Genomic DNA, 142375 nt, shown 5'->3' on the forward strand with positions numbered 1-142375 from the left:
TCTCTCTCTGTCCCCCCCGCTCCGTGTATGGTAAGGCCCCGTACACACGACCGAACATGTCTGCTGAAACTGGTCCACGGACCAGTTTCAGCAGACATGTTCGGTCGTGTGTAGGCCCGAGCGGACAGGATTTCAGCGTACATTTGCCCGCCGGGCCTTTTTCCAGCAGGCAAACATTTCCAAACTTGTTTAGAAACATACCCGCTGGAATCCTATCCGCTCGGAAATGTTCGGTCGTCTGTACAGACCTACCGTACATGTCCGAGCGCCCGCCATCCCTCGCATGCGTCGAATGACTTCGACGCTAAGGGGAAGCATTGAACTGGCAGAGCCGCCCACGTTGCCGCGTCATCGTCGCGGCGACGGCGCGGCCACGCCCCGCGTATTGTTTACGCGCGGATTTCTGTATGATGGTGAGTACAGCCATCATACAGAAAACCCCGGGCAGACATGTACGGTGAAAACGGTCCGGCGGACCGGTTTCATCGTACATGTTTGCTCGTCTGTACGCGGCCTTATACGTCACTTCCGTGACAAATTGTGATGGTTCACTGAAGGGTAGTGTCGTTAATACCCTGGAACGCATCACATTTGGCGTTGGAACGCATTGCGCATGCGCAGTTCGCTGCCACGTGACTTCCGGAGCATTCTGAGATAGGGAGCAGAATATGACACTGCACCGGCATCCAGCTTCTTTCAAAATGTAACATTCAAAACAGCATCACAGATGTCAATATACTATATTTATATACATCCGCTCAGTTTATTGCTAAAATGACTGTGAAAGTCAAGACGTAGCTGGGTGTAGTAACTTGTCCACCGCTGCCTTTATCTGACTGCAGGTGTTCTGTCACATTAGCAAACCTGCTACGCATGGGCAGTAGGTATTCAGCTGACGGAACGTCACTTCCGTTACCTAATCTGACGGGTTGCCTATTCTGATAGAACACTGGCCTCTTGCTCAAATCTTCTTTTTTGGGTTACAGAAAAGTTAGGATGCCAGTGGATTGGTAAGCATGATATTGACTCAATTGCCCTGAAGTTGTCTCTTTGGCATTTTTTGTGACTGTTTGCCTTTAACATTACAAACTTCTAATTAGCTTTCATTAATGGATTCTTTGCAAGTTTTGCTCTATACATGTTATATTGTGTCATTAGGCCATTGCCACCCTAACTTTACGGAGGATTATCTGTATACTGTATATTGATGCCTTTTGTCACAATTTCGACTATGTACTGCTTCTACTGCTACACTGGCAGAAAAAACATACAACTCTTCTAGACTTTGTACAAAAAATGCTTTAGGCCCCTTTCACACGTGCGGACCGTATGTCCGCTTTTTCATCCGTCCGTTTGCGGATGAAAAAGGGAAATACATTGGTCCCTATGAGATTGCGGGTGTCAGCGGATCAATGGAGCGATCCCCGCTGAGCATACAGAGGCGGATCATTACTGATCCGCCCCGTGTGAAAGGGGCCTTATATGAGCGTTTATTACTCCCGAGAGAACTTTTTTTTTTAACCACTTATATGTGCAGGACTGCCTCCTGCACATATACGTCGGCAGAATGGCACGGCTGGGCACAAGCACGTACCTGTACGTCCTCTTTAAGTGCCCAGCCATGGGTCGCGCCCGCGACCCGGTCCGAAGCTCCATGGCCGCGGGACCCGCGGACCCGGTCGCCGCTGGAGTCCCGCGATCGGTCCCCGGAGCTGAAGAATCAGGAAAGCTGTGTGTAAACACACCTTCCCCGTTCTTCACTGTGGCGCTGTCATTGATTGTATGTTCCCTGATATAGGGAAGCACGATCAATGACGTCACACGTCCAGCCCCGCCCCCCTACAGTTAGAAACACAGATGAGGTCACACTTAACCCATTCAGCGCCCCCTAGTGGTTAACTCCCAAACTGCAATTGTCATTTTCACAGTAAACAATTAATTTTTATAGCATTTTTTGCTGTGAAAATGACAATTGTCCCAAAAATTTGTCAAAATTGTCCGAAGTGTCCGCCATAATGTTTCGGTCACGAAAAAAAATCGCTGATCGCCATTAGTAGTAAAAAAAAAATTATTAATAAAAATGCAATAAAACTTCCCCCTATTTTGTAAACACTATGGGCCTGATCCACGAAGCAGTTACGCTGGCGTATCTATTGATACGCCGCGTAACTTCTAGTTTGCTCCGGCGTATCTTTGTTTTGTATCCACAAAACAAGATACGCCTGAAGCTGGGCTAGATCCGACTGGCATACGATCTAAGGTACTGGCGTACGATCTAAGGTGCATATTTATGCTGGCCGCTAGGTGGCGTTTCCGTTGATTTCCACGTCGAGTATGCAAATTAGCTAGATACACGAATCCATAAACGTATGTCCGGCGCATATTTTAACGTCGTTTCCGTAAGGCTTTTTTCGGCGTAACGTTACCCCTGCTATATGAGGCGTAGCCAATGTTAAGTATGTTAGTTGTTTGCGTAAAACGTTCGCGAATAGGGTTTTGTGTAGAATGACGTTCAACTCGAAAGCATTGGCTTGTTGCGGGTTAATTTGGAGCATGCGCACTGGGATACCCCTATGCACGGCGCATGCACCGTTCAGAAAAAAACGTCATTTACATCGGGTCAAGTAAAATTAAGATAAAACACGCCCACATCTTTATCATTTGAATTCCGCGACCTTACGCTGGCAGGTATTGAAAAGCAGGTATTGATCTGATTTTACATAAAAAAGACAATTAACTAAGTCCCAAATAATAAAGTGCATGTGCATCAAAAAGTCATGAGATGTGAAGATCACGTTCTCAAAAAACAGTTCTTGAAAGTTTATTCCCACCATCCAGGCATCCGCCAGGAGTGTGCCCTAGCAGCTCACCTTAAACAAAAACCGGTCTAGTGGCTCTTTGGTATTCAAACCCTTAAAGGGGTTGTAAAGGAATTTTTTTTTTTCATAATAAGCATCCTTTACCTGCAGACATCCCTCTTTTCACTTCCTCATTGTTCGTTTTTGCTCAGAAGTTGCTCTATTTCTTCTCTGTTCTGTTCACTTCCTGCTTGTCTGATTGTTACTGACCACCGTGAAGGGAGGCTTTACTGCGGTGGTCAGTGACGTGCTCACCCCCTCCTGGGAACTACATCTGTGCGGCAGGACGCTCTCTACGTGTTAGAGACTTCAAGTAGGTGTGAATTACTGGGCGTGCCGCAATTCATACTGGGAAATGTAGTTCTTACATGAACGAGCGCCACAAACCAGGAAGTGAATGAGAGAACAGAAATTAGAATGCCGGAGGTGATATAGATGAAGGAATTTAATAGGTATTTACTCGTTTTTTAACAGAATCATTACACTATTCGATCTGTCTACCTTGCAGACATTAATTTTAGGCAAAAATGTTTTTTCCTTTAGTGACCCTTTAAGCCCCGTACACACGCCCGGTTTATTCGGCAAGAACCAGCAAGAAAACTGCTGGCAGAGCTTTCTTGCCGAGTATACCGAGCGTGTGTATGAGGCTTTCAGGTTTCTCGGCAAGAAAACTCCCCAGAATCTAGAGGAGAAAAATAGAGAACATGTTCTCTATTTTTCTTGTCGTGAGATTCTCGGCAGTTTTCCTGCCATGAAACCCGAGAGTTTGTATACTTACCTGTCGCCGTGGAAACCCGCGCATGCTCGAAATGACTTCCTAGGCATAGGCAGGGTGCAGCAAGATGGCGGCGACCGCATCGAATGTGACGAGCGCATGCTCTTCGTACGCGATGACGTCACCGCGTTCTTGCCTTTCAAGAGAACCGCGGTTCTTTTGAAAAGAGTGTCTGTACACTCGAGCGGCAAGAGATTCTTGCCAAGAATCTCGTCAGGGAAAACAGTGGCCCAGATTCAGGTAGGGGCGCGCACTGATACGTTTTTACGCTACGCCTCCGTAAATGACTGGAGCTACGCTGCATTCACGAAGCATTTGCTCCGTAATTTGCAGCGGCGTTTCGTAAAAGGGGTCGGCGTAAGCTTGCGTAATTTAAATGATCCCGTAGGGGGCGTGGATCATTTAAATTAGGCGCGTTTCCGCGCCGAACGTACTGCGCATGCTCTGTCGGGAAAATTTCCCGTTGTGCATTGCGGTAAATGACGTCGCAAGGACGTCATTGGCTTTGACGTGAACGTAAATGGCGTCCAGTGCCATTCACGAACGAGTTACGCAAACGACGCAAAATTTGAAAATCGCGACGGGGAAACGACGTCCATACTTACCATTGGCTGCGCCTCCTAATAGCAGGAGCAGCCTTACGGCGAAAACGACGTACGCAAACGACGTAAAAAAACAGTGCCGGCCGCGCGTACGTTTGTGAATCGGCGTGAGTATGCAATTTGCATACTCTACGCTGACAACTACGGGTGCGCCACCTAGCGGCCAGCGTCAGAATGCACCCTAAGATACAACGGCATAAGAGACTTATGCCAGTTGTATCTTAAGCTACAGTCGGCGTATCGAGCTTTCTGAATACAGAAAGTAGATACGCCGGCGCTACTTAGCAATTACGCTGCGTATCTATGGATACACAGGCGTAGTTGCTTTCTGAATCTACCCCAACGTTTTTTTCCTGACGAGATTCTGGCCCTGTGTGTACAGGGCTTTAATGGCAGTTCATGTTCCACTCTCCTCACCTTCATCGCTCGTGCATGCCCGCCGCATATCTCGCCATCCGCCGGGCACTTGCTATCATTCGCAGCAGAATGAGAATGGGGATGTGTGTGTAAACACACACATCCCGATTCTCTCAGGGGAGAGGAGACCGATCTGTGTTCCTACTGGTCTCCTCCCCCAGGCAGTCCCACCCCCCCTACAGTTAGAACACACACTATGGAACACATTTAGCACCTTGATCACCCCCTAGTGTTAACCTTCCCTGCCAGCGAGATTTGTAAAGTAATCAGTGGCTATTTTTAGCTCTGATCGCCGTATAGATGTCAATGGTCCCAAAATAGTGTCAAAAGTGTCCGATCTGTCTTGATTGTGCAAACCAATCAATATACGCTTATTACGATTATTTTTTTTTACCAAAAATATGTAGAAGAATACATATCGGCCTAAACTGATAAAGAATTTTTTTTATTATTCGTTTTTTTGATATTTATTATAGCAAAAAATACAAAATAGTGTTTTTTTAAATTGTCGCTTTTTTTTGCTTTGTTTATAGCGCATTAAAATAAAAACCGCAGAGGTGATCAAATACCACCAAAAGAAAGCTCTATTTGAGGGGGGGGGGGAATAAAAATATAATTTGGGTACAGTGTTGTATGACCGCGCAATTGTCATTCAAAATGCATCAGTGCTGAAAATTGGTCTGGGTGGGAAGGGGGTTTAAAGTGGAGGTTCACCCGAAAACTTAATTTTTAACCTTAGATTGAGGCTCATTTTGTGAAGGGGAATCGGGTGTTTTTTTTTAAAAATCGAAGCAGTACTTACCGTTTTAGAGAGCGATCTTCTCCGCCGCTTCCGGGTATGGGCTGTGGGACTGGGCGTTCCTATTTGATTGACAGGCTTCCGACGGTCGCATCTATCGCGTCACGATTTTCCGAAAGTAGCCGAACGTCGGTGCGCAGGCGCCGAATAGAGCCGCACCGACGTTCGGCTTCTTTCGGCTACTTGTGACGCGATGTATGCGACCGTCGGAAGGCTGTCAATCAAATAGGAACGCCCAGTCCCGAAGACCATACCTGGAAGCGGCGGAGAAGATCGCTCTCTAACACGGTAAGTACTGCTTCAATTTTTAAAAAAACTACCCGATTCCCCTTCACAAAATGAGCCTCAATCTAATGTTAAAAAAAAAATTCGGGTGAACTCCCGCTTTAAGTGCCCAGTAATGAAGTGGTTAAAAAACACACTATAATCAGCTTTTTATGAGGTCAATCACAATATTTCTGATTTATAAGGACAATTCTACTTCCTGTATTCTGTAGATCTGCACATTTTCCTGTCTGACGGCCATTCAGTGTGAATATTCTCATACATCCCTCATCACACCTTCCTCTATGGGGGGAGTCAGGTCGCCATTTCTCATTCCACGGCTACAATACAGCGTTCTGGTATTCAGAGCTTCTGGGGAAGGAAGCACTGACGCGCATGCGCAGCTCGCTGTCAAAGCCGTCACAGCTATCTAGTCTCTGATTGGTTGAACGTATATGGGCGGGAGATTTGATTTGCGCAAAGCGTAGCTTCCCTCACAGCTATCTAGTCTCTGATTGGTTGAACGTATATGGGCGGGAGATTTGATTTGCGCACATCGTAGCTTCCCTACTGCCCCTGTTCTTTTCCGCCATGATATCGGACAGATGGAGGTGTTCTGGGTCAGCCTCTTGCTGATCCCATGTGTAATGTCAGCCAGCAGTGAGTATCGTCCTGTGTATGAGGGAGGAAGTCCTGTCCGCATCGCATCCATGTGTGCGGTGTACAGGGAGGAGCGAGGGATGTCACCTCATCTATTACACGACTAATGGTGGATCCGACGCTCCCCCCCCCCCGCACTCTGCCTCGTATAAGCGGTGACCGCTGCTGTGAATGTACGGGACAGTGCACCTCTCTCTTCTCCCACCACCCCACTCCCCCACTCTTGGTACACTCCGGACCCCGCCCCTTCTAGTCTCTGAACCAGTGGGCGGGGCTATGGTTGGTTAAATTTAGCTACGCCTACTAGACATGGGGGGGGGGACAAGAGCCGGAGTGTACCAAGTAGTGGTGGGGGGAGAAGGACATAGGTGAGCAGTGCAGAGGAATAGGTTTGTACTGTGAGAGAAGAGGAACACCTACTACAGATCTCTGTATTCTGTGTCCCTTCTCAACTTTGGGGTCGGTAGTAAGTGAGGCGGAGGTCAGGGGTCGGTAGTATGTGAGGAGGGGGTCGGTAGTAAGTGAGGCGGAGGTCAGGGGTCGGTAGTAAGTGAGGCGGAGTTCAGGGGTAGTGAGTGAGGCGGAGGTCAGGGGTCGTAGTATGTGAGGAGGGGGTCGGTAGTAAGTGAGGCGGAGGTCAGGGGTCGGTAGTAAGTGAGGCAGAGTTCAGGGTAGTGAGTGAGGCGGAGGTCAAGGGGTCGGTAGTAAGTGAGGCGGAGTTCAGGGTAGTGAGTGAGGCGGAGGTCAGGGGTCGGTAGTAAGTGAGGCGGAGTTCAGGGGTAGTGAGTGAGGCGGAGGTCAGGGGTCGGTAGTAAGTGAGGCAGAGTTCAGGGGTAGTGAGTGAGGCGGAGGTCAGGGGTCGGTAGTAAGTGAGGCGGAGTTCAGGGGTAGTGAGTGAGGCGGAGGTCAGGGGTCGGTAGTAAGTGAGGCGGAGGTCAGGGTCAGTAGTAAGTGAGGCGGAGGTCAGGGGTCGGTAGTGAGTGAGGCGGAGGTCAGGGGTCAGTAGTAAGTGAGGCAGAGTTCAGGGGTTGGTAGTAAGTGAGGCGGAGGTCAGGGGTCAGTAGTAAGTGAGGCGGAGGTCAGGGGTCGGCAGTAAGTGAGGCGGAGGTCAGGGTCGGTAGTAAGTGAGGCGGAGGTCAGGGGTCGGTAGTAAGTGAGGCGGAGGTCAGGGGTCAGTAGTAGGTGAGGCGGAGGTCAGGGGTCGGTAGTAAGTGAGGCGGAGGTCGGTAGTAAGTGAGGCGGGGGTCAGTAGTAAGTGAGGTGGAGGTCAGGGGTCAGTAGTAAGTGAGGCGGGGGTCAGTAGTAAGTGAGGCCGAGGTCAGTAGTAAGTGAGGCGGAGGTCAGGGGTCGGTAGTAAGTGAGGCGGAGGTCAGGGGTCAGTAGTAAGTGAGGCCGAGGTCAGTAGTAAGTGAGGCGGAGGTCAGGGGTCAGTTGTAAGTGAGGCGGAGGTCAGGGGTCGGTAGTATGTAAGGTGGAGTTCAGAGGTCGGTGGTAAGTGACGCAGAGATCAGTAGTGACAGGTCAGGGTTCGTTAGTAAATGAGAAAACAAGGACAGAGGGCGCACCAGCCTTGCGCGTTACCTTTATAACACTGGCATTTATTTAAAGGTAAAATTGCATACTCACAAGCGAGTGGTAAAACCAAGATGGTGATAAAAAAGTCCATCATATGCATCATCCAGCAAGATTTGCTGGCCAGTAAACTTGGGTGGGATGAAAGTCCAAAGAAAGCTGACGCGTTTCGAGGGGTATCCCCTCTTCTTCAGAGATGAGTTTGGTATGCAGGTAGATGATTTTTAGAGGATGACTGGGATCAAGTGAATTGCATCATGTGCGCCAAGCCCCTCCCTTATGTGGAAGGGCCAATACAATGAATTAAACATAAAACAAATATTTAATTCCCCATTAGGGACATAAGTCACCAGACATCATATACACACACTTCATACATGTATACACCCCTACACACACTTCATACATGTATACACCCCTACACACACTTCATACACGTATACACCCTACACACACTTCATACATGTATACACCCTACACACACTTCATACATGTATACACCCCTACACACACTTCATACATGTATACACCCTACACACACTTCATACATGTATACACCCTACACACACTTCATACATGTATACACCCCTACACACACTTCATACACGTATACACCCCTACACACACTTCATACATGTATACACCCCTACACACACTTCATACATGTATACACCCCTACACACACTTCATACATGTATACTCCCCTACACACACTTCATACATGTATACACCCTACACACACTTCATACATGTATACACCCCTACACACTCTTCATACATGTATACACCCCTACACACACTTCATACATGTATACACCCCTACACACACTTCATACATGTATACACCCCTACACACACTTCATACATGTATACACCCCTACACACACTTCATACATGTATACACCCTACACACACTTCATACATGTATACACCCTACACACACTTCATACATGTATACACCCCTACACACACTTCATACATGTATACACCCCTACACACACTTCATACATGTATACACCCCTACACACACTTCATACATGTATACTCCCCTACACACACTTCATACATGTATACACCCCTACACACACTTCATACATGTATACACCCCTACACACACTTCATACATGTATACACCCCTACACACACTTCATACATGTATACACCCCTACACACACTTCATACATGTATACACCCCTACACACACTTCATACATGTATACACCCCTACACACACTTCATACATGTATACACCCCTCTATACAAGGAAGCGAGATCGCAATGTTAAATGCACAATAAGACATAAAATAGAAAGAAAACCGCAATATACATTACAATTCTTTGTTAACCACTTGGGATCCGCGCTATGGACAAAAGACGTCCACAGCGCGGCTCTCAAGTGACGGGTGGACGTCCTGTTGTCATTCCCTGTGTGCGCCGCTGGGGGGCACGCAGCGGGGAAACAACGTGCCCGGCGCATCGCTGGGAAGCCGAAGCGAGTGCCTGGCGGCCGCGATGTCCGCCAGGTACCCGCGATCGGCGGTGACAGCAGGGACGTGGAGCTCTGTGTGTAAACACAGAGCTCCACGTCCTGTCAGGGAGAGAGGAGACCGATCTGTGTCCCTTGTACATAGGGACACAGCATCGGTCACCCCCCTCCCCCCACACAGTTAGAACACACCCAGGATACACATTTAACCCCTTCCTCACCCCCTAGTGTTAACCCCTTCCCTGCCAGTCACATTTATACAGTAATTAGTGCATTTTTATAGCACTGATCGCTGTATAAATGGTGGATGGTCCCAAAATTGTGTCCGATACATCCGCCGCAATATCGCAGGCCTGACAAAACAAAATCGCAGATCGCCGCCATTACTAGTAAAAAAAAAATCATAAATCTATCCCCTATTTTGTAGGCACTATAACTTTTGCGCAAACCAATCAATAAGCGCTTATTGCGTTTTTCTTTTAACAAAAATATGTAGAAGAATACGTATCGGCCTAAACTGGGATATTATTGTAACAAAAAGTAAAAAATATATATATTTTTTTTTTTTCTAAATTTTCTGTCTTTTTATGTTTATAGCGCAAAAATTTTTAATCGCAGAGATGATCAAATACCACCAAAAGAAAGCTCTCTTTGTGGGGAAAAAATGATAAAAATATAATTTGGGTACAGCGCTGTATGACCGCGCAATTGTCATTCAAAATGCGTCAGCGCTGAAAGCTGAAAATCGGTATGGACACGAAGGGGGTTTAGGTGCCCAGTAATGAAGTGGTTAACCTAGATCTCTTTAAGCGCCATGCACTCTATATCTGTATATACATACTCGCTCCCACCTGATTACAACCAGTTGTATGTGGCTGAGGAGTGTACAAGGTGCCCCAAAAAGGCATTTACGATGTGAGCCCAGGAGCATAGAAGATGAAAACACTAGACGAGCTTCTGGAATGTGTGAATCATGCCACCACTAACTTCGGCCATAGGAAAGTACGCCAGCCGGCTTCCCGCACGTGTAGCTGCACTATGCGTGCCAGAAGCTGTGCCAGTGACCTGCAAACGTCACTTCCGGGCACGTGTGGCAGTGTAACATCCTGCAATTCCAGTGGGGGATCCTGAAAGCGTAATTTTCGGTGACGTGAGATGAGGTCATATACAGCGGTGTGTGTAGAAGACGACCAGACACGTGTGCACACAGATGCCACATCCGGGTGTACCCCAGCATGGGGACACCCAGAAAGAGCGCACCAGCCACCAGGATCCGCACGCGGACCACTGGAAATCATCTGGGCATAGAAAATCTAAACCAAGGAGGGGAGCAAGGGGTTGTAAAGGTACAATTTTTTTTCCCTAAATAGCTTCCTTTATGAGTGAAGGAGGACTGCACTAAGGTAAAGGAAGCTATTTAGGGAAAAAAATTGTACAACCCCTTTAAGGAGCATCATAGGGAGGACATGTAGTGCACAGCCCTCCTATGTTAACCACTTCAGCCCTGGAGGATTTGGCTGCACAATGACCGGCCCATTTTTTTTTTTAGCGATTCGCAACTGCGACGCTTTAACTGACAATTGCGTGGTCGTGCAACGTGGTTCCCAAACAAAATTAACGTTCTTTTCCCCCACAAATAGAGATTTCTTTTGGTGGTATTTGATCACCTCTGCAGGTTTTCTTTTTTGCGCTATGAACAAAAATAGAGCGACAATTTTGAAAAAAAAAAAGCAATATTTTTTACTTTTTGCTATAATAAATATTCCCAAAAATTATATATAATTTTTTTTTTTCATCAGTTTAGGCCGATACGTATTCTTCTACATATTTTTGGTTAAAAAAAACGCAACAAGCGTATATTGATTTGTTTACGCAAAAGTTATAGCGTCTACAAAATTGGCAATAGTTTTATGGCATTTTTATTGTTTTATTTTTTATTTTTTTACTAGTAATGGCGGCGATCATCAATTTTTATCGTGACTGCAACATTATGGTGGACCCCATCAGGGTTTACTTCCTCTTTAAGTCATGGATTATTATTATTATATAATAAGGATGTTGTTTTATGTCACTTTAACCCTAAGGCCCCTTTCACAAATGCAGTTAGTTTGTCCGTTCGTTTTTCATCCATTCGATGACGGATGAAAAACAGGTGTCAATGCATCTCTATGGAAAAACGATCATTTATTTACATCCGCATTTGTCAACAATGTATTTTTGACTGAAATTTTGAATTTCCTAGACCTTTGCTGTAATATCGCGCTAAATAACAAAATTAAACTACCACTATTTTATTCTCTAGGTGTGTCTGCTTTTAGAAAATATATGAAGTTTGGGGGTTTTTATGTAATCTTCAGGCCTAATATATTTTTTTTTGATGCGTGAAACAAATATAAAAAATAAATAAATGCAAAAACAGCTCTGGCAGCGAAAGGGTTAAAGGCCAAGTCCACCATGCTGGCCAAGTTTCACGGTACCACCTATATTTTGGGTAAAATAAATGTGGCATTCTGCAGCCCCCCCTGTACCTGGATTGTGGGGTTCTTCTACCATGAACATCATATTCCTATATTCAGTGTCTATACTGTAATATACACACATCTCAAATTATTATTAATATCATCAAAAAATTCATTTATTTCAGTACAGACACACAGAGTGATATATTTAAAGCAATTCTTTATTTTAATTGTGATCATTATGGCTTACAGCCAGTGAAAACCCCAAATTCTGTATCTCAGAAAATTAGAATATTGTGAAAGTTCAATATTGTAGACTCATGGGGCTAGATTCATAGAGGAGATACGCCGGCGTATCTCTGAGTCCGGCCGGTCGTATCTATGCGCTTGATTCAGAGAATCAGTTACGCATAGATCTCCCTAAGATCCGCCAGGTGTAAGTGACTTACACCGTCGGATCTTAGGCTGCAATTCCAGGCCGGCCGCTAGGTGGCGCTTCCGTATCTTTTACGCGACGAATATGCAAATGAGGAGTTACGCCGATTGAGAAACGAACGACCGCCCGGCGCTTTTTTTTTACGTCGTTTGCGTTCGGCTTTTTCCGGCGTATAGTTACCCCTGCTATGAGGCGTAGCTAATGTTAAGTATGGGCGTCGTTCCCGTGCCAAGTTTTGAATTTTTTACGTCGTTTGCGTAAGTCGTTCGCGAATACGGATGTATTTTACGTTCACGTCGAAAGCATGACAATTTGACATTTGGAGCATGCGCACTGGGATCAAGTCGCGGCCGGCGCATGCGCAGTTAGTTCGGTGCGGGCACGCGCCTGATTTAAATGTTTCACGCCCCCTACCCGCGGAATTTGAATTCCGCCGGGGGATTTACGTTACGCCGGCTCAACTTTACAGGCAAGTGCTTTGTGAAATATGAGGAAGACTGCAGACTAGACAATCGTCCAGAAGACCGTCATTGACACCCATAACAAGGAAAGCAAGTCACAAAAAGGTAATTGCTAGAGAAAGTTGGCTGTTCACAGAGTGCTGTTTCCAAGCATATTAATGGGAAGTTGAGTGGGAGGAAAAAGTGTGGTAAAAAAAGTGCACAAGCATCAGGGATGAGCGAAGCCTTGAGAGCATTGTATAGCAAAGGCCATTCAAGAATTTAGGGGAGATTCACAAGCAGAGGGCTACGACTGGTGTCAGTGCTTCAAGAGCCACCACACAGACGTATCCAGGACATGGGCTACAGTTGTCACATTGCTTGTATCAAGCTACTCCTGAACCAGAGACATAGGGCTAGATTCAGCATTGATTTACGCCGGCGTATCTATAGATACGCCGCGTGAATTTAATGCTGTGCCGGCGTATCTTCTTTCTGTATTCAGAAAGCAAGATACGCCGACATTAGCCTAAGATCCGACTGGCGTAAGTCTCTTACGCCGTCGTATCTTAGGGTGCATATTTACGCTGCCTGCTAGGTGGCACTTCCGTCGTTTTCGGAGTAAAATATGCAAATGACCTAGATACGCCGATTCACAAATTTACGTACGCCCGGCACTATTTTTTTACGTCGTTTACGTTAGGCTTTTTCGGCGTAAGGTTGCTCCTGCTATTATGAGGCGTACGCAATGTTAAGTATGGACGTCGTTCCCGCGTCGAATTTTGCATTTTTTACGTCGGTTGCGTAAGTCGTTCGCGAGTAGGGCTGGACGTAATTTACGTCCACGTGGAAACCAATGACGTCCTTGTGATGTACTTTAGAGCAATGCACACTGGGAAATTCCATGGACGGCGCATGCGCCGTTCGGGGAAAAACATCAATCACGTCGGGTCACCACTCATTTACATAAAACATGCCCCCCTCATACTCATTTGAATTGGGCGCGCTTACGCCGGCCCCGTTTACGCTACGCCACCACAACTTACGGAGCAAGTGCTTTGTGAATACTGCACTTGCCTGTGTAAATTGCGGCGGCGTAGCCTAAATAACATAAGCTACGCCCGCTCAAACTTAACGGCGGGCTACTTGAATCTAGCCCAAAGTCAGCAGCATCTTACCTGGGCAAAGGAGAAAAAGGACTGGATTGTTGCTCAGTGGTCCAAAGTCCTCTTTTCGGGTGAAATTTGGAAATTGAGGTCCCAGAGTCTGGAGGAAGAGTGGAGAGGCACAGGATCCAAGTTGCATGATGTCTAGTGTGAAGTTTCCACAGTCAGTGATGATTTGGGAAGCCGTGTCATCTGCTGGTGTTAGTCCACTGTGTTTTATCAAGTCCACAGTCAGCACGACCCTCTACTAGGCAATTCTAGAGCAATTCATGCCGATTTTATTTTCCAGCAGGACTTGGCACCTGCCCACACTGCCAAAAGTACCAATACCTGGTTTAATGATCATGGTATCACAGTGCTTGATTGACCAGCAAACTCGCCTGACCTAAACCCCATAGAGAATCTGTGAGGTATTGTCAAGAGGAAGTTGAGACACCAGACCCAACAATGCAGACAAACTGAAGGCCGCAATGAAAGCAACCTGGGCTTCCATAACACCTCAGCAGTGCCACAGGCTGATCGCCTCAATGCCACGTTGCAATGATGCCGTAATTCATGCAAAAGGAGACCCGACCAAGTATTGAGTGCATACTATACTGTACATGGACATACTTTTCTGTAAACCGACATTTCTGTATTAAAAATCCTTTTCTTTATTGGTAATATTCTATTCCATCTGAGATACAGAATTTGGGGTTTTCACTAGCTGTAAGCCATAATCATCAAAATTAAAAGAAAGAAATACCGTATTTATCGGCGTATACCGTGCACTTTTTTGCCCTGAAAATCAGGGCAAAATCGTGGGTGCGCGATATACGCCGATACCCGCTTTCCCGCGCCGAGTTTGAATACTGCGCCGGCATATACCGAGCGCAGTACACTCGTGTATAGTCGGGCAGTCTCGGCGCCTCTCGTGCTCACGTACAGGATGTGAGCGCGAGAGTAGCCGAGCCTGCCCGACTATACACGAGTGTACTGCACTCAGTATATGCTGGCGCAGTATTCAAACTCGGCGCGGGAAACGAGCGGGGAGGACGCCGCAGAAGGACTCCGGACCCGACGAAGAGGACACCCGAAGCCGCAGACGGACGCCAGACCCGACATGGACGCCGCGCAAGACACCAAAACTGTAAGTACAAAAATCTTTTTTCCACAGGAATGCGGGTCCACTTTAGGGGTGCGCGCTATATGCCGGAGCGCGCAATACCCCGATAAATACGTTACTTGAAATATCTCACTCTGTGTGCAATAAATCCTATATAATATACAAGTTTCACTTTTTGAAAGGAATTACTGAAATAAATTAACTTTTTGATGATATTCAGATTTTTCGAGAAGCGTGTGTTTGTGTTTTTGTTTTTTATTCTTGCTAATCCACCTTTTATAGATTGCTCCAAACTGCCCTGCACCCACTCTTAAAAGGATTGCAAGGTTCTTCTACCCAGCAGCTCCTGTCACTTTTTTTTTTAAATTTGGCATGGCTCTGCCCACACAGCTGCATCCTTCATTTTCAGAGATCTGTAAATGAATGAACTACAAGTCTCCTTTGCCACTCGTAGTCTGTTGAGTCATTGTTCCTCTAGTCCTGTAACTGAAGTACGGACATGTAGCCAAAAGGTGTGCCCGCAGGAGCCTTTGCATTGTCCCGCGATCCACTGATTGTGGTTGCCATGCTTTGTGGGTGCCAATGCAAAAAATATATTAAAAAAATACTCCTTTGCAGAGAGGCTACCCAAGGATTAAAGGGGTCCATGCAAAAACTAAAATCCCTGCATCTATACACACCACGGATCTAACACTGTAAAGAAAATAACGAGTATACATACCTTTTTGGAAGCCGATCTGACCCGCTCCAACCGGATCCCACGCTGAGCTGTCAGCCGTGGCTTCTCTGTGGCTCCCTTCTCTCAGCCAGTGAGAAGGGAGCAGGGGTCATGGCCGAGCCATGCACTGTGTGTCTTATTGACTCAGAGGCAGCCTGGGAGTGAGCACGCATGAGTGCCCCCACAGCAAGCAGCTTGCTTTGGGTGCACTCTGCAAGGGGGAAGGGCCAGGAGTGTCGGTGGAGAACAGGAGGTTCGGGGCTGCTCTGTGCAAAATTATTGCACAGAGCAGGCAAGAATAACATGTTGTTAAAGCGGAGTTCCACCCCAAAGTGGAACTTCCACTTAATCCACTCCTTTCCCCCTTACATGCCACATTTGGCATGTCATTTTTTTGGGGGGGGAGTGGGGGCTTCAGGAGGAGTGGGACTTCCTGTCCCACTTCCTCCTTCCGCCCAGGGACTGCCTAGGCGATACGTCATATCGCCTACAGCGGCCTCTCCCTGTAGGCGATCGCCTGGGACACGTGACAGGTCCCAGGCGATCGCCTGACCAATCACAGTGCACAGCGCCACTCGCACATGGGCAGTGAGTGTCCAGCCGTGAAGCCAAAAGCTGTCATGGCCGGGTACCCACACTAAGGATGCGAACGCCGGCCGGAGCAGAGCTCTGGCCGTAGCATCGCTGGACCGTAGAGCAGGTGAGTGTCTGTTTATTAAAAGCTTATTAAACTTTTAATAAACATTTAAAAATCCTGGAACTCCACTTTAAAGGCTGGGTTCACATTTGAGATCGCAGTGCCTCACAGCAGGTGTCGGGTGCGCCTCCATTTACCGTTTCAGACTGAATTTTGGGCTGAATTCGGATCTGAAACTGACCAAAAAGTCGCACTTCGGATCCGCTGCGTAGACTGGTAACTGGCTCCATAGAGAGAAAGTCCCAATCTCCTGCTATTCGAATTGGATGTGGAGAAACCGTTATCCAATGTGCATAGGTGTAAACCTAGCCTAAAAGAAAAAACCCTAAGGCTTTAATATCACTTTAAAGTGGAGTTCCACCCATAAATATAACATTACATCAGCAGTTTTAAAAAAATGTCATTAATCATTTAAGAACATTTTTTTTTTTTTTAGATGCCTTCAAAGTGTTGTTGCTAGGCAGAATAGTTAATCTTCCCTCTTCCTGCACCTAGGTGCTTAAGCTTCCTAACCTACACCGCACAGACTCCTGGGAATGTAGTGGGTGTAACTTTCCAGGAGTCTGTGCACTCCCCAGTCTCAAAGAATCATGTGACTTGGACAGTACAGGTGCTGAAACCTGATCTGAAACCTATTACACTGCTTGTGCAGCACTGAGCATGTGTGAGATCTGCAAGGCTGAAATCCAGGAAGTCATACAGTCTGGCTTCATGATGCCCACACTTAAGATGTCAATTTCTATTTAATAAAGTGTCTAAATGCTGTAACAACCTAACAAAACGAACCTTAGTTTACAGACTAACTTTACTAGAATACATTAAGCTTGTGTATTACAGGGGTATTTATATTTAAAAAGTGAAATTGTGGCCGGAACTCCGCTTTAACTCAGAGTGGGGGCAGCCCTACTGCAAGGGAAGATTTTTACTTTTCTTAGGTTCAGTGTGTGTGTATATATGTAATATATATATATATATACAGTACAGACCAAAAGTTTGGACACACCTTCTCATTCAAAGAGTTCTTTATTTTCATGACTATGAAAATTGTAGATTCACACTGAAGGCATCAAAACTATGAATGAACACATGTGGAATTATACATAACAAAAAAGTGTGAAACAACTGAAAATATATTTCATATTCTAGGTTCTTCCACCTTTTGCAGCAGACACATCTCTAGAACTGGTAAGAGGAGACTGTGTGAATCAGGCCTTCATGGTAGAATATCTGCTAGGAAACCACTGCTAAAGAAAGGCAACAAGCAGAAGAGACTTGTTTGGGTAAAGAACACAAGGAATGGACATTAGACCAGTGGAAATCTGTGCTTTGGTCTGATGAGTCCAAACTTGAGATCTTTGGTTCCAACCCCTGTGTCTTTGTGCGACGCAGAAAAGGTGAACGGATGGACTCTACATGCCTGGTTCCCACTGTGAAGCATGGAGGAGGAGGAGGTGTGATGGTGTGGGGATGCTTTGCTGGTGACACTGTTGGGGATTTATTCAAAATTGAAGGCATACTGAACCAGCATGGCTACCACAGCATCTTGCAGCGGCATGCTATTCCATCTGGTTTGCATTTAGTTGGACCATTATTTATTTTTCAACAGGACAATGACCCCAAACACACCTCCAGGCTGTGTAAGGGCTATTTGACCAAGAAGGAGAGTGATGGGGTGCTGCGCCAGGTGACTACCTCTTGAAGCTCATCAAGGGAATGCCAAGAGTGTGCCAAGCAGTAATCAAAGCAAAAGGTGGCTACTTTGAAGAACCTAGAATATGAAATATATTTTCAGTTGTTTCACACTTTTTTGTTATGTATAATTCCACATGTGTTATTCATAGTTTTGATGCCTTCAGTGTGAATCTACAATTTTCATAGTCATGAAAATAAAGAAAACTCTTTGAATGAGAAGGTGTGTCCAAACTTTTGGTCTGTACTGTATATATTATAGTGGAATATACCATTAAAGATACTCTGTTGCCAGATTATTGCCTGTGAACTTGTTAGTCATACAGTCAGGTACACTACTGACCTTTTATTTTATTTTTTTCTATTGACTTTTAGTCTGCGAATCATTTTTGCAACCACCATCAGATACTGATCCAGTAAGATGTATGAAGCCGGAGCCAGCCATACTTGGTGGAGACATTACTCTTACTTGTATCCTCTCACACCCCATGGAGGCCTTTCAAGTGACATGGTGTGAAATAAAAGGCAATAAATCTAAAGACTTGGCATCCTTTAGCAAAATATATGGGCCACGCGTAAAACAAGAGTTTTCAGCATTTATTTCTATCGTCCCGTTGGATCCAGACGAATATTTCGACAGATCAACCGTTGAAATTTCAAAGTGGAAGAAGGAGGATGAAGCTTGTTATGGATGTTACTTTAACGTAAATCATGCTGAAGGTGTTCCTGGTGACGTTTTTCTGGCAGATATTGGTAGGTTGGATCTGGAACTATTCATGTCTTTAGATCAGGGCTGGACATTGCCTGGTTTCCAAAAAACTCTCTTGGGTGACCGGATCATTGTGAGCCATTGTCATCTTTCTCCGATGTTTCCACTGCCTGCCTTTTCAACGCTTCATGCCTTGTTTCAACATTATTTCATTTTGATCACTACCATCAGCCTACTCCTCCCCTGCTCAGCCTTTCTCTTTCTAATGCCTGCTCTGTCAACGTGTTTCATTCGCTGTCACAACATTCCTCTCCCTCTCTACCCTTCTCTGCTGTCAGTTGGGTGCACCCCTTTTCTCCAATTCTGGTTTAAGCATCACTCACTGTGTAGTGCCTCCCTCCTGTCATTTCATGAATTACAGTACAATAAGTCTTCTCCCCCATCTCCCGGGGATCCGTTCCCTCCTCCCTCCCATCAGTCCACACAGTGGTGGGTTGGCATGGCTCTCCTGGCTGTCAGTGTAGTGTGTTCGTAAAGAGGGGAGTCTGACAGCTGGTGTCCTATAAAAGAGCGTGTGACAAAATCGAGTGTCATTTTGTCCTGCTGCTGTACTAAGCGTTTTGGCATGCCAAACCTCTGTGCCAAGAGTATTAAAGTGCGAGGTCAGGGGTGTCGGTGTCCCAAACTGCTTTACCAAAACTGTCAAAGCAGTTGGATCAGGATAGTTGCCAGCCAGCTAGCGTTTTTAGAAGGTGGAGGTATGCAATAGCAGTTTTCATATCAATTGTCCTCTTCTGGGGGCCCACGGCGGCTCCTCCCCGCAATAGATAACCCCCTCTGGGAAGCTTTCTCCCGAGGGGGTTACCTTGCAGGCGAGCTCCCATGTCATATACTCTGCGTACATAGCTGCCGATTGTATGACTCGGCCCCGGTGCCCGCGTCATTGGATTTGATTGACAGCAGCGGGAGCCAATGGTTGCGCTGCTATCAATCTATCCAATGAAGAGTTCTGGGGAGAACGACGTCGGATCACACCCACGGAGATTCGGGGCTCAGGTAAGTAAAACGGGGGGGGGGGGTTGGGCCCGACAGTGCAAGGTATTTTTTCACCTTAATGCATAGGATGCATTAAAGGGTCACTAAAGGAAAACAATTTTTTTGCTGAAATGACTGTTTACAGGGTATAGAGACATAAAAGTTAACTGATTCCTTTTAAAAATGATGATAACTAGATTAAATTCTATCATATAATCTGCCTCTAGTTTCACTTTCGGTTTTAAACTGGTTTCATGTTTATGTGAAGTAAAGAGACCCACAGAACAAAAACAAACAAATCCAGGGCAGTGTTTTGTTTTTAAAATTAATCTGATTGGTTCTGAGGAGTTTTAGACACACAGCTTAGACCACAGTGAGAAGCTGCCATCAGATTTTTCATAAGGAGCCAGACAAGCAGGAAGTGTGGAGATCACAGCAGAATTACAGCTACTTCAGAGCAAAAACGAACAATGAGGACATGAAACCAGTACTGCAGTAAGGTAAAGGAAGCTATTTAGCAAAAAAAAAAATTTCCTTTAGTGATCCTTTAAGGTGAAAAAACACGAGGCTTTACAACTCCTTTAATGCCACACCGCCATATTTTCCTGTGATGTCATTGATGGGCTGCTGGTTGTTTCGGGTTCAGCCAGCACGCCTACCGACGACACACCGATAGGCTTGCCCACTTCTCCTTTCCTCAATAAAAAAAGCCAATGCCTGGGCGAATTACATGCACTGTGCTCCCTTTGCCTCCTGGGGTATGCATGCCACATGTCAAAGGATGCAAAGGGAGATCAGTGCACCTCATTCACCCAGGCAAAGGGGGGGGGGGGGGGGGTGAGGTCTAACGTTTACTCAAAAAAAAGGTTGCTAATTGTGTAGAGAACCATAGGAGGGGTGGAGCGGAGGGATAAGGTTTTGGAGAATAAATATTCACTTTAAAGTGGTTCTAAAGGCAGAATTGTATTTCTGTGCAGCAGCCCCCCCCCCCAATACTCTTATGATTCCTATTGTGCAAGGGGACCCTCTGCTCTACGGGGTCACTCAGTCCTCATTGGCTGAGGCAGCAGCTGGAGCCATTAGCTCCTGCTGCTGTCAATCACAGCCAATGAGGAGAGAAAGAGTTGGTGACAGGAGGGAGGGGCCAGGAGCGCCGGCAGGGGACTCAAGTAGAGGAGGACCGGGCTGCTCTGGGCAAGCCCACTGCACAGAGCAGATTAATATGACATGTTTGTTATTTAAAGAACAAAACAGAAACACAAGCCTTTGAAATCACTTTAACAATGCTGTTTGGGGTTTTAGACTTTTCAAAAGCACATCGCACCTGCAGAATGAAGAATTCCACACAGTGGGGAAAATAATTATTTGATCCCCTGCAGATTTTGTAAGTTTTCCCACTAACAAAGAAATGAAGGGTCAATGGGCCAGATTCACAAAAGAGATACGACGGCGTATCTCCTGATACGCCGTCGTATCTCTGTTTCTATCTATGCGACTGATTCATAGAATCAGTTACGCATAGATATCCCTAAGATCCGACAGGTGTAATTGTTTTACACTGTCGTATCTTAGGATGCAGTACCGCGGCCGCCGCTGGGGGGAGTTTGCGTCGTAAACCAGCGTCAGGTATGCAAATTAGGAGTTACGGCGGATCCACGACGGATTTTCGCGTTCGCTACGTCGCCGCTAGTCTAGTTTCCCGTCGCAAAGTTTTTTTGGTGCCCTAACTTTAGTCAGCAAGTGTATTGCTGTATAAAGTATGGCCGTCGTTCCCGCGTCGAAATTCAAAATTTAACGTCGTTTGCGTAAGCCGTCCAGGAATACGGAAGTACGATACGCGCGTCGCCGTTCGAAAAAATGACGTCACCTTGCGCAAAGCACGGCGGGAGTTAGGAAACGGAGCATGCGCAGTAGGTCCGGCGCGGGCGCGTGCCTAATTTAAATGTTAGCCGCCCATTCAATTTGGCCCGCCTTGCGCCGGACGCATTTACGATACACCGCCGCAAGTTTCCAGGTAAGTGCTTTGTGGATCGAGCACTAAACCTGAAAACTTACGGCGGTGTAACTTAAATGGCTTAAGTTTCCAAAGGCGCAATTGTACGTGAATCTGGCCCTATAATTGTTATAGGTGTATTTTAAATGATAGAGACAAAATATCAACCAAAAATCCAGAAAAAACACATAATACAAATGTTATAAATTGAGTTGCCGTTCAGTGAGTGAAATAAGTATTTGATCCCCTACCAACCAACAATAATTCTGTCTCCCACAGACTAGCTAGTGGCTACAGTAAGTGCTCATGTGGTACACAGATTAGTCCTGTCAATTTAAGAAGGTGCTCCTAATGACACCTGTCCACAGAATCTCTTCCATTTATATCTTACCATCATGAGCAAGATCCAAGAGCTGTCAAAGGACAACCAGGGACAAGATTGTAGACCTGCACAAGGCTGGAATGAGCTACAAGACCATCAGCAAGAACCTTGGTGAGAAGGAGACAACTGTTATAGCGATTATTCAGAAATAGAAGAAATTCTAAATAACCATCAATCGCCCTCAGGCTGGAGCTTAATGCAAGATTTCCCCTCATGGGGTGAGGATGATCATAAGATAAGGGAGGGACCAGCCCAGAACTACACGGGAGGAGCTTGTGAATAAACTCAAAGCAGTTAGGTCCACAGTCACCAAACACACCATTGGTAACACAATACGCCATGGCTTGAATTCCTGCTGCGCCTGCAAGGTCCCACTCCTCAAGAAGGCACATGTACGGACCCATCTGAAGTTTGACAGTGAACATCTGAATGATTCAGAGAAGGAGTGGGAGAAAGTCCTGTTGTTAGATGAGACCAAAATATAGCTCTTTGGCCTCAACTCCCCACGTTTGGAGCAAGAAAAATGCTGACTTTGACCATAAGAACACCATCCCTACAGTCATACACGGAGGTGGAAACTAGGGTTGTCCCGATACCAGTATCGGGACCGATACCGAGTATTTGCGGGAGTACTTGTACTCCCGCAAATACCCCCGATACCTAAATAGAATACTTGATTAGCACACCCACCGACCCCCCCGCCGCCGCCGACCCGTTGCATACCGCAACAACGCCGCCGCCGCATGGGTTAAACAGCGTGCGGGGAATATCACAGCTTTCATTTGAATAGCAGTAGTATTTCCCGTCCCGTATAGACACTCCCCCTTGCTCGGGTTATGTCCAATCCCGAGCAAGGGGGAGTGTCTATACGCGGCGCAGCGGGAACACTACAGCTATTCAAATGAAAGCTGTGATGTTCCGCGCACGCTGTTTAACCCATGCGGCGGCGGCATCTAGGTATGGGGGGACATGGCTGCATATGTAGGGGGACATGGCTGCATTTGGGGACACATTTAAAAAAAAGTATCGGTATCGGCGAGTACTTGAAAAAAAGTATCGGTACTTGTACTCGGTCCTAAAAAAGTGGTATCGGGACAACCCTAGTGGAAACATTATGCTTTGGGGCTGTTTCTCTGCTAAAGGTACAGGATAGGGCTGTCCCGGTAATGATACTAGTATTGGTACCGAAGACGAGCATTTTCGCGAGTACTTGTACTCGAGAAAATGCCCAGATACTTCGGCAGTCAGGGATGATCGGTGGGGTTACAAGCACCGATCCCCCTGTATAGATTTCAATATAGCAGCTGACAGCCGCTTCTCCACACCAATCACCCCTTAATGTCCCTGTATCCTCCTCCAGTCCCCCTCTGTGTCCTCCTCTACTCCTTCCCCCATGCTCTGCTCCCCCTGTGCTCTGCTCCTCTGCTGCCTTTCAGGATGGAGAGTGGAGGAAGAAGCTGGTAAGCTGTCATTTACTGGCTTCTTCCTTTTCCAAATGAACAGTCAGTGATCACTGACTGTGCATTCATAACTGAGCATCGTAAACTGTGTTTATGATGCTTCCGTTTATGAATGGGGAGGAGCCTCTGTCTCCTCCATTCATCTCCAGTGCAGCTGAGGCTACAGAGAAAGGGACTGGGGAATCTGTGTCCTTAGTCCCTTTTCCTGTCCCAAAGGAGGAGATGTCCGGGGTCTGTTTAGGCCCCCCATATCTCAGCAAAGCCCCCCCCCCCCCCCAACAGGGCTGATTTAAAAAAAACATGATTGTAATAAATATTTAAAAGGTGAAATTGTAAAAAAAAATGTAATAAACATACTGACACCGTCCTCTACTCCCCCCCCCCCCCCCCCCAAAGAAAAAAGCATTGTAAAAAGAAAAAAAAACCTGCTGACAAAGTCCACGCATCATCAGTGATGCATATTCGTGGCACTGTCACATGACATTAAAACAAATCTATCGTAATCGGTATCAGCGAGGGGAAAAAAGTGTCGTAGTACAGAATGACTTTTCCACATTGAGGGGCCAATGGACAATGACCCAAATCATACCGCTAAGAAAACAAAGGAGTGGCTCAAGAAGAAGCACAATAAAATCGTGGAGTGGCCAGCCAGTCTCCAGATCTTAATCATATTAAAAAATGTATGGAGGGAGCTGAAACCTCGAGTTACCAAGCGACAGCCAAGAAACCTTAAGGATTTAGAGAAGATCTGTAAAGAAGAGTGGAGCAAAATCCCTCCTGAGATGTGTGAAAACCTGGGGCCAGATCCAGAGAGCAAGTACGCCAGCGTATCTACTGATACACCGGCGTACTTTCAAATTTCCTGCGTCGTATCTTTAGTTTGAATCCTCAAACCAGGATACAACGGCATTTGGGTAAGATCCGACAGGCGTGCGGCTTCGTACGCCTTTGGATCTTAGATGCAATACTTCAGCGCCCGCTGGGTGGAGTTCGCCTCGTTTTCCACGTCGGGTATGCAAATTAGCAATTTACAACGTTCCGCGGCCGTCGCATTTTCTAACGTCGTCTGTAGTCGGCTTTTTCCGGCGTATAGTTAAAGCTGGTATTTTGTGGCGTATAGATAGACTTGCCATGTTAAGTATGGCCGTCGTTCCCGCGTCGAAATTTGAATTTTTTTTTTTTTCGGAAGTCGTTCGTGAATAGGGATGGGCGTAACTCACGTCTAAGTAAAAATAATGACGTCCTAGCAACGTCATTTAGCGCAATGCACGGCGGGAAATTTCGGGACGACGCATGCGCAGTTCATTCGGCGCGGGGACGCGCTTCATTTTAATGAAACCCGCCCAATTTCAAATCCGCCACCAGAAATACACTACGCCGCCGTAACTTACGGCGCAAACTCGCTGAGGATTCGAATATACGCCAGGTAAGGTACGGCGGCGTAGTGTATCTCTGATACGCTGCGCCCATCTAAATGTATGTGGATCTGGCCCCAGGTAACCAACTACAAGAAACGTCTGACCTCTGCTCGCCAACAAGGGTTTCTCTACCAAGTACTAAGTCATGTTTTGCTTGGGGATCAAGGGCCAAATCCTCAGCCAGCGGGCGTAACGTAATTTTTCCTATTTAAGTTACACCGCCGCAAAATTTCTACCTAAGTGCCCGATCCACAAAGCACTTACCTAGAAATTTTGAGCGGTGTAACTTAAATCGGGCCGGCGCAAGGCGTTCCTCTTCTCCAGGGGGCGATTCCCATTTAAATGAGGCGCGCTCCCGCGCCGGCCGTACTGCGCATGCTCGTGACGTCATTTTCCCGACGTGCATAGCGCGAAATTACGTTACGTCGGGCTTTGTGGATTGCGACGGGACAATAAAGTTGCGTCGGGTAAAAAAAAGAAACGGCGGCAAAAAAAAAAATCGCGTCGCTAGCAAGAAAGGTCTGTTTTTACAAGGTGTAAACAGTTTACACCTTGTAAAAGCAGCCCTAATTTTGCGTTTGCAAAATAAAACTTACGGAGAAAAAGCGAAGCTGAAAAGCTTCGTGGATCTCCGTAAGTCCTAATTTGCATACCCGAGGCGGCATTTCGACGCGAAATGCCCCCATCGGCGGATGCGGTACTGCATCCTAAGATCCGACAGTGTAATTCAATTACACCTGTCGGATCTTCGTCCTAACTATGGGAAACTGATTCTGTGGATCAGTTCCATAGTTAGGACAAGGGATACGACGGAGTAACAGCAGTTACTCCGTCGTATCTCTTTTGAGGATTAGGCCCCAAATACTTATTTTACTCACTGAACTGCAACTCAATTTATAACATTTGTATCATGTAATTTTTTTTTTTCTGGATTTTTGGTTGATATACCGTTTCTGTCACTTAAAATACACCTATGATAAAAATTATAGACCCTTTTTTCTTTGTAAGTGGGCAAACTTACAAAATCTACTGGGGATTAAATAATCTCTTTCCCCACTGCAGCATTTGGGATGCATTTTTCTTCTGCTTTTTAAACCCCAAAAGAGCATCAAAAACTGATCAGTGTGAAAGGCCCCCTTTAGAAAAGAGTTTGCAGTACCAGATTTCATCAGCAGATGTCAGCATAGGAGGAACCTATTTTCTGTTCTGGCCCTTTGGTATATGATGTGCAATCTCCGGACCTCCACAACTTATTAGGGTAATATCATTGATCTCTATCAGCCTCTGGTAACATGTTCCCAGTTTTATAATGTCTTGTGCAGCATACAGGGCATCCGGAAAGTATTCACAGCCCTTCACTTTTTCCACATATTATTATGTTACAGCCTTATTCCAAAATGGATTAAATTCATTATTTTCCCCAAAATTCTACAAACAATACCCCATAATGACAACGTGAAAGAAGTTTGTTTGAAATCTTTGCAAATTTATTAAAAATGAAAAACATCCCACAGCTTTTTCCATGACACACGCAATTTAGTTCAGGTGCGTCCTGTTTCCACTAATCATCCTTGAGATGTTTCTACAACTTGATTGGAGTCCACCTGTGGTAAATTCAATTAATTGGACATGATTTGGAAAGGCACACCGGTCTATATAAGGTCCCACAGGTAACGGTGCATGTCGGAGCACAAACCAAGCCATGAAGTCCAAGGAATTGTCTGTAGACCTCCGAGACAGGATTGTATGGGCGCACAGATCTGGGGAAGGGAACAGAAACATTTCTGCAGCATTGAAAGACTCAATGAGCACAGTGGCCTCCATCATCCGTAAATGGAAGAAATTTGGAACCATCGGGGCTCCTCATAGAGGAGGCTGCCTGGCCAGTGGCCAATTTGAGTGATATGGGGGGAGGGCCTTAGTCAGGGAGGTGACCAAGAACCCGATGGCGACTCTGACAGAGCTCCAGCGTTTCTTTGTGGAGAGAGGAGAATCTTCCAGAAGAACAACCATCTCTGCAGCACTCCACCAATCAGGCCTGTATGGTAGAGTGGCCACTCATTAAAAAGCACATGACAGCCCGCCTGGAGTTTGCTAAAAGAAACCCGAACATAAATTCCTGATGCAACAAATATTGAACTCTTTGGCCTGAATGGCAAGCGTCATGTCTGGAGAAAACCAGGCAGCGCTCATCACCAAGGATGAGCTTTGTGTTCGAGTCAAACTCACGTTCCACTCAAACATCGTATTTTCGACCATTCGTGCCAAATTCCAGTAGAGTGTCACGGCCCATAATTCACTGCGGCATCGCAGTGCATTTCTGGCTGATGATTGGCCAAGCATGCACTATGACCCGCATGCTTGGCCAATCACAGCTTGCAAAAAACGGAGAGCCATAATTGGCCAAAGCCAGGGTGGCTTTGGCAAATTATGGCTCAGGGTGTTTAGTACACACCCCACACTATAAAAGGCCGCCTGCAGGTTGGCCTTGTGTAGTGTGTTGCGGAGAGAGAGTGTAATTTTTTGTAGGTAGATAGAGCAGGCAGGCTAGTCAGTTAAAGTTACAGTGTGTAGAGGATATATATGCATCCCAGGTGTTGTACATATATTTATACACTGTATAGTTTAGCTAGATCAGCTATTCCTAATTTACTGGCAGGCAGGTGATTGTGCTAGCTGCAGTATTCTCACGTGTTGTACTGCCTGTGTCCTCTGCAGTTTGCACCTAAAGCTACTTGGTGTGTACTGCCTGTGTCCTCTGCAGTGTGCACCTAAAGCTACTTGGTGTGTACTGCACGTGTCCTCTGCAGTTTGCTCCTAAAACTACTTGGTGTGTACTGCCTGTGTCCTCTGCAGTGTGCACCTAAAGCTACTTGGTGTGTACTGCCTGTGTCCTCTGCAGTTTGCACCTAAACCTACGTGGTGTGTGTACTGTCTGTGTCTGTGCTATTTTTGTCAATGATTTTCATCCATATTGCAGGGACCAGACATTACATTAAAGCCGCAAGCAGTTTTAAATGACTTTTTTCTTATAGTAATCTCATTTTGTGCAGGGACAGTTCTACTTCACAGGCATACTATAGACATCCAGCAGGTACGATATTTAAAGGAATTTTTCTTTTTCTTTTTTCACTTTAAGCATCATTAAAATCACTGGTCCAGAAAAAACGACTGTTTTTAAAACTTTGTTTTCCATTGATACATGTTCCCTGGGTCAAGACCCGGGTTCTCAAACCTGTTTTACGACAATAACTTGCATATTAGGCTTTAAAATTAGCACTTTTGAATTCGAACATTTGAGTCCCATAGACGTCAATGGGGTTCTAAATGTTCGCGCGAACGGTCGGTCCGTTCGAAGATTCTGGTGCCAACCGAACAGGGGGGTGTTCGGCATATCCATACTCATCACCTGGACAATACCATCCCTACCGTGAAGCATGGTGGTGGCAGCATCATGCTATGGAGATGTTTTTCAGTGGCAGGAACTGGGAGACTAGTCAGGATCGAGGGAAAGGTGAATGCAGTAATGTACAGAGACATCCTTGATGAAAACCTGCTCCAGAGCACTCTGGACCTTTATACTGGGGTGAAGGTTCATCCTCCAATATGACAACAACCCTAAGCACACAGCCAAGATAACAAAGGAGTGGCTACGGGACAACTCTGTGAATGTCCTTGAGTGGCCCAGCCAGAGCCCAGACTTGACCCCGATTAAACATCTCTGGAGAGATCTGAAAATGGCTGTGCACTGACGCTCCCCATCCAACCTGATGGAGCTTAAGAAGAAGAATGGGAGAAACTTCCAAAAATAGGTGTGCCAAGCTTGTAGCATCATACTCAGAAAGACTTGAGGCTGTAATTGGTGCCAAAGGTGCTTCAACAAAGTATTGAGCAAAGGTTGTGAATACTTAAAGCGGGGGTTCACCCAAAAATAAATTTTTAACATTACATTCAGCCAAGTTGTCCTAATGACAATCGGCTGTTTTTTTTTTTTCCCGTACATACCGTATTTCACCGCTGCTTCCCGGTATGTCTTCTGCGGGACTGGGCGTTCCTCTCTGATTGACAGGCTTCCGACCGTCGCATACAGCGCATCACGAGTTGCTGAATGTCGGTGCGGCTCTATACGGCGCCTGGGCACCGACGTTCGGCTTCTTTCGGCAACTCGTGACGCGTAGTATGCGACGGTCGGAAGCCTGTTAATCAGATAGGAACGCCCAGTCCCGCAGAAGACATACCCGGAAGCGGCGGTGAAAATACGGTATGTACGGGGAAAAAAAACAGCCGATTGTCATTAGGACAACTCGGCTCAATGTAATGTTAAAAATGTATTTTTTGGATGAACCTCCACTTTATGTACATGTTTGTTTGTTTTTTGTTTTTTTAATAAATTTTCAAAGATTTCAAACAAACTTCTTTCACGTTGTCTTTATGGGGTATGGTGTGTAGAATTTTCAGGAAAATAATTAATTTAATCCATTTTGGAATAAGGCTGTAACATAACAAAATGTTGAAAAAATGAAGTGCTGTGAATACTTTACGGATGCACTGTATCCCCAGCCAACAATGTATACTGTTCACACTCTTAAAGGGGTTGTAAAGGTACAATTTTTTTTCCCTAAATAGCTTCCTTTCCCTTAGTGCAGTCCTCCTTCACTTACCTCATCCTTCCATTTTGCTTTTAAATGTCCTTATTTCTTCTGAGAAATCCTCACTTCCTGTTCTTCTGTCTGTAACTACACACAGTAATGCGAGGCTTTCTCCCTGGTGTGGAGTGTCGTGCTCGCCCCCTCCCTTGGACTACAGGAAAGTCAGGACGCCCATTAACACACAGCTCCTTTCTCTATCTGCAACGTAGAGAGCATCCTGACTCTCCAGTAGTCCAAGGGAGGGGGCGAGCACGACACTGAGGATTTCTCAGAAGAAATAAGGACATTTAAAAGCAAAATGGAAGGATGAGGTAAGTGAAGGAAGACTGCACTAAGGTAAAGTAAGCTTTTTTTTTTTTAAAGTGTATTTTGCGCGTGTACTCGAGAGAAGAGTCGGACTGCAGGAGTTGGGAGTAGGCAGGCCTCCCCCAGAGGCAATCTGCCACCTTTCTCCATGCCCCCGGTGGCAATGGCGGGTGTGTGAGGGGGTCCTCCCACACAGCCCGCCCTACCTGCTCCGCTTTGAAGCACAACGGGGCAGAGGGACTCCCTATAAGGGAGTGAGAGGATCTAGCCCGCTCAATCAGCCCCGTTAGTCCTTCGCCTCTCTTTTTTAGAGACCGCGTGGTCAAAGTGCGTGCATGTTAACCCAATTTCGAGTGCGTGTAAGTGTGGTGGTTTTTGTGGGAGGGGGGTGGGTGTACTAAGCGCAGGCTTACCTCGCATAGCACACCCACCGGGAGCCGGGCTGAGACCACCAAACTCAATTCACATGTAGCCGAGACCGGGATCCGAACCCCTAGCTGCAGAGGTGAATGGCTTATCAGCGCAGTGCCAATCGCGTTGAGCCACCGCAGCTCCAAGTAAGCTATTTAAGGAAAAAAAATTGTACCTTTACAACCCCTTTAAGCATTACATTTATTGAACATTATGTCTGACCTTTTGGTGATGTCGGGGGCTGCATTTGAGGCCCCCTTTAGCTCATAAGTTGACAACCACTGAACTAATCCTATTTTTCGCTATAGGTCTATCGAATGAATTTACATGTTCAGCCCCCGGGACGGACATCATCATCACCATGACTCCACCAGAGATAAAAACACAAAAGTCTGAGCATGATGTTAATGGGAACTCTCTGCTTAAAGGAAGATATCGTGACCCAAGCGTCAACCCCTCCTGTATATTCAATTTTTCACAGGAAGCAGGGGGTAAGTAATGCTCTAAAGCTTAACTCTAGGAAAACCCCTAAAATACATGTACAAAGTATGGATAAGGATGATCAATTTTAACCACTTGAGACCCGCGCTATTGACAAAAGACGTCAACAGCGCGGCTCTCAGGTGCCAAGTGGACGTCTTTGGACGTCTTTTAAAGTGCATTACACGGGCGCGCCTCTGGGGGGCGCGCAGCGGGTAAACACTGTCCCGGCGCATCGCTGGGAAGCCGATGCGTGTGCCTGGCGGCCGCGATGTCCGCCGGGTACACGCGATCGTCGGTAAGACAGCAGGGACGTGGAGCTCTGTGTGTAAACACAGAGCTCCATGTGCTGTCAGAGGAGAGGAGACCAATCTGTGTCCCTTGTACATAGGGACACAGCATCGGTCACCTCCCCCAGTCACCCCCCTCCCCCCACACAGTTAGAACACACCCAGGATACACATTTAACCCCTTCCTCACCCCCTAGTGTTAACCCCTTCACTGCCAGTCACATTTATACAGTAATTAGTGCATTTTTATAGCACTGACCGCTGTATAAATGTGAATGGTCCCAAATTTGTGTCAAAAGTGTCCGATACGTCCGCCGCAATATCGCAGTCCCAATAAAAATCGCAGATCGCCGCCATTACTAGTAAAAAAAAAAATAATAAAAAAAAAATCATAATTCTGTTCCCCATTTTGTTGGCACTATAACTTTTGCGCAAACCAGTCGCTTATTGCGATTTTTTTTTTAAAAAAAAATACGTCGAAAAATACGTATCGGCCTTAACTGAGAAAAAAAATTGTTTTTAAAAAAAAAAATTGGGATATTTATTATAGCAACAAGTAAAAAATATATATATTTTTTTTAAATTGTCACTCTTTTTTTGTTAATAGCGCAAAAAATAAAAACCGCAGAGGTGATCAAATACCACCAAAATAAAGCTCTATTTGTGGGGAAAAAAAGGACGTCAATTTTGTTTGGGAGCCACGTCGCACGACCGCGCAAATGTCAGTTAAAGCAACGCAGTGCCGGAAGCTGAAATTTCGCCTGGGAACGAAGGGGGTTTATGTGCCCAGTAAGCAAGTGGTTAAGCACTGCCTCTTCTGCTACCTCTTTGTTAACACCGCTGAGCAACAGTTTGAATTTCCCACCACCACGGGAAATGGGTCAATCTTGGAAATGCGCTTTTTACCTACTTTCCATCCGGCCACTGTACATATACGGCTGAGTGGGTGCTTCCTCCTGAGTGGACATTCAGGAACGTCCCTCAGAAGGAGGGGGATCACGCGCGTGTCCGCGCATCGGCGCGATCCCGATGAGCTTGTGTCGGCGCATCTTCGATCGGCAGGAGGGCTCTGTGATTGGCCCTCCTGATCACATGACGGCTGTGTCCAATCACAGCCATCATGTGATGTAAATAGAGAGCTGGTTGCTAGGCGATTGGCTCTCCTCTCCTCACACGGAAGTTGTCAGTGAGGAGAGGAGAGCAGATCTCTGCAGCTGGCCGGTGATCAGTGTGTATGAGCTGTTTTTTTACACACTGATCATTACTCTAGTGTCCCCACACAGTGTAAACACACAAGTCCCCAAAATAGTGTCCCCAAAACACATGTCCCCACATATGTAACAGTAAAATCATATGTCACAATGATCATCTGCACAAATATGTCCGTGATCACCTGCGCACATCTGTACATGATCATCTGCATACATCTGTCCTTGATAACACAAACCAATTATTATACACTTACCGGGATTTTTTTTTACCAAACACATGTAGCAGAATACATTTTGGCTTAAATTTATGACAAAATTTGATTTTATTGGATTTCTTTTAAATAGAAAGAAGAAAAAATATATATATTTTTTTTCAAAATGTCCACAATTTTTTCGCTTATGTCGCAAAAAATAAAAAACCGAGTCATGAATATAAATACCACTAAAATAAAGCTCTATTTGTGGGAACAAAATGATAAAAATGTCATTTGGGTACAGTGTAGCACGACCGCGCAATTGTCCTTGAAAGTGCGAGAGCGCTGAAAGCTTAAAATTAGTCTGGGAAGGAAGGGGGTGGCGAAAGTGCCCAGTATTGAAGTGGTTAACCACTTGACCTCCAGATTATTTACTCCCTTTCATGGCCAGGACATTTTTTTGCGATACAGAACTGCGTTATTTTAACTGACAATTGCGTTGTTGTGCGACGCTGTACCCAAATAAAATTCATGCCATTTTTTTTCTGATACGTTTTTGGTAAAAAAAAAATCCCAATAAACATATATTGATTGGTTTGCGCAAAAGGGAGCTGGAATTATACTCTGCGGAGTGAGGAAACCTGAGAGCTAATCAAAGGAAAGGACAAACTTGTTTTGCACAGCACACATGAACAGAGCTGAGGCTGTCAATCACAGGCTGTGTCCTGGAGATGCCTCCCCTGTCACCTTTTTATCTTTTGGTGCCAGGAAAACTTGTCAGATGCGACTCATGCCGATAGCAGAGGAAGGAAGCAGCAGACAGAAATGACACTTAGTGCTCTGAATTCGAGACAAGTACACACTATAGAGGGATATGCTTTATTCATATTTCATGTCCCAGATTTCCAACCACTTTAACTTTACTGCTTAGTGGCAGGGTGGATTTGATTTATATCAAGTCGATATATAAATCATAATTTTTAAAGAGCAACTGTCATCTCTGTCCCGCAGCGGCTCCTCCTCTGACCTGCTATTGACTCCCCGACAGTCCCATTCACTTTAATGGGACGGCTGGTGATGCGGTAGTGACACAACAAGGTGAGGGACGTGGCGGCAGCAGGTGAGTGGATGCTCGCTATCAGGAGATCAATGTGGAGCCATTTGCTGATGAGAATCACTCCTGAACGTGAGCGTGTTTGACCCAATTAGGGTCTATGAAGGAGATAGGCTTCCATTGCACCTGGTGAAGGGAGCACTAGTCACGGATTGCCGTTTTGTTTGTGAAGCACGTTTTTCACAGTGAAATTTTGAAGTGCGCCATTTATAAGAAGACTCCTAAAGTGGTTGTAAACCCAACCACACATCTTACACCTACAGGTAAGCCTAGATTAAGGCTTACCTGTAGGTGCAAGAAATATCTCCTAAACCTGCATGGTTTAGAAGATATTTACACTAATTACAGGCGGCGATGTCTACGGCGCATGTGCGCTGTAGAGAATGGCGCAGGCGCACTAAAGGGGTAAATGCCGTATTTCCACGCATTTGTGGGGACCTGCCGTCCTGCACGCACGCTCCGGCCAATCACAGCCCCGGAGCAGCGAAAAGAGGAAGTATCTGCGAGGGGACATGGCGGCGGCGGTGAACGAGGAGGACTTCGGGGGCTTCGATATCAGGTAAGTGCCACATAATGATCTATGCATACTGGCTCATTATGCCTTTCTCTTGCAGGTTTTTTTTTTTCCCCGTTTTTCGGAGGGGGGTTACTTCCTCTTTAATTTTCATCTAATTATTTTCATGCACATGGACTTCTTTTTTTTTTATGATTATTCATCCTACATACTTGCCTTATTATTCATATGTGTATGCATTGACACTGACACCTTTTATTATCCTTATCATTTAACATTAGTTTTAGTTTTTTTGTTCTTTAGCCTATAGGAACGCGATTACATTTTCATCACTTTTAGCCATATTGTTGTTTTGTGAGAACGCCCAGGTGATAGCAGCAGCTAGATTTTTACATCACATATTTGACATTTTGTGTTAGTTAACATGTATTCACTTACCACTAGGTGGCAGCGCACAATTACCTTATTATAGTTATGCTCGCTAACAGGCGCTGCCATGATGGATCAGAAATGACAGGTGCTCTTTAAATGTAAGCACTCATTCTTGCTGGTAGTTAGAGTCTTTAATATTTGCAAAAAATAAATAAAAAATGAAGGTTTCCTATTTAGAATAATAAGCTGTCAGGTTAGTAAAGCGGCAATATCAGAACTGATTCAGTCATATAGTTTGTAGCAGTGGCGGCTGGTGCTCCATTTTTTTGGGGGGGCGCAAACAATACCACAACCAACCCCCCCCCCTGATCACTCGCCCGCAATAGGGCCTACAGACAGACAGGTAGATAGATAGATAGATAGACATGTAGATAAATAGATAGATAGATAGAGGAGACAGACATGTAGATAAATAGACAGACAGACAGATAGATAGATAGATAAACTAGAGAGACATACATGTAGATAGATAGATAGATAGATAGATAGATAGATAGATAGATAGATAGATAGATAGATAGATAGATAGATAGATAGATAGATAAACAGACATGTAGAAAGATATGAAGATCAATAGACATGTAGATATATAAATAGACAGACATGTAGATAGATAGATAGATAGATAGATAGATAGATAGATAGATAGATAGATAGATAGATAGATAGATAGATAGATAGATAAACAGACATGTAGAAAGATATGAAGATCAATAGACATGTAGATATATAAATAGACAGACATGTAGATAGATAGATAGATAGATAGATAGATAGATAGATAGATAGATAGATAGATAGATAGATAGATAGATAGATAGATAGATAGATAACTAGAGAGACATACATGTAGATAGATAGATAGATAGATAGATAGATAGATAGATAGATAGATAGATAGATAGATAGATAGATAGATAGATAGATAGATAGACATGTAGATAGATAGATAGATAGATAGATAGATAGATAGATAGATAGATAGATAGATAGATAGATAGATAGATAGATAGATAGATAGATAGATAGATAGATAGACATGTAGATAGATAGATAGATAGATAGATAGATAGATAGATAGATAGATAGATAGATAGAGAGAGAGAGAGAGAGATAGATAGATAGATAGATAGATAGATAGATAGATAGATAGATAGATAGATAGATAGATATGAAGAGAGATAGATAGATATATAGATAGATAGATAGAGAGATAGATAGATAGATAGATAGATAGATAGATAGATAGATATGAAGAGAGATAGATAGATATGAAGAGAGATAGATAGATAGATAGATAGATAGATAGATAGATAGATAGATATGAAGAGAGATAGATAGATAGATAGATAGATAGATAGATAGATAGATAGATAGATAGATAGAGAGAGGGAGATAGATAGAGAGAGGGAGGGAGATAGATAGATAGATAGATAGATAGATAGATAGATAGATAGATAGATAGATAGATAGATAGATAGATGAGAGAGAGGGAGATGTATCACTGTCCTTCACCAGGGATTTAGTAATGAATAAGAGAAGTATTAGATCAGTCCCCCATGGCCCCCCTTCTCTCCCCTCTCCTGCCTGACACATGTCTCTCTGACACAGCAGCACACTGTCGGGTGAATCTCTGATTTTAGGGCAGAGTTGATTCCCGGGACACAGAAGCAGATCTCCCTTCACCACCCCGCATACCAACCCCCACACTCCACTGCACGTGATATATAAAATATAATGATGGGGAAGGCTTCAGTTCCTCCTTCCTACCTCGTTGCAGCAGATCCTCTCAGGCGGAGCAGTATTGAGCTGCAGATCTGACTGAGGTGACGTCACTTCCCGACTGTCCTTTGACTGTGTGAAAGAAAGCACCGCCCACTGGGCGGTGACATAGTTCTATCACACTGTGTGCAGTCACTGCACCCGCCCGGCTATAATACAAGCCATCGCGCCGGGAACAGTGGCGCGTCGGTTTGCGCCACAAAGGCATATTTTAGCTGCCGTCTGCTACTGCAATCTTGTGATTGCACAGACGTAGCGCTACAAAATACCGCACTGTGCCCGGCGCCCATACACAGTGCAATAAGGACTTTTTTTTAAAAAAAAAATCGTTTCTTAAAGGGACATGTTTAAAAAAAAAAAAAAAAAAAAATTTCGATTTTTTTTTTTTTTTTTTTTTATATATTTTTTTTTTACTGCCTGGGGAGGGGGGGCGGCGCCCGGGCGCCCCCTATGGACGGGCCGCCACTGGTTTGTAGTGTACATAGATTTTCAAAACAATGGGATAAAGGAATATTCCTGAACTTTGGTTTATCTCATGGTTACAGTGAAATTGTGTGAATGCATCAATACAGTGCATGTTATCAGCTTGCAGAGCTTGGATTCATTGAATGAGTTTACCAAAAATTTAAATATTGCAGAATATACAGCCTCATGCTCCATAACTAAGCTCTATTTCATGCTGAATAAACTAAATTATTAATGTATCTTAAATAGAAAACAAATCTTTAGATAGATTTTTACTCCAAAAGCCTTTTATTAAAATAAATTTGATAAAAATAATTACAATTATGATTTAAATCAAAAAAATATGTTTTATTTGTATTTTTTTATTATTTTTTGATAAAAAAAAAATCATTGATTTTTATCCACCCTGCTTAGTGGATCAGCTACCTGGTTCCTGGACAGATGTCATGATGCTGATTCACTGCCCAAGAAGTTTTTGAAAATGCTGGATGCCTGACTTCAGAAATATTTTTTTGTCGCAGACGCAGGACAAGCATGCTCTTAAATGGGTGTCTGAAAAATGTCTTATCTCTATGCTTGTTTCAGGTCAGAGACTCAGGCCCCGTACAGACGACCGAGTTTCTCGGCAGAATTCAGCCAGAAACTCGGTTCAGAGCTGAATTCTGCCGAGAAACCCGGCCGTGTGTACACTTTCGGCCGAGGAAGCCGACGAGGAGCTCGGCAAGGAAATAGAGAACATGTTCTCTATTTCCTCATTGTTCTATGGGAGAACTCGGCGGCTCCAGGACTGAACACGCCGAGGAACTCGATGTGTTTGGCACGTCGAGTTCCTCGGCCGTGTGTACGGGGCTTCAGAACTAGCATTCTCAAAGTAGAGGATGAATGAATGAATGAATGAAAAATTTATATAGCGCGGCACATGCGAACTGAATCGCCTCTGGGCGCTGGTTGTTTGTGTCTCATGCCTTCAGAAAAGCAGGGTTTTGATCTGCTTTCTGAAAGACAGGTGGTTTTGCTCCAACCGAATGCTGGTTGGTAAAGCATTCCAAAGCCTGGGGCCCTGGAAAGCAAACCTTCTTTCTCCTTTGGACTTGTATTTGGTTTTAGGAACCTTGACCAGATTTTGGTCGGTGGATCGCAGAATGCGGTTGCAATTGTGCGTTTTAATCTTGTCGCATAGATATCTAGGAGCCTTCCCATGGATGCACTTATGTGTCAGGCAGAGTGCTTTGAATGCAATTCTGTCTTTCACTGGCAACCAGTGAAGGGATCTCAGCGAAGGTGAGATTGATTCCCAAGATTTTTTCCCAGTCACCAGTCTGGCGGCCGTATTCTGTACGACTTGAAGACGAGCGATTTGGTACTTGGGGAGCCCGAGGTAAAGGGCATTTGCATAGTCCAGTCTGGAATTCACGATTGTTCCCACCACGACTGCTACGTCTTCTTTGGGGATAAATGGAATAAGTCTGCGTAGTAGGCGCATCAAATGGTGCGCCCCGCTGACTACTGACCCTATTTGTGCGTCCATTGTCATGAAGGTGTCAAACGTGACTCCTAGACTTTTGACTTTGGAGCTAGGGGCGATGATTTGTCCCAGAATGGGCGATGGTGTCCAGTTTGTTGCCGGTTGTCTCTTCCGACTGGCATTGAACATAAAGAGTTCTGTTTTAGCGCTATTGAGTTTGAGATAACTCTTAGTCATCCAGTTTTCTATTGAAGAGAGACATTTCTCTAATCTGAGATGATGATCCTTTTTGTGGCAGATGCGAAAATACAACTGCGTGTCGTCTGCATAAGAGTGATAGAGTAGTTCTTGGCTACTGATAATATCAAAGAGAGGACGAAGATAGATATTAAACAGCACCGGTGATAGGGGGGATCCTTGGGGGACCCCACATGGCACCGTTCGTTTTTCTGACGTGAAAGATCCCAGTTTCACTGTTTGTGATCGGTTTCCGAGAAAAGAGGAGAACCATGGTAAGGCATCTTCTGTGACTCCGGCGACTTCTGTTAGTCGTCTCAGTAGCAATTTATGGTCTACTGTGTCGAAGGCTGCGCTTAGGTCCAGCAGAACCAGGAGACACGATTCTCCTTCGTCTGCGGCCTCGAGCGCATCGTCCCATATTTTCAGTAAGGCCGTTTCTGTCCCGTGTCCGGGACGAAACCCGGATTGAAATGGATCAAGTAGGTTGTGGGTATCCAGATGCTGTTGCAGCTGATTTACCACCACTTTCTCCATTATCTTGGACAGAGCATTTAGACCTGTTATGGGACGGCGGTGAGTTGGGTCCATAGGATCCAAATTAGGTTTTTTCAAGATCGGCAGGATTGTGCCCTCTTTCAGCAGGGAGGGCACTATGCCTTCCTTAAATGACTGATTTATAAGCTGTGTGATTGGAGGCGCCAGGATGTCGGCACATTCCTTCAGTAGCTTGGTGGGAATGATGTCATTGGGTGCTGTGCTGTTCCGCAACGCACCAATGAATTTTTTGGTGGTATCGATGGAGATGGGTTCCAGCGTGAACTTAGTTGATTGTAGAGGCTTTCTGTCGGTGTTTTGTAGTTGATTGAAGAGGGGGCTGAGTGGAGTATTGTTTTGCCGAATACTTACCCGAATTTTTTCAATTTTGTTGATGAAGAAATCCGATAGTTCATTGCAGAACTCTTGGGTGTCTGAAGTGGGGACTTCAAGACATCCCGGATTCATGGTCTGGGTGACCATCCTGAAGAGTTCGCGTGGGCGATTCATTGCGCTGTTAATCATCATGGAAAAGTGAAGTTTTTTGGCTTTGAAAATTTCCTTGTGATATCGTGTTGTTACTGCTTTGTAGAAGTTGAGGCGGTCTTCTGAAGGACTTCTTTTCCAGGCGGCTTCCGCCCTTCTGCGCTCTTGCTTCAATAGCGACAGCTGGTTATTGAACCAGCTGGACTTTTTTGCCCGGCTGCGGACTTTGCGCTTTGGTGCTGCTAAGTCGGCTGACTGTAGCAGAGCTGCATTTATGGCATCCAATGTATCTGAGGCTGCTAGCTGAGGAGGAATAACCCCAATTCGGTTTCCCAGGGTAGATCTGAAGAGTTCCGAGTGGAGCTTCTTCTGAGATCTAGCCCAGTGTATTGTGACCGGCTTGGGAACCTTCATGGCTAGTGGAATTCTGGGAATTATGAAGCTAATTGCATGGTGGTCAGTCCATGGCAAAGGTTCATTGCCCACAATGTTTATTTTCAGATTTTGTCTGAAAATTAGGTCGAGTGTGTGACCTGAAGCATGCGTGGGTCCGCATATAAGTTGCTGAAGTCCTAACCCTTCCAGGTGGTCGATGCAGGCCTCCGCGATGGGATCCTGTGAGGAGTTGGCCCACAGATTGAAATCCCCGAGCAGCAAAAGATGATTGCTGTTAAGGGAGTAAGTGGATATGAACTCCGTTAATGCTGGAAGCAACTGCGATTTGGGCCCAGGGGGCCTATAGCAGAGGAGAATGTGAACGGTCTCCTGGGAGTGAGCTTGAAGTTGAAGCGTAAGGGTTTCCATAAAAGGAAGAGGATTTTGAAGGACCGGTTTAGTGATTGCAATATGAGACTTATGAATCACCGCCAGGCCTCCTCCTCTTTGCCCTATTCTATTTTCCGTTAAGATGCGATAATTTGCTGGTACCAGTTCTCCGAGAATGGTGTTGCAGTCGTCTGACAGCCAACTTTCTGTAATAAAGAGGCAGTCTAGATCGTTTTGTAGTAAGAAATCATGGGTTTCTGATCGGTGTTTAACTGCCGATCTAGTGTTAAGCAACGCACATGATATGTGCTTGAGCTGTGTTGAATGGTTGAAATTTTTGATGATCGATCGACGATCGAATCTCAAAAGTTGATCTAATTTTAAGGCTTTTGTGGTGACGGCAGGTAATATTGTTGCGAATTGTCTCAGACCCCAAATGGTTTCTGCAGAGTATCGCAATTTAACCATTGTTGGTAGTCACCGTGGGCGGGGGTGCGGGTGTTGGGTGAGAGAGGATTCGCCGAATCCTTGCTCGAGGGAATTTTGGTCCAGAGGAAGGCAAAAAAACCCTGGGCAAGCTGGCCAATGTGCTGCGGCAGGGAAAAAAATTCCTTCCTGATCCCTGAAGGCGATCGGATCAAACCCTGGATCAAAGACTGAAGGCTATGGAGGGGAAAAGGGGGGGATGCTGGGTGTCACTGCTGCTGGGGTGTACCAAAAAGGCCGCCAGGCAAAGCACAGGACCCAGGCTGGGGGGGGCTGTCAGCTTGGTAAAAAACAGTAATTTTACCGATGAGGTTGCTGAACAGGGGGTGGAGGGGACCTCTAGGGGTGCGGGGGCGAAAATCCAGAGCGATCTGCACTATTGGAAGTAAATGCAGGGAGAACGGTCGGCGCGCCGGTAGGCCGCGGCTGAAGCCGCGGACTTTCCTAAGGTGCGGCGGCCGCGAAAAGGAGCAGGCTGGCGCGGGCGTGTAGAAACGCCGAAAAACGCCGAGAATACACCCAGGGGGGGTGACTTGGGACCACCACAAACGTGGGTGGCCGTGCGGGCGGCGATGCCGGGCGAAAGATGGGGCAGAGAGCCGCAGTGTGGGGTCTGTGTGACGGCTGCCCTGATAAGGACGGCCGTCAGTGGTTCCCCAGGATGTCAGGCCCTGAGAGGCAGGGTCTTACCTGCGGAGGAAAGAGGAGTCCACGAGGAGAGAAAGGAGCTGGTTCCTGGTTCCAAGGAGCTGTTTCTTGTGCAGCGCAGGTATGGAGAGTCTGCCTAGCTTCTGACTGCCAGGTCTGGGTGAGAGCAGGCTCGTAAGCGGAAGGTCCGAAGCACCCTACTCCACCGCTGACACTGACTGACTGACTGACTGACTGACTGACTGACTCCTACAGCTGATGGGCTGATGGGCAAAAGGTGATAAAGACAGGTGCCTTTTCTCATTTATTTATTACAACTGCTTATAATTACAGGCACTTATAATATATTGTGCCACCAACTTTACATATACAGGTGAAACTTGAAAAATTTGAATATTGTGCAAAAGTTCATTTATTTCACAAATGCAATTTAAAAGGTGAAACTAATATATGAGAGAGACTCATTACATGCAAAGCAAGATAGTTCAAGCCGTGATTTGTCATAATTGTGATGATTATGGCTTACAGCTCATGAAAACCCCAAATCCACAATCTCAGAAAATTAGAATATTGTGAAAAGGTGCGATATTCTAGGTTCAAAGGGCCAGATTCACAAAAGGGATACGACGGCGTATCTCCTGATACTCCGTCGTATCCCTGTTTCTATCTATGCGGCTGATTCATAGAATCAGTTACGCATAGATATCCCTAAGATCCGACAGGTGTAATTGTTTTACACTGTCGGATCTTAGGATGCAGTACCGCGGCCGCCGCTGGGGGGAGTTCGCGTCGTAAACCAGCGTCGGGTATGCAAATTAGCAGTTACGGCGATCCACTAAACTTTTTCCCGTCGTTACGTCGCCGCAAGTGTTAGTTTGCCGTTGCAAAGATAGAGCACCTTTTACAAAGTGTAAAATTACTACACCATGTAAAAGTATACCCGTCTTTCCCGCGTTGCTTTTGAATTTCTTTTAAATTTTTATTTTTTCCCAGCGCAAGTCTTTTTTTCACGTCGCGATTCACAAAATGTTGGCGCGTCGTAATTTCACGCAAAGCACGTCGGGAAATTTGCGTCGGGAGCATGCGCAGTACGTCCGGCGCGGGAGTGCTCCTAATTTAAATGGGACTCGCCCCATTTGAATTGGCCCGCCTTGCGCCGGCCGGATTTAGGATACACCGCCGCAAATTTCCAGGTAAGTGCTTTGTGGATCGGGCACTAACTTGGAAAAATTGCGGCGGTGTAACTTAAATCCGAAAAGTTAAGTTGCGCCCGGGCTTCGTGGATCTGGCCCAAAGTGTCCCACTCTAATCAGCTAATTAAGCCATAACTTTAAATGGTCTCTCAGTCTGGTTCAGTAGGAATCACAATCATGGGAAAGACTGCTGACCTGACAGTTGTGCAGAAAACCATCATTGACACCCTCTTTTGCTTTGCATGTAACGAGTCTATCTCATATATTGGGTTCACCTTTTAAGTTGCATTAGTGAAATAAATGAACTTTTTCACAATATTTTAATTTTTTGAGTTTCACCTGTATACTGTATTATAATTCACGTCAGTCACTGACCTCAAGGAGCTTACAATCTCTAAGGTCCCTAACTCACATTCATACATACAAGAGATAACGAGTACAGCCTACACTTTCAATCATAGGTGTGCGCAGCCTATTGCATTAGGGTGTGCACTCCAAAGCCCAAACACACACTACCAATCGCTCACGGTGTTCATTCAGAAAGGGAAGGGGGCCGGTAAATTACCTATTTACTGGCCCCTTCCCCACTCCTAAATCATCCCAGCAGCAACTGCCAATAGGAGAGGAGGGAAGCTGTCAGTGCTGCGGGGGGGAAGATGGGAGCCAGGGCAGTAGGAGAATCTGTGCTGCACAGGGTGATTAGGGTGTGCCTGGGCACACCTGGCACACCCTGTGCGCACGCCTATGCTTTCAATCCAGAGCAGTGGGCGAGTCTTGTGATTACCCCAGCCAGGGTATTTGGCCATATGCACATCCGACTTCTCTTTAGTTAGAGGGTCCACAGCTTTTGGTAAATTTTACATCCATATTAAGGTGGTGCAGTCACATATTGGAGATCTACTGGTGATTGGATGTTTGAGCATTTTTGGTTGAACACTTATGAAGAGGAGGTATTTAAAACTACCGTATATGAACTTTATGTGCCAGATTCACAAAGAGATACGACGGTGTATCTACAGATACACCATCGTATCTCTGACTTACACTGGTCCTATCTATGCGCCTGATTCATAGAATCAGATACGCATAGATAGGGCTAAGATCTGACAGTGTTACACTGTGTTACACTGTCGGATCTTTTTTTCCATTTAAAAATGGCGCCAGGGGCGTTCCCGCTGATTTACGATAAATAATATGTAAATCAGCGAGATACGCAAATTCACGAACGTACGCGGACCCGACGCAGTCTTCTTACGACGTTTCAGTAGCGGCGTACCCGTCGTATACTTACCCCTTCTTTTATCAGGCGCAGCCAATGTTAAGTATAGCCGGCGTTCCCGCGTCGAATTTGAATTTTTTAACGTCATTTGCGTAAGTCGTTCTCGAATACGGACGGACGTCGTTTACGTAAGCGTCGAAACCACTGACGTCCTAGCGACGTCAGTGGGAGCAATGCACGCCGGGAAATTTCGCGGACGGCGCATGCGCATTTAAATCGGCGCGGGAACGTGCCTGATTTAAATAGTACACTCCCCCTAGCCGCGGAATTTGAATTCCGCCGGGGGATTTAGGATCCGCCGCCGCAAGTTTGGAGGTAAGTGGTTTGTGAATTAGCCACTTGCCTCTCAAACTTGCGGGAGCGGATCTTAAATCACGTAGATCGAGCGGATCTATAGATCCGCTGATCTACGTGAATCTAGCCCTATGAATCTATACTTGAGAGCTTTGTCACTGTATCAGTGTGCTGGTTTGTCTGGTCTCAGATTTGCTACATGTGGGTGTTTTTATAATTGCATAGCACGTTGGCACTTTAATTCATATCACAACCGTTGATCTTTTGGATAAATGCAACTTTATTAATTGTTGAGTTCAATATTGTTTATACACCTGTACTCCATGGGCCAGATCCACAAAGATCTGCCTATCTTTAGGCAGGCGTAGCGTATCTCAGATACACTACGCCGCCGTAACTTAGAGCGTAGTTTCCGTATCCAGAAAGAATTTGCACCGTAAGTTACGGCGGCGTAGTGTAAATGTGTCAGCGTAAGGGCGCGCAATTCAAATGACTAAGATGTGGGCGTGTTTTATGTTAATACATCTTGACCCCATGTGAATTATGTTTTTTTTAACGGCGCATGCGCCGTCCGTGGGGGTATCCCAGTGCGCATGCTCGAAATCACGTCGCAAATAGTCAATGCTTTCGACGTGAACGTAATTTACGCAAAGCCCTATTCGCGAACGTTTTACGTAAACGACGGAAAATTCGACGCTGTACCGTCGTCCATACTTAATAGACCCAGGGGTAACGTTACGCCAAAAAAAAACTTACGTAAACGACGTAAAAAAAATGCGCCGAGCGGACATAAGTTTGAGGATCGGCGTATCTAGCTAATTTGCATACTCTACACGGAAATCAACGGAAGCGCCACCTAGCGGCCAGCGTAAATATGCACCTAAGATCCGACGGCGTACTAAGACGTATGTCAGTCGGATCAAGCCCACATTCAGTCGTATCTTGTTTCGTGGATACAAAACAAAGATACGATGGGGCATCGTAGAACTTACGCTGGCGTATCAATAGATACGCCGGCGTAAGTTCTTTGTGGATCTGGCCCTATAACTTGGAGGGGTGTCACACTTTACGCATATGGTCATGTGTCAGCTGAAATTTGGCCACATGGTGTATATTTAAATACTTTTTTATTGTTTTTGTTATTTATTTATTTTTTAAATTGGGTAAATGGAGAAAAAAATACCAAAGCCCTATCAATGATAAAAATATCACACCATTGTTGGTCTTGTTTTCAGGAGAAAAGGAGTTAAAGGAAGGATCAGATGAAATGGTAATTTTGCAATGTAACGCAACTGGAACAGAAATATCTCAAATTAACTGGAACAAACCAGGAAATGCTGTTGGAGAAAATAAAACTACAGATGGCAACGTTACTACCATCACAAGTTCTCTTCAGATCCCACTGTCCTCACTGTCTCCTCACCAAATTGTATCTTGCAACGTAAATCATGCCACAGAAGGTAGGTCTACTTTCCTAATATCACTGCACTGACTATTAAAGAGGGTGGGCACCATGTAACGGCCTTGAAGAAGACAACCTCTCCACAGCAGAGGGTCTGGTGCAGCCTGTCACCTGAAGTCAGCTCGGTATGAAGGCCCCCCGGGACATGGTCTTTCGCCTTTAGACCATAGCGGTGTACGGGTCTCACCAGGTCTCTGTGACGATGCTGTCCCCGGCCTACCTCTCCTCTCTCCTTCTCCTCCTTCCCCTCATCTCTGGCGGTTGGAGGGTGGCAGTGCAGGTTGTGCTGGCTCGCTCGCTTGCCACACATGACTCCCGGCAGGCCATGGACCGGCGCACAACTCGGGGGTTGGGGACCTTCTGAGTTAAAAAAGTACTAAGACCAAGAAAATAATTTAATATATTGCAGCTTACAGTCCTTTGATGTGGTGCTTTTTGTTGACTAGTTATGTGATTATGTGCATACACCTCAATCATTGTAGTAGTATAGACATATACATCTCTAGATCTGAGAGATCTTACACCAAGGGGTACTTCCATTCACAATACACATTTATTGATAGTGCGACTATGTGTCAAAAAAAAAAAAAACGGTTGAGTGGTGTGGGACTTTGTGTGTGCCTCAAAGGAGTGAATAAATATAGAAATACCACAATTATAAAAAATAAACAATTTTTATTTTCCTGCCATACTCGCGCATGCGCCGTAGGGAACCGGGCAGTGAAGCCGGAGCACTTCCTGGTTCCCTCACCGAGGATGGCGGGGGGGGGGGGTCAGCAGAGTGACGAGCGATCGCTCGTCCTCTGCTGAGGACAGCGCTGGACTCCAGGACAGGTAAGTGTCCTAATATTAAAAATCAGCAGCTGCAGTATTTGTAGCTGCTGGCTTTTAATTTTTTTTTTCAGCGGAGCTCCGCTTTAATAATTACAAGAAAGTTACAATTGGTGGTAACATGTCTCTAATTGGTAGCATAGGCAAAGCCATACAGCATTATTGAAGCATGCACAGGAAAATCTTTCCATAGCATTTCATCTAGGTGTGAATATTAATCCTTACAAAGGGGAAGAAAGCAAAAAATGGGACCAAGGAGGGGAGACAGGAGGAAGGTCGAGTGGGCATCCTAGGGTTGGTAGTAGGAACAAACTTCAGATATGTGGCTAGGGGGCAGTACAACCAAGGGGCTGAGTAACAGTTTTTCTTGCAGTTCATACATAACTAGACAATGTACAAGCAGCCAGAGAGATTGCAATGTAGCGAGCAGGTAGTCGGCCAACCCTGAAGTGTTAAGTCTCCAGTGGATTTAGAAACCAATGCCAAGTTGTCGTGACGGCACAAAAAAGGAAGACCAGATTCCTTCTTGTTTCTGAAAAATGGAAGTTGAAGATGCTCATGTACCAACAACAGAACAACCGTTTGCTTTACTGGTATTGCTTTCAGATCAGGATACCTTATTCATGTCTGCATGTTGGGGGTATGTCGGTAGTGAGCATTTGGGTCATATGATGTTTCTATACATTTGCCACAGATCCTTTTGATAATGCAGTTCTCTGACTACAGAACTGTAAGTAAACCCCTTGCTTTGCCCACACTGGGGAAAGCAACTGGCTCATCTAAAGTGGAATTGTGGGTAAGTATTGGTAAGTGAACCTCTTGGTTTGGCATGCATGGGTAAAGCAAAGATTTACTTAAAGGTTTTTGATAAGTGCAGGGGAGATAGAAGCCTGAAAAAAAATACTAAGCTACCTTTCTAGTGGCTGTTCTCATAGCCTGAGTTCTCATAGGCCCTCCAGCTGTTGCAGAACTACAATTCCCATCAGAAGCCAAGTTTTTCAGCACATTTTTTGTGTGCTAAAAATGCCCCCCTCGCCTTATACTCGAGTCACCTTTTTGTGCCTGATTTCCTGGACTTTGGGGACCCGGTACCGGCCGACCGTAGGTCCCCTGGACCCCAAACTTGGCACACATGTAGCCCCACTCTCTACTTCTGTACAAGTGTGCAAAGTTTGTTGTCCGGGGGACTTACAGCCGGGGAGCACCGATTTTTTTCAAAGCCGGGCACCCCTTCCATAGACTTCCATGTTAAACGTCAGTCTAGTCATGGACACAGTGAGGCATGGACACAGTGAGGCATGGATACAGTGAGGCATGGACACAGTGAGGCATGGATACAGTGAGGCATGCACATGGACACGGCGAGGCAAAGTGATGCACAGTGAGGCATGCAGATGGACACCCTAGGCTTATACTCGAGTCAATCCGTTTTCCCATTTTTTTGTGGTAAAATTAGGTGCCTCGGCTTATATTCAGGTCGGCTTATATTCGAGTATATACGGTAGATGTATTTTATTGGGATTTTATGTGATAGACCGACAAAAAGTGGCACATAATTGTGAAGTGGAAGGAAAATTATAAATGGTTTTCAAAATGTCTTACAAATAAATAACTGAAAAGTGTTGGGTACATTTGTATTCAGCCCCCTTTACTCCGATACCCCTAACTAAAATCTAGTGGAACCAATTGCATTCGGAAGTCACCTAATTAGTACATAAGAGTCCACCTGTGTGTAATATAATCTCAGTATAAATACAGCTGTTCTGTGAAGCCCTCAGAAGTTTGTTAAAGAGCCTTAGTGAACAAACAGCATCACGAACGCCAGGGCACACACCAGACAGGTCAGGAATAAAGTTGTGAAGAAGTTTAAAGCAGGGTTAAGTTGTAAAAAATATCCTATGCTTTGAACATCTCACAGAGTTCTGTTCAATCCATCATCCAAAAATGGAAAGATTATGGCACAACTGCAAACCTACCAAGACATTACCGTCCACATTAACTGACAGGCCAGGCAAGGAGAGCATTCATCAGAGAAGCAGCCAAGAGGCCCATGGTAACTCTGGAGGAGCTGCAGAGATCCACAGCTCAGGTGGGAGAATCTGTCCACAGGACAACTATTAGTCATGCTCTCCACAAATATGGCCTTTATGGAAGAGTGACAAGAAGAAAGTCATTGTTGAAAGAAAGTCATAAGAAGTCCTGCTTGCAGTTTGGAAAAGTCATGTGGAGGACACAGCAAACATGTGGAAGAAGGTGCTCTGGTCAGATGAGACCAAAATTTTACTTTTTGGCCTAAAAGCAAAAAGCTATGTGTGGCGGAAAACTAACACTGCACATCACCCTGAACACGCCATCCCCACCGTGAAACATGGTGGTGGCAGCATCATGTTGTGGGGATGCTTTTCTTCAGCAGGGACAGGGAAGCTGGTCAGAGTTGATGGGAAGATGGATGGAGCCAAATACAGGACAATCTTAGAAGAAAACCTGTTAGGCCTTGTACACACGATCAGTCCAAACTGATGAAAACGGACTGAAGGCTGAAGTCTGATGGTCTGATGTGCCTACACTCCATCAGTTCAAAATCCAATCGAGTCCAACGCGGTGACGTAAAACACAACGACGTGCTAAAAAAAACGAAGTTCAATGCTTCCAAGCATGCGTCGACTTGATTCTGATTCGGGTTTTGAACCGATGCTTTTGCGTACTAACCATCGGTTTTGACTGATCGGTCATCAGTCAATCAGTCCGATTTTAAAGCAAGATTTAAAACTTTGGTCTGAAGGACAAAAGTCTGATGGGCCATACACACGGTAGGTTTGGACTGATGAAACTGAACTTCAGTCCGTTTTCATCAGTTTGGACTGATCGTGTGTACAGGGCCTCAGAACTTGCTTTAAAATCAGACTGTTGGACGCCTGACCAAAACCGAATGTTAATTGAAAGAAAGGGGATGACAATATCCTCACATGTAGTGTGCATGTGGATATTATAAAGTAAAGAAAAAGTGCCACGTCCTAATATAAATGATAGAGGAGATAACTATGGTTGGTCAGAATATATTCACACAAGGAGAGATTTTCTCTAAAAAGTAGGTTTGTTTATTTAGATATAAAATATCGTAATGTATATAGAACAAAGAAAGAAGAAGAAATTAATTGCCGTTTCCAGCAAAAGACTATCTGAAAGGCTAACTAGGCAAGCCTATCCATAAACGTTGACAGGAATTATACATAAAATATAACAATGTATCCACAATGAGATTGAACACTTCCAAGAAAAATTGGAATAAGGTGCATAAACATAATTAGTAATCCTGTCAGGTTGTGGAAATGCAGGCAAAGATATGTCTGCGGTGGTTTGGCTTGCTGCGTTGGTAGACTGAGTCTATCTCCTCTATCTCCTCTATCAAAACCGAATGTTAGTACGCAAAAGCATTGGTTCAAAACCCACGCATGCTCAGAATCAAGTCGACGCATGCTTGGAAGCATTGAACTTCGTTTTTTTCAGCACGTCGTTGTGTTTTACGTCACCCGGGTTGGACTCGATCGGTTTTTGAACTGATGGTGTGTACGCACATCAGTCCATCAGACCATCAGTCCGTTTTCATCAGTTTGGATTGATCGTGTGTACAAGGCCTTAGAGTCTGAAAAAGACTTGAGACTGGGGAGGAGGTTCACCTTCCAGCAGGACAACGACCCGAAACATACAGCCAGAGCTACAATGGAATGGTTTAGATCAAAGCATATTCATGTGTTGGAATGGTCCAAAGTCCAGACCTAAATCCAACTGACACTGTAGACTTGAAAATTGCTGTTCACAGACGCTCTCCATCCAATCTGACAGAGCTTGAGATATTTTGAAAAGAAGAATGGGCAGAAATGTCCCTCTGTAGATGTGCAAAACTGGTAGAGACATCCCCCAAAAAGACTTGCAGCTGTAATTACAGGGAAAGGTGGTTCTACAAAGTATTGACTCTGGGGGGTGCTATTCAGATGTACCCCACACTGTTCACATTTATTTGTAAAAAAAATTGAAAATCATTTATCATTTTCCTTCCACTTCACTATTATGTGCCACTTTGTGTTGGTCCATTACATAAAATGCCAATACATTTACGTTTTTGATTGTAGCGTGACAAAATGTGGAAAATTTCAAGGGATTTGAATACTTTTTTAAAGCCTCGTACCTTTGGGACCTTTTAGGTCATGAAACCTCATTGCATTCCCCAACCTCCCACCATCGAGTCCCTACTGCTTCTGCCTAAAATGTACTGTCAATTTTTACGTTTACTATGTCTGTTCATCGCTCCACCCACACAGCCACATCATCCATTCACAGCGGTCTGTGAATGGAGAGACTACAAGTCCCATCTGCTGCCACAGCAAGGGTCCTCTCAATGGAGCACACATGTGGTGACGTAATAGCACTTGTAGTCCATTGATTACTTCTAACACCCCTATAACAAAAGCTCCTTACCTCTGTGCAGGCCAGGGGCTGGTATGTAAATAATGCAAGACTGACACACTAGTTGCTGTTGCAATGCTCTTCAGGCTTTAATGCAAAAATATAATAAATTCTTATGTTTTATTTTATTAATGTGGATGCATTTATAAAATTTTTGTAAAAGGTGTACTATCCTTTTAGCAAAAGGACAAGGATCTTTAGCTTAGCCACGAGACAGTAATTTTCAATTCTCAGTTTTAATATTTTATTGAATTTTATAATTCTCAACAAAATTCCATTAACAGAGCATATACAATAATATAATAGAAATAGATATTCCATTAACAGAACATGTACAATAGTATAATAGAAAAAGGCATAATCATTCAGGAAAGTAACTCTTATAAATGTAAATAAAAATAGATAACATATCGGATTGTAGGATAAGATTATGTAATCATAGCTTCATGGCAGCTATTTGATGACAAGTGAGAAATTAAGTTGATTGAAATATTATTATGTCATCTATGAATAGAATAGAATTGAATGAACCTATAAAGAAATGCAACGTTAATGTGTTGTAGAATAGCTGGGGGAATAAATTAGGCTAAACCAGGGCCAAGTTTCTTCTCTTGGCTTTATCTGGTGCGAAGGTCAAAAATCCCAACCATTCAAAGCATCTTCTATTAAAGTTGGTATATCAGAGAATTAACAAGCATAAACCTAGTAGAGGGGATAGGGCACAGAGGGGAGAGAGAAAAAATGTCCAGGGGGACCAATGATTAGAGAATCAGGTGAAGGATAATTTTAATTCTCATTAGAGCAGGTTCACTCATGGTGTGCTGCATTTTAGGCTCAGCGTAATTGTATGTGCGGTTTACTCGTGGTTATAGGTGTGCTCCCATTGGCTTTGATTAAACCGCGCATTTTCATGAAAGCGCATCAAAGTCCTGCATGCCGCATTTTTGGTGCGGTTTCAGAAAATACGTGGTCTAATAGACGCTAATGGGAGCGCACCTAAAACTGCAGGTAAACCTCACAACCAATCATGCTATGCCCAAAACCAGAGCTCACCGGGGTGAACCCGGCCTTAGACTGAAAATAACTGTCACTTTTTTTTAGGATACTGATTCTGGTGTGTTATCTTTGTGGTTTCGCTTATTTTTCCATTATTTGTTCTCTAGGCAATCCAGACAAAATGGCGATGAAGGCTGTTGGAAAATGGATCTGGCCACTGCTTGCTGCAGTAGTAGTAGTGGCGACAGCAGCATTTTTCATTTGTAAGAAGCATAAAAGGTAAGTAAAATAGGTACTAATAGCCATGGTCACAGTAAAAGGGCTGGAAGCCAAACACATAGACTCCTTACTCCCTAAGCGATTGCTGTCTGCCGACAGTGAATACCTTACATTAAAAACAAAGTGCATTCTTTTTTTTTTTTTTCAATCAAGTTTAATTTTATTATGAAAAGTAGATGGTACATCAGATGTTATACATTAGATAAATATCAATACATTGTGATATAGAAATTCATATATTAATAGTACATTACATTCTAACAATACTTAGGTTCCAATGAAGGGTTTACTCTATAGTCAGAGGTATAAAAAACAAAATTAAAGGAACAAACCCCTGTTTTTGTAAATCGATCCATTGGAGGTCTAATAATTATACTTATACTATATACTCCAAACTATCACCCAATATAATTCGAAGTCATGGCAGTCTATAGTATTTGTCAAATCATAAGTAATACCATTTGACCTCTTAATAATAATTAAATTCTATACCTCCCACCCCTAATCCTTCAAACACATTAGAGTCGAGTCGTTTCAATCAATGTATAGTTTCCCATTAATTCATTTCATCCCCCATTGCCAAAATATTTTCATATTGAGAATTGGAAGGGATAAAATGAAAAGATAAAGATTGAATAAACAACCATAAACTTTGTCAAACTGATATTTCCGGATTATTTAAAAAAATATTTTGACACCAGAAAATATCGTCAAACAACCATATCTAGAAATTGTCTGAGGAAATGAATCCACCTCCAATATACTCTCCACAGGATCCATGAGTCAAAAGATATTATCCAGAAATTCCAGTTTATCCAAATTGATCATAGAGTGCATCCAAATGGATAAAAAAAAATGTATATGATAAAGAAGAGTACCAAGTCATTAACAACATATTCACATATAGATAGTACCATATGTTATCTAAAAATTAGAAACAAAAGAAAATTTAAAGAAATCAAACCAAGAGGTGAACAGGAAGAAAGAAAAAGGAAGAATAGATGAGGACTAAAGATCAGAGAGGAAGAAGAGTAGATAGCCTACCTGCCAAGTGTATACAACAGAATACGGTGAATCACCATATTACATTTACGTTGAATTTAATATACCCAAGTACTTCATCCACGGTTCCCAAATCTCATGAAACTGGTTACCTGAATCTAACAACAAGCCCAACCGTTTTTCATTCTCCATTATACAAGTCACTTTCCTTTTCATATATGATATCGAAACCGTCGTTTTTTTCCAAGCAGCAGCTATCGAAATCCTTGCTCCCACTAGGATAAATAATATCAATCTTCTTGTAGACTTATGAGCATGCGGTACTAGTCCATTCAGCAAAGCAATAGCTGGAGATTGGTGTATATTACAACCAGTTATACGTCTTATAATATGAAATACCCTATTCCAGTATCTGCGTATTTTTGGGCATTTCCATCATATATGAATCATAGAACCAACTCCCTGACATCCTCTAAAACATAGAGGCGACAGAGAGGGGTAAATAGTGGCTAGCTTCAAGGGTACCAAGTACCATCTAGTAAAGATCTTCAGATTAGCTTCTATAAGTGAAACATTGGTAATCCCTTTCACGGATCTATCAAAATTAGAGTACCATTCTTTCAAATCCCATTCAACCTGAAGATCCCTTTCCCAAGCAATCATATGAGGTAATTTTTGTTCATTAGCAGCAAGCGATTTATATATTATAGAAATTCCTCCCCTCCTTCCCAAGGCTTGGTCACATTTAACCTCATAATCCGTCATATAGCCCGACACGGTCTTATCTAACCAAAGCTTCTTAGTAAAACTAAAGATTCGAGAAAATTTCGTTTTTTCAGAGGATGGGAGGTCCAGATTATCCGTAAAATATTTTTCGGAAAGAGGACCTGAATGTGAGAAGAAACGTCCAATGCGGTACACCCCCTTGTCGCGCCACCATTGAAAGGATTCCCCTTTTACTTCCGAGGCAAAAGTAGGGTCTCTGAATATATTAGCCAATGGGTGACCTTTGGAGACCAAAGAAGGATTTTTTCTAAGTGAATCCCACAGTACCATGGCTTGAGACAGAGTCGGTGACATAATAGGAGGTCTACTTTTGGGAGTAATCCATAATAAATCTTCCAACGAGTAAGGCCTAGTACACACGAGAGGATTTATCCGCGGATACGGTCCACCGGACCGTATCCGCGGATAAATCCTCTCGAGGATTTCCACGGATTTGGAAGTGTACTCACCATCGGATCGAAATCCGCGCCGAAATCCCCTCGCGATGACGTTTTCGCGCCGTCGCCGCGATGATGACGCGGCGACGTGCGCGACGATGTCATAAAAGGAATTCCACGCATGCGTCGAATCATTACGACGCATGCGGGGGATCCCTTCGGACGGATCGATCCGGTGAGTCTGTACAGACCACCGAATCGATCCGTGGGAGCCAATTCAAGCGGATAGATTTGTAGACATGTCTACAAATTTTTATCTGCTGGAATTGGGAAATTTCCGCGGATAAATATCCGCAGGAATGTACACATCATAGAATCTATCCGCTGAAACAGATCCGCTGAGATTTTTCAGCGGATGGATTCTATCGTGTGTACGGGGCCTTAAGAGGGAGTAGCCTGCTCTTCCAAACTTATCCAACCAGGACGATCACTTTGGATGTAAACGTCCGAAAGTTGAGCCAATCTAGCAGCCTTGAAATACCACAATAAATTCGGAAGACCAAAACCACCCTGTTCAGGTAGATTAAAAAGAGAGCGTGAAGAAATACGTGGGTGCTTCTTATTCCAAACAAATTTGGTAAGCTTACTCTGAAAGGTTTTCAAGTGGTTTGACTTTATTGGTATTGGGAGCGAACGGAATAGGTATAAAATCCTAGGTAAAAGAGTCATTTTAATGGAATTTATCCTTCCCATCCAGCCTATGTTATGTGAGCTCCACTCATTTAGATCAGATTCAAGTTTTTTATACATGGGAGGGTAATTGGCCTGATAAAGATCCTCGAATTTTGAGGTCAGGAAAAGACCTAAATATTTAATGGACGATGTATTCCAGCAAAAAGTATAATATTTTTGAATGAGGGAAACAATAGATTCAGGGAGTGACACATTAAGGGCCCTGGATTTAGTAATATTGACTCTAAGGCCCCGTACACACCATAGAATCCATCCGCAGATAAATGCCAGCAAATGGGTTTCAGCGGATAGATCCTATGGTGTGTACACGCCAGCGGATCTTTTTCCGCGGATAAATCTCCCCTGGGATGGATTCCAGCAGATCGGATATTTGCTGACATGCACAACATATCCATCTGCTGGAATCCATCCCAACAGATGGATCCGCTGGTCTGTACAGACTCACCGAATCCATCCGTCCGAAGGGATCCCCTGCATGCGTCATAATGATTTGACGCATGCGTGGAATTCCTTATATGACAGCGTCGCGCACGTCGCCGCGTCATAATCGCGGCGACGGCGCGACACGTCATCGCCAGATGATTTCGGCGCGGATTTCAATGCGATGGTGTGTACACACCATCGCATGAAAATCCGCCGAAATCCACGAGAGGATTTATCCGCGGAAACGGTCCGCTGGACCGTATTCGCGGATAAATTCTATCGTGTGTATGGGGCCTAAGGCCTGAGACTATAGAGAATTCATCCAACAGAGAATATATAGCAGGTAAAGAAGAAATTGGGGAGGTAATGAATAATAAAAGATCATCCGCAAATAATGCGCATTTGTGTTCCTTCCGGGTACATTCAACCCCCTTGGTTTTTGGGTCGTTCCTGATTACTATTGCTAAGGACTCTATAACGACAGCGAACAACAGGGGAGACAGAGGGCATCCCTGGCGAGTACCCCTTTTAATTTTAATAGTCTCTGAATATATTCCCTGTAGACGGATCTTGGCCTCAGGTGAAGAGTAAAGAGCAGTCAAAAGACCTAAAATTCTAGGACCAAATCCCCATCGACCTTAAGACTGTAAACATAAATGGCCAGGACACTGAATCAAAGGCCTTCTGGAGGTCTATTGATAATAGCATGCCTTCCTGTCTATTGTTTCCTATCCAACCAGATTGTAATATTGAAATTAAGTCCACTGCCCTCCTGATCTGGTCTGGAGCTTGTCTATTAGGAATAAAACCTACCTGATCATTATGTATATATTGGCCTATGAAGGACGAAAGTCTATTAGCCATTATTTTAGTCAAAAAATTTAGGTCATTGTTAATTAAAGATATCGGTCTATAATTTTCAACTAGGCTGGGATCTTTGTCAGGCTTAGGCCCCTTTCAGACTGGGGCGGGAGCTGCGGTGGCGGTATAACGCCGCTAAAAATAGCGGCGCTATACCGCCGGAATTGCCGCGGGTATCAGCCGCTAGCGGTGCGGTATTAACCCCCGCTAGCGGCCGATAAAGAGTTAATACCGCCCGCAATGCGCCTCTATAGAGGCGCATTGCGGGCGGTATTGCCGCGGTTCCCATTCTTTTCAATGGGAAGGAGCGGTGAAGGAGCGGTATACATGCCGCTCCTCTCACCGCTCCAAAGATGCTGCTGACAGGAGATTTTTTTGTCTCCCGCCAGCGCATCGCCTCAATGTGAAAGCCCTCGGGCTTTCACATTGAGTCTGCAGTGCAGGAGTTTTTCAGGCGGGATAGCAGCGCTATTTTTAGCGCTTTACCGCCTGAAAAACTCCTCAATGTGAAAGGGGCCTTAGGGATCACAGATATGTAGGCCATATTAAGTTCATTGCCTATTGAATTACCTCCCTACAAACCATTAAAAAACCTTGCGAGAAAGGGTGCCAAAAGGACCGAAAACTTCTTGTAGTATGGAGATGAAAAGCCGTCAGGGCCGGGGGCCTTATTAGTCTTCAATCCCTTAATAACCTCTATAATCTCCTCAACTAGAATGGGAGCCTCCATTTCTGTTTTATGTTAATCCGACAGTCTTGGTAGATCTAAGCTTTCAAGGAATTCTGACACTCTATTAGAACCACAGCTGTCATCATAATGATAAAGCTTTGAATAAAAATGTTGAAAAGCTTCCATTACCCGTTGGGGGTTTAGAGTAATAGAACCATCACCTAGTTTAATCTTGGGAATGATCCTTGATCTAAATCTGGGTGAAAGATTATTAGCTAGCATCGGACCAATTCTATCCCTCATTCGATAAAATTTCGTCCCTGACCATTTAATAGCTTCATCCGCTTTAACGGTCAGCGCTAGGTTCAGGGCAGTTCTAGCAGCGTCCAAATTGGATTTAGGAAACCCAATAGGGTCAGTTTTATGCTGCAAACTCAAATCAGTAAATTCCTTTTCAAGTCTTCCTATCTCCATTTTTTTTATTCTCTTTTGCCTGGCTGCTATCTATATTAGTTTACCTCTTATCGTTGCCTTATGAGCAGCCCATAAGGTTTCTGAAGAGATCCCGTCTGTATCATTATCAATAAAATAATCTTTAATGGCCTGTTCAACTTCCATAACTATATTGGGGTCATTTAAAAGTGATTGGTTAAGGGTCCAATGAGAAACCTTCTGAGAAGAGTTCAGTCTCTGTAATGCCAACATAACTATGGAATGATCCGACCATGGAACATCTACAATAGACGAGTTTAGAGCATTAGGGATATGATAAATAGATAGTAATATATGATCAATACACGAAAATGATTGATGAGGACTAGAGTAGTGTGTATAATCCTTTGCTGTCGGATTCAATTCCCTCCAGATATCCGACAATCCAGATTGGTGAATCAGACGTGCAACTTGTGTACTGGCCTTAGTTGGTCCGATCGATTTAGCCTTTAATGGTTTGGACTTATCCAGTCCAGAATCAAAGGCCAAATTGGTGTCACCACCCATAATTATGATCTCAATCATATGGTAAAAAAAGGACTTCTGTTAGGGGCATAATAGGAAATAAAAGTATATGTCATCCCATCCAAGGTGCCCTTGACCAAAACAAACCTGCCGTCAGGATCAACATACTCCTTAGACAGGTCAAAATTGCAGTGTTTGGAGAACAAAATAGCTACTCCCTTTGTTTTATTTTCAGCTTTGGATAAGTAAAACTTTGGAAAATGTTCATGTAAAAACGAGGGGGTGTACCGCTTTGGAAAATGAGTCTCCTGTAGTAACACTACATCTACACGAATGGACTTATAGTAATGAAATGCTTTTCTCCTTTTGATCGGAGAATTCAACCCCTGCGCGTTATGAGAAATAACACGAAGGGGAGAGGGAGAACTAGCTATTCCAGCCATGATTCATGAAATTAATGAATCTAAGCAATATGCCCTTCTTGAGACTGGAGGTTCTAGATTCAATGTTACAAGAAAAACTTACAGCGAATGGGTCGTATAACTGCAGTAGTGAACTCATCTCAATATATTCATATCTTGACAGGTAGGCTAAAAAGGTAAGAAAAGCAGATAAGATAGAGAAAATCATAGAAAAAGAAGAGAAATACAAACTCATCAGAAACAAATAAAATAAAAGAGAGCCAAAAAAAGGCTCTGAATGAGGGAAAGGTGAAGTCCTCCTTCCCTCATTCGAAAAAACAACTTTAGAATAGCCCATGGAGAGGGCTATGAACTCACATCCCAGGACGACCAAACGTCAATCTAAGGCAGTGTTTCTCAATTCCAGTCCTCAGGCCCCCCCAACAGGTCAGGTTTTCAGTATTTCCCTCAGATGAAAAGGCTGTGGTGATTACTAAGGCAGTGAAACTGATCAAATCACCTGTGCAAAATAATGGAAATCCTGAAAACATGACCTGTTGGGGGGGCCTGAGGACTGGAATTGAGAAACACTGATCTAAGGAGTGAGTTAAGGCCTATTGACCCACCACTGACCCACTATCATTGTCAAAAAATTAACATAAGGTAATACAATCAATTATATAAGGTTCAGCTCAGGAATACTTCAAACACCAAACGGAATGATAGTAAGTGCTCTTTTCGCAATATGTGTGAGAAGAGAAATAAAAAAAAAATATATATATAAGGGGGAAATTTTTTTAAAAAATTTTTGTTCCCCGTCCTCCAAAAATACATATGCATATATCACATATTCGGATGTATAGATATGGATATGTACAGAGACACCACTAAGTGTCAAAAAGAGGAGAGAAAAAAAAAGGGGGTATTCCATTCCTTATACCAATGGAAATACATTCGAGTATTGGTTTTGAAACAATTGAACTCTCCCCAGATAAGAGATAAAAAAAAAAATTTAAATTTTAAAAATTGCTTCTCATTCATAAAGAAATACAATATCCATTCAGGTAATATTATCTTTAACCTTCCTGTGTTTGACCCTGTTCCAAGCAGAAGAAGTCGGGCTTATAGGAGTTTGTCTTTTGGTAGAGCCCTGTTGGGCAGGAGTAGTGTCCATATCAGGTTCCATAGATATTATGTTCAGACTCGTCAGTAATCGTTCTCCTTCTTGAAAATTACGAACCGCGTAGTGGTTGCCTTTGTAAGAAAATTTAAGCGCAAAAGGAAATGCCCATTTATATCTTATATCTTTCCCCATGAGGGCCGACAATAAAGGCTTCATTGCTCTTCTCTAGGCATGTGCAATTTTTTAAGTTACGAATACGTTTTCCGTCATTTTTCGTTATTTTAGTTGATTCGTTAACATACGAATGAACGAATGGTTTAGCGCAATTAATAACGAATAACGATATTTTCAAAATAACGAATATGGAAAACAACGAAGATACGAAAGAAGAAAGAAACGAAAACATAGAAACAACGAAAATACCGAACCCAAAAAAAAAAAATAATTACGAAAAACAAAATGAACGAAAATGCAAACTTACTAATATTCGAAGACCGAAAAGAAAACGAAATGCCGAACAAAGACTAAAAAACGAAAATCAAAAACTAACGAAAAATAAATTACGGATCTTCGGAAAACTGAAATGAAAACAACGAAAATACAAAATAATGTAAATTAGCTTTCGTTAGTACTGAAATATTTCTGACCAATAGCCACTGAGCGCTGTCCCTTTCCTCTGAAGAGGTTTGTTCCTTCCCCCAATGAGCTTCTTTCTCATTACCTCCTGGCTCATTGTGTCTTTTTCTGTGTTAGACTGCAGTGCATCTACTTTCTAGATTTGTATTTGTAATATCTGACATATTTTAGTTTTCTTCTACGTCAGACTTCATTCTAGACAGGGTGTGTGTGCTAACTAAGACAGTCAAGTCAATCACAGTAAAATCCGAATTACAAAATTACGACGAGTAGTGTGTCGAATAAACGTAAAATGTATTCTAACAGAATTACGAATGCAATAAAATCTACAAAAGTACGTTTTTACAATCAAAGGAAATTAGACATGAAAATACGAATGATCATAAAGCAACGAAAATATATTTCTTTACGAAAATACGAATGCGGCATGATGGAAAATATAATATAAATACGAATAACAAAACAACGAAAATTAAACTAACGTAAAAACGAAGGAACGAATAAAATCATTTTAAAAATACGAACGCGGCAGAATACAAAATATAACGAAAATACGAATCTCGATTCAACGAAAAATAAACTAACAGAAAAAAACAGAAAACGGAAAAAAGAGTGTTACGAAAATACTAAAGAGTACGAATACGATAACTAACGTCTTACGAAATTACGACTCGTTACGAATCACGATAAACGAACAGAAACGAAACAGAAATAAACGAAAATTTTTGCTGTGCACATGTCTACTCTTCTCTTTTGTATTGTGTGAGGGGAAATGTCGGAAAAGATTTGAACAGTGATACCTTGATATTGTAGTTGTTCAAGTTGGCGAGAGCTTTTTATTATTTCCTCCTTTGTAGAGTAATAATGTGGTTTTACTATTACATCTCTTGGTAAGCCGTCTTTTCTTATCGGTCCTAGGGACCTATGTGCACGGTCCAATTCCAACTTATGTGCTGAGACAGATGGCAAAAGAATTTTGATAATGTCCTGCACGGCAGATTTTATATCAAGGATAGATTCTGGCAGACCTCTTATCCTGAAATTAGCCCTTCTAGATCTGTTCTCAAGGTCATGGATCCTATCCTGTGCTATGTCAAGCTGTTCCTGCATGTATTGTAAGTGATCAGCGTTTTGATCCGTTCTAGAAATATTAACATCCAAATTATGTTCAATAGTCTCAATCCTTTTACCCAGATTTTGAAAGTCAGCTCTAATTTCTCCAGTAATCCTTTCCGCATTTTGTGCCAAGCCTCTGTCCAGCATTTCAGATATTCTAGCAAAAAGTTCAGAAACATTAAATGTAACATCAAGAGCCTGTTCGCTATTTGGTGCTTTATGAAGTGCATCACATGAGGAAACCAGTACAGGTGACATATGGTTAATTTCCACAGGTTTTATCCTTTCCATCAGTGAGTGGGAAGAAGAAGCAGGGCAATCATTAGCTAGTGATTCCTGAGGTGAAGCCTGTTGCATGTCAGGGGATTTAGATTGTTTGTCTGACATAGGCGCTTCTGCTGCAACGTGTGCATACGATTGAGGGACTGCTGACATTTTAGAAAGTTTCTGTGTCACAACTGCAGGTTTATAATTTTGTTTTCCCTTTTTCTTACAATATTTACCAGACATGTGCCTTTATCACAATGGATCTTAAACAGAGCCACAACATTCAGAAGACAGTCACTTTTGTTTATCAGGTCAATCTCCCTTCATACTAGAGATGATAAAGTACAGTGGCCAGTGGTGAGGTGAGCCTTTCTCCTCTAAGCCTCCATCACAGAAGTGCTTTTGATTGTGCCTTCTAATCTCATATCAAAGCAATGAGAAAAAAAAAAAAACAGCTGCGTATGAGGAAAGTTATCATAGCTTTCAGAGGGCCCAGGGATTAATATAATGGACGTCTCTCACCTGTATATTCGGGGTGTATATATATATATATATTTTTTAATAGTCCCTCCACTGGCTAGCTAGCCACTTGTGTAACTCCCGAGCCTGTAGTTATAACCGCCGGCGGGACTCCGACAAAAGGAGTAAATACTGCATGTAATCCCCGAGCGGACGCCTGTACTGGACTCCGTGTAGTGGATACTATGATCCGTACTCGAGCTCGGTGGTGTCTTAGGCCTCGTAGGCCTCAAAAATGGCAATGACGCCACAGCATAGAGAGGAGGCCTCGGTTCACAGTGATGAACGAGCAACAATTTTAGCTTTCAATCCACATAACGATCGGAAGCTGTGTTCGTTTAGCCCGCTGTCACAGTACTTTAGATCGAGGGGTATAATGTTTACTGGGCCCCAAAATGGCGGCGGGTCTCCAGGTTAAAGATCTGCTCCTGGACCTAATAACCGCTTCAAATCGCCACTCAGGCTTATGTCTCTGGGTCACCACGTAGATCGCTACACATATGAGGAGGATGACAATATGATTGTGTCTATTTCTGCTGTTTTTACCTCACTCGAGCACGGCTGTGATCAAGGCTTCGTAGGCCCCAAGATGGCGGCAGGACGTCTGCAATTGAACTCCGTCACGGACTGATTTACACCGCCGGCAGACCATCAAAAGGCACAATAATGGTATGGGGCTGTGCAGGGAGATTCCCCGAGTCAGGATGGAGGGGTTAGAAGTTTAAATTCCCGATCCTCGGTACCGGATGGCTTCGGATTCAGTTCAGCTAGGACGGAGCTCCCTCAGAAAGCGTCCATTGCCATCAGCGTCCGGCCACGCCCCCTACAAAGTGCATTCTAAAATCTCCCTCTCTCTGTCTGTATCATATTTGGAGACATTTCTGGTGGGGAAATAAGGAGAAATCTCCTCCACCGGGACACAGATGGCAAAAAAACAAAACAATAGAGACTCTAAAGCCGTGTGCACACGATCGGTTTGTCCAATAAAAAAAGACAGATGGACTCTTTTCATCGGACAAACCGATCATATGTGGGCCCCATCTGTCTTTTTTCCATCGGTGTTAAAAAATAGAACATGTTTTAAATTTTTCCTATGGATTAAAAACCGATAGAAAAATCCGATCGTCTGTGTGGAACTCCATCGAAGAAAAATCCATGCATGCTCAGAATCAAGTCGACGCATGCTCGGAAGCATTGAACTTCATTTGTTCTCAGCACGTTGTTGTGTTTTACGTCACCGCGTTTTGGCACGGTCAGATTTTTGACTGATGGTGTGTAGGCAAGACTGATGAAAGTCAGCTTCATCGGATATCCGACGAAAAAAACAATCGGATTGGATTCCATCAGATATCCGATCGTGTGTACAGGGCTTTACTCTTTTCAGCTCTATCCAAAAATTAAAATAAAATGTTTTGCCTAAAGATATCCTGTCATGTTTTTTTTTTTTCAAATAACATTTTTTTATTTTTCAAAAAAATTTCAGTACAGAGTATAGCAGCAGTTCAAGTACAGAAGATGAGCGGAGATACAAAATTCCAGCTAGGTGGGCTTACACAGTGGCTCCATCTCTATGTCTGCTATCGGTGATATGTAACCCAATTGGAGATCTAAAAGAAAGAGTAAAGAAAAGAAGAAATAGGGAAAGAGAGGGGGTGGATGTAAGGAGGGAATGGGGTGAGGAGGGGGGGACAGGGCGGGGAGGGAAGCGAGAAGGAAAAAGGTAAAGAGGAGAAGGGACAGGAGAGACGGGGGGGGGGGGGGGGGAGGCAGGCAAGATTGTCAGGGTGAGCAGCGTACCTTGGCGGCCTATTGTCGACTCACGGCGGGTCCTCCACCACGTGCCACCTCTCCCAGACCAGATCATGGGCATCCAACCTATCCTGGATCCTAGCCGTCATTTTTTCCATGAGTTCTACATCTTTGACCCTAGCATAGAGGGCTTCTTGTGATGGGGGGGTTGGTTTCTTCCAATGAAGCGCTATCAAGCACCTCGCAGCTGTGGTTATGTGTCTCAGCAGTTTCTTGTAGGGTTTAGCTATGCGAGGGAGGGATAGGCCTAGTAAGAACAGCTTCGGGGAGAAGGGTATGGGCGCCTCCAGGAGGCGAGATAGGAGCTCTTGCGTTTGAGTCCAGAATGGGACAATCAGGGGACACGTCCAGTAGATATGGAACAGTGTGCCCTTAGCTTGGCCACAGCGCCAGCATCGGTCAGAGGTGGAGGGGTAGATCCTATGGAGGACGTCCGGGGTCAGGTACCAAAAGAACAGCACTTTATACATATTTTCCTTATAAAGGGTGCAGATTGAACTCTTGGCCGCCTGCCTCCAAACCGCCCCCCACTCGTCCTCCGAGAGTACCTCCCCCAGCTCCTTCTCCCATCGGAGCATATAAGTATGTTTACCTTTGGTTTGTATGGGGTATTCATTAAGGATTTGGTAAATGTCTGATATGAGGCCCCTTCGGGCAGTGCCCTCGAGGATGATTCGCTCAAATGGGGTCGGTTTTGAGAAGAGGAGCCGGGGAGCGATTGTTTGGGCGTAGTGCCTGATCTGTAGGTAGCTGAAAAAAGCTTGCCGTGGGATGTCATGCTTGGCTTGGAGATCAGTGAAGGAGTGTAAGGTGCGGGATCTGGGGTCTACTAAATGACCAAAGTGGAATAGGCCTCGTGAAGCCCAGGGCCAGGACATCTGGTGGGTGAGACTGGTCGGTACTTTAGGGTTGTAGAGGAAAGAGGTCAGCAGGGAGCTATCGGACCGAAGTCGACCGTCTCGGGCTAGCCTCCTCCATGTACTTTGAAGCTGCCGCATGGAGCCCAGTAAGCGTCCGGGCTCCACTGCCGCATCCGCGTTCCACAGGAGGTTGTTGGGGTGTATCGGCGCCAGCCAGATCTTTTCCACCTCCGTCCATCTATTGTAAGACTTCTGGGGGAACCATGATGCCACCGCCCGGAGCTGCGAGGCCTGGTAGTATTTGACCAGGTCTGGAAAGGCCAGACCTCCCTCGGCTCGTGATGCCGTCATAACCGAACGTGGGATCCTGTGGCGTTTGTAGTTCCACACATACCGGAGGAGGTCAGTTTGTAGGGTTCGCAGATGCGCGCAGGGGACCGGGACAGGGAGGGTCTGGAAGAGGTATAGTAGTTTTGGGAGGACAACCATCTTTATTGCCGCTATCCGGCCCAATAGGGATATCTGGTGGGACTTCCATTTGTGGATCAGTGCCCTTATTGAGCTGTATAGGGGGGGAAGTTGGCTTGGTACAGGGATGCAAAGCTTGGGGTCAATTGGACCCCCAGGTATTTCAGGGAGGTGCGCTCCCAGTGGTACGGGAAGACGGACTGCAGGTGTAGGGCCTCTGGTTCGGGCATATTGATCGGCATGGCCATAGACTTAGACGTATTAGTCTTATATCCCGAGAGGGCCCCGTAGCACTCTAATTCCCTGTGTAAGTTAGGCAGGGAGATGCGGGGGCGCGTTAGTGTCAGGATGATGTCATCGGCAAAGAGGGAGATCTTAAATTCCCTCCCCCTTACTGGGATTCCTCGGATGTCCGGGTTGCCTCGGATCGTCGCTGCTAAGGGCTCGACGCAGAGAGCAAAGAGGAGGGGGGAGAGGGGGCACCCCTGGCGTGTTCCATTAGTAACGGGGAAGGTGGATGAATTGGCAAAGGGCGTTTTCACCTGCGATATCGGGTTGGTATAGAGGTGCCGGACCGCCCGGAGGAAAGGTCCCCTAAATCCCATATGCCTTAACGTGGCGAGCATGAAGGGCCAGCCAAGGCGGTCAAACGCCTTTTCTGCGTCCAGACTCAGGAGCAAAGACTCCGGTCCCTCCCTGCTCGCCACGTCAATTAGGTCAATCACCTTCCTCGTGTTGTCCCCCGCTTGGCGGAGGGGGACAAAGCCCACCTGGTCTTTATGGACCAGAGAGGGTAAAACTACATTTAGGCGGAGGGAGAGGACCTTTGTGAAGATCTTGAGATCAGAGTTCAGCAGGGCTATCGGCCTGTAGCTAGCGCATAGTGAGGGGTCCTTGTCTGGTTTGGGGATGAGGGTGATGAATGAGCGCTGCATGTCTTGCGGGATGGGGGTCTGCTGTAGGAAGGCATTGAAGAGCTTCGTCATGTGAGGGAGGAGTGTGGGGAGGAAGGTCTTATAGTATTCGTATGGAAACCCGTCAGGGCCTGGGGATTTGTGGGCGGGTAGGGACTTAATGGCCGCGGTCAGTTCCTCTCCTGTAATGGGAGCGTTAAGGGAGGCTAGGTCGTCCGGTTGTAACCGGGAAATGCCCGCCCGAGATAGGTATTGTGTCATCCTGTCTAGCAGGTCGGGGGGGGGGTGGGTCATGCGGGATTTCTGGCTTGTTATACAGGTCGGCGTAAAATGCTGCGAAGGTATCCGCAATACTCTGTGGGTGTGATATAAAATTGCCCGAGCCGTCCTTGACCTGGTGCGGGGTTGACGCGAGCGAGCGGTCTGCTAGTTTCCTCGCCAGTAGCGCCTGTGCCTTGTTACCCTTGTCATAGTATACCTGGCGGAGGCGTACTAGAGCTTTCTCGACTCGACCCAACGCGAGGTCCCGGAGTGTTGAGCGTACCAGGGCGATACGTTTCAGTAGCGTCAGGGAGGGGGAAGACTGTAAGCGAATCTCTAGGGCCCGGAGCTGCGCTTCCGCCTGTTTTCTAGCCGACTCGGCATTCCTCTTAAGGGCCGAGGATATGGCCATGCACCGTCCCCTAATTACCGCCTTGTGGGCGGCCCACAGTGTGGTAGTGGAGACGTCCTGTGTGTCATTTTCGCTGAAGTAAAGTTGCAGGGTGGAGTCTATTTCCATTTTGGAGGGGGTGTGTTTCAGGAGAAAGTCATTCAGGCGCCAGTTATAGGGCCTGCGGGTGGGGGTGTTGAGGTCAATGGTCAAGGTTATGGGGGCATGGTCGGACCAGGAGATGGGCAGGATCTGTGCGGAGTCAGTAACACGTAATGTAGTATTGTTGACTAAGAAGTAATCTATACGTGAGTGCGTATGGTGGGGGGATGAATAGAATGTGAACTGGCGATCCCCTGGGTGAAGCGCCCTCCATGCATCGAATAGCGCATGTTTCCTCGTCAGCTGACGGAAGAGTTTAGAGTCCCGTAGGGCTTTTGTTTGAGAGGCTCGGGGGTTCACCACCAGGCGGTCCCAGGTCGCCGAATGGGGCAAGTTAAAGTCCCCCCCCACTACCAGTAGGTCGTGGGGGGATTTAGCCAGGCGGGTAAGAACCCGGCTTAGAAATCTGTGCTGATGTGCGTTGGGGGCATACAAGGTGCATAAAGTTATGTCCCGAGAGTGCCATGTCCCCCTCAGAATGATGAAGTGGCCCAGGGGGTCGATGTAGGAGTCTGTGCAAGTGAAGGGAGTTCCCCGTTTGATCAGGATTGCGACCCCTGCCCGTTTGCGTGGACTGAAGGCCTGGTATATTAAGGGGAAATACCTGGATGCAAAGGTAAAGGAATCGCCCTTGGAAAAGTGTGACTCCTGTACCATTATAATCTCTGCTCCTGTTTGCCTGAATTCCCTAAGTGCTAGGTGACGTTTTCTGTTAGAGTTAAGCCCGTGTACGTTTAGAGATAGCAACTTAGCCATATTGTGGGTGGAGAGAACGCGGTTTGTACTTAGCTGGAGTTGGTCGAGCTGCATCTGGTTCTGGGAGGGCGAGTGGGGAGACCGCCGGGGCGACGGCAACCAAGGCGTGCTGTCGGGTGCTGCCTGCACGGGAGAGGAGAGAGAGGTGTCTGAAAAGAGAGAAAAGAGTGAGAACAAAGACAAAACATAACACTTCAACAATCAACAATGGGGGCCCGAATGGCCCGAGGGCCCTCAGGTCCCAACAGTTCCTTAAGGACCTCCCGACCAAAAAGTCCGAAAGCATAGGTCGGGGGGGCGGCGTGGAGGAACTCCACTGTGGGGGTTAGGGGAATAGGAACTCTTAGGCTATCAGCCATGGGGGGGTCCATGATCAAAAGGACAGCCTCTTCGACTTCTCATCCGAGATAGGCCCGATGTGTGGCATAGGGGTAAGGCTAGGGCAACCGGGGGTGAATAGTGGGGTAAGAGCAAAGAAAAAAGCAAAAGTCCAAAATCAGCAATAGGACCGGAGAGTCTCCCGCAGTGTTCGAGGCGGATTTCGTGGCCGGGGCGACCAACTTAGGTGTGCTTGTGCCTGGGGGAGTTGCGGGCAGGGTCCCGGCCCCTGGGACGTTTAGGCGGCGGGACTCTCTGCCAGACTACTGGTGGAGGGGGCGGCGTGGCCACAAGGTCCCAATCCGGCAGCCGGGGGACGGGAATGTCCAGAGTTTTGCAGAAGTCATCCAAGTCTTCTGGGTAGCGTAGGGTGGCTGAGGTCCCCTGGTGGTTGGCGGACAGGCTAAAGGGGAAGCCCCATCGATACACAATGTCCTTGTCTTGCAAGGTGCGGAGCAGGGGTTGTAGTAGGCGTCGTTTCTGCAACGTGATCCAAGATAGATCCGGGTAGAGCTGTAGAGGGTTGTTGTCAAAGCGGAGGTTGCGCATGGGACGGGCTTTGCGCATTATGTTTTCCTTCAGCGGGTAGGAGTTTATGCGGCATATGACGTCCCGTGGTTTGGAGGCTGGGCCCTTTGGTTTAAGGGCTCGGTGGGCTCTGTCCATTTCAATGGTCTTGTCTGTTGGTTCCCCCAGTATTTCGTTAAATAAATTCTGAAGGGTGAGCTGCAGATCTTCTGCCCCGTCTGCCTCAGGGAGGCCGCGTATGCGGATGTTGTTGCGGCGCCCCCTGTTGTCCAGGTCTTCAACATGCCGCTGCATGTCCCTTAACATGAGACGGTGGTCTGATGCCTGGGTCTGGGTGCGATGCACCGCTAGTTTAGTCTCTTGAATCTCCTCCTCTGCCATTTCCATTCTGTCGTTTAAATGTTTGAGGCCCGTTTGGAGGACTTGAATTTCAGCGCGGCATGTCGCCTTAACGTCCTCCACAAGCTGTTTGAAATCATCTTTAGTGGGGATGGCTTGCAAGTAGGACTGCCATGGTGGGGGGGGGGGTGGTAGGGGGGTCCCCTGGCATCATAGGTGGACTGTAGTGGGTCAGTGGGGGATGGGTAGCGAGCGGAAGCTGGTTCCCTGTGCTGTCTAGCCTCTCGGGGGGGTTGCTGGGGTAGTTCCCATGGGTCGGACCAGGCCTCAGCCTGATCCCCAGGTGGGGTGTGGGCCCTCCCGTGCCATGGAGCGCTGGTGCTGGCCATGGAGGCATATGAGGGGGGAGAGATCCCCAGCTGAACCCCAGGCTCCAGGTGAGTGGGTGTTTGGGTCTGTCTCTGAGCTGCTGGGGAGGTGGATCCCGGCCTAGTAGTAGCAGAGGAGCTGCTGCGTTCTGGAAGGCCCATGGAGGCCTGGGAGCATGCGGAGGCCTGCAGGGCCGGAAAATCCTCCTCAAGCGTGAGGGAGGGGGAGAACTGTGAGCCGCCGTGCTGTTCAAGGTCCGGGGCCGTTCGTAGCAGGCGGGGGAAGGCCCCCGTGCATGGCGTGTCCCGCTCCAGAGAGGCAGTGAGGGCTGGGGCCTGTGACTCGTGGTCCGCTGCGGGGGGGTGGGGGTGCTTAGCTTCACTCACCCACGGCTGTGAGCCATCCTGGCTCAGGGATGGAGCGGTGGACTGCCCTCGCGTCGGGGATGGCTCCGGATGGTGAGGCAGGAGGGAGCGATGCGGAGAGACCTCCGTTCTGTTGATGGCCGCGTCCGGCGCCATCTTGTCTCCTCCGCCCGGCGGCATGTCGGGCGGTTTAAAGTAGTCTTTGAGGGTCGCAGCGGAGCCTGGGGGGGGTTGGGATGATCCCCTTGTCTTGCTGGATCTGGTGGTCCGCGATCCGCCCATGGATGGCGGCGATTACCCCCGGTTTTTTGCCTGTTAGCTGCGGGCTGGAGAGGAGCTCTCAGGGGATGCTTCCTTCCAGGCTGGCTTCCGGTCACGCCCCCATCCTGTCATGTTTAAGTGGTTGTAAAGGCTAAAGTTTTTTTTTTATCTGATTTTACTCTCTGCATTCAGGTTAAAAACCTTTTAGGTGCAGCGCTCACACCCCCCAGCCGCCCTTTATACTTACCAGATCTCAGTGTGGCGCTGCTCGCTGTCCTTTCTCACTGGACTCAGTGAGAGCAGCGGTAGCCATTGGCCCCTGCTGGTGTCAATCAAATGCAGTAATGGGTGGCCGGGGCAGTCACAGAGAGCCAGAACGGGGTCTGTGTATGTAAACAAACAGATCCCCGTTCTGACAGGGGAGTAGAGAGATCTGCTGTTCCTAGTGATCAGGAACAGTGATCTCTCTCCTCCTCTAATCAGTACACTCCCCCCCACAGTTAGAAACACCTCCCTAGGGAACACTCAAACCCTTGATCGCCCCCTAGTGTTAATCCCTTCCCTGCAAGAGACATTTATACAGTAATCAGTGGCTATTTTTAGCTCTGATCGCTGTATAAATGTTTCTGGTTCCAAAAAAGTGTCCAATCTGTCCGTCGCAATGTCGTATTCCCTCTAAAAATCGCAGAGTGCCGCCATTACTATTAAAAAATAATTAATAAAAATGCCATAAATCTTTCCCCTATATTGTAGATGCTATAACTGTTGCGCAAACCAAATGATATACACTTATTGCGATTTTTAACAAAAATATGTAGAATACATATTGGCCTAAACTGATAAAGACATTTAGCTGGATTCAGGTACACGTGCCTAACGTTAGGCAGGCGTAGCGTATCTCATATACGCTACGCCGCCGTAAGTTAGAGAGGCAAGTGCTGTATTCACAAAGCACTTGCGTCCTAAGTTACGACGGCGTAGCGTAAATGTGCCGGCGTAAGCGCGCCTAATTCAAATTGAAAAGAGGTGGGCGTGTTTTATGTAAATAAAGCATGACCCCATGTAAATGACGTTTTGAACGAACGGCGCATGCGCCGTCCGTGGACGTATCCCAGTGCGCATTCTCTAAATTACGCCGCAAAGACCTATTGGTTTCGACGTGAACGTAAATTACGCCCAGCCCCATTCACGGACGACTTGCGCAAACAACGTAAAAATTTAAAAATTTGACGCGGTTCCGACGTCCAAACTTAACATTGGCTGCGCCATCTTTTTGGTGGAATATCTTTAGGCCTGAAAACGCCTTACGTAAACGGCGTATCTTTACTGCGATGGGCAAGCGTACGCTCAGGAATAGGCGTACCTCGCTGATTTACGCATTCTAGGCGTAAATCAGCGTACACGCCCCTAGCGGCCGGGGTAAATAGACAGCTAAGATACGCCGGCGCCGGCGGTCGTATCTTAGCTAGATTTAAGTGTATCTCAATTTGAGAATACACTTAAATATACGACGGCGCAGATTCAGAGTTACGACGGCGTATCTACTGATACGCCGGCATAACTCTACTTGAATCTGGCTAATTTTTTTTTATAAAATCATTTGGGGATATTTATTTTAGCAAAAAGTAAAACATATTGTTTTTTTTTAATTGTTGCTGTTTTTCTTGTTTTATAGTGCAAAAAAATAAAATCCGCAGAGGTGATCAAATACCACCAAAAGAAAGCTCCATTTGTGAGAAAAAAAGGACATATATTTTTGCACGACTGCGCAATTGTCAGTTAAAACTATGCAGTGCCGAATCGCAAAAAATGGCCTTGTCATTAAGGGGGCAAATCCTTCCGGCCCTTAAATGGTTAAAGGATTTTTTATTTTATTTTTTAGTTAAACATGTTTTACTTGCCTGCTCTGTGTGATGGAATGGTTTTGTAGTAAAAAGGTAAATTAAAAAAAATCCTTTAATATCACTTTAAGGCCCCATACACACGACCGGATCGATGACTTTTAAAATATGGACACTTGCATGTCCAGGGTGCCCGCGATGTCGGCTCCCGATCAATCCCTCGGGTCTCGGATGCTGCTGCTGCTGCCATATTCGGTAAGGGAATCAGGAAGTGAAGCCTTGCGGCTTTACTTCCTGGTTCCTTACTGTGCATGCGCGACTCACGCTGCACAATCCCACTGGTCCCTGCCGTCTTCTGGGACCTGCGTTTCTCCCAGAAGACAATGGGGGGGGGGGGAAGGCGCCGGAAGTGGCATCCCGTATTTTCTATAGAGCTATGACTAAGCATCTATCCATGATGTGAAACATGTTAGCTTTTTTGTCCCCTATGTCCACTTTCTACCATTTGATTGCAGTGTTGCATAAGGACTATATTTATTATTTTACAATTATTTTATTATATTCATGGTTTTATCAGCCCAGCACTTTATTTTCATATGAATAGAACTGAATGCAGGTGGATGCAAGGAACCCTGGTGCATCCAGTGATGGCAAAACACAGACCTCACACGGGTGTATGCTTAAAGCGGAGGGCCACCCAAAAGAAGAAGCTCTGCTTTTTTGCCTCCCCCCCCCCCCTCTCCACTGCCACATTTGGCACCTTTCGGGGGGGTACCTGGTTTTGACAGGTACCCCCTCCCACTTCCTGCTGATTTCACCACGGTAAACTCATCTGGAAGTTCAGCCCCCCTCCTCCTTCACCCACCGCCGGGCCATTCACAAAGCGCAGCGCTCTTCGTGTATGCGCAGTAGGGAACCGGGCTTGAAGCCGGAAGGCTTCATTGCTGGTTTATCAAACAAAAGCCAAGGGACAATCCTTGCAAAAATTCCAAGCTTTACTTACCAACCAGATTAACCTGTCTAACAATATGCATTTAAAAACAGGGGTTTAGTTGGCTAAATTTGCAAATTCATGCGTAAGCTACAGGCCCCGGCAAGGCACCCTGTGATCTGTAGACCCTACCTCTAGCTTATAAGAGGCTCCACAGTGGAAGCACATGCATTCTGATGAGATAGATGAAGGCAGATGGACTGCTGGGAGTCCAGCCCTTCTTAAAGGTACAGGGGCACATTGAATACCCAGCATGTAGCACAATGGCTGCAATGGTGTCAATGCGTTACCTGACCGAAAATCTTTGCTGCAAAGGCCAGTTATAGGTGAGGGCATTGGCACATTTTTGTGTTTACTGCCGGTTTCCCTTAGGCCCCTTTCACACTGGGGTGGGAGGTGCGGTGGCGGTATAGCTAGGGTTACCAACTCATCCCTTTAAAACAGAACACATATTAATTACACAGGTTCTGTGGCTGATTAAGGAGGTAATTAAACCCACTTGGTGCCTTATTTGCATTAAATTAGCCTCAGAACCTGTGTAATTAATATGTGTTCTGTTTTAAAGGGATGAGTTGGCAACCCTAGGTATAGCACCGCTAAAAATAGCGGCGCTATACCGTCAGAATTGCCACAGGATTAACCCTCGCTAGCGGCCGAAAAAGGGTTAATACCGCCCGCAATGGGCCTCTGCAGAGGCCCATTGCGGGCAGTATTACCGCGGTTTCCCACTGTTTTAAATGGGAAGGAGCGGTTTAAACACCACTCCTCTCACCGCTCCAAAGATGCTGCTTGCAGGAGATTTTTTTCTCTCCCGCCAGCGCATCGCCTCAGTGTGAAAGCCCTCGGGCTTTCACATTGACAATGCCGGGCAGGAGTTTTTCAGGCAGTATTTGGGCGTTATTTTTAGCGCTGTACCGCCTGAAAAACTCCTCAGTGTGAAAGGAGCCATACTGCTGGATCCCTGGACAGGTAAGTGTATTTGTAGCTGCTGATTTTATTTCTGAAGGAGCCTGGAGCTCCACTTTAAGTACGCCGATGTGAACAAGGTCCAAAGCTTTCCAATCAGTAAGGTTCACAGTCCCGGCTGATTACACAGCTCCAAGTGTGACCCTGTGGGGTGGGGTATGACTCCTGCGGTCGCATCTTTTGGCAGCCTGCTGTCAGGATCTGAGCATTTTATACTACCACTGGCAACAATGTGTTTGTTCAATGAATTTTATATAAGGCTTAATTTGTCTTCAGTAAACCTACTTTTGTTACATTTGTGTTGAACATACGTAACTTGGTATTTATTTATTTTTTCTCCTTTTTTCAGATCCTCTGAAAACAGTGAAGACAAAACAAGTAAAGATGAAAGCCAGCTGAAAAATACAGAAGAAACTCCAATCCAAATTGTTAGCGAAAACAGAGATGTGAGTTAGTGGCCGTTTAACCAGAACATTTTTAGGGGGGGAATGTGGGACCATCACAATGTCGTATACATTTCATTTACTGGCTGTCATGCCGCGTACACACGAACATTTTTCCGGCATGAAAAAAACGTCATTTTAAAAAGATGGTGTGTGGGCTTCACATCATTTTTCAGGTTCTGAAAAACGACAAAAAAAAATTTGGAACATGCTGCATTTTTTAACGTCGTTTTAAACGTTGCCGTTTTTCGGGTTGTAAAAAATTGTGGTGTGTGGGCTAAAACGACGTAATGCTCAGAAGCAAGTTATGAGACGGGAGCGCTCATTCTGGTAAAACTACCGTTCGTAATGGAGTAAGCACATTCATCACGCTGTAACAGACAGAAAAGCGCAAATCGTCTTTTACTAACACGGAATCAGCTAAAGCAGCCCAAAGGCGAATGGAACTTCCCCTTTATAGTGCCGTCATACGTGTTGTACGTCACCGCACTTTGCTAGAGCATTTTTTAAAAACGATGGTGTGTGGGCAACATCGTTTTAATGATGAAGTTGGGAAATTGCTGTTTTTTTGACATGCTGAAAAACGAAGTTTTTTTTTCATGCTAAAAAATGAACGTGTGTATGCGGCATAATGCCGCGTAAACACGGTAATTTTTTGCCATAAAAAAAAATGATGTTTTTAAAAAACGTCATTTAAAATGATCGTGTGTGGGCTTCACATCGTTTTTCGGCTTCTGAAAAACGACAATTTTGCATTTTTTAACGTCGTTTTTTAAAATGTCGTTTTTCGGGTAGTAAAAAATGATCGTGTGTGGGCAAAAACAACGTTTTAAACCCGCGCAATGCTCAGAAGCAAGTTATGAGACGGGAGCGCTCGTTGTGGTAAAACTACCATTCATAATGGAGTAAACACATTCATCACGCTGTAACAGACAGAAAAGCGCAAATCGTCTTTTACTAACACGGAATCCACTAAAAGCAGCCCAAAGGCGAATAGAACTTCCCCTTTATAGTGCCGTCGTACGTGTTGTACGTCACCGCGCTTTGCTAGAGCATTTTTCAAAAACGACGGTGTGTGGGCAACATCGTTTTTAATGATGAAGTTGGAAAAACTTTGTTTTTTGGACATGCTGAAAAACGTTGTTTTTTTTCATGCCGAAAAACGACCGTGTGTACGTGGCATTAGTCTTCTTGAACTGCATTCCTGGTAGTTGGGGCCACTAAACAGACAGTCATTTCTTTATATAATGTCTGCTGGAGTTGATTTACTAAAACTGGAGAGTGCAAAATCGAGTGCAGCTTTGCATAGAAACCAATCAGCTTGCAGGTTTTAGCCCTGGTTCACACTGGGTACGATTTGGAACGATTTGAGATGCGATTTGACATGTCAAATCGCATCTCAAATCGGCGGCAATTGTCGGCAATGGCACTGTCCTAATCAGTGCGACGCCGCATCTGCGATTTCAAAAAGTAGTTCCTGTACTACTTATTGCGATTTCGGGCCGCGATTTACATTAAATTGCGACCGAAATCGCAGCAAAATCGCGGCCGCGAAATCGCGGTAAAATCGCGCATTTTACCGCGATTTTGAATTCGCAGCAGTGTGAACCTAGGCTTATTGTCAAAGCTTAATTGAACAAGTTGAAGTTAGAAGCTGATTGGTTACTATGCACCAGATTTTGCAGTTTTAGTAAATCGGCCCCAGTCACTTTGCATCTCTTCAGGGATAAATAATTTAAAGTTTCTTTCTTAAATTGCAAAAAACACGGCCAGCACCACCAGTTTCCGCTGTCTTCTAGGATGGCTGAAAGCTCTTCATCTGACACATCCAGGTGTGTCCGACATCTGATGGTCCTGCTGCACACTGTGGTTTCTTCCTCCTCTAAGGGCCAAAGAAAGGAGCCACAGCCTGCAGAGGGGGAGCAGGTATCTGACACTCATGGAGGAGTTTTTTTTTCAGGAAGAACACCAATTTTACAATCAAAATAAAATTCTCTTTAACCACTTGACCTCTAGTAGATTTACCCCCCTTCCTGACCAGGCCATTTTTTGCGATACAGCACTGCGATATTTTACCTGACAATTGCACATGCAACGCTTTACATAAATAAAATGTATGTTCTTTTTTTCCCCACAAATAGAGCTTTATTTTGGTGGTATTTGATCACCTTTGCGTTTTTTCAATTTTTTGCACTATAAACTAAAAAGACTGTCAATTTTGGGGGAAAAAATATATATATACCGTATATATATACTCAAGTATAAGCTGAGATTTTAAGCCCTATTTTTGAAAATACCCCAATCGGCTTATACTCGAGTCAGTGTACCTGGAGGTATTGAAAGGCTGTGGATGTCCATCGTTTAAAACTCGCGGTCTCCTCTTGTCCATTCTGTGATAGGCGTTTCTCAGCAGACACAGTTCCGCCTATCACGAACATTCTCTCATCCTCACCCATCCCAGCAGACACTGTGTTCAGTGTTCCCGCCAATCACGGACGCCTTTTCATCCTTGGATGTCCGTGATTGGCAGAACACTGAACACAGTGTCTGCTGGGAAATTAAGTCCGAGGATGAGAGAACGTCCGTGATAGGCATAACTGTGTCAGCTGAGAAACGCCTATCACGGAAGGGACCAGGAGGAGACCGCGAGTTTTAACCATTGAATGGACGCCCGCAGCCTCTCAATTTCAGGCACAGTGAGGATGAGCACAGTGAGGATGGGCACAGTGAGGATGGGCACAGTGACAATTGGCACAGTGAGGTTGCAATGGGCATAGTGAGACGTGCAAATGTGCTGTTGACCCTCTTTTCCTCTTACAGTGGCTGCTGCATTCTCACCCTCGGCTTATACTTGAGTCAATAAGTCTCCCTATTTTTTTGTGGTAAAATTAGGTACCTCGGCTTATACTCTGGTATATACGGTATATTTTTCACTTTCTGCTATAAAACAGATCCATAAAACATTTTTAAAAAATCAAATTTATTCATTAATTTAGGTGAATATGTATTCCGATACATATTTTTGGTAAAAAAAAAAAATCCCAATAAGCGTATATTAATTTGTTTGTGCAAATGTTGTAGCGCCTACAAAGTATGGGATTTTTTTTTCTAGTAGTGATGGCGGCGATCAGCGACTTATGGCGGAACTGCAATATTGCGGTGGACACTGACACATTTTTACACTTTTTGGGAACCAATGACACTAATACAGTGATCAGTGCTAAAAATATGCACTATCACTGTACTAATGATACTGGCTGGGAAGGGGTTAACATCAGGGGCGATCAAAGGGTTAACTGTTTGCCTGGCCAGTGTTTTTTTTAAACAGTGTGAGGTGCTTTTACTAGGGGAGGACATGGATCCTAGTCCCTGCTTTGCAGAGACAAATCCATGTCTTTCCTCCTGTCAGAACGGCGATCTGCCTTATTTACATGGGCAGACTGCCATTCTGCCTCTCTGCTGGAGGATCGGCAAATCCAACATTTTAGAATTGACACAGAAACAGGAGGTGAGGGGAAATGTTCCGGTCGAGACGCTTTTGGTGAGAATTATCTGAGAAGATCTCTCCTAACTTCGAAGAAATGTAGAAGTGATTAGAAGAAAGGCAGAAGAAAAAAGGCTGATGTGGTCTAAACCATCCCTACTAAAAAATGAAGTTGCATGCTATTTAACAAAAAATAATAAAACGTAAAGGGTGCAATCTAAGCTTTTATAATTCTATACGCTGTAACATGGTGTTGTTAGCTCTCTGGCAAAGTCGTTTATACAGCGAGTTTACTCCACACTGGAAGTACATTTCGGGGCTTTTCCTGGCCACTAATATTTAAAGAAAGTAAAATATTAACAAATACATATCTTCCCACATAGGGGGTTCTCAGCATCAATGCGACAAACCAATATTCCAGCCTCCTAGCTCTCTTTATCAGCCCTGTGGCTGAGGCCTCATGCCTTGGTCCAAACCCGGTCCACGGCCTCTTGAGGACCATGCCACACAGCGGGAGATGAGCAACGACCACGGTCCACACTGGGCTATCGCAGATCGAGATTGCCATTTACCTCCTGCTGTGCGGCCATGCCTGTGTCCTCTCCCGATCCTCTTCCCGCCCGGCCAACAATGTCATCCAATCAGCAAGGCAGGGGGCAGGAGGAGCTGCATATTGGAATGGAGAGCTTCTCCTACCCCACTGCCCTCCTGATAGATGACATCATTGGGGACATTGGCTGCTGTGAAACTGGTTCCTGGTGGCAAAAAGGTTTGGGACCGCTCCTCTAGACTGTCTAGGACCCATCCCCAGTGCTAGTACACGAACGCTGTACCTCTTCCAACTCTATGTCTTTCCTTTACAGCTCTCAGCTGTTCTGTCTCATAGACTTTCTCTCCAACTCAGGCCTCTGGCTTGGGGCACCTCTGACGCACGGGTAAGACCCTGTCTCCTGGCTCCTTTCTCTCAGACTCGGGCCTCAGGTTTGGGGCACCTCTGACCCCTGGGTGAAACCTTGTCTCTCGGCTCCTTTCTCTCAGACTCAGGCCTCTGGATTGGGGCACTTCTGACCCCTGGGTGAGACCCTGTCTCCTGGCTCCTTTCTCTCAGACTCGGGCCTCAGGTTTGGGGCACCTCTGACCCCTGGGTGAAACCTTGTCTCTCGGCTTCTTTCTCTCAGACTCAGGCCTCTGGCTTGGGGCACTTCTGACCCCTGGGTGAGACCCTGTCTCTCAGATTTTTGGCCTGTCCCGTCCTGGACAGCTTGGTGCAGACGTGCAATTCTCATCTCCCTTACAAACTGTGACCCCTTCCGGACGGTGGGGCACTGACCTCTCGTCCTGATACTGCTAAAAGAACAGCACACACCTGTGCTACAAGTGGGCCTGTTTTCTCCAAAACCTGGCCCAGACTGTCTTATCACACAGTGGCATGGCCTCATCCTGCAACAAAGCTTACAGAATTGTATATATATGTGAAAAAATTGCCATGTGAAAACATGCTATAGAATAAAAAAAAAGTAATATGGGAGTAGGGTGATTCATATAGTACTGTACATAAGCACACTAAAGGTAGAAGACAATAATTGTGTTGTAAATTTCCTCTATGTATTTCTTTTAGGAAACCCCAGAAAAAGATTTTGGTGGGAAGAGAACTGAGAATGATGGCCTGCCGAACCACGCCAATGGCTACTCCCCAAGGAAACTGGAGTTTGATTGAAAAAATTGGCAGTGACATGACTGGTATTCTCTTATAATGAATTACATACTGATTGTATAGTTGTCAATATATGCAGAACAATTGTCAGGATGCTTTCCTGTGATGAAGGTCCCACCTGCTGTGGCAGCTTATGTGCTACCCCCTGTCCGGGATGCTTGAGGGTGTATTTATATAAATTAGCAGACCTGTTTGTGCTGTGACACTCCATGTACATTTGTTCTGTGTGAATGTTGGCAAAATCAACTGATGTTGAGCTATTTTCACTTCAGGCCAGATGTTTTTTATTCATAAGAATGGCTTGAGCCGATGATCAAAGGAAAGAAGTTTTTCTTTCCTATGAAAACTTGTAGAGCTATTCAGAGCAGCTCCGACCCTCCTCTTCTGGGGTCCCCCGTTGGTGCTCCAGGCCCCTCCTATTCATCCGATGTCCCGACGCTGGTGAACCGTTCCCCCCTTTGATTGGACCCAGCAGGAGCCAATCTGTGGAGCCAGCCATCCCAGAAACCTAAAAGACATAGAAAAGTCCTTGATTTCGCGCCAAAGGGACATCCTGCCGCAGTATATGTGCATGGGTTGGTCCGGGAGCTCTTAAACAGATTTTGACTGCTGATCGAAGTTCATCCCTTTGATCTGGCTGAGCAATGTTGTTGATAAACATTGCCCGGCAGTTTTTTTATTTTATGTTTTTTGACAGCTCCAATTGCCAGGACTTCAATTTACACTTCAGCTGTCAGTGGGGGACACCACTGACAGCTGAATGAGTCATCTGTTGTTAAGGACGTGGCGGCCCCTCTCCTTAAAGTGGAGGTTCACCCACAAATGTTAATTTTTAACCTTAGATTCATGCTCATTTTGTCTAGGGGAATCGGCTAGTTGTTTTAAAATCGAAGCTGTACTTACCGCTTTAGAGAGCGATCTTCTCAGCCGCTTCCGGGTATGGGCTTCGGGACTGGGCGTACCTATTTTGATTGACAGTCTTCCGACGGTCGCATCCATCTCGTCACGATTTTCCGAAAGTAGCCGAACGTCGGTGCGCAGGCGCCGTATAGAGCCGCACCGACGTTCGGCTACTCGTGACGCGATGGATGCGACCGTCGGAAGACTGTCAATCAAAATAGGAACGCCCAGTCCCGAAGACCATACCCGGAAGCGGCGGAGAAGATTGCTCTCTAAAACGGTAAGTACAGCTTCGATTTTAAAAAAACACCCGATTCCCCTAGACAAAATGAGCATCAATCTAAGGTTAAAAAATTTTTTTAGGGTGAACTCCCGCTTTAACAACTGATAAATGCGGCCTTTTTTTTTACATTTCAGCTGTCAGTGGGCAGAATCCTACTGTCATCTGAAAGAACAGAGCCTGATGCCTCGTACACACGTATGGGTTTCGTATGGGACTTTATACCGCCGGGAAACCCGAGGGGAAAGCCAAGAACCTGCTCGACAGCTTTTTCCCCCTACACACAGCCGGTTTTCCTGGCAGGAAAACTGCCATTAGAGCTTTGGCTGGGAATCCCGGCAGTGTGTATGCTCCATGGCAGTGTTTCCCATAGGAAAACTGCCAGGAAAAAGACATGTTCTCATTTTTCCCGCTGGGATTTCTGAAGTTTTTTTCTGTCGGGAAAACTGCCATAGAGCATACACACAGCCAGTTTTCCTGGCCAAAAGCTGTCATTGCAGTTTTCCCGACGGGAAAACTGGTCGTGTGTACGAGGCATGAAAGTATCAGTTCCAGGTGTCGGAGCATTTGCACGAGTACTGCTACTCGCGCAAGTGGTTAGTATCTGCACCAATAATGATACAGGTATCTGTGCAATCGTATAAAATATAATATGGGTACAGTATTGCATGACCGCGCAATTGTCATTCAAAGTGCAACAGCGCTGAAAGCTGAAAATTGGCCTGGGCAGGTAGGGGCTGAAAGTGGCCAGTAGGCAAGTGGTTAATAGGTGATATTCAGGACATGATTGTTTCTGTTTTTTTAACGTATATTTTTTGTTTTGTTTTTAGGTTGTATAATTTGCTGCAGCATAGATGTTTGCAATAGCAGAAAAAGTTTAATGACTGATGCAGTGTTAAATGAAGGAATTGGACAGACGACACGTTGTCACGTCGTGAAAGGACAACTCCGCAACTACCACTGCTAACCAACAACCAGCTGGGCATAGATAACTCTTTACTGAACTGTAGAGTGACGTTCAGTTACAGCTCCATGTACCACTTCCCTCTCTGCTTTCCTCCCCTGTGTACATCTTCCCCTTTCTTGGAAATGTTTCCCAGTATTACAATGCCTTGCTTCCTGGACCTCTCCAACTCCACTGCCTTCCCCTGTATTGGAATTTCCTTCAGTAACCTTTTCTTTTCTGCTCTCTCACCTCCTCTCAGCTCTACCCTTTTAGTACCATGCTCTGCAGCCGTTCTTTCCCATATGTCTGCGTTTTTTTATGTATATGTATGTTTGTATTTGTTCTTATAGATGTTTTTACATGTTTTTTATATGTAGTTGTGTGTGGTTGCCATACTCTTTTAACCATCATATAGGGGTTGACAATTGGAACAAAGAAAAAATCTCGCCATAATACTAGCACCTGTGAGCTTGTTATAGTGCTATTAACCACTTCCCGACCGCTGCATGTATATGTACGTCCACAGAATGGCACGTACAGGCAAATGGGCGTACATGTACGTCCTTGCCTTCTAGCGGGTGGGGGGTCCGATCGGAACCCCCCCCGCTACATGCGGTGGTCGGGTTCCCTCGGGGAGCCATCCGGGACGACGGCGCGGCTATTTGTTTATAGCCGCTCCGTCGCGATCGCTCCCCCCGGAGCTGAAGAACGGGGAGAGCCGTGTGTAAACACAGCTTCCCCATTCTTCACTGTGGCGGCGTATCGATCAAGTGATCCCTTATATAAGGGAGACTCGATCGATGACGTCAGTCCTACAGCCACACCCCCCTACAGTTGTAAACACACACTAGGTGAACCCTAACTCCTACAGCGCCCCCTGTGGTTAACTCCCAAACTGCAACTGTCATTTTCACAATAAAGAATGCAATTTAAATGCATTTTTTGCTGTGAAAATGACAATGGTCGCAAAAATGTGTCAAAATTGTCTGAAGTGTCCGCCATAATGTCGCAGTCACGAAAAAAATCGCTGATCGCCGCCATTAGTAGTAAAAAAAAAAAATTCATAAAAATGCAATAAAACTATCCCCTATTTTGTAAACGCTATAAATTTTGCGCAAACCAATCGATAAACGCTTATTGCGATTTTTTTTACTAAAAATAGGTAAAAGAATACGTATCGGCCTAAACTGAGGGAAAAAAAATTTTTTAGATATGTTTTTGGGCGATATTTATAACAAAAAGTAAAAAATATTGCATTTTTTTCAAAATTGTCGCTCTATTTTTGTTTATAGCGCAAAAAATAAAAACCGCAGAGGTGATCAAATACCACCAAAAAAAAGCTCTATTTGTGGGGAAAAAAGGACGCCAATTTTGTTTGGGAGCCACGTCGCACGACCACACAATTGTCTGTTAAAGTGACGCAGTGCCGAATCGCAAAACCTGGCCTGGGCATTTAGCTGCCTAAAGGTCCGGGGCTTAAGTGGTTAAACAGAAATCATTAGTAAGACCTCAACAGGAAAATGCCGTTCAGTTTTGGGCACCAGTTCTCAAAAAGGATATCAGGGAACTGGAGAAAGTGCAGGTAAGGGCAACCAAACTGATAAGAGGCATGGAGGAGCTCAGCTATGGGGGAAGATTAGAGGAACTGAATTTATTCTCTCTTGAGATGAGGAGATTAAGAGGGGATATGATCAACATGTATATAAGGGGTCCATATAGTGAACTTGGTGTTGAGTTATTCACTTTAAGGTCATCACAGAGAACAAGGGGGCACTCTAGAGGAAAAAAGATTTAATTTCCATATACGAAAAGGTTTCTTTATAGTAAGAGCTGTGAAAATGTGGAATAGACTCCCTTTAAAGCGGTTGTAAACCGCATAAACTTTTTTTCTTTTCTTTTCAAACCTGCAAGGCAAAATGCATAATCAGCTAGTATGCACCGCATACTGGCTGATTATGAAATACTTACCTCGGAACGAGGTGAAGAACACTTACCTGGTCCATGCCGAGCGAGATGTCATCTTGCTCCGGCGTGTCTTCCGGGTATCGCCGCTCCAGCGCTGTGATTGGCTGGAGCGGCGATGACGTCACTCCCGCGCGCGGGAGATTTAAATTCGGCAAGGTCCGGCGGCTGCCGGTCCTTTCGCCGTGGATCCCCCTGCACATGCGCCTCTGCAATCAGCGGCGCATTGCGAGGGGAATATCTCCTAAACCATACAGGTTTAGGAGATATTCTTTATACCTACAGGTAAGCCTTATTATAGGCTCACCTGTAGGTAAAAGTGAAAAAAGTGGGTTTACAACCACTTTAAGAGCTGGTTCTGGCCAGCTCAATAGATTACTTTAACTGCTTGCCGACCACCACATGTATATATGTCCTGCGGGGCGGCGGCTCCTACAGGCAAAATCGTGTACCTGTACATCTTGTTAACTTCCAGGTTTTTGTGATTGGACACAGCGGGAGCCAATCAGTGGGTCCAGCGGACCCAATGTCCACCGTGATCCAGCGGTTGTTCCCGACAGAGGCAGAACAGTGGTCTGCCTATGTAAACAAGACAGACCACTGTTCTGTGACAAGGGAAGGTAGTGATCCTGTGTTTCTGCTAAGCAGGAATACGGATCTCTGTCTTCTTACGGGTACAAGCACCTTCCACACAGTTAGCAAGCACTCCCTAGGGACACATTTAACACTTTGATCGCCCCTGATGGCAACCCCTTCCCTGCCAGTGTCATTAGTACAGTGACAGTGTATATTTTTTTAGCACCGATCACTGTATTGGTATCACTGATTCCCAAAAAGTGTCAGTGTCCGATTTGTCCACCGCAATGTCGCAGTACCGATATAAGTTGCTGATTGCCGCCATCACTAGTAAAAAAAAAAAAAAAATAATCCCATAAATATATCTCATAACTTTTGCACAAATCAATCAATATACGCTTATTGTGATTTTTTTTACCAAAAATATGTAGCAGAATACATATTTACCTTAATTGATGAAGAAATTTGATTTTTGAATATTTTTTTGGGGATATGTTTTATAGCAGAAAGTAAAAAATATATATATGTCTGTCTTTTTTTATTTAAACGCCCAAAAAATAAAAACCGCAGAGGTGATCAAACACCATCAAAAGACAGCTCTATTTGTGGCAAAAAAAGACGTCAATTTTGTTTGTGTACAGCATCGCACGACGGCGCAATTGTCAGTTAAAGTAACGCAGTGCCATATCGCAAAAAATGGCCTGGTCATGAAAGGGGTAAATCTTTCGGAGCTGAAGTGGTTAAAAAAGACCTGGATTCTTTCCTAAATGTACATAATATAACTGGATACTAAAATTTATAGGTAAAGTTGATCTAGGGCATATCCGATTTGCCTCTCCTGGGATCAGGAAGGATTTTTTTTCCCCAGCTGGAGCAAATTGGATAAAAATAAAAAAAGTACTGTCTGTTCTTTTGGTTGCTTTATGCTGTCAGCAGGGAATTAATTATGGTTATTTAGATTCTGGTAGGTGCTGGCTTCTTAACAACCTGCAGCCCTGAGCTGATCTGTCACGTTTAGCAGTGGTATGAATACCACTTCTAAATGCTTAAAGTGAAGGACCACTCAAAAAAATAAATAAATAAAACACACCATAATCCTGTAAAAAAAAAAATGTAAAAAAAAAATTGTTTTTACTTACCAGAAATGGCTGTTGCTATGCGGAAGTTCCTAATCTGCCTCTTCCCATACCGCGGCAGGTCTTCCTCCTCGTCCGCCCCGCGTTGTCTTCTAGGGAATGGGGCGCGCTGCCTTCTGGGAACTGTGTGTATGCCAGAAAGCAGCCGCCCCTTCACAAAAGCACTGCGAGACTCACTTATGCGCAGTAGGAAACGGGCAGTGAAGCCGCAAGTCTCTACTGCCTGTTTCCCTCAGTAATGATGGCGGCGCCAAGAGCTGCCAGGATCAAGCGATCGGCCTCGGGGGGGGGGGGGGGCGCAACACCGCGGGTGCCTAGAACAGGTAAGTGTCCTTATTAAAAGTCAGTGTTTGTAGCTGCTGACTTTAAAAATCAGATAATTTTAAAACAGGTTCTAAGTTTTTTCACCGATGGGGAAAAAAAAAACGATGGGTCCCACACACGATCGGTTCGTCCGATGAAAACGGTCCATCGAACCGTTGCTGACCACCTTGTGAAAATGCTAGTTGCCTGGCTGTATTTCGAATCAAGCTTTTTTAAAACAATATATGCAGCCAATTAGGTCGTAGTGAACAAATAATTCCTGGTCTACATATTGTGGCAGCTGTCACAGGCAACTAGTATTTAAAAGGAGAGGGAAAGCACTGGTGTTTTTTTCATGACAGGTCCCCCGTAACGTATAATTGGGAACCACATTCCAGTTACAATTGTATGCGCAGCCCTGTCTGTAAACCGGTATTGTACTTTTTACTTCGGCTATCTAAGTATTAAAGATTACATTTTTCCACGTTATCTGTTTCCTGGCTGTAAACATAAATACAATGTCTATACAGTTTGGTCCTCAGCTTGGTTCTTATTATTTTACTATACTGGTGTAGCACCCTCCTCTAGTTCAGCTGCTAGGCTAAAAAAAAATGTTGGCTTCACTGCAGTCAGTGGAGCAGTGATCTATTACTTTTGTCTGGTCAGGGTTTCCTAGCTGGGTGTTTGATTTTTCCCACCTACTTCCGAAAAAAAGTTTCCAGAATATGGGGCAGGGAGACTCAAATGTCCAGTAAGACTATTTTATATAACCCAAGCCATTCCCCTGGAAGGATGCATCCAGAAGGTGTCTGGGGAGGCGAGAAATGTCTGGGAGGTCTTGCCAACGTGTCCTCTGCCAGAAGGGTTCCAGTTTTCTTGGGACTACCCAGATAGCAAGGAAAAAAAGACTGCTGGTTGGAAGCTAAACAGTGGGAACCTTGAGTGGAGAGTGTGAACAAGTTTTGCTTTTTGACTGCTGGTGATTGCTGGGTTGCATTTTTAGTTTTTTGGGGGGGCTTTTGATGTAGCTTTTTAATGCCTTTTCTGTCACTTTTTAAACAGCTTTTTTTTTTTGCTTCCTTCAGCCTACTAATTAAGCTGAGTGGTTAATTGGTCACCAGTGCTTCAGGCCTATATACACTTCTGTAGAACTCATTGTGAGCTTGCTGGAGCTTAGACCCAAGTAGAACTGGACAAAGTGGTGAATTAAAAAAACAGACTTGAAAACAAGAGGTTGTAACTAGTAATTAGTGTCAGGTATTACCTGTGTATTATGAGTACCTGAATGTTGTCTGAGTAGTGTGTGTGGATCGTTGGTACTTGTGTGTGCACGTGGGTCTGCGGGTGCACGTGGGTCAGCGAGTACCTGTGTATTATCTTGTTTAATATAAGTGTCAGGAAGCTAGTTGTTAGGTAATTTGGACAGGGTATAATCCCCAATCATCATTAAATTAGTAGGTACAATGCACGGTGGGTGTTGAGATGCGACTCTGTGTACAACTTGCGGCATTTATGCGTTCCTTGATCATCCGATCGAGTGCAGATACTGCTGTGCAAAATGTAAGCACATTGTTTCCCTGGAAGCCCAGGTTCTGAATCTGGGGAAGCAACTGTCAGCACTAAGAAGTCCCTCCATACTAAACGAGAGCCAGCAACGTACACGGTAGGTGCCGGCAGGGTCCAGCACAGAGGCGGGTGGAGACAAAGAGGCTCAGGAACTAGCAAAGAGTAGATGGGTGACAGTCAGGGAGAGTAGAGGGGGAAGTGCCAGGGAGGCCGATCCAGGGCTGGAGTATCCCAATAAGTATGCTCCATTGAGTGACATTGGTGAAACCAGTCAGGGACCAGCACTGCTGGAGCTAAGGGATGAACTCCTCCAGTGAGAGTGGGGGGGGAAGGGAAAGGAAAGACAGATTCTGGTGGTAGGGACTCAATTCTTAGAAGGACAGAGAGGGCAATCTGTAACAAAGACCTGAAGCCCTGAACTGTATGTTGTCTACCGGGCGCTCGGGTTCAGCACATCATGGATCTGGTGGACAGATTACTGGGAGGGGCTTGGGAAGACCCGGCTTCCATGGTGCACGTTGACACCAATGACAAAGTCAGAGGCAGATGGAGTGTCCTAAAGAATGATTTTAGGGACTTGGGAGCTAAATTGAGGAAAAGGACCTCCAAGGTAGTATTCTCAGGTACATCGAGCCACACCAGAAAGGCAGAGGGAGATTAGGGAAGTAAACAAGTGACTGAAAAGTGCGCATGCGCGCGGGTAGGGGAGCAGTAATGGAGTGACTGTACTCCGCACACCGCCGACTTTTACAGGCTACCATCCCTGCAGGAGGACAGGACGTCCGTCCATCTTAGTCACTGGGGCAGGCAATACTGTGATGCGGCGGCAGACACCGGGACAGACGAGGAAGAGGCTATACAAACGGGGAAAACAGCAGGGACAGACGCGGCCCCCCCTCCCTGAGCCGTCTCCTTCTCCCGTGATGGCGCAGCAGCGCAGCACTAGAGGCACTCGTAGCAGCTCGCAGCTGTTACATCCTGCGTCATCAGAGGCAGGCATTCGTGACCCCTTCTCCTCCATGTCATCTGAGGATCAAGGTGAAGTGTCACATTCCATGCAATCATCCCCAGAAGGATCTCTGAGTCTGCATGTTCATCCTGTCCAGTCAGACATCATTGCTGACAGGAATATGGCTAAGCTGGCTGATGCTGCTATTAACCAGACAAGCTCTGCTGAATACTACCCCTCTTCCTCTCCTCATTCCAGTCAAAATGCTGGAGATACAAACCTTATAAATCGTTTTTCCACACTACTACAGCTTGAATTGTCTAAAGCCTGCTCAGTTATTACCAATGAAATCAGATAAGATATACTGAGCATTGGCACTAGAATTGATATAGTGGAAAAGAAAATGGATGAGGTGATTACCAGAGCTAACCACAATGCAGATGAGGTAGTTGCTCTACATGAATTGCTGGATAAAGCTTATCTGAAAATCGAGGACCTCGAGAACAGATCTCGTCGATGTAACGTGCGACTTAGAGGTTTACCAGAATCGCATACTGATTTGGAAGGTGCAATTCATACTCTCATGATGGAACTGATCCCTAATATTCCCGCACATCATATGGAAATCGATAGGATCCACAGAGCCCTGACGGCACCCAGGTCAGATGGTCTCCCTAGAGATGTTATTTTTAAACCTCATTTTTATATGACGAAAGAGAATTTGATGTTTGCATCTAGAAATCGACAAAACCGGACTCTTTTTGGTAAATCTATCCAACTGTTTGCGGACTTGGCCCCATCGACAGTCCTGAAGAGACGCACCCTGAAGCCATTGTTACAGCAGCTGCAGAGTTGTCATGTTAAATATCGCTGGTCTTTCCCTTTCCGGCTTTCATTCACATACAAGGGTAATTCGCATTCCTTTACTGATTATCGTGATGGGGAAGATCTTTTAATGAAGTTGGGTATCTTACCAACTGACTGGATGTTATCTTCGAAGTCAACACTACCTAATCGCCCCATCTCCCCCGTCTGGATTCCCCATGGCAGCACGAGAAATAGGAGAGACTTGCCGACCACCTGAGATGAAGAGGATCATCGATTCATCAACTTTATAGGTTGCGGTATCGCCCATTGTTTTACTTAACAAACTTTTTGTTGACTATTTGGTTAAGGTAAATGCCTCATGTTCCTATTGTAGTTTGAGGACTTGAACACCATGATCCTCGGCAGTTCTACTTGTGGACTCCAGGGACATGCTGAACGTTCTGATGACATACGGAGCTTATTTTTTTTTAACTAAAGTGGTCCTGTGCCTGACCTTCTGTTATTTAGTAGATGTTTAATAGTAAAGTTGGGGTGGACTCGCAAGCCACCTTGTTGATATTGTCCCTTTCTTTGAGATGGAGACAACGTCACACCCTTTTTTCCAGGCCGGTAGCCTGGAATGGGCTTTGTCCCAACTAATTGTTTATGTGCTTTTCTGTTTGCACCATGTACTGGATTGTAGGTACTATTTTCCTTATTTTTTTCTCTTATTTTATGTTCTTTTTTTCTTATTTGGTTGCTTTTTTATTTTTTTGTCCCTATCTCCGTGACCATGCTAATGGATCGACATCGGAGTTCTCGCCTCCGATATCAAGATAGCTGCATTATACAAATATTAAATGTCTAGGATTTCTCAATCTAAATATTCTATATTAACGCATAACGTACAAGGGTTTAACTCGCCCCTAAAAAGGAATAAGGCATTCCATTACTATCATAGACAGAAGGCGGATATCCTGATGTTACAGGAAACCCGTTTTTCCAAAGAATCTGCTCCTAAGTATCTTAGTGCTCATTATCCACAATTTTATTTATCGTCAGGCGAGGAGAAAAAAAGAGGGGTGGCTATATGTTTCTCACGCAATGTGCCTTTTACTTCTACTTCCGTCATTAGAGACGACATGGGCAGATATGTTCTGGTGGTGGGTCATATTAATGACCAACCGGTCTCGTTCATTTCGTATTATGCTCCCAACTCTAACCAATTAGAATTTTTTTTTACTATGCTCTCGAAACTACTTCCACTGGTGCAGGGTCAACTTCTTTTAGGTGGGGACAGCAATTTGCCACTGGACCAAATGCTCGATAAATCCTCTCCTGATAAGCCTCATTTAAAACATGTGCCTAAAAACAGTATTAAATTTGCACGATTGCTTCATAGTAATGATCTGATCGATGCCTGGAGGGAGAATAACCCCTCTGCTAGAGATTATTCCCACTTCTCACATGTGCATGGCACTTATTCGCGAATTGACCATATATTAGTGAATTCAGCACTGGTTCCTTTTGTGAATTCGGCTAAGATTCTGTCAACGCCATGGTCGGATCATGATCCGGTACTAATATCTCTTTCCAATTTATGGAGACGGCCGGGCCCATCCCCCTGGCGTCTCAATGCGTCTTTGCTGAGTGATCCTATTGTAGTGGTAGAAGTGGAAAAAGAAATACGCAATTTTTTCAGTGAAAACTTACCTCAAGACACTTCTCCGATCATTAACTGGGCAGCCCACAAATCTGCCATTCATGGTAAACTGATTCAAATAGCGTCCAGAATAAAAAAAGCTAGGAACATGGTGATTTCGGATAAAGAAAAAATGTTAATTGATCTACTATCTGAACAGAAAAATTCTCCACAGGTTGATATTAGACCTAAAATCGATGAGGCTAGGTTGTCACTAAATTTAAGTCTAACCACATGGGCGGAAAAAAGTTTGAGGTGGACTCGCCATAAATTCTACACAATGGGGGATAAACCTACTAGGTTATTGGCTAGGAAATTGGTCCCTCGCTCTTATACTCCAGCATTGCCCAAGCTTAGAATTTGTAATGGGAATCCAACCCAAAATCCTAAACTCATTTTGAACGAGTTTAGGAACTTTTACTCGACTTTATATAGTAAGCCAGCGACTTTTGACCGAGAAATGGCGGACCGTTTTCTTGACCAAATTTCTTTGCCCAAACTGGCGCGGGAACACTCGGAGCTGATGGACCGTGAATTTTCTGAAGACGAGATAGGTTCAGCGATAAAATGTATAAATCCCTCTAAAGCCCCAGGCCCCGATGTGTTTTCTGGTCACTATTATCATAAATTCAGGGACGTCTTAATCCCCCATCTATGTAAATTTTTTAATGCTATTAGACGTGGAGATCCCCTTCCTAACCAGGAGAACAAGGCTTATATACATATTATCCCTAAAGTGGGTAAAGACCTGGGACTCTGTGCTAACTATCGCCCTATTTCTTTAATTAACACGGACTCGAAAATAATGACAACAATTTTGGCCTCAAGACTTTTTTGGTTCAATATATACACCCAGACCAGGCAGGATTTGTCCCGGGAAGACAGACTACCGATCAAATTAGAAGGGTTATAGATATTATATCTGCGGTCCATTCTAATTGGGATGCTAGGGGACCACGGAAGGGCATGCTTTTTTCATTAGATATGCACAAGGCATTCGATTCCCTATCTTGGGATTATCTTTTCTATATTTTACATAAATTTGGTTTTGAGTCACGATTTTTGACTATTCTTCAAATGCTGTATAACTCCCCTTCGGCATCCTTGATGGTTGGAGGATATTCCTCCGATCCCATTCTGATTCATAGGGGAACGAGACAGGGTTGTCCTTTGTCGCCTCTACTCTTTGTCCTGGCCCTGGAACCACTAGCAATCAAAATTCGATCTTCTCCAGATATTTTGGGTATTGAGTGTGGTATCAGTGAGCATAAATGTGTCCTTTTTGCAGATGACATTCTAATGCTGATATCTTCACCAATCACTACTCTCCCAAATTTGAATATTATTCTTGCATTATTTTCCTCTATTTCTGGCCTAACTGTTAATCAGGAAAAGTCTCAAGCCTTGAATATTTCATTAGACAATGCCACGATCTCCTCACTTAAGCAATCATTCTCCTTTAATTGGAATACGGATTCCCTCCCATATTTGGGGATCAACATCACTCCATCAATACGCACGTTGTATTCCCAGAACTACCCTGCTCTATTTAAAAAACTTAGGGCTGATTTGGACAAATGGTTATTTCATCCACCGTCATGGCTGGGTAGATTATTTTCTATCAAGATGAATATCCTCCCAAAATTATTATACTATTTCCGCTCACTTCTGGTGGCATTAGTTCAATCAGACCTCAAAGCTTTTCAATACAGAGTTATTTCTTATATATGGGGGAATAGGAAACCCAGAGTAGATAAACATACCCTACTTACTCCCAAGGCTTATGGGGGTCTGGGCACTCCTGATTTCATCAAATATTACTATGCTGCAATACTGGCACAATTGACTAGATCACACTCTTCACGCCCCGGTCCTATCTGGATGGAATTGGAAAGCCACGCATGTAGAGGTATGTCTTTATCACACATGCTTTGGTTCCCACCTGGTGATAGGCCGCCGATATTATGCCCAACTTTATCGCTATCTCTTAATATCTGGGATAGATTGTCCAGAACATGTAAATTTAGATCTCTTCACTCCCTGATGGCGCCTATTTTTGGGAATAGAAAATTTGCCCCGGGGCTTGTTCCCAATAATTTCGAATGGTGGAAAAATAAAGGTCTGATACGCATTGCAGACGTCTGTGATACTGGTGGAATGCTACGTTATAATATCCTGGAGGAACGTTATATACCAATTTCTGAAAGATGTAATTATGATCTAATAAAACGTTTTTTGGACACCTTGCCATGTGATTCCAATTTAACGTCACTGTCAAAAATGGAATGTTTATGTCGTAAATTCGACAGTATGCAAGGTCTTATTTCAAATATTTACTCTATTTTGACAGCTTCTTCAGTTAGATTGAAATATATGGTAAAATGGGATGAGGATATCCAGGAAAGTATTGAGCTTTCGGACTGGTTCAAATTGGCTCAGGGAGCATCACGTTCGCTTATGAACACTTCAATAATTGAAGCAAATTACAAAATACTCTTGAGGTGGTACATGGTTCCCTTTAGACTGGCTTCCTTTGTACCTGATGCTTCTCCTCTTTGCTTCCGTGGATGTGGACTTGAGGGAACAATGTACCACATATGGTGGAAATGCCCCAGAGTGAGGCGCTATTGGATCAGAGTTTATAATTTTATATATACTCTTACTCAAATTAATTTAATTAAATCTCCGAAACAATCGCTGCTGGGGTGTGATGTGAAAAACGCCTCTAGACCTCAAAAATGCCTTATAAGGTTTATATTTATTTCAGCTAGAATGGTTATAGCAAAATCGTGGAGGTCGGCCATGCTCCCATTCGACCACCTTAAGAACAAACTCTCCTGGATCATGCTCAACGAACATATGACTGCTATCCTTCATGATAAACTAGATTTCTTCAAAGCTGTCTGGGATCCATGGATCAACTACTTATCATATGATCCTAGGTCTCTTCTGATCTAGATATCGGATGTTTCATTGGCTGGCACGGAGATACTTCCCCCCTCATACCATTTATGTTTTTTTTTTCTCTCTTCTTTTGATTTACTACGTTTATTTTCCTTGCTTAACTTATAGTAATAGGTTTGAGATACCTGTATCTTTGACACGCGGTCCCAATACCAAGCCTGATATTCTGTATATTGGGAACGGTGTTGGGCCTCTGAAATTCGTTTTATTTTATTCATTTTTATCGATGATAATACTGTTCTGTCTTTCCACGCATTTAATTGTTCAATGACTGCCTTGGATTTCGTTGGCCTTGACATGAGTTTTGTTAACTAACTTCTGATTGGTTGGCATACTACTGTGTATGCCGAATGGTGAAATCTACTGAGAATTCTACATTGTATACTTAGACTACCACCATATACATTACAGTTGAGGATACGCTCTGTGTATGTTTTATACTGCTCTTGATAATATGGCTTCCTTATACGATTTTATTCGTTCCATTTTGTTGTGTGGAGATTGAAAATGCCTTAATAAAAATATTGAAACAGAAAAAAAAAAAAAACAAGTGACTGAAGAGCTGGTGTAGTAAGGAGGGGTTTGGGTTCTTGGAGGACTGGGCCGACTTCTCAGTCGATCACCAGTACTATAGAAGGGATGGACTTCACCTAAATGAGGAGGGTGCAGGTCAACTGTGAGTAAAGATGACCAAAAAGTTAGAGGGGTTTTTAAACTAGGGGGCAGGGCCCAGAGGTAGAGATAGTCAACGCAGAACATATTCCAGAGGGTAGTATTGGGGGCATTAGTGGTAGATTGACTAAAGCACACAAACCCAAGGAAAGTATAGTAACAAGTCCTAGTTGCAATCTTGGAACATCCAATAAGAGGATAGTATGCAACCGCTCTAAACTATGTGGCATGTTCACCAATGCCAGGAGACTGGCGGACAAGATGGGTGAACTAGAGATACTGTTGTACAAGGAGGATTTGGATTTTGTGGGAATTTCTGAGACCTGGTTCAACATCTACAGGGCAACCATTCAAGGGTATGCCCTTTATCGCAGGCATAGAGAGTGTAAAAAAGGGGGAGGGGTATGCCTATATATCAAGAATAATGTACAAGTGAATGTGAGAGATGAAAACACTAAGGGAGCTAGGGAGGAGGCGGAATCCTTATGGGTAGAGCTCCAAATGGATGAAGCTAAGGGGAAATTACTGGGGGTATGCTATAGGCCCCCTAACCTGAGGGAGGAGGGGGAGACGGATCTCCTATCACAAGTTGAATTAGCAAGGATCAAAAGTGTTATCATAAAGGGGATTTTAATTATCCAAACATAGACTGGGTGGAAGGAACCATGCATTCGTCTGAGGCCACGTACACGCGGTCGTTCCAAACCGATGAGAATGGTCTGACGGGCCATTTCCATCGGTTTACCGCTGAAGTGGCCTGATGGTCTGATGTGCGTACACACCATCATTCCAAAAACCGAACGGGTCAGAACGCGGTGACGTCAAACACACGACGTGCTGAATAAAACGAAGTTCAATGCTTCCAAGCATGCATCGACTTGATTCTGAGCATGCGCGGGTTATGAACCGATGCTTTTGTGTACTAACCATCGGTTTGGACCGATCGGGCAGCGGTCCATCGGTTCGATTTTGAAGCATGTTTTAAAATTTTAGACCGAAGGAAAACAGACCGATGGGCTATACACACCGTCGGTTTGGACCAATGAAACTGAACCTCGGTCCATTCTCATCGGTTTTGTCCGACCGTGTGTACGCGGCCTACGGCTCGCCAGTTCCTAAATGTCTTGCAGGACAATTTCATTGTTCAGATGGTAGACGCACCAACTAGAATTGCTGGCTCTACTGATTACCAACAATACAGACCTGATCACGGATGTGAAAATACGGGGAAATTTAGGAAACAGTGATCACAGGTCAATTGACTTCAGTATAAATCACACAAATAGGAAACTTAAGGGGAATACAAAGATACTGAATTTCAAAAGAGCCAACTTCCCGAAACTATGGGCCAGATTCACGTAGGTGAGCGGCGGTGTAACGTATCGTAGATTTCCTTTCATCGCAAGTGCCTGATTCACAAAGCACTTGCGATGAAAACTACGCTGGCAGCCTCCGGCGTAAGGCGGGCCAATTCAAATGGCGTGTGCCATTTAAATTGGGCACGCTCCTGCGCCGGACCTACTGCGCATGCTCCGTTTCGCAATTCCCGGCGTGCTTTGCGCGCCGTGTCGTAATTTTTTTGAATGGCGACGCATGTAGCGTACTTCCGTATTCCCGGACGTGTTACGCAAACGACGTTACATTTTAAATTTCGACGCGGGAACGACGGCCATACTTTAGACAGCAATACGATTGCTGACTAAAGTTAGGGCACCCAAAACGACGACTAAATTTGCGACGGGAAACTAGACTAGTGGCGACGTAGCGAACGTGAAAATCCGTCGTGGATCGCCATAACTCCTAATTTGCATACCCGACGCTGGTTTACGACGCAAACTCCCCCCAGCGGTGGCTGCGGTATTGCATCCTAAGATCCGACAGTGTAAAACAATTACACCTGTCGGATCTTAGGGATATCTATGCGTAACTGATTCTATGAATCAGTTGCATGGATAGAAACAGAGTTACGACGGCGTATCAGGAGAAACGCCGTCGTATCCCTTTTGTGAATCTGGCCCTAAGTATCCAGCATGATCCCCAGGAACTTAAGTGCAGTCACCGGGCCTTCCATTTTCTTTACTGTAGATCGGTGGGGGCCTGTTTGGAACTTTCAATATGAAGGAAATCGTCTAGATCAGGGGTGTCAAACTAAATTTCATCGTGGGCCGCATCAGTATTATAATTGTCCTCAAAAGGGCCGGTTGTATCTATAAGAATAGATGTCCAGCGCATCCCCTCCCCTTACATTAGATGTCAAGAGCCACCCCACCATCAGAAGAGTCCCCCACTCTCCATTGCATCACAGTGCACCCCCTTTCCTTATGCTTCTGCTGGGAAGAAGCTGGATGCATTGCTTGAAAGCAAAAAGTAGGGGTCTGGAGGAGGGCTGGAGCTCTCCTGCAGCTGCAGGAGAGGTGCGAGGGCCACATGAAATGGCCTGGAGGGCCGGATTCGGCCCGCGGGCCTTGTGTTTGAAACCTGTGGTCTAGATAGTGGATGACTTCTTGACAGCGTTCTAGTTCTATATGGGTGAGTATGCAGCTGAGTTCCTGCGCGAAAGTATCAAACAGTCAAGGGCTGCTTTTGGACCCAAAGGTAAGTTTTAGTAGCAAAATACTGACCCCTCTACTTTATCCCATGCCACTGCCAGAGTGACGGCAGAATCGGGAGAAGTTTGAAAGCATCCACTATGTCGACTTTGGACAGCCAATCACCCTCACCCACCCCAATGATATGTTGTATAGCCTGGTCTACTGATGCATACTTGAGTGAAAACGGAATCAAGGAGTTCAGGCTAGGTCCATGAGAAGAATGAGAGGCTGACAAGTCTTAAATCAAACGTAATTTATTAGAAAACAGATCGCCGCCATTCAGGGATGTATTCTGGCCTAGGCCAACAAGGCCCAGGCCTAGAGCGGCACTTTGCCGGCCGCCCCCCCCCCCCTCTCACGGAAATGGCACTCGCACCCTCCTCCCGACTCCCGCCCGCAGGGCCACTATCACTGCTTAGGCCGCCCCCCCTCACGAAAATGGCACTAGCGCCCTGCACCCTCCTCCTGACTCCCGCAGTTTAAATAGGAGCCGCTCCCCCTTCTGCTGTGGCCAATCATGGGGAAGGAAACAGCAGGCAGAAACCTGGGCGGTGGCGCGCCAAATTCAATTAGAGCCGCTCTCTCTCTTTTCTCCCTTCGTCTAACAGAAAGGGAGAGGGGGCGGCGGGGGAGAAACAGACAGCCCGCAGCTTTTCTCTCCCTGTCACAGCGCCGCTGCCGAATTCTCTGGCAAATAGTGCAGCAGTGCTGTGACAAGGAGAGGAGAGCTGCGGGCTGTCTGTTTCTCCCCCACCGCCCCCCTCCCTTTCTGTAAGACGGATTTGCCTTGCTGCTGCCCAGCTTTCTGCCCATTGTTTCCCTCCCCATGATTGGTCAAAGCAGAGGGCCAATTAGAAGACTCTGGGGGCATCATGGGAAATGTAGTCCGAGTTCTAGCCCTAGTTTGTCCATAGACACCAAGCAAGCACTCTGCTGGAGGGGAGGAGGGGGTGTTAGAAGAGGAGAAAAAGAGAATACTGTGCTACGGGAAACCAGAGAGGGAGCCACACTGTACCTCTGTACCCGCACCACCAGAGAGCCACGCTGTACCCGCTCCACCAGAGAGCCACGCTGTACCCTCACCACCAGAGAGCCACGCTGTATCCTCACCACCAGAGAGCCACGCTGTACCCGCACCACCAGAGAGCCACGCTGTACCCGCACCAGCAGAGAGCCACGCTGTACCCGCACCACCAGAGAGCCATGCTGTACCCGCACCACCAGAGAGCCACGCTGTACCCGCACCACCAGAGAGCAACTCTGTACCCGCACCACTGTGGTGGATTAGGGTAAAATTCAATTTTATGTTAAGTCTAATTTTAGTTATTAGAACCACAGCAATGTTTTCCCTTTTTATATTATTCTAATTTCTTTTTATATCTTTTTTTAAGTAGTTATATTGGTTTTTATATTCATTATATGCATGTATGGAATATATGTATCACAATAAGTGTTTATTTTCCTTAAAGAGTTTATATCAGGAATGATATATGATGGTTTTTAAAGTTACGACTGCAAAATGAAGGACAAAAGAGAGCTGTTTGTTCAGATGCCATTTCTTTCCCTCATGTTTCAAACGTGTTCAACCCTTCCCCCCCCTCTTCCTGTCTTCATCTCACTGGAGGAAGTTATGTCCCTGACCAGAGAACTGTTTATGCCAAATATGGACATACAAGAACAGCTGTTACCTTGTCCTTCCCCTTCTTCTCGTATTCACACAGGAACCATATATGGTCAGATCCTTGCAAAGATGACCAAGAAACCCCTGTGTTTTAGTATTAAACAAAGACTTGGACATGTGCTCACAGGGAGTGCGTGTGAATGGGAGGGTGAGGGGTGGGTCCATGGGTGATTGGGAGGATAGAGTGGGTGTTAAAGGTATAAGCTAACCAATTGAATGCATAGGTTTGTGATGTCATTTTGCAAATAAAATCAACTGCCCTGATGGCAGCCATGCTCTCTCCACTTCTGGGAAACAGCAAGCAGACTGTGGCCCGGATTCACGTAGAGCCGCGTAAAATTGTGCAGGCGTAACATATCTGATTTACGTTACGCCTCCGCAACTTACACGGGCAAGTGCTGTATTCTCAAAGCACTTGCTCCGTAAGTTGCGGCGGCGTAGCGTAAATCGGCCGGCGCAAGCCTGCCTAATTCAAATTTGGATCAGGGGGGCGTGTTTTATGCAAAACTACTGTGACCAGACGTGATTGACGTTTTTGCGGAACGGCGCATGCGCCGTCCGTGGAATTTCCCAGTGTGCATTGCTCCAAAGTACGCTGCAAGGACGTCATTGGTTTCGACGTGAACGTAAATGACGTCCAGCCCCATTCATGGACGACTTACGCAAACGACGTAACTTTTTCAAATTTCGACGCGGGAACGGCGGCCATACGGCAACTTTACGCCGTGAAAAGCCTAACGTAAACGTCGTAACTTTACTGCGTCGGCCGCGCGTACGTTCGGGAATTCGCGTATCTAGCTAATTTGCATATTCAACGCGGAATTCAACGGAAGCGCCACCTAGCGCTCCAAAAAAATAATGCAGTTTAGATCCGACGGCGTAAGAGACTTACGCCTGTCGGATCTAATGGATTTCTATGCGTAACTGATTCTAAGAATCAGACGCATAGATACGACGGGTCAGATTAGGACTTACGACGGCGTACATGGCGCTGCACCGTCGTAAGTCCTTTGAGAATCTGGGCCTGTGTGTCCATTCTTGCATTTCATTTGAACCAGTAAGCAGTACAGATTTTCCCTTTCTTGAGTCAGGGCCTCATCCTCATCACCACCAGAGAGCCACGCTGTACCCGCACCACCAGAGAGCCACGCTGTACCCGCACCACCAGAGAACATTTCACCAAAGCCCCCTCCTCCCCCCAATTGGACTCCTAAAGTGTGAGCTCCACACTGCTGTGACTAGGGGAGGGGAACCAGAGGAGATGCAGATTATAGGGTAGATTCATAAAGACTTACGACGGGCGTATCAGTAGATACACCGTCGTAAGTCAGAATCCGCTCCGTCGCAACTTGAAGCGTATTCTCAAATTCTTCTCTCCTCCCAGCGCTAGGCGTCCAATAAAATCACCTGACGTTTTGGCCAATTGGGAAGCAAGTTTCATACCTGCTTCCCGATTGGCCAGGGGGAGGATCAGTGTTGCAACAGCGAATTTTCATTCGCTGTTGCAACACACCTGGGTGGGCTCCAGACGCAATGCTTTGCGTCCCGAGTCCATCCTATTTTGAAGCCTATTAGAGCCTATGGCTCTAATCGGGTTCTTTAAAAAAAAAAAAATGGCTGCTCTAATTCATATGGCTGGTGACCCGAAAGGGGCCGGACACATGACTAGGGGGCGGCTGTGGATAGATTCATGCTATGCATGTACCTATCCACTGCATATAGGAGGTGGCGAGGATGGGAGGGCGGCACCCGGGTACCCCTAATGGTATCCCTGGTGGAAAACAAATACCAACACAACATATACAGTAAACTATTTCCCAATAGTCCTCGAAAAGTGATTAGTGAAAAAAGAAAAGAAAATTTAAATCCAGTGTAATGCTGATATATCGAGAAAAAAAAATCTCTCTTCAATACACCACATACCACAACAATAAGGATATGCCGCCCTCACCCTCCACGTTATAAGAGGTCTGAGAAGTGCCTGATATATCTGCGTTACTAATCACTGAAAGTTAATATTATTTTTTCCAGGAATCGCTTTTGAAGGATTATAGGGAATTTGTTTACTGTATATGTTGTGTGTATTACTTTTTCCACATACTAATTGAAAAGGGATTTGTTTTGGGTAGTCTCACCCATAAGGCTTGAGTAGAATTATAGGGGTCTGATAATGTTGAATATATATATATAGCGACTGTCACTTTAATAGAATTTGTAATATGCTTGATTTGTTTACTTTCCCTAGATGTTCTCGTTTTTTCTTTGTTTCATTTCCTAGCAAATCGAAACTACTGGCTATGTGAGGACACAGAGGCCGCGCCAAAAAGACTTTTGTACCAGATACTGCGGAAATCATTTTTTTTTCACCATGGGTGATGTAACCACCCATTTAACTGTTCACTTGTTACTAACAAGATATGAATGCTGATTGCACTAAACTATACGATCACACCTATAACATGCCCAGAACTTATACATATTCATACGTATAATAGAAAAACAACATATAAAAACAATATATGTATACAGCAGCGCTCCTTATGGAATTTGAATGCTATTTTGTGACAGTCCAAAAATTCATTTGAATAGCCTAGGGTGAAAAGAATAGTCCCAAACAAGATGTTCCGTGAGAAGACTTAGAAATCCCCACTAGAGACAGTCCAGCGATATCCTTAAAACCACCACCACTCGTGCAATGAGCAAGAAAAAAAACACTTACCAGACGACGCTGGGTAATAAGGGTTGTGTTATAACTTAAATCACAGCAGGGGTTAAATCCAATCCAATCCTCATTAGATATCCTCTCCCATGTGTGAAAAGAAACAAACAGTGGCCCATAGCATAATTCCGTTTGGTTTAATATTAAAAGACAGAAATATATAAAATGTGCACTTACATTTGAATAAAGTAAGTCAGGCAATGTACATAACAGCTTGCGTCATTCGATCAAGGAGACGAGCATCCATACGTATACATTGTTAAACCACTTAAAGCGGTTGTGCCATGGGAAAATAATATTAAAAGCCAGCAGCTACAAATACTGCAGCTGCTGACTTTTAATATTAGGACACTTACCTGTCCTGGAATCCAGCGCCGATCGCAGCAGAGGATGAGCGATCGCTCGTCTCTCTGCTGCTCCCCCCGCCATCCACGCTGAGGGAACCAGGAAGTGAATCGCTGCGGCTTCACTGCCCGGTTCCCTACGGCGCATGCGCGAGTCGCGCCGCGCCCGCCGATTGGCTCCCGCTGTGTGCTGGGAGCCGAGTGTTCCCAGCACACAACGGGGGGGGGGGCGACGGGATGTGACGGAATGCCCGTCTTTTGCCCGTGAATGCCGGGCCGGAAGTGGGTGCAAATACCTGTCTTTAGACAGGTATCTGCACCCCCCTGAAAGGTGTCAAATGTGACACCGGAGGGGGGGAGGGTTCCGATCAGCGGGACTCCACTTTAGGGTGGAGAACCGCTTTAAGGACCGAGCCTATTTTTTAGATGTGTTGTTTACAAGTTAAAAACATTTTTTTTGCTAGAAAATTACTGTATATTTTTGAGTATAAGCCGAGGCGCCTAATTTTACCACAAAAAATGGTAAAATGTATTGACTCGAGTATAACCCCAGGGTGTCCATGTGCATGCCTCACTGTGCCCATGACTAGACTGACGTTTAAAGGGGTTGTAAAGATACAATTTTTTTTCCCTAAATAGCTTCCTTTACCTTAGTGCAGTCCTCCTTCACTTACCTCATCCTTCCATTTTGCTTTTAAATGTCCTTATTTCTTCTGAGAAATCCTCACTTCCTGTTCTTCTGTTCTTGTAATTGTCATTAATCTCATAAATGCAATGTTAAAAGTTTATTTTTAGGTGAACCTCCACTTTAAGGACCGAGCCTATTTTTTAGATGTGTTGTTTACAAGTTAAAAACATTTTTTTTGCTAGAAAATTACTGTATATTTTTGAGTATAAGCCGAGGCGCCTAATTTTACCACAAAAAATGGTAAAATGTATTGACTCGAGTATAACCCCAGGGTGTCCATGTGCATGCCTCACTGTGCCCATGACTAGACTGACGTTTAAAGGGGTTGTAAAGATACAATTTTTTTTCCCTAAATAGCTTCCTTTACCTTAGTGCAGTCCTCCTTCACTTACCTCATCCTTCCATTTTGCTTTTAAATGTCCTTATTTCTTCTGAGAAATCCTCACTTCCTGTTCTTCTGTTCTTGTAATTGTCATTAATCTCATAAATGCAATGTTAAAAGTTTATTTTTAGGTGAACCTCCACTTTAAGGACCGAGCCTATTTTTTAGATGTGTTGTTTACAAGTTAAAAACATTTTTTTTGCTAGAAAATTACTGTATATTTTCGAGTATAAGCCGAGGCACCTTATTTTACCACAAAAAATGGTAAAATGTATTGACTCAAGTATAACCCCAGGGTGTCCATGTGCATGCCTCACTTTGCCCATGTGCATGCCTCACTGTGCCCATGACCAGACTGACGTTTAAAGGGGTTGTAAAGATACAATTTTTTTCCTAAATAGCTTCCTTAGTGCAGTCCTCCTTCACTTACCTCATCCTTCCATTTTGCTTTTAAATGTCCTTATTTCTTCTGAGAAATCCTCACTTCCTGTTCTTCTGTCTGTAACTCCACACAGTAATGCGAGGCTTTCTCCCTGGTGTGGAGTGTCGTGCTCGCCCCCTCCCTTGGACTACAGGAGAGTCAGGACGCTCTCTACGTTGCAGATAGAGAAAGGAGCTGTGTGTGACAGTATGTTTCCCTGTATAATGGCAGATTATTATTTACTAGATTTTTCCAATGTGCTACAAACTTTTACCCTTAAAAATCTCCATAGGCGACATTTCAAAAAATCTACAGGTTGCATGTTTTCAGTTACAGAGGTGGTCTAGGGCTAGAATTATTCCTTTTCGCTCTACCGATCGCGACGATAACTCGCATGTGTGGCTTGAACACCATTTTTAATTGCGGGCGCTACTCACGTATGCGTTCGCTACTGCACGCAAGCTCAGCAGGACGGGCACGTTTAAAAAAAATGTTTTCTTATTTATTTACCTTTTTATTTTTACACTGTTTTAAAAAAATAAAATAAAATTGTGTTACTTTTATTCCTATTACAACAAATGTAAACATCCCTTGTAATAGAAAAAAAAGCACAACAGGTCCTCTTAAATATGAGATCTGGAATCAAAAAGACCTCAGATCTCATATTTAGACTAAAATGCAATAATAATAAAAAAATCATCATAAAAAAAATGCCCCTTTAAGAGCTAGGGGCGGTAGTGACGTTTTGATGTTGCTTCTGCCCTGCAATGTCATGGAGACGGGTGGGGGCATCTTCCCCTCACTCGTCTCCATGCCCAGCCCCAGAGAGGACCCGATCGCCGCTGCCGACAGCTTCGGTAAGCGGCGGAGGGCGTTCCCCACACTGATAAGACCGGGTTGATTTATTTTTTTAGCATGCCAGAATATTAAAGGAAGCACATGCCAGAAGTCATCAGAAGAATGGTTAAAGCAGTAGATAGAAAACATGAAAGTGAATTGCACTATAAAGAAAGTGAACAGAATGTTGTAGGCAAGGGAGAGAAACATAAGCAAGGCTGAATGGTTTATTCAATACTTTGTTGAGGGATGCATCATCTGTGCTAAAGTTATATTTAGAATTACAATTGCCCTGGGGTGGTAATCAAACACCCCTTAGTATGAAGGTGCCACATCCTTAATAATGTGGGTATGTAGAAAAAGACCGTGAAGTCTGAGACTAAGAGAGAGTGGACTTTGTAGGCACCAGATTTAAGAAATATAAATATTTTAATTTGGACAATACAAACACAGATATACAGGACAATTGCTCAAAAAAATAATGAGAAAAAAGAAAACGGGCATAAACAATGAAATACACAAAAGAACTCAATTCCTATCCCTTTCTAAAGACACCGCTGATAGCCACAGGTCTGGATGTATGAAATACACTGTAAGCACTGGGTGGCGTTGTAGCTTCGAAAGATGGTACAGGATGAGTTCTGATTAAAATGGGGTTCAGCTCGACATGTTTCGCGACGTCGTCGCTTTTTCGGGAGCTTCTGGGTATTTAAAAGACAATGTAATGTTGCCATTAGAGGTACAAATATACAAAGGTACAATACAGTATTGTTATACATGAGGCATTTTGTAAACATACATAGAGGCCTCTGAGCAATTAGAAAAGCATATAACTATGACTATAATACTCACCGATAGTCGGTGTTTAATGAGTTTGAAGAATGCTCAGCAGCGTCCAAGATGCAAATGTATGATCAGACCATTTACCTTTTGAGGATGGAATCAGATACCATAGGTCATACCCACATTCACCATACACCATTGGGCAAATTAGAACTAGTTGGGGTATCTGGAAGTGAGTGATAGATATAGGTAATAAGTCCAAGCAAACAGCAGGTAACACTGTGTTACTGTACACGCCCAAAGCAGTCACCCATCACACCTCATCCATAGTATACCGTATGCTCAGTACATCCGTCTCAGGAGGAATTGTACACACGACACGGATTTTAGATCTCAGGCTAACGAGCTGCGCTCCCGTCTTTTATTGCGAGGGTACAGCAAATCTCTTTTGAGAAAAGCTTTTAACAAAGCCCTCAATCGAGATAGACCCTCCCTCATACACCCCCAAAAAAAAGAAAAGAAGGATCAACAAATCACTAGATTTATAACAAAGTACACGTCTCAACATCACCAACTACGCGGCTGCTTAGAAAAACACTGGCACCTCTTGAGCGAAGATGTGACCATAGGCAAATACGTTAAACGAAGGCCTGAAATAGTTTTTAGAAAAAACTCTTCCATTGGAAACAAACTAACAACAAGTCACTACCAAGCCAAAACCAATTCATCGACCCACAATCAGATCCCAGGTATCTCCAAATGTGGCCATTGCACCTATTGCCCATGGGTACAAGCTGGCAAAAAATTTAGTTTACCCAACGGGGAAACCTTTAGACCCCGCTTCCAGGCCAGCTGTGACACCGAAGGGGTCATATACCTAATGACCTGTAAATGTGGGGCCTTTTATGTAGGTAAGACGTTACGTAAATTGAGGAAAAGAATCTATGATCACATTTATTATTCGCAAAACGCTAAAATGCTCACACCCATAAGTCGTCATCTTGGGCTGTTTCACAAATTTGATACTACATCTATCCAGTTCCTTGTACTGGAGGTTGTCCCGCGTGACCCCCGTGGGGGGAACTGGGACAAATTTATTCTCCAGAGGGAGACTTTGTGGATAGAGCGTCTCGGTGCTACAAAATTACCCGGGATAAACGAGGTGCTGTCATACAGGCCCTTCCTATGAGGGACCTGTATGACAGCCCACATATCCAGAGATCTATTCATTACACCTATATTGTTTTTTTAATGATGATTGTGTTCTACCCGTTTAACCATATAATTGTCCATAATACTGTCACTATTGACTAACATCCATAGTCGTCTCAATTCTTTTTTGTCCCCTTTTTTATATTTATTTTTATTTTTATTTTTATTTTATTTTTATTTTTATTTTTACTTTTATTTTCAGGTGTATGTTTTTCATTCTTGAGCCACTGTTGGTCTGACAATCATAGATCCGACCATGTTTTGGCACCATTCCCGATAAAAAATCTATTACGGCAAGCTGTCTAAACTGTAGGACCTAGCCAGTCCGCTCAGTGGCGTAATTGGCCCTAACAAGGGCCGTTCCCATTCTCCTTTCTCCCTTCCCAGGTTAAAAAGTTTTTTCTGTGACAAATCATGTGCATTTTCCTTATTTATTAATTTTTGTTTAAATAAGCAGAAATAGCATCATTTAGTATTATTGATTAATATCTTTTTATTTGCCCATCATGTGATGGATTTAAAATTGTTATGCATGTACTTGCATGCCTTCATATATAAATGCTTGTAATTTTTCTTTTTATACTCTGTGCTCACCAAGCATCAAGATGTGATCAGACCAGTACCTGCCATACCAAGGGTCACCACGGCACCATGCGCCGTTGAGCAATTGAACTAGTGGCCAGGTAAGCCATCACACTGTCTGGTCAGATGTTAATCATCCAGACCATAGACTCTGTGATGGCAACTTAATATGGTGTTTATTTCCCCCTTTTCTTTTCCACCTGGGAAACACCATGCCATACACCACTTTCCATCTTCCCCAGAGAACCCGATCGCGGCTCTCTCTGCGCATGCGCGAAGTACGCGCATGCGCGGTGTATGTTTTCCTGGCCAGCCGGATGACTGTCAATCAATATGACGTCATCCGCGCGGGGTATTTAAACTCAACAAGAGCCTGTGTATTCAGGTGCTCTTGTTGAATGCTAGCCAGGGCGGACGTCCAGCGGGGCCGCACGCCGTCACACTGCCCAAGACTCCCCTGTATGTGAGCACAGCTCCAGGTATGTACATCCTTTCTCACACCAATCTGTGAGTCATTCTTTGTTATTATGCTCTCATTAAGAGCGCTTTTCTGCCTCACCAACAGCTGACTGCTTTCCTCTCTTGGGGGTTTTTCTCCTTTCATCAGTCTAATCCTCATCACTGCCGCAGCGCCATCTAGTGGCAGTTTTTGAATAAACCTGTATTCCAGTCTCCAAACGTATCTTCCAACCAAGGTAATAGACTGCTAATGCATCAATACATTTCTGATGTAAAGTTTTATTATAAAATCAAAGTGCTTATTACTATGAAGCCTTTTATATGGCAAATGTTATATAGCACATATTTCTTTCTTTCTTCCTATTTTGGATTGTAAGTACAGTGTATATCTCTCGGCTTTTTTGCAGCTAGGAGTGGATTTTTGTGGACACCTTGCCTTCTGTTGTCCTAACAGTGTCTCTACAATTGTGTGTTCTTTCGGCCCCTGGAATTGTTCCACTCATGCCCAGGCCATTATACCTTTTATAAGGTATGTAATACCAGCAAAATATATTTTTTTCTGTTTTTTGTTTTCTTTTTCTTTTTCCTTTTTGTTCTTTTTCTATATCCCATGGTCCCATTCAGTTTTGGACTTATTACCTATATCTATCACTCACTTCCAGATACCCCAACTAGTTCTAATTTGCCCAATGGTGTATGGTGAATGTGGGTATGACCTATGGTATCTGATTCCATCCTCAAAAGGTAAATGGTCTGATCATACATTTGCATCTTGGACGCTGCTGAGCATTCTTCAAACTCATTAAACACCGACTATCGGTGAGTATTATAGTCATAGTTATATGCTTTTCTAATTGCTCAGAGGCCTCTATGTATGTTTACAAAATGCCTCATGTATAACAATACTGTATTGTACCTTTGTATATTTGTACCTCTAATGGCAACATTACATTGTCTTTTAAATACCCAGAAGCTCCCGAAGAAGCGACGACGTCGCGAAACATGTCGAGCTGAACCCCATTTTAATCAGAACTCATCCTGTACCATCTTTCGAAGCTACAACGCCACCCAGTGCTTACAGTGTATTTCATACATCCAGACCTGTGGCTATCAGCGGTGTCTTTAGAAAGGGATAGGAATTGGGGGCCAAATTCTCAAAAAACCTGCCTAACTTAAATTTCAGCAGTTAAGTTACACTGACTTAAAATTTCTACCTAAGTGCCCGATCGTCAAAGCACTTACCTAGAAATTTCAGGCCGTGTAACTTAAGTGCCGCCGTCGTAAGGCGGTCCTCCTCTCCTGGGGGCGTTTAAAATTTAAATGAGGCGCGCTCCCGCGCCGGCCGTACTGCGCATGCGTGTGACGTCATTTTCCCGACGTGCAGCGCGCGAACGTAATTAACGCCGGGCGGCTTTGAGAATTTCGACCGGGACACTAAAGTTGCGACGGGTGAAAAAAAAAAGACGCGCCGGGAAAACAAATAATTATAAAAAAAAATGACAGCGTCGCTCAGCATGCATTCCTGAGAGGGAGAACTCCATGCCAATTTTCAAAGAAAAAACCGGCATGGGTTCCCCCCCCAGGAGAATACCAGGCCCTTAGGTCTGGTATGGGTTGTAAGGAGACCCCCCCATGCCGAAAAATTTACGTAGGGGGTCCCCCTACAATCCATACCAGACCCGTATCCAAAGCACGCTACCCGGCCGGTCAGGAATGGGAGTGGGGACGAGCGAGCGCCCCCCCCCTCCTGAGCCGTGCCAGGCCGCATGCCCTCAACATGGGGGGGTTGGGTGCTCTGGGGCAGGGGGGCGCACTGCGGGCCCCCCCACCCCAGAGCACCCTGTCCCCATGTTGATGAGGACAGGACCTCTTCCCGACAACCCTTGCCGTTGGTTGTCGAGGTCTGCGGGCGGGGGCTTATCGGAATCTGGGAGTCCCCTTTAATAAGGGGGCCCCCAGATACCGGCCCCCCACCCTAAGTGAATGGATAGGGGTACATCGTACCCCTATCCATTCACCTGGAGGCAAAAAGTAAAAGTTAGTAAACACACAACACAAGGCTTTTTAAAATAATTTATTATTCTGCTCCGGATGCCCCCCCTGTCTTCGTTATTAGCTCAATTACCAGGGGGGGCTTCTTCTTCCACTCTCCGGGGGTCTTCTTCCACTCTCCGGGGGGGGTTTCTTCTTCCGCTCTCCGGGGGGGGCTTCTCCGCTCTCCGGGGGGCTTCTTCCATCTTCTCCCCTCTTCCGCTGTTGACTCGGCGAACCCCGGTTCTTCTCCAGCTGTCCGGTGCCTTCTTCTTCAGCGCTGGCTGCCTGCTATGTTTGTGTGTTAGCTCAATTAGTAACAGGCAGCCGGCGCGGTCTTCTGTGACGTCAGGGTCTTCTCTTCTGTTCTTCTCCCCTCTTCCGATGTTGCCTCGTCGCCTCTTGTCACTGTAATGATGGAAGCGCGCCTTGCATCCCATTTATATAGGCATCACCGTCCCATAATGCTCCGGCAGGTACCCACGTGGTGGGTGCCTACCCACGTGCACCCACCACGTGGGTACCTACCGGAGCATGATGGGACGGTGATGCCTATATAAATGGGATGCAAGGCGCGCTTCCATCATTACAGCGACAAGATGCGACGAGGCAACATCGGAAGAGGGGAGAAGAACAGAAGACCCTGACGTCACAGAAGACCGCGCCGGCTGCCTGTTACTAATTGAGCTAACACACAAACATAGCAGGCAGCCAGCGCTGAAGAAGAAGGCACCGGACAGCTGGAGAAGAACCGGGGTTCGCCGAGTCAACAGCGGAAGATGGGAGAAGATGGAAGAAGCCCCCCGGAGAGCGGAGAAGCCCCCCCCCGGAGAGCGGAAGAAGAAACCCCCCCGGAGAGTGGAAGAAGACCCCCGGAGAGTGGAAGAAGAAGCCCCCCCTGGTAATTGAGCTAATAACGAAGACAGGGGGGGCATCCGGAGCAGAATAATAAATTATTTTAAAAAGCCTTGTGTTGTGTGTTTACTAACTTTTACTTTTTGCCTCCAGGTGAATGGATAGGGGTACGATGTACCCCATATCCATTCACTTAGGGTGGGGGGCCGGTATCTGGGGGCCCCCTTATTAAAGGGGACTCCCAGATTCCGATAAGCCCCCGCCCGCAGACCCTGACAACCAACGGCAAGGGTTGTCGGGAAGAGGTCCTGTCCTCATCAACATGGGGACAGGGTGCTCTGGGGTGGGGGGGCCCGCAGTGCGCCCCCCTGCCCCAGAGCACCCAACCCCCCCATGTTGAGGGCATGCGGCCTGGCACGGCTCAGGAGGGGGGGGGCGCTCGCTCGTCCCCACTCCCATTCCTGACCGGCCGGGTAGCGTGCTTTGGATACGGGTCTGGTATGGATTGTAGGGGGACCCCCTACGTAAATTTTTCGGCGTGGGGGGGTCTCCTTACAACCCATACCAGACCTAAGGGCCTGGTATGCTCCTGGGGGGGAACCCATGCCGGTTTTGAATTTTAAAATTGCCGTGGAGTTCTCCCTCGGGAATGCATACCAAATGCCGTCGCTTGAATGGGCCTTTACAATGTGTGACTAACTTTCCACATTATAAAACCAGCCCTAGTTTTGCGCAGGCAAATTCACAGTGATGAAATGCTTTGAAAATCTGCTTAAGTCCTCATTTGCATACGCAAAGCTGCATTTCAATGAGAAATGCCCCCAGTGGCGGATGCGGTACTGCATCCTAAAATCTGACCGTGTAAGTGTCTTACACATGTCAGATTTTCTGCCTAACTTTGGAAAAAGCCTTTTGAGAATCGTTTCCAAAGTTAGGCACAGGGATACGCAGGCTGAACAGCAGTTAAGTCTGCGTATCTCTTTTGAGAATCAGGCCCCGAGTTCTTTTGTGTATTTCATTGTTTATGCCCGTTTTCTTTTTTCTCATTATTTTTTTGAGCAATTGTCCTGTATATCTGTGTTTGTATTGTCCAAATTAAAATATTTATATTTCTTAAATCTGGTGCCTACAAAGTCCACTCTCTCTTAGTCTCAGACTTCACGGTCTTTTTCTACATACCCACATTATTAAGGATGTGGCACCTTCATACTAAGGGGTGTTTGATTACCACCCCAGGGCAATTGTAATTCTAAATATAACTATATACATTGGTGGAAGCACCTTCTATTCACCCTTCAGGTGAACAGGCCCTATTTATTTCCTATATGTGTATATGTATATATCTACACATATATTTCTTTATACTTACTAATTTCTGATTTAAAAAAAATTATGCTATACAGAATTTCTTTCCAAACCTGGAAATCCCTATTACGCCACTATCAATTAACACCCATATATATGATCAACGGTGTTCTGCATTGGCATAAATCCCTGTTTGTAATCTGTTTGCTATTTTGTTTCCCTTTTTTCTTTTTCCTCTTTTTTATCTTTTTCCCTCCTTCCTGTTTAACATTTGGTCTAACCAGGCACGAGAAAGTATGGACTTTGTAGGCACAGCATGGTCAGGATTAATGACTGAGTTCCAAACGTCATATAATGGAACCAACAAAGATATTGATGATCTAAGGCTATTTTTTGGTAAGCTAAAATATTTATTGAAAAAGAAATCAAACCTCTATTGGCACATGGAGTTCTTTAAGGAATACATTAAGGAAAATATCAGCCCAATGGGTTTAAGGATACAAATGTTTCCCACCATCAAAAATGCGTCACAAGACCTAAAAAACTCCTGGGAGGGAGTCTTGAACAAATGTAGTAAGGAATGTATGCAATTGTTATTGATACAATACCAATCAGATACTAATATATTAGATTGTGACTTAGCACTTCTTATTACTCAATATGAGCATGTTAAGACTCACCCCCTCTATGCTGATAAACACCAAGAACTAAAGGTTTTTCTTGATAAACTTAACAAGAGTATAATCTCAAAAAAACAATCTAAAATGGCCAAAGACCGCATGGCCTTTGTTGAGGGCTATGCCTACAGATGGGACTTTCCAACCAGAGGTCGAGGTAGAGGCATTCGCAAATACCCACCATCTGGCTTTGGAAACTCAGGACTGTCTGAAGAAGATCTTGAATCTGACTCATCTCTATCCTCTTCTTCTTTTTCGCAATACAACAAAGACCGACGGCAGCACGAGCGAACTCTCGGACACGTAAGAGGGAATACCAAGGTGGTGGGCATCCAATCGCACCCAATACTAAAAAGAAACCCACCAATGTGGCAGGTTTTAATCCCATGCAGGGCCACTCACAAGGTGTTCCCAATAGGGGTGAAGGGTCATCACACAATCTAGGACTATCTCACTTTTCATACACGGGACCCCTAGCAGCTAAAGCGGTTAAACAACTCCAACCGCCAAGCACATCCCAAACCCCCAGACTCAATGCAAGCTTGCATTCTGAAGGAGGATTGATGGAGTTGGGAATACCTGGTCCGTCAGGTACTCCCACCCACCAACCACGCTCAATATCCACACTAGGCAACGATTCACATCGAACAACTCATATACGTTCAACGCAATTAGAGATCCCTTTAGGGGAGACCCTCCTGGGGGCATCACCTATGAGGAATTGAGCGTGATTAATCTTACACCATATCCCCTTTCTAAAGACGAGTTGGCAGTCCTTAAACTAGGTCTGAGCTTCTGCCCGAGCAACAACATGGACAAATACGAGGTGATTAAGGACCTATATTTGTTCGCTAGGAAGCTCACCTATAAATACATCTTTGATCCAGAAAAACAACGAATAAAGGCAGAGAGAGAACTTTCTGAACAAATAAAAAAATATACAATAAAAGAATTTCGAGCCTTGAAGGACCTTATATTACTGCTTGAGGAAAATGAAGGCACCACCACCCCTGTATCTAACGAAATTAATGAGAACTCCTTACCAGGCAAAAAAGACATCAGTGCTTTTAAGCGAAAATCAAACCAATTCCCGGATTTACACACTAATGAGCAGGTCTCAGCATTTCTAATTGCCATGGTCCACGAGATCAAAAATATGTCAATATCATCTACATCATCCAATCTCAGTATAGACCACCAGAAAGCACTAAAATCCCTACAGGCTCGGCAGGACACAGTCATTAAGGCTTCGGATAAGGGTGGTAATATAGTCTTACTTACCTGTGACCAATACGAACAGATGTGTTTCGATGTTTTAAAAAACACAGAATGGTACAGACCAATCTCCAAGGACACTATCGCCCAATTCCATTTGGAATTTAAGTTATTACTATATTCTGCCTTTTCCGAAGCCCTAATTGACCAACAAACTTATGATTATCTAAACACGGCCTTCCCCAGAGAGGCTATATTCTATGCCATCCCCAAAATTCATAAAAACAAATCCAAACCACCGGGTAGACCTATCATTTCGGGGATAGGGTCAATTACTGAAAATGCCAGCAGACTGGTAGATTTTTTCTTGATGCCTTATGTACATAGCCTCCCATCTTACGTTAAGGACACATCAGATCTATTGCGACACCTTGATGGTGTGGCAATACCATCGGATGCTACATTCGTTAGCATTGACGTTGAGGCATTATATTCGAGTATACCGCACGATTTGGGCCTTGAAGTCATCAGATCCTTCTTAATGAAGGAGGATCATCGTACTTGGAAAATCTTTTATTTTAAAATTGTTATCATTTATTCTCCATCATAACAGTTTCTCTTTCCTAGACTCCCACTACCTCCAGGTACAGGGCGTTGCCATGGGCACTTGTTGCGCACCGGCATACGCGAACCTGTACCTGGGGGGGTGGGAGAGGGAAATAGCCTCCAATGAGGCTTATGATGACTTCATGGCCCAAGTACTGTGCTGGTATAGATATATCGACGACATTTTCCTTATTTGGACAGGCACTATACAGTGCCTACAGGAATTTATAGGCCAGCTGAATAAAAACACATTTAATTTAAAATTTACTTTTGAATTCGATAGAGACACTTTATCGTTCCTGGACCTGTCAATATATCGAGATGCCTCTAATAATATTGCAACGAGGCTATATCGCAAGCAAACAGCAGGTAACACTGTGTTACACGCCCAAAGCAGTCACCCATCACACCTCATCCATAGTATACCGTATGCTCAGTACATCCATCTCAGGAGGAATTGTACACACGACACGGATTTTAGATCTCAGGCTAACGAGCTGCGCTCCCGTCTTTTATTGCGAGGGTACAGCAAATCTCTTTTGAGAAAAGCTTTTAACAAAGCCCTCAATCGAGATAGACCCTCCCTCATACACCCTCAAAAAAAAGAAAACAAGGATCAACAAATCACTAGATTTATAACAAAGTACACGTCTCAACATCACCAACTACGCGGCTGCTTAGAAAAACACTGGCACCTCTTGAGCGAAGATGTGACCATAGGCAAATACATTAAACGAAGGCCTGAAATAGTTTTTAGAAAAAACTCTTCCATTGGAAACAAACTAACAACAAGTCACTACCAAGCCAAAACCAATTCATCGACCCACAACCAGATCCCAGGTATCTCCAAATGTGGCCATTGCACCTATTGCCCATGGGTACAAGCTGGCAAAAAATTTAGTTTACCCAACGGGGAAACCTTTAGACCCCGCTTCCAGGCCAGCTGTGACACCGAAGGGGTCATATACCTAATGACCTGTAAATGTGGGGCCTTTTATGTAGGTAAGACGTTACGTAAATTGAGGAAAAGAATCTATGATCACATTTATTATTCGCAAAACGCTAAAATGCTCACACCCATAAGTCGTCATCTTGGGCTGTTTCACAAATTTGATACTACATCTATCCAGTTCCTTGTACTGGAGGTTGTCCCGCGTGACCCCCGTGGGGGGAACTGGGACAAATTTATTCTCCAGAGGGAGACTTTGTGGATAGAGCGTCTCGGTGCTACAAAATTACCCGGGATAAACGAGGTGCTGTCATACAGGCCCTTCCTATGAGGGACCTGTATGACAGCCCACATATCCAGAGATCTATTCATTACACCTATATTGTTTTTTTAATGATGATTGTGTTCTACCCGTTTAACCATATAATTGTCCATAATACTGTCACTATTGACTAACATCCATAGTCGTCTCAATTCTTTTTTGTCCCCTTTTTTATATTTATTTTTATTTTTATTTTTATTTTAGTTTTATTTTTATTTTTACTTTTATTTTCAGGTGTATGTTTTTCATTCTTGAGCCACTGTTGGTCTGACAATCATAGATCCGACCGTGTTTTGGCACCATTCCCGATAAAAAATCTATTACGGACAACTTTGATCAAACAATATCTTAAGATCCAGCAAGCTGTCTAAACTGTAGGACCTAGCCAGTCCGCTCAGTGGCGTAATTGGCCCTAACAAGGGCCGTTCCCATTCTCCTTTCTCCCTTCCCAGGTTAAAAAGTTTTTTCTGTGACAAATCATGTGCATTTTCCTTATTTATAAATTTTTGTTTAAATAAGCAGAAATAGCATCATTTAGTATTATTGATTAATATCTTTTTATTTGCCCATCATGTGATGGATTTAAAATTGTTATGCATGTACTTGCATGCCTTCATATATAAATGCTTGTCATTTTTCTTTTTATACTCTGTGCTCACCAAGCATCAAGATGTGATCAGACCAGTACCTGCCATACCAAGGGTCACCACGGCACCATGCGCCGTTGAGCAATTGAACTAGTGGCCAGGTAAGCCATCACACTGTCTGGTCAGATGTTAATCATCCAGACCATAGACTCTGTGATGGCAACTTAATATGGTGTTTATTTCCCCCTTTTCTTTTCCACCTGGGAAACACCATGCCATACACCACTTTCCATCTTCCCCAGAGAACCCGATCGCGGCTCTCTCTGCGCATGCGCGAAGTACGCGCATGCGCGGTGTATGTTTTCCTGGCCAGCCGGATGACTGTCAATCAATATGACGTCATCCGCGCGGGGTATTTAAACTCAACAAGAGCCTGTGTATTCAGGTGCTCTTGTTGAATGCTAGCCAGGGCGGACGTCCAGCGGGGCCGCACGCCGTCACACTGCCCAAGACTCCCCTGTATGTGAGCACAGCTCCAGGTATGTACATCCTTTCTCACACCAATCTGTGAGTCATTCTTTGTTATTATGCTCTCATTAAGAGCGCTTTTCTGCCTCACCAACAGCTGACTGCTTTCCTCTCTTGGGGGTTTTTCTCCTTTCATCAGTCTAATCCTCATCACTGCCGCAGCGCCATCTAGTGGCAGTTTTTGAATAAACCTGTATTCCAGTCTCCAAACGTATCTTCCAACCAAGGTAATAGACTGCTAATGCATCAATACATTTCTGATGTAAAGTTTTATTATAAAATCAAAGTGCTTATTACTATGAAGCCTTTTATATGGCAAATGTTATATAGCACATATTTCTTTCTTTCTTCCTATTAACCCTATTTTGGATTGTAAGTACAGTGTATATCTCTCGGCTTATTTGCAGCTAGGAGTGGATTTTTGTGGACACCTTGCCTTCTGTTGTCCTAACAGTGGGCCAAATTCTCAAAAAACCTGCCTAACTTAAATTTCAGCAGTTAAGTTACACTGACTTAAAATTTCTACCTAAGTGCCGATCGTCAAAGCACTTACCTAGAAATTTCAGGCCGTGTAACTTAAGTGCCGCCGTCGTAAGGCGGTCCTCCTCTCCTGGGGGCGTTTAAAATTTAAATGAGGCGCGCTCCCTTGCCGGCCGTACTGCGCATGCGTGTGACGTCATTTTCCCGACGTGCAGCGCGCGAACGTAATTAACGCCGGGCGGCTTTGAGAATTTCGACGGGACACTAAAGTTGCGACGGGTGAAAAAAAAAAGACGCGCCGGGAAAACAAGTAATTATAAAAAAAAATGACAGCGTCGCTCAGCATGCATTCCTGAGAGGGAGAACTCCATGCCAATTTTCAAAGAAAAAACCGGCATGGGTTCCCCCCCCAGGAGCATACCAGGCCCTTAGGTCTGGTATGGGTTGTAAGGAGACCCCCCCCACGCCGAAAAATCGACGTAGGGGGTCCCCCTACAATCCATACCAGACCCGTATCCAAAGCACGCTACCCGGCCGGTCAGGAAGGGAGTGGGGACGAGCGAGCGCCCCCCCCCTCCTGAGCCGTGCCAGGCCGCATGCCCTCAACATGGGGGGGTTGGGTGCTCTGGGGCAGGGGGGCGCACTGCGGGCCCCCCCACCCCAGAGCACCCTGTCCCCATGTTGATGAGGACAGGACCTCTTCCCGACAACCCTTGCCGTTGGTTGTCGGGGTCTGCGGGCGGGGGCTTATCGGAATCTGGGAGTCCCCTTTAATAAGGGGGCCCCCAGATACCGGCCCCCCACCCTAAGTGAATGGATATGGGGTACATCGTACCCCTATCCATTCACCTGGAGGCAAAAAGTAAAAGTTAGTAAACACACAACACAAGGCTTTTTAAAATAATTTATTATTCTGCTCCGGATGCCCCCCCTGTCTTCTTTATTAGCTCTATTTCCAGGGGGGGCTTCTTCTTCCGCTCTCCGGGGGTCTTCCACTCTCCGGGGGTCTTCTTCCACTCTCCGGGGGGGGTTTCTTCTTCCGCTCTCCGGGGGGGGGCTTCTCCGCTCTCCGGGGGGCTTCTTCCATCTTCTCCCCTCTTCCGCTGTTGACTCGGCGAACCCCGGTTCTTCTCCAGCTGTCCGGTGCCTTCTTCTTCAGCGCTGGCTGCCTGCTATGTTTGTGTGTTAGCTCAATTAGTAACAGGCAGCCGGCGCGGTCTTCTGTGACGTCAGGGTCTTCTGTTCTTCTCCCCTCTTCCGATGTTGACTCGTCGCATCTTGTCGCTGTAATGATGGAAGCGCGCCTTGCATCCCATTTATATAGGCATCACCGTCCCATCATGCTCCGGTAGGTACCCACGTGGTGGGTGCCTACCCACGTGCACCCACCACGTGGGTACCTACCGGAGCATGATGGGACGGTGATGCCTATATAAATGGGATGCAAGGCGCGCTTCCATCATTACAGCGACAACAGGCGACGAGTCAACATCGGAAGAGGGGAGAAGAACAGAAGACCCTGACGTCACAGAAGACCGCGCCGGCTGCCTGTTACTAATTGAGCTAACACACAAACATAGCAGGCAGCCAGCGCTGAAGAAGAAGGCACCGGACAGCTGGAGAAGAACCGGGGTTCGCCGAGTCAACAGCGGAAGAGGGGAGAAGATGGAAGAAGCCCCCCGGAGAGTGGAAGACCCCCGGAGAGCGGAAGAAGAAGCCCCCCCTGGAAATAGAGCTAATAAAGAAGACAGGGGGGGCATCCGGAGCAGAATAATAAATTATTTTAAAAAGCCTTGTGTTGTGTGTTTACTAACTTTTACTTTTTGCCTCCAGGTGAATGGATAGGGGTACGATGTACCCCATATCCATTCACTTAGGGTGGGGGGCCGGTATCTGGGGGCCCCCTTATTAAAGGGGACTCCCAGATTCCGATAAGCCCCCGCCCGCAGACCCCGACAACCAACGGCAAGGGTTGTCGGGAAGAGGTCCTGTCCTCATCAACATGGGGACAGGGTGCTCTGGGGTGGGGGGGCCCGCAGTGCGCCCCCCTGCCCCAGAGCACCCAACCCCCCCATGTTGAGGGCATGCGGCCTGGCACGGCTCAGGAGGGGGGGGGGGGCGCTCGCTCGTCCCCACTCCCTTCCTGACCGGCCGGGTAGCGTGCTTTGGATACGGGTCTGGTATGGATTGTAGGGGGACCCCCTACGTCGATTTTTCGGCGGAGGGGGGGTCTCCTTACAACCCATACCAGACCTAAGGGCCTGGTATGCTCCTGGGGGGGGAACCCATGCCGGTTTTGAATTTAAAAATTGCCGTGGAGTTCTCCCTCGGGAATGCATACCAAATGCCGTCGCTGGAATGGGCCTTTACAATGTGTGACTAACTTTCCACATTATAAAACCAGCCCTAGTTTTGCGCAGGCAAATTCGGAACTTAGGCAGAAATCACAGTGATGAAATGCTTTGAAAATCTGCTTAAGTCCTCATTTGCATACGCAAAGCTGCATTTCAATGAGAAATGCCCCCAGTGGCGGATGCCGTACTGCATCCTAAAATCTGACCGTGTAAGTGTCTTACACATGTCAGATTTTCTGCCTAACTTTGGAAAAAGCCTTTTGAGAATCGTTTCCAAAGTTAGGCACAGGGATACGCAGGCTGAACAGCAGTTAAGTCTGCGTATCTCTTTTGAGAATCAGACCCAGTGTCTCTACAATTGTGTGTTCTTTCGGCCCCTGGAATTGTTCCACTCATGCCCAGGCCATTATACCTTTTATAAGGTATGTAATACCAGCAAAATATATTTTTTTCTGTTTTTTGTTTTCTTTTTCTTTTTCCTTTTTGTTCTTTTTCTATATCCCATGGTCCCATTCAGTTTTGGACTTATTACCTATATCTATCACTCACTTCCAGATACCCCAACTAGTTCTAATTTGCCCAATGGTGTATGGTGAATGTGGGTATGACCTATGGTATCTGATTCCATCCTCAAAAGGTAAATGGTCTGATCATACATTTGCATCTTGGACGCTGCTGAGCATTCTTCAAACTCATTAAACACCGACTATCGGTGAGTATTATAGTCATAGTTATATGCTTTTCTAATTGCTCAGAGGCCTCTATGTATGTTTACAAAATGCCTCATGTATAACAATACTGTATTGTACCTTTGTATATTTGTACCTCTAATGGCAACATTACATTGTCTTCTAAATACCCAGAAGCTCCCGAAGAAGCGACGACGTCGCGAAACATGTCGAGCTGAACCCCATTTTAATCAGAACTCATCCTGTACCATCTTTCGAAGCTACAACGCCACCCAGTGCTTACAGTGTATTTCATACATCCAGACCTGTGGCTATCAGCGGTGTCTTTAGAAAGGGATAGGAATTGAGTTCTTTTGTGTATTTCATTGTTTATGCCCTTTTCTTTTTTCTCATTATTTTTTTGAGCAATTGTCCTGTATATCTGTGTTTGTATTGTCCAAATTAAAATATTTATATTTCTTAAATCTGGTGCCTACAAAGTCCACTCTCTCTTAGTCTCATCTGTGCTAAAAACAACCCAGGAAAACCAGAGTAACACAAAGACATTTGGCCAAGCCACTATTCCCTTTCCAAAGACTTCAGATTGATTACATCCAATTGCCCAAATTAGGCCAATATCAATATGTTTTGGTGTGCATAGACATGTTTTCAAGCTGAATATAAGCCTGACCGGTGGCTAAAGCAAATACCAATAGCTAGATTCAGGTACACGTGCCTAACGTTAGGCAGGCGTAGCGTATCTCATATACGCTACGCCGCCGTAAGTTAGAGAGGCAAGTGCTGTATTCACAAAGCACTTGCGTCCTAAGTTACGGCGGCGTAGCGTAAATGTGCCGGCGTAAGCGCGCCTAATTCAAATTGTGAAGAGGTGGGCGTGTTTTATGTAAATAAAGCATGACCCTACGTAAATGACGTTTTTAACGAACAGCGCATGCGCCGTCCGTGGACGTAACCCAGTGCGCATGCTCCAAATTACGCCGCAAAGACTCATTGCTTTCGACGTGAACGTAAATTACAGCCAGCCCCATTCACGGACAACTTACGCAAACAACGTAAAAATTTTAAAATTCGACGCGGTTCAGACGTCCATACCTAACATTGGCTGTGCCATCTTTTTGGTGGATTATCTTTACGCCTGAAAACGCCTTACGTAAACAGCGATGGGCAAGCGCACGTTCTTGAATAGGAGTATCTCGCTGATTTACGCATTCTAGGCGTAAATCGGTGTACACGCCCCTAGCGGCCAGCGTAAACAGACAGCTAAGATAAGCCGGCGCCGGCGGTCGTATCTTAGCTACATTTAAGCGTATCTCAATTTGAGAATACTCTTAAATATGCGACGGCGCAGATTCGGAGTTACGACTGCGTATCTAAGACAACAAGACAAGACAACAGCAAAGAAGCTCCTTTCTGAAATAATATGCCACTTTGGAGTCCCTGAAACCATAGAGAGTGACAGAGGAAGACTTTTCACTGGACAGATCATGCAAATTATATGCAAGGACTTGGCAATTGAGCAGGCCTTCCATGTCCCTATCATCCTCAGAGTTCAGGGAAGGTAGAAAAATATAGTGGAATCATTAACCGATTAACCACTTAACGCCCGCCGCACGCCTATATACGTCCACAGAATGGAACATACAGGCAGATGGGCGTATATATACGTCCTTGCCTTCTAGCGGGTCGGGGGTCCGATCGGGACCCCCTCCGCTGCGTGCGGCGGGAGGCTTACCTCCGGGAGCGATCCGATTCGAGGGGGTGGCTGTTCGTTTCTGTCCGCCCCCTCGTGATCGCTTCCAGCCAATCCTGTGAGCCGCCGCCCTGTCACTTCCTCTGCCTGTAAAATGTAAACATAGGCAGAGGAAGTGATGCAGCTCTCATCTCGGTGGTATTTTCAAACCGCCGAGATGAGAGAAGAGTCACAGTAAGTCGCACCTAACACTACACTGACACCAGTACACATAGGCACATTTAACCCCTTCCGATCACCCACCCCCCTGTCACACTGTCACTGAATGCAGTGATCATATATGTACTGATCACTGCATTTAGTGTCAGTGTGACAGTTAGTGTGACAGGCAGTTAGTGTTAGGTCCAGGGTAGCCCCGTACCCCCCCCCTAATAAAGTTTTAACCCCTTGATCACCGCCCTAGTTAACCCTTTCACTCCCTATTGCCAGTGTCACTAAGCGATCATTTTTCTGATCGCAGTATTAGTCTCCATTCACATCTAGGCGACAAAACGCCCGACGCCGGACGCTTGTGCCGCTAGAGGGGGAAATTCCCATTGCTGTCTATGGAGATGGTTCACATCTCATAGACGCCGTACGCCTGTCGCCTGAAAAAAAGTCCCGGACCCTTTTTTTCAGGCGACATTGGCGTTCGCCCATTGACAGCAATGGGAAGAATTTAAAAAAAAAAAAAAAAAAAAGATACACTATCCGCGGCAAAATACGCAGCGTACGCGGCGTTGCTTGTCGCGGAGATGTGAATGGAGCCTTAGTGTCAATGTTGCCGCTAGGAAGCCAATTTTTTTTTTATTGCGATTTTTTTTTTTTTTTACTAAAGACATGTGGCTAAATAAATTTTGGCCTAAATGTTTAACTAAAATTTAGTTTATTCAATTTTTCCTATAACAAAAAGTAAAAAATATTGTTTTTCTTTCAAAAATGTCACTCTATTTTTGTTTATAGCGCAAAAAATAAAAATCGCAGAGGCAATCAAATACCATAAAAAAAAAGCTCTATTTGTGGGAAGAAAAGGACGCGAATTTTGTTTGGGAGCCACGACCGCGCAATTGTCTGTTAAAGCGACGCAGTGACGAATTGTAAAAACGCCTCTGGGCATTTAGCAGCATATTGGTCCGGGGCTTAAGTGGTTAAGGACCACCGCATGACTATTTACGTCGACAGAATGGCACGGCTGGGCACATGGACGTACAGGTACGTCCCCTTTAATATGCCCAGCCGTGGGTCCTCCGTGGACCCAATCGCCGCCAGTGTCCCGCGATCGGGTCACAGAGAGGAAGAACGGGGAGAGGTAAGTGGAAACAAACCTTCCCCGTTCTTCCCATTGTGGCTGTCAGTGATTGTCTGTTCCCTGTGTTAGGGAACGACGATCAGTGACGTCACACGCACAGCCTCGACCCCCCCACAGTAAGAACACTACCTTAGGGTCCTTTCACACTGGTGCATTTTTGCGGTAAAAATAGCGCTATTAAAACGCTCATAAAACGCTCCCCATGCCCCCTCCATTGAAATGAATTAAAAACCGCTGTAAAAACGTGGTAAAAACGGAGCGATTTTACTGCGTTTTTACCGCGTTTTTAATTCATTTCAATGGAGAGGGGCATGGGGAGCGTTTTAATAGCGCTATTTTTACCGCGAAAACGCGGCAAAAATGCACCAGTGTGAAAGGGCCCTTAGTACACACTTAACCCCTACAGCGCCCCCTCCTGGTTAACCCCTTCACTGCCAGTGTCATTTTCACAGTACTTTTTGCTGTGAAAATGACAATGGTCCCAAAAATGTGTCAAAAGTGTCTGATGTGTCCGCCATTGGTAGTAAAAAATATTAGTAAAATATTAATAAAAATGCCATAAAACTATCCCCTATTTTGTAAACGATATAACTTTTGCGCAAACCAATCAATAAACGCTTATTGCGATTTTTTTTTTTTTACCAAAACATATGTAGAAGAATACGTATCGGCCTAAAGTTTATATATTTTTGGGGGATATTTATTATAGCAAAAAGTTTAAAATATTGCATTTTTTTTTTTTTTAATTGTCGCTCTATTTTTGTTTTTAGCGCAAAAAATAAAAAACCGCAGAGGTGATCAAATACCACCAAAAGAAAGCTCTATTTGTGGGAAAAAAAGGACGCCAATTTTGTTTGGGAGCTACGTTGCACGACCGTGCAATTGTCAGTTAAAGCGACGCAGTGCCGAATTGCAAAAGGGGGCCAGGTCCTTTACCTGCATATTGGTCCGGGTCTTAAGTGGTTAAAGGGTTTGTAAAGAATTTTTTTTTTTTTCCTTAATAGCTTCCTTTACCTTAATGCAGTGCTGTTTTCATGTCCTCATTGTTTGTTTTTGCTCTCAAGTTGCTGTAATTCTTCTCTGATCTCCACACTTCCTGGTTATCTGTTTCCTGATAACCACAGTGCTGAGAGCTTTCTCTCTGTGGTCACTAATCAAGGAGGTGTGATTACTGTGTGTCTAAAACCCCACAGCACCAATCAGTTTCGTTTTCCAAACCATCACTGCCCTGTATTGGCTCTGTACAGCAGAGAAGCAGGAAACAACATGCAAACACGAAACTAGAAACTGCAGGTACATTATATGATTGATATCTATTTTTAATCATTTTTAAAACGAATCAGTTAACTATTATTAGTGTTGAGCAGAATATGCCATATTCAATTTCGCGAAATATCTCGAATATATATTCGAATATTCGAGATATATTCGCTAAATTCGAATATTCGTGATATTTTATCGAAATTAAATGATTGCGATTTTTCGCTATTGCGAATGCGAAAATAATTGCGATTTTTTTTTGATAACTGCGGTAGGAGCACTCTGATTGGCTCAGAATATTCTTGATATTTTTCGAAATTTTGCAAAATGCGAATGCGATATTGATGGCGAAATTTCGACAACAGCGCTAGGAGCACTCTGATTGGCTCAGAATATTCGTGATATTTTACAATACAAAATAATTGCGAATATTCGGCAAATGCGGAAGGAGCACTCTGATTGGCTCAGAATATTCTTGATATTTTATCGAAATTTCGCAAAATGCGAATGCGATATTTATTGCGCAATTTCGACAAATGCTGGAGGAGCGCTCTGATTGGCTCAGAATATTCGTGATATTTTATCGAAATTTCGCAAAATGCGAATGCGATATTTATTGCGCAATTTCGACAAATGCTGTAGGAGCACTCTGATTGGCTCAGAATATTCGTTATATTTTATCGAAATTTCGCAATATTGCGAATGCGATGATTATCGCGGAATTTCCCCAAATGCTGTAGGAGCGCTCTGATTGGCTCATTCAGAAATCGAATATTCGAGATATTTTAGCGCAATTTCACAAAATGCGAATGCGAAATTGTTTGCAGATATTTCGAAAACTGCTGTAGGAGCACTCTGAAATCGAATATTTGTGATATTTGAGCAAAAAAATATTGCGATTGCGATTTTTCGATCGCGCATGCGCAATCGCGCGAACAACACGCGCCCAACACGCGACCATTTCCTGGACCCTTGCCAGTTTCCAACTTTATGATCGCAACGCAATCGCAGAGCAAGATGGTTGGAAGTAATTTCACTGTATCTGAGGAAAAGATGCTGATTTGTGTAAGTATTTTGACCACTGTTATTTCATTATCTTCAACTGCATTTTAGTCTAGTTTAAAAGTTAGTATATATGATCAGATATTGGTATTTCACAAGCAATGTGTCTCCTGCTTTTACAAAACTACAACTCCCAGCATGCCTGGACAGCTGCAGACACCCTGGTTGGTAAATGTGTATTTAGGCACTTTTCCTTGTTATTTAGCATAATGAATTTAAAAAAAATTTGGACATAGGACGTATGCGAACGTCCTGACTTCAGGGTCCTCAAGGCCCAAGGACGTTCGAATACATATTGCCCTTTAGATGTTGCAGAACTACAACTTCCAGCATGCCTGGGAATGCTGGCACTTCTAGTATTGTAAGTTCTGCAGGCCCCCATTTTTCAGGCCTTTATGCACGGGTCTCTAAACTGTGGCACCCTAGATGCAGCAAAAGTAAAATTCTTAGCATGCACTGACAGACCGTGGCTGATGGGAGTAGTAGTTTTGCAACAGCTGGAGGTGGACTGGTCTTGAAACCCTGAGTTAGGTAACAAACCCGTAGTGTTTTGCAACCATTCTGCCTCCAGCTGTTTTTTTTTCTGTTGAAAAGCCTGTGGCGTGCAAAACACAACCCAAAAACTCCACCCGGTGCAGGGAAAAATGTGCACACACCTAAAGAGTGACATCAAAAAAAACTGCGACGGTTGCATACGTCAGTGGTCCTCCGAAAAGGATCCGTCTCTGATCCCCCGGGGCGTTTGGCTCCTGACAGGGAAAAGAGTTACTGTGGTCCATACAGCCGAAGCCATATGGACCCATCTCGGTCCAAGCAGCCGAAGCCACAAGGACCCAACATCCTCGGAGGGACTGCCGAAACAGAACCCTCCTCGGTGAGGCTCCCCCTAAGGGAGACCCCATGAGAGCCGGTGAACCTAACCAGAAGGCCGAGTCTACCAACTCCCAAGACTTTCAGAGACCGGCCCGAGGACCAGCACCCTACTCGCCACACATAAAGTGCAAGCACCAAAACAAAAAGAGTGACAAACAAAACAGAACACGGGGAAAAATAATAAAAGAAAGTGGGGAAAAGGAAGATGGGAGAGTGAGGAAAGTGACCAATGTGAAATAATTCTGCCTCCAGCTGTTGCAAAACTACAACTCCCTGCATGCAACTGGCTGCAATTCCCCCCCCCCCCCTCTCCCCCAATGTGAATGTACAGGGTACATTCACATGGGCTGTGGCTTACAGTGTGCTTCTAGCTGAAGCAAATTTGGCGCTGCAGCTCAAACCCTCAGCGGGAAACTACTGTGAACCCCATGCCCCTCTGACTGTACCTTAAAAACACTACACCACACTAAATATAAATGAAAAAACAAAACATATACACATACCCCTACATAGCCACCCTCACCTCCACATTAAAAGAAAACATCTTGTACGGCACTGTTTCCTAAACGGAGCCTACAGCTGTTGCAAAACAACTCCCCGTTATTACCGGACAGCCATTAACTGTCCAGGCATGCTGGGAGTTAAAGTATAATTGTTGTACAGCTGGTGACGGTGAGCTACATGGTGTATCAGAGCATGCTGGTAGTTGTAGTTGTTAAATAACATCAACTCCATTATTTATTCAAAATTAATTCATCAAAAAGTCAAAATAAACAAACATATTATTGTTCCTATATAAAGATAGGGATGAAAAAAAATAATCTATTGTACAGGCCCATTATCAGTGTCCAAAAATAATTATAGCGGTCAGATGAATAGCAACGCATATCTCCCCTATACGTGTATCCTGTGTTGTTAATAATATATACATAATTATGCAAATGATAATGGCTGCTATATTTATGCAAAAAAGGTGGCGACCGAAATGGCAGGATATAAAATCTGTCATGTTACCCCTGTCATTGATTAATAAGGCGAGAATGCTTCCAATTGTTGAATACCATACATTTACGCCATATATCCATAAGGCTTTAAACAAAAGTATTACAATATACTTTGTTCTTCATCTTGCAGAGGTTCCTAGAAAAGGGCTATGATCAGCTCCGCAGGCAGCCTGAGAAAAAGGCTGTGGTCAGCGCCCTAATGACCGACTTCGGCGGCCAACACAATCACCTGGCAATTGTCAAGAAGTGGTCTGACCTGAAGAGGCGCCACATGGAACAGGTCAGACGTCTTCGGGATAGATATCATCCAGGTAAGTTATTGGTGACAGGTATGTTTTTTCTTTCCAAAGTGTATTTTGTGCGTGAACTCGAGAGAGAGGAGCCGGCCTGCAGGAGTTGGGAGGCCTCCCCCAGAGGCAATCTGCCACCTTTCTCCATGCCCCGGGTGGCAATGGCGGGTGTGAGGGGGTCCTCCCAACCCCACCTCGCATAGCACACCCACCGGGGGTGGGGCTGAGACCACCAAACTCAATTCACATGTAGCCGAGAGCGGGATCCGAACCCCTAGCTGCAGAGGTGAATCGCTTGTCAGCGCAGTGGCAATCGCGTTGAGCCACCGCAGCTCCTTTGGTGACAGTTATGTAAGGTCATATGTAATTCATGTAAGGTCAGATGTTGTTAACCAAGACGCCATGTTGTGCTAACATATATCACCACCAGCCAAGGTATTCATAGTACTGTTGAAAAAAGACATGGGACAGCAGACAGGAACACAGAAGTTATGTTAGGAACATACTTTTCCCATTGCTTTGCATGGGACTTTAAACAAAAACCCTGACCCTCACCAATGTGGGTAGTTAAGGGATAAATTAACGATCCTATACTTTAAGTGGACGTATAGGTAACATGTGACCAAGTGTTATTGAAATATCTACAGCTGTTATGAAGTAACATGTATTTCCCATAGAGTTGAATGGGACTTTAAAGAAAAACCCCGACCATGGCAAATGGGGGTGGGTAAGGGTTAAACCACCTATCCTATGTTTGTGGCTGACATATAAGTAACCTGTGTGCCAAGTTTCATGTAAATATATTTAGCCGTTTGGACGTGATGCTGGAACATACATACATACATGCACACACACGTTGAGTTTTATATATATAGATTCCCACTAAATTCCTGTGTTAGGCGTGGGGTTGTTATAGTAATCCCGTGTGCTCCATCAGGCCCTTTTTTTAACATGAGATCGTCTGAACAAAACAAAGGAGACAAAAACAGCTCATTTTAACATGGTGGCAGCCCAGCTCACGCTCAGTCCCCTGTAGTGCCCACAAGACCCTTTAATATAACATTGTCCCATTGGTTAACTGTCTATATAAATCAATTTGTATTCATATACAATACAGCAGAGTACACAGAATTTGCATACGTCATTAGAAAACATTTTTATAATATATGAACATTGTGTTATTATAGGAGCTCCGCTACCAGTTGTGCGCGCCAAGCGCAGAAGGCGCCAGGCCGATGAGGAGGAGGAGGATGCGGCAGAGGAGGATGCGGCAGAGGAGGAGATGGATGAGGAGGAGCAGCCAGGGCCCTCCCACTCGCCAACCCCAGCTCCTGTTGAGGTGCAAGCTGAGGAGCTTCCCCCCCCCCCACCCCAACTTCTCAAGGAGACGAGCAGGAGGAAGACAGCGGTCCTGTGACCCTCGCTCAGGAAGGTAAATATGTGCACAATGATTAATAACATTTCAACAATAAAATGTAGATATAAAAATGGACAACATATAAAGCGCACCCGTCAGATTGTAGAACCATAATATGGTATTTATGATAGAAGTATACAGGTAGTGCAGAATTATTAGGCAAGTTGTATTTTTGAGGATTCATGTTATTATTGAACAACAACCATGTTCTCAATGAACCCCAAAAACTCATTAATATCAAAGCTGAATATTTTTGGAAGTAGTTTTTAGTTTGTTTTTAATGTTAGCTATTTTAGGGGGATATATGTGTGTGCAGGTGACTACTATTACTGTGCAGAATTATTAGGCAACTTAACAAAAAAATAAATATATACCCATTTCAATGATTTATTTTTAACAGTGAAACCAATATAACATCTCAACATTCACAAATACACATTTCTGACATTCAAAAACAAAACAAAAACAAATCAGTGACCAATATAGCCACCTTTCTTTGCAAGGACACTCAAAAGCCTGACATCCATGGATTCTGTCAGTGTTTTGATCTGTTCACCATCAACATTGCGTGCAGAAGCAACCGCAGCCTCACAGACACTGTTCAGAGAGGTGTACTGTTTTCCATCCTTGTAAATCTCACATTTGATGATGGACCACAGGTTCTAAATGGGGTTCAGATCAGGTGAACAAGGAGGCCATGTCATTAGTTTTTCATCTTTTATACCCTTTATTGCCAGCCACGCTGTGGAGTACTTGGACGCGTGTGATGGAGCATTGTCCTGCATGAAAATCATGTTTTTCTTGAAGGATGCAGACTTCTTCCTGTACCACTGCTCGAAGAAGGTGTCTTCCAGAAACTGGCAGTAGGACTGGGAGTTGAGCTTGACTCCATCCTCAATCCGAAAAGGCCCCAAAAGCTCATCTTTGATGATACCAGCCCAAACCAGTACTCCGCCACCACCTTGCTGGCGTCTGAGTCGGACTGGAGCTCTCTGCCCTTTACCAATCCAGCCACGGGCCCATCCATCTGGCCCATCAAGACTCACTGTCATTTCAGCAGTCCATAAAACCTTAGAAAAATCATTCTTGAGATATTTCTTGGCACAGTCTTGACGTTTCAGCTTGTGTGTCTTGTGCAGTGGTCGTCGTCTTTCAGCCTTTCTTACCTTGGCCATGTCTATGAGTATTGCACACCTTGTGCTTTTGGGCACCACAGTGATGTTGCAGCTCTTAAATATGGCCAAACTGGTGGCAAGTGGCATCTTGGCAGCTGCACGCTTGACTTTTCTCAGTTCATGGGCAGTTATTTTGCGCCTTTGTTTTTCCACACGCTTCTTTTGTTCGATGATCACGCTTCAGAAGCTTTGCAATTTTAAGAGTGCTGCATCCCTCTGCTAGATATCTCTCTATTTTGGACTTTTCAGAGTCTGTCAAGTCCTTCTTTTGGCCCATTTTGCCAAAGGAAAGGAAATTGACTAATAATTATGCACACCTGATATAGAGTATTGATGTCATTAGACCACACACCTTCTCATTACAGAGATGTACATTACCTAATATGCCTAATCGGTAGTAGGCTTTCGAGCCTATACAGCTTGGAGTAAGACAACATGCATAAAGAGGATGATGTGGTCCAAATACTCATTTGCCTAATAATTCTGCACTCCCGGGATGTGTTAGACACATAACAAGTGTATAGACATGATAATGATTGATTAATAAGCAAAAAAAATATTTTATTTATTTGGTAACGTTCTTTGAAATCCAAATGTTTTTTTATTATATCCTAACAGTATCAAGAAAGATGATGAGGCAGAACGCGCTCATAAAAAAAACACACCAGAGGATCCCGGGAAATCAACGCCAAATCCGCTACCTGGTCCAACAAAATGCGCTGCTAGAGCAGCAGCAATCAGAAAATATTGCTGAGATGGAAAGGCTTCAGAAGCTCAATCAGAGTTATGTCTGAATTTATTTTTTTATTAAAAAATCTTATTTTTTGGAAATGTTTCATTTCTTTTTGAGATAGATTTGTAGGTTTTTCAACACATCTAACTTCACATCGAACAAATCAACATCAACACATCTAACTTCATAATAAGCAAAAACATTTTATACTATTATTTTATTTAACACAAACCTAGGACAAACTAAAGCACACGACACAGACACGACGAACACAAAATAAACTGTTGAAAAATGAACATAACAAAAGCAACAATATATATATATATACAGAGAGAGAGAGAGAGCAAGAAAGAGAGAGAGAATGCAGATTTGCTCTTGCAGACAGCCCAATGGTTGCAGTATAAAGGCCGCAAACCAGGGTTTAACATAAGGTTCATTGTTTTAGTTACACTTGCTGTTTAGATCCGGTCTGGTAGCTTGTAGCGGAGGCTGTTGGTGGATCCGCTGTGCCAGAGAGGTCATGAAGCTTTACTCAGCATGGAGGCAGCAGCAGTAGTATTAAAATATAATGTAACTAGACAATGCATTTCCTGAGGAAAATGTGAGTGGGAATGCTGATTAGCTTAATTGCTGAGCCCCTTGCCAAAGACATTCACCATAACCACTACACTATCTTTAGGACACACAGCTTCTTTCTCTATCTGCAAAGTATAGAGTATGCTGACTTCATGGTCGCCACTCCCCCCTCAAGAGGTTTCCCCTCCCCCCCAGGTAAGTGAGGAGGAATATTGCACTGAGGTAAGGAAAGCTATTTATGGAAAGAAATAACATTACAAACGCTTTTAATTCACAGATCAAATACATGATTTAAGCCTCCAAACAAAGCTTAATAAATCCTCAACCGTACATGCGATCGATACAACGACTACACCATTTGAAATACACGGCCCTTGTGAACGCATCGATATGAAATTTATGTTGATAAACTTAAAAATGTGGCCATGTCTGCGATTTAGAAAAGAGCGTCTTTGTGTGTTTTGCAGCAACATTTTTTAGATAATTTAACATGAGAGTCTATGAGAGATAATTTCAGGCTGTTGTCCTTTAGAAGCTCCAAGAACTAAAACTAAAATACGTATCGCAGAACTGATCACATTGCCTGAAACCAGACAAGCATAGCTACGTTTTGATATATAAATTGCGTATGAAAAGTAGATCTTGTGGGCGTGAGAGCAATTTGTTTCCCCTTTTTTTAAAGATATTTTTTTTTACAAAGATCTCCAATGTTAAGGTCACATGACACACTCTAAATCCCCTCCATAGGGGGGATTGTAAACGATATCGATCTGAAAAGTCGTAGCCGGATAGCTAAATATTTTGTGACCGCTTTAAAGTTTGTTTGGTGTCTGTAAGTGAAAGTATGAAGGAGCTGAAACTTTTGGCAGGGCATGTGATTTCAAAGGGAAAAAGGATGTTCTCATTGACATAGTACAATACTATAGTATAATACTACTCATAGTAGTATTAGTAGTAGTAGTTGATACAGAGTCATATCACTTGGGCAGGAGGTGCCATGATGAACAGCAGTGGTAATAGGAGTATATAGAGTGTGAAATAACTGCTGACATAGGTGTCTTGACTGAGCAGCAGCAGCAGCAGCAGGAGCAGTAGTAGTATTAGTAGTAGTAGTTGATACAGAGTCATATCACTTGGGCAGGAGGTGCCATGATGAACAGCAGTGGTAATAGGAGTATATAGAGTGTGAAATAACTGCTGACATAGGTGTCTTGACTGAGCAGCAGCAGCAGCAGCAGTAGTAGTATTAGCAGTAGTAGTTGATACAGAGTCATATCACTTGGGCAGGAGGTGCCATGATGAACAGCAGTGGTAATAGGAGTATATAGAGTGTGAAATAACTGCTGACATAGGTGTCTTGACTGAGCAGCAGCAGCAGGAACAGTAGTAGTATTAGTAGTAGTAGTTGATACAGAGTCATATCACTTGGGCAGGAGGTGCCATGATGAACATCAGTGGTAATAGGAGTATATAGAGTGTGAAATAACTGCTGACATAGGTGTCTTGACTGAGCAGCAGCAGCAGTAGTAGTATTAGCAGTAGTAGTTGATACAGAGTCATATCACTTGGGCAGGAGGTGCCATGATGAACAGCAGTGGTAATAGGAGTATATAGAGTGGGAAATAACTGCTGACATAGGTGTCTTGACTGAGCAGCAGCAGCAGGAGCAGTAGTAGTATTAGTAGTAGTAGTTGATACAGAGTCATATCACTTGGGCAGGAGGTGCCATGATGAACAGCAGTGGTAATAGGAGTATATAGAGTGTGAAATAACTGCTGACATAGGTGTCTTGACTGAGCAGCAGCAGCAGCAGCAGTAGTAGTATTAGCAGTAGTAGTTGATACAGAGTCATATCACTTGGGCAGGAGGTGCCATGATGAACAGCAGTGGTAATAGGAGTATATAGAGTGGGAAATAACTGCTGACATAGGTGTCTTGACTGAGCAGCAGCAGCAGGAGCAGTAGTAGTATTAGTAGTAGTAGTTGATACAGAGTCATATCACTTGGGCAGGAGGTGCCATGATGAACAGCAGTGGTAATAGGAGTATATAGAGTGTGAAATAACTGCTGACATAGGTGTCTTGACTGAGCAGCAGCAGCAGCAGCAGTAGTAGTATTAGCAGTAGTAGTTGATACAGAGTCATATCACTTGGGCAGGAGGTGCCATGATGAACAGCAGTGGTAATAGGAGTATATAGAGTGTGAAATAACTGCTGACATAGGTGTCTTGACTGAGCAGCAGCAGCAGGAGCAGTAGTAGTATTAGTAGTAGTAGTTGATACAGAGTCATATCACTTGGGCAGGAGGTGCCATGATGAACAGCAGTGGTAATAGGAGTATATAGAGTGGGAAATAACTGCTGACATAGGTGTCTTGACTGAGCAGCAGCAGCAGGAGCAGTAGTAGTATTAGTAGTAGTAGTTGATACAGAGTCATATCACTTGGGCAGGAGGTGCCATGATGAACAGCAGTGGTAATAGGAGTATATAGAGTGTGAAATAACTGCTGACATAGGTGTCTTGACTGAGCAGCAGCAGCAGCAGCAGTAGTAGTATTAGCAGTAGTAGTTGATACAGAGTCATATCACTTGGGCAGGAGGTGCCATGATGAACAACAGTGGTAATAGGAGTATATAGAGTGGGAAATAACTGCTGACATAGGTGTCTTGTCTGATCCAGAGGAGTCATGGGAGAAAGTCAGGTGGTCAGATGAGACCATAATATAACTTTTTGGTCATAATTTCACTAACCGTGTTCGGAGGAAGAAAAATGATGAGTACCATGCCAAGAACGCCATCCCTACTGTGAAGCATGGGGGTGGTAGCATCATGCTTTGGGGGTGTTTTTCTGCACATGGGACAGGGTGACTGCACTGTATTAAGGAGAGGATGACCGGGGCCATGTATTGCGAGATTTTGGGCAACAACCTCCTTCCCTGAGTTAGAGCTTTGAAGATGGGTCGAGGCTGGTTCTTCCAACATGACAATGACCCAAAGCACACAGCCAGGATAACCAAGGGGTGGCTCTGTAAGGAGCATATCAAGGTTCTGGCGTGGCCTATCCAGTCTCCAGACCTAAACCCAATAGAGAATCTTTGGAGGGAGCTCAAACTCCGTGTTTCTCAGCGAGAGCCCAGAAACCTGACTGATGTAGAGAAGATCTGTGTGGAGGAGTGGGCCAAAATCCCTCCTCCAGTGTGTGCAAAGCTGGTGTAAAACTACAAGAAAGGTTTGACCGCTGTAATTGCAAAGAAAGCCTACTGTACCAAATATTAACATTGATTTTCTCAGGTGTTAAAATAGTTATATTCAGCACTGTAAATACATCAGGTCCGGGGCTCCATCAGGGAATGCATGACAAGGGACCCTTCAGCGCCCTGAACCGACGACGGGTGCCAGAAAGTCACCACCGATCCAGGACTCATTCATCTTTATGAATGTGAGTCTGTCCACGGAGTCTGTGGACAGACGGGTCCTCTTGTCCGTGACCACCCCACCTGCCGCGCTGAATGTCCGCTCAGATAGTACGCTGGAGGGGGGGCAAGACAATAACTCCAGCGCATACTGAGCGAGCTCGCGGCAGGTGTCCAATCTGGCAACCCAGTACTCCATGGGGTCGTCGGTGCTCATACTGTCAGAAGCACCGACGGACGCCATGTAGTCTGCCACCATGTGGGCCAGCCGCTGGTGGTGACTGCTGCTGCTGCTGGTGCTGGTACTGGGTCGCTCGGTTTGGAAGAACATCCTCATCTCATCCATTAGGTCCCCTGCTCGGCTGCTGCTGGGTGCAGCCACCTGCTGGGTGAGATGAGGGGGGACAACTGGAGGCCGGGGAGTTGCCTGCTCCAACCGGCTGACAATGCCTGCCTGCAGTTCCTCCATCCGGTGCTGCCTCCGGCTGGCTGGGATGAACTGCTCCAGTTTCCCCTTGCACCTGGGATCCAAAAGGGTGGCCATCCAGAAATCATCCCTCGCCTTGATGGTCTTAACCCGGGGGTCCCTCCTGAGGCATCTCAGCATGTGGGCAGCCATGGGGAAGAGCACAGCCCGCTGTGACTCCTCACTGCTGCCCAGGTCAATGAGGTCCGACTCTTCATCCCTGAGGCGCTCCTGGTCACGCTCAGAGATGCCCAACCCCCGGACTATCGGTGCCCCCAACACCGGCTCTCCCTCCTGACCAGGCCCTGACTCCAGGACGACACCAGCAACCACCTCCTCATCATCATCATCCTCCTCCTCCTCCTCGTCCTGGCCCTGGTCTCGGTGGAGCATTGCTGACTCCTCCTGCTCCACCAAGGCACTCTCCCCAGCTTCGAGCAGGCGATCTAGTGTCCTCTCCAGTATGAACACTATTGGCAGCACGTTATTAAGGCCGACATGCTCACTGCTGACCATCTTGGTCGCCTGCTCGAAGGAGGACAACACTTGACAGACCTGCTGTATCTGCCCCCACTCCGCACAGGCGATGAAAGGGAGTTGTGGTGAAGCCCTCTCAGTGCGTAGGTCCATCAGGTACTCCTTCACCGCCCTTCGCTGCTCCCACAACCTCTTCAGCATGTGGAGGGTGGAGTTCCACCGCGTCACACTGTCCACAATCAGCCTGTGAAGGGGCAGCCTGTTGATCCGCTGCAACTCGGACAGGGACGCGGTAGCGGTTGGGGAGCGCCTGAAGTGGCTGGCAATCCTACGCGCCTTTGGCACAATGTCACTCAACCCGGGATAAGTGCGCAGGAACTTCTGCACCACCAGGTTGAGGACATGTGCCAGACAGGGCACGTGGGTCAGACTGCCAGCACTGAGGGCGGCGAGTAGGTTGCTGCCGTTATCGCAGACAACCATACCTGCCTGGAGCCTTCGGGGTGTCAGCCACTTCTGGACCTGAGCCTGAAGTGCTTTCAGCACTTCTTCTCCAGTGTGTCTCCGGGCCCCTAAACTAACAAGCTGGAGCACGACCTGACAGCGCACGTGCCCCACACTTGAGTAGCTACGGGGCGCTTGCTGGGAGGCTCAGCAGCTGCGGAAACAGTGGCTTGAGGGAGACCAGCAGTTCTCCCCTGGACACCCCGGGGCGGCACCACAAGATCGGTTGCCGCCGATCCCTCACCGACGCCTCGGAGGGAAACCCAATGGGCCGTGAAGCTGATGTAGCGCCCCTGCCCATGCCTGCTGGTCCAGCCATCCATTGTCAGATGAACCCTGTCGCTGACAGCGTGATCCAGCGACAGGGTTACATTCTGCACAATGTGCTGGTGTAGGGCAGGGACACCAGTCCTGGCAAAGAAATGGCGGCTGGGGACACGCCATTGGGGTTGGGCCTGCTCCAACATCTGCCTAAAGGGGTTGCTGTCAACTATGTTGAAGTGCAGCAGATGTTGGGCAATAACTCTTGCCAGGAGCCCATTGAGGGAACGCACACGTCGGTCTCCAGGGGGGAAGGGAGTGGTGCGGTCAAAGGCGTCTGAAATCGACGCCTGGCGCCGGACGGCAGTGCGGGACACAGACGCGGAGGGTGCTGTGGAAGTAGAGGTCTGGCTGCCGGTACCAGTACCTCTACTAGAGGGAGCGGGGGGGCATGACCTGCTGGAAAGAGATGAAGCTGTGGCAGGGGCTGCTGTACCCTGCTCACTTGTGGTGGTGGCGCTGCTACCACCACCACGCTTCATCTCGTCAAACACCCCCCAGTGGTTTATCCTCAGGTGCTGGTTCAGGGCTGTGGTACCCACCCGAGCCAAACACTTCCCTCTCTTCACCCTCACTTTACAGATCCGGCAGACGGCCACGGTAGGGTTGTCTGCCACCAGGGTGAAGTAGTTCCAGACAGGTGACTTCAGCGCCGCCCTCCTGTCAGATGGGGTGACGCTGACTTGCACCTGCTGGGACTCGGTGCGCACAGGTGGAGCTGCCTGCTGCTGCTGCTGCTGCTGCTCCTGACACCTCCTGCTGCCATCACCAGTGGAGACCCTGACGATGGTCTCCCTGGTGGTGACCTGGCGCACCGTTTCACCAGGGTGCCTACCTTCCCCGTCGTCACTGACGCAGTGAGCCGACGCGTCAGATGGCAACCATGATGGGTCACCCTCTTCGCCCCCAGAGATGTCAGACCAAGGGCTGAGATGTGTTGGTCTGAGGGAACCAACTGACATGGAGCCTCTAGCCTGGCTCCGCTGTCCCCTCACCCACGCCTGGGTCTGACTAGGTGCTGCTGTTTCCTGCACCAAAACAGCAGCACCAGTTTGAAGGGATGTCTCTGGGATACTGCCAGCAGGTATCCCATCCTCCTCATCCATCCCTTCAAAAAGGTCCTGACCATCAGGACAGAGCTGGAGGTCTGCCTGATGCATGGCCTCCCCCAAGAGATCCCTCTCACTGTCGCTGTCGAACAGTAAGATGTTGGACTCTTGGGGGCTGGTACTACAGGCACCGGTGTAATGGTGGTACCACTGGGAGTCGGGACCGACGACTCAGTGGCACTGCTGTGCCCCATGTAGTCCACCACTACTTCAGCCTGAGATGGCAATATCGGGCGGCTGCCCGATGGAAAGAACTCCCGGATCAGGCGGACTCCCCTTGCACCCGATCCTCTACCACTAGTAGGGGCACGAGAGGTACCCCGTGCTGGCAGCGACCCAGCACTGGGAGTAACTCCCCTACCCCTGCTGCCACGGCCACGGATGCCGCTCATGATTGCTGATGTGTGTGGGGGGGGGGGGGTAAACTTTATTGGGGGGGGAAAATGTGAGGAAAATGTGTTTTTATGTGTTTTTTTACAAGACAGGCACGCAGACAAAGACGTACACAGACAGCTACTAAACTATAATAAAACTAGTACACCAAAGACAAGGACTACAAAATTAAAAAAAAAAAATGCACTAAACAAACACTAACTAAAGTTTTTTTTTTTATTTTTTTTTTTAACACAAAACACAGACACTAAACACACACTAAGCTAAGCTAGATGAAATAAATGTACACTAACAGTGTGTACACTTACTACACAGAAATCTAACTAACCTGAACAACACAAAACTTAGCTTTTAGAAAAGCTCTTTAAGAAAAACTAAGCAAAATGTGCACTGAAATCACTAGCAAATATCACTGAAAAGCGAAGCTGCAAGATCAAGCAGTAACACAAGATGAACAACACAGCACAAAACTTAGCTTTGAAAAAAGCTCTTTTAGAAAGCTCAGCAAAATGTGCACTGAAATCACTAGCAAATATCACTGAAAAGCGAAGCTGCAAGATCAAACAGTAACACAAGATGAACAACACAGCACAAAACTTAGCTTTGAAAAAAGCTCTTGGGTCTATTGCTTTGAAAAAAGCAGTTGATAAACTGGAAAATATGCACTGGAATCACTAAATAGCAATGCAGCACTATGCTGATGATGATAGATCAATCAATCAGGAACACAGACACAGGAACACAGAAACAGCCTCCACACTCTCTAGCCAGCTTCTGAATCTGCAATGAAATGGTGCTGGGAGTGACCTTATATAATGTCCGTGCAGGCAGGTTCCTATTGGTTGCAAACCTATGACAACTGTGGTAGGAGAACTCTGATTGGCTCTGATGCAAAAGAAGGGTGGAGAAAATAATCGCGCAATATTCCTATTGCCGAATATTCGCATTGCGAATATTCGGCAATATAAAATGATCGCTTCAGCTACTCGGCCCAAGGTCTCTAATCATACCAGCAATGCTTTTAGACGTCTATGGAGATCACTAGGATGTAATCTGTTTTAAAAATGAAACTGTAAAAATCGCTCTGATGCGGAAGATAGGGGCGAAGAAAATAATCGCGCGATATTGCGATTGCCGAATAATCGCATTGCGATTTTTCGGCAAAATTCAATGAACGCTTCAGCTACTCGGCCCAGGGTCTCTAATCATACCAGCAATGCTTTTAGACGTCGATGGAGATATCTAGGATGTGATCTGTTCTAAAAATAAAATTGTAAAAAATCGAATATTCGGAATTGCGAATATTCACCGCGAAATTCGAAATATAGCGCGATTACTCGAATATGCTATATTCGAGTCGAATATTCGCAATGCGAATATTCGTGAGCAACACTAACTATTATGTCTCTATACCCTGTAAACAGTCATTTCCCCCCGGGGCCGGACACATGACTAGGGGGCGGCTGTGGATAGATTCCTGCTATGCATGAATCTATCCACTGCATATCGGAGGTGGCGAGAATGGGAGGGCGGCACCCGGGTACCTCTAATGGGTCCCTGGTGGAAAACAAATACCAACACAACATATACAGTAAACTATTTCCCAATAGTCCTCAAAGTGATTAGTGAGAAAAGAAAATTTAAATCCAGTGTAATGCTGATTAGGGTTGAGCGAACCCGAACTGTAAAGTTTGGGTTTGGTACGGACTTTGGTTTTTTTTTTGTACCCGGACCCGAACCCGGACATTTTGCTGAAAGTTCGGGTTCGGGTCCGGTGTTCGGCAATGTAATGGTGTGCTGCAGGGCAGCCAATCACCATTTGTTTTACTTGTTTTACCTAGAAGCCATCACAGCCATGCCTACTATTGGCATGGCTGTGATTGGCCAGTGCAGCATGTGACCCAGCCTCTATATAAGCTATGAGAGAGTGGGTAACCGCTCAAAGAGAACCAGGTAATCTGATTCCTGTGGTCCGAGCCAAGGGTGCAGGCAGTGCAATCAAAATGCAGGTTAGGATGAAGGAAAAAAGCTGGGACAGCCGCACTCCAAAAAAACTCCTCCTTTAATTAAAAATCACAAAATACATGCCACAGCAAAAAAACAGCACAACAAAAGAAAAGCTGACGTTTCGCACTATGCCTTAGTGCTTCTTCATAGCTCATGCTATGAAGAAGCACTAAGGCATAGTGCGAAACGTCAGCTTTTCTTTTGTTGTGCTGTTTTTTTGCTGTGGCATGTATTTTGTGATTTTTAATTAAAGGAGGAGTTTTTTTGGAGTGCGGCTGTCCCAGCTTTTTTCCTTCATCCTAACCTCTATATAAGCTAGAGGCACATAGCACAGCTCGTCACTCTGCTTTAGCTAGGGTAGGGAAAGGCTGCTGCTGATCTGAGGGAGAGATTTAGATAGGACTATCCTGCTTCAGAAATCTACACCAGCACTGTTTATTTCTGTGAGATACTCTGCATTAGAAAGTTTAGGGCATGATTCCTGCTTGTTCTTATAGGGAGAGAATAATATTGCCATGCTCTTCCCGACATTTTGCTGCCATTTGCAGCCCTCTAGCCAACCCTAACCCTAACCCCCTAACCCCAACCCTAACCCTAACCCTCAACCTCCTACTCCATATGGACCTCGTCCTCCTAGGTCAAGATTATTATTTTTATTTTTATTTATATGTTATTTTAGGTTATTTCCTGATCCACATTTATTTGCAGAGTACTTGCCATGCTCTTACCGACATTTTGTTGCCATTTGCAGCCCTCTAGCCCTTTCCATTCGTTTTTTAGAGACATTTTAGTAGTCAAAAGTCTGGGTCCCCATTGACTTCAATGGGGTTCGGCTTCGGGGTCAAGTTCGGGTGCCGAACCCGGACTTTTTTCCGAAGTTCGGCCGAACCCGTCGTACCCAAACATCCAGGTGTCCGCTCAACTCTAATGCTGATATATCCAGAAAAAAAATCCCTCTTCAACACACCACATACCACAACAAAAAGGATATGCCCTCACCCTCCACGTTATAAGAGGTCTGAGAAGTGCATGATATATCTGCGTTACTAATCACTGAAAGTTATTATTATTATTTTTTCCATGAATCGCTTTTGAAGGATTATTGGGAATTTGTTTACTGTATATGTTGTGTGTATTACTTTTCCCACATACTAATTGAATAGGGATTTGTTTTGGGTAGTCTCACCCATAAGGCTTGAGTAGAATTATAGGGGTCTGATAATGTTGAATATATATACAGGGGCGGACTGACCATCGGGGCTCTCGGGCACTGCCTGAGGGCCCCATGCCACTAGGGGGCCCCATCAGGGTTGCCAGGCTCAGTAAAACCAGGGACAGTATGTAAAAATCTGTTTTTTTTACATCTGTCCCTGATATGTCTGAAACTGACATGCTTTTGATGTGAAATGCCTGAGATTTTAGCTGCCCTGCCTCTGCACTGCCTCCTGGCGTGGTGGCCATCTGTAAGCCCGGGGGCCCCATAATCTTCTATTGCCCGGGGGCCCCATGAGTTGTCAGTCCGCCACTGTATATATATATATATATAGCGACTGTCACTTTAATAGAATTTGTAATATGCTTGATTTGTTTACTTTCCCTAGATGTTCTCGTTTTTTCTTTGTTTAATTTCCTAGCAAATCGAAACTACTGGCTATGTGAGGACACCGAGGCCGCGCCAAAAAGACTTTTGTACCAGATACTGCGGAAATCAATTTTCCTTTTTTACCAAAAAGTTCCCCTTGAAATTGTGTCCTTTTAGAAGCATTGGATGATCATCACATCTGGCTGCCTGCTTCCATGACCCTGGATATACACTTTAAAGCCCTTTTTGACTTTAGGCGACATACGTCCCCTTTAGTCCACCTTTTCCGGTAAGCAGATTACTACACTGTTGGTGGAGGTCTGATCACTACAAGGGCGCTATTGCATTTCTTGGATTGTATCCCTTCTCACGTGGTGGAACATAATTTATATGGACTTTAGGCATCTCTTTTTATCACATTGCTCATCTACGCATCATGTCCTTTTATTTTGTTTATACACATAATGAAATCATGTTGTAATTAAGAACTGTCACTGAGTTCCTTCCGTTACACAATATCCTATCCAAGTATAATTTTACAATTTACCTGGTCTAAGCGCTACACTTTATTTTTCCTATATATTTTTTGGGGATATTTATTATAGCAAAAAGTTAAAAATATTGCATTTTTTTAAATTGTCACTCTATTTTTGTTTATATCGCAAAAAATAAAAACTGTAGAGGTGATCAAATACCATCAAAAGAAAGCTCTATTTGTGGAAAAAAAAAGGACGCCAATTTTGTTTAGGAGCCACGTCGCACAACCTGGCATTTGTCAGTTAAAGCGACGCAGTGCCGAATTGCAAAAAGGGACCAGGTCCTTTACCTGCATATTAGTCTGGGTCTTAAGTGGTTAAAGGGTTTGTAAAGGAATTTTTTTTTTATCTTAATAGCTTCCTTTACCTTAATGCAGTGATGTTTTCATGTCCTCATTGTTCGTTTTTGCTCTCAAGTTGCTGTAATTCTTCTCTGATCTCCACACTTCCTGGTTGTCTGTTTCCTGATGACCACAGTGCT

At 45.1% G+C, this 142375-nt stretch overlaps 1 protein-coding gene across 1 annotated transcript; it reads left to right on the forward strand.

The window, feature by feature from the left end:
* Positions 1-6247: 6247 nt before the first annotated feature.
* Positions 6248-82278, forward strand: LOC120927973. The gene is made up of 8 exons (XM_040339008.1): positions 6248-6375; positions 18518-18895; positions 30814-30996; positions 45613-45837; positions 52298-52409; positions 74309-74405; positions 79505-79626; positions 81611-82278. Exons 1-7 carry the CDS (start codon positions 6321-6323, stop codon positions 79601-79603), a joined length of 1149 nt encoding a protein of 382 aa, XP_040194942.1. The 5' UTR covers positions 6248-6320; the 3' UTR covers positions 79604-79626; positions 81611-82278.
* The last annotated feature ends 60097 nt before the right edge of the window (positions 82279-142375 follow it).

This window comes from Rana temporaria, chromosome 2 (genome assembly GCF_905171775.1).
Source record: "Rana temporaria chromosome 2, aRanTem1.1, whole genome shotgun sequence".
NCBI classification, from domain to species: domain Eukaryota; kingdom Metazoa; phylum Chordata; class Amphibia; order Anura; family Ranidae; genus Rana; species Rana temporaria.

Coding starts and splice junctions, on each gene's coding strand:
- LOC120927973 (XM_040339008.1), top strand. CDS start 6,321: ATGGAGGTGTTCTGGGTCAGCCTCTTGCTGATCCCATGTGTAATGTCA. Junction 6,376..18,517: donor ATGTGTAATGTCAGCCAGCA/GTGAGTATCGTC, acceptor ATTGACTTTTAG/TCTGCGAATCATTTTTGCAA. Junction 18,896..30,813: donor CGTTTTTCTGGCAGATATTG/GTAGGTTGGATC, acceptor TTTTCGCTATAG/GTCTATCGAATGAATTTACA.